The sequence below is a fragment of the Anguilla anguilla genome, chromosome 6, assembly GCF_013347855.1.
Source record: "Anguilla anguilla isolate fAngAng1 chromosome 6, fAngAng1.pri, whole genome shotgun sequence".
NCBI lineage: Eukaryota > Metazoa > Chordata > Actinopteri > Anguilliformes > Anguillidae > Anguilla > Anguilla anguilla.
This window is the reverse complement of record NC_049206.1, coordinates 46,036,116-46,180,294: the sequence shown is the minus strand read 5'-3', so window position 1 is coordinate 46,180,294 and position 144,179 is coordinate 46,036,116. Positions and strand designations below refer to the sequence as shown.

General features: G+C 42.2%; 3 protein-coding genes across 22 annotated transcripts; all 3 read left to right on the top strand.

The window, feature by feature from the left end:
- Positions 1-38,769: 38,769 nt before the first annotated feature.
- myt1la (myelin transcription factor 1-like, a) lies at positions 38,770-112,665 on the top strand. 8 transcript variants are annotated; one of them, XM_035422746.1, is made up of 23 exons: positions 38,770-38,959; positions 61,075-61,209; positions 64,734-64,788; positions 65,115-65,148; positions 65,919-65,981; positions 76,852-77,282; positions 81,032-82,090; positions 84,962-85,096; positions 87,537-87,627; positions 90,356-90,463; positions 90,779-90,999; positions 91,885-92,114; positions 98,111-98,338; positions 99,335-99,456; positions 100,675-100,743; positions 100,882-100,944; positions 101,740-101,823; positions 102,577-102,798; positions 103,520-103,611; positions 104,737-104,840; positions 105,405-105,548; positions 107,327-107,389; positions 110,043-110,183. In XM_035422746.1, the coding sequence occupies exons 3-23, from the start codon at positions 64,734-64,736 to the stop codon at positions 110,181-110,183; spliced, it is 3,759 nt and encodes a 1,252-aa protein (XP_035278637.1). In that variant the 5' UTR covers positions 38,770-38,959; positions 61,075-61,209. The 8 variants fall into 8 exon arrangements, with proteins under 8 accessions (XP_035278637.1, XP_035278642.1, XP_035278643.1 ...); XM_035422751.1 differs by lacking the exon at positions 61,075-61,209 and having other exon boundaries at positions 105,405-105,452; positions 110,043-112,665; XM_035422749.1 differs by lacking the exon at positions 61,075-61,209 and having other exon boundaries at positions 38,771-38,959; positions 90,845-90,999; positions 110,043-112,665.
- Positions 112,666-113,764: 1,099 nt separating this feature from the next.
- On the top strand, positions 113,765-131,509 carry cep43 (centrosomal protein 43). Of its 13 annotated transcripts, none has more exons than XM_035422857.1 (22): positions 113,765-114,058; positions 115,061-115,114; positions 116,828-116,882; positions 117,088-117,176; positions 118,125-118,262; positions 119,729-119,755; positions 120,943-120,999; positions 121,517-121,587; positions 122,065-122,126; positions 122,337-122,398; positions 122,518-122,598; positions 123,242-123,253; positions 123,522-123,593; positions 124,834-125,042; positions 125,332-125,403; positions 126,254-126,331; positions 127,333-127,422; positions 128,233-128,342; positions 128,545-128,613; positions 128,985-129,018; positions 129,422-129,515; positions 131,311-131,509. In XM_035422857.1, the coding sequence occupies exons 1-22, from the start codon at positions 113,975-113,977 to the stop codon at positions 131,383-131,385; spliced, it is 1,695 nt and encodes a 564-aa protein (XP_035278748.1). In that variant the 5' UTR covers positions 113,765-113,974; the 3' UTR covers positions 131,386-131,509. The 13 variants fall into 13 exon arrangements, with proteins under 13 accessions (XP_035278748.1, XP_035278751.1, XP_035278750.1 ...); XM_035422860.1 differs by having other exon boundaries at positions 113,766-114,058; positions 123,245-123,253; XM_035422859.1 differs by having other exon boundaries at positions 113,767-114,058; positions 125,335-125,403.
- A 3,696-nt stretch (positions 131,510-135,205) lies between these two features.
- ccr6a (chemokine (C-C motif) receptor 6a) lies at positions 135,206-143,841 on the top strand. Its single transcript, XM_035420697.1, has 2 exons — positions 135,206-136,051; positions 141,337-143,841. Exon 2 carries the CDS (start codon positions 141,373-141,375, stop codon positions 142,498-142,500), a length of 1,128 nt encoding a protein of 375 aa, XP_035276588.1. The 5' UTR covers positions 135,206-136,051; positions 141,337-141,372; the 3' UTR covers positions 142,501-143,841.
- The last annotated feature ends 338 nt before the right edge of the window (positions 143,842-144,179 follow it).

The following is a 144,179-nucleotide window of genomic DNA, read 5'->3' as shown; positions in this document are numbered from 1 at the left end:
GTGAGCCTGACCTACAAACTGCAGTGTGAAACAAAGTAGTTTTTTAACCAAGTTCAAGAATTTAAACACAAATTGCAATGATTTTCTTTATTCTTATGTCATAGATGGGCAATTTCTTTGACCACCAACCTTATGATGATTAATTAATGTGTTCAATATAAGTCATGGAGTTAAAAGTTAAAGATTGAAAAGCTGTTAGGTTACATTGAGTCCTTTTGATAAGTGCAGTCACAGTTATTAAACCCTAAAGTAGTGTTACAATGTTGTGACCATTTCCATTTATTGCGGACAATCTGAGAGGCGAACAGGTAGGCATAGAGCGTATTCACTAGCTCTTATAAAGCTATGCCTTAAAATGGCTGGGAGTTTTGTTGAATTTGCATTACCTTCCTTTATAGCTTGACCTAGCTCAATCTCTCAGCTCTCATTCCTGTTTTATGCTCAACATGGTCAAGGTTTACCAAGCGCAGATAAGCATCTCTATGGAATTGCTGAATGGAAAAAGAAAATACTGAATGTCACTCATTTCTGTAATATACTTCAGTTATCTGCCAACAGCTGTGGTCAACTTCCTTTTTGTCAAGCCATGTGCCAAGAATTATCCCAATTACACCTCCCCAATAACTTTTACAGTTCCTTGATAAAGTAATTACCACTAATTAAGCACAGACAATGACAGCATTGTTAATAAGTGACTCTTGAGTGTTAAATTCAGTTCAGTTATATAGGACACGCACTAATATTTTGAAATGTTATACCGGGGATTTTAGTTATTGTTTGAGGCAGTTGGAAATAGTCGCATTTAGCATGAGATTGAATAGTTAAAAAAACGCATAAAAAATAATACTTAAAAAAAAAAAGATAGATTAAATAAAGGTGGTGACTGTCAGGAGCTCAGTTCATCTGAAAATAGTTACTAAACCATGATTAATTTGAGCATAGTCAGTTGTTTAACAGTCTCTTCTGTCATTGATCTATGATGCTTGGAAAAAACATGTCCAAATGAAGAGGCACATCTTTCTACATTGACAGAGTTTGCTACAATGGACAAGTAGTGTTTTGCCTTTTGATTAAGATTTGAAACGATTCCTTCGGCTGCATCCCAGAATTCACCCTGTGACACTGCAGCACTATTTTCCTGCGCAAATAATTTGCAATTGCCCAGCTAGGATGTACACTTTTATTGACACCTAGAATTGAGGCCTGTGCAAGTTTTGTCATTTTGAGCTCTGTAGACTTGCTTGGGATTAAAAATCCCAACAGCTTTAAGCAATTTGTGAGTTTGTTGACAGAAACATATTTTTTGAGTCGATCAGGCTTGTATTACATTGTTTCACTGAAACTTTGTTGAATGTTTTGATAAATTGGTGGTTCATCGTTTGTCTGTGCCGTACATCTGCAAAACCAGTGTGCAATATTAATTTTCTATCTTCAACTGAATAATTCACAGCGGTAAGTTGCAGTGGATGGAGCAAGGAAAACTTTCATATCAGTTGTGATGGATTTTCTTTGAAGAACAAATAAAGTATGTAAAACAAAATTGTCTGTCCCATCTGTTGATTTTTCTGTGACAGCAGCTATGCAGTCAATTGTTTTGATAATTATTAATTTTTTATTTTTATGCAAAGCATCAGTCTGAGTCACATACTTAGGATGAAGCTGTCTAGCAAAGAAATTTAATATGCTTGTTTAAAAATAAACATAATTTGGGATTATCCACTTTTTTGAGTAGAATAGCAATACTTAAGAATGCGTCTCCAAATCTTGAATGCTGCTTAAGCCTTTTCATCTGTTGACAGATGATTCCCACTTGGTGTTGATTTCAAACCATAATTCCTTATTTCTTTTTTTTGTCTATTGTTATCTTATTTATGTGATTTATTTGAAAATTGCGCACAAAAATCCATCTGTGTTCAGTTTACTAGGCGGATACTGTTCATTCACTCTAAGACATGCTTTGGCCATTCCATCCACGTTCCCTTTCCTTCCTTTCACTCTCCCCACGTTAGATCAATAATTGTATTTATAAATTTAAAATATATATATATATATAAATCACAATTAGCCAATCAGTTTTATAATTCATCACCTAACTGTACCTTTTGAGTGCCCATAAGGACCCCAACTGAAATACTGAAAAGTTTAAATTCCTGAAGGTCATGTGATAGGGACAAACTGGTGGCCCTAAACATAGCACGTACAGAGCAAAGATTAGGGGATGTGTTCAATGACTCTTACCTTCCTATCCCATATATTGTAATAATGTCTTCTTGAAATGGGAATTCACTCCTCCTCATTGCACTTAAACTTGATGGAGATGTCAAGCGGAATTTCTATAGATTTTTGTGTTCTTCAGACAGACAGTTGTAGGTAACTACAGACCGATTGCATGGTTGAATATTGTGTGATGCATTCATGGCATGGCATGGCATGGCATGCATTCTCCTGTGGCAGGGGATAGTAATGCATTAAAGTATTTATGTGTGATAGCTAGCATGTAGAGACAGACTGACTAAGAGTGGTGGAATCAAAATATATCTCTGAGGCCACAAGAATGCATATTGGGTGTGGTAAAAATAAATCATACAGATATACCCGGCCAAATGTGATATCAAAGAAGGACAGCAAACTCACGATCTGTGCTTGGATTGATTAAAATGGTTAAAACTTTAAAACTGCTTTTTTGTAAGCTTCTTTTTTGCAAATAATCTGTATAGTTGATCCAAAATGTTTATTAACCATAATCAATTCTGCATGTCCATTTGAGGTCGATATGTGTTAGGATAATATGCTAAGATGATTTTTCAGATTTGGTCCTGGTTTTGCTGATTAATTGTATCAATGGTAAATAAGTATATTATTTTGTGTATTTCATGCACAAAATAGAGGTGGAAAGTATATTTTGTGTCAAATGTCCTTCAGAATAAACTAAATCCGCTATCTATATTGATGATATTTAAATACCGTTTCATGTTTCTGCTATCTTATAAGGCATGAATCGAGTTTTGTGGTGCAGACAGACAGAACACGCGAAGCGTTTGTCTGCAGCAAACCCTACTTCCCCGCTGAACAGTCGTGGTTTCGCCTGAGCTGCTGTGATCGATTGTTTCAAGTGAAGTGGGGCTTGGGGTGGGGGGTGGGGGGGGGGGGGGCGGGGGGTTTTGGGAGGGAGAGCAGCGCAGTGGGGTAAAGCCGCATGATGAGAACAGAGCATTGTGTTCCTTTCTGAACACTTTACCTTGGAGCGTAGGAGGAAGGCTCTGGATGGCAGCTGCAGCCGTAAACCTCAAACAACCCCGCGAGGTTGCATGTAGCGCATTCTTCCGACCGCTGGCTCGCGCAGAACCAATCTACGTGACAGATTGTGTCTTGCATCCCTTATGTAAAAATGTCAAAATCAAGATGATGACATCTGTGTACTATTGATAAACAGCATTCAAGCATTCCATATATAAATGTAATATGAAAAACAAAAAGTGGAAAGAATATGCAATGAAATGCACTGAGTATGCATTGAAAATGTGATGCCATATTGCAGATATTAGTAAGATTTGCCTAAGGTCATGAACCTCAGTCTAGAGCTCACAAGTGGAACAGGTTAAAGTTGATGTTGTTATAATACACGTTATAACATGATATGAAACCACAGCATGTTATAATACCATAGCAATGAACACCGAACTCATTATCCACAAAAGAACAGTTTTGTATATTCTATAAACTCAGGCAAATAATATCTTTTTTAACATTTAGCAGAACATGACTAATGTCTCATAACTAGCCATAGGTACTGTAGCACCTGGGCTATAAAAGTCTTCCTAACACCTAAAGATGTCATAGCATTAATCCTGTGCAGAGGCAGACACCAGACCTGGGTCTTAATCAGAAAGCGGAGGCTGGTGCTGTACAGCTGGTTTGCAGAGAAAGGAATAATTATTAAGAGGAAACAATGATTTGAGGGAAAATCTGTAAAAGAGAAGGTATGTCTGTGTGTGGGTGTGTGTGTAGGTGTGTGCGTGTGTGTATGTGTCTTTGTGTCTGGGTATGTGTGTGTGTGCATGTGTCTGTGTGTGTGCATGTGTGTGTGTTTGCATTCACATGTGTGTATGTGCATGTGTGTGTGTATGTGCTTGTGTCTGTGTGTGTGTACATGTGTGTGTCTGCGTGTGTGTGTGCATGTGTGAGTGCGTGTGTGCGTGTGTCTGTGTGTGTATACATGTGTGTGTGTTAGCATTCACATGTGTGTGTGTGCGTGTGTGTGCATGTGCATGTGTGTGTGTGTGTGTGTGTGTATGTGTGTGCGTGTGTGTGTGTGTGCACGTGTGTGTGTGTGTGTGCGCCTGTGCGTGCGCACTGGAATGTGCGTGCCTCCCCAGCCTGCAGGTGGCCGGAGTCCTCGGCGGTGCTCTGAGACTCTGCCGTGCAGGGACACGCTGTTGACCTGATTTAAATTCTGCCTGCGTCCGTGGGAGTCTTCCACAGCCGCGTCCGCGCAGCCATGCAAATCCTCGGCACAACGCCGTCCTCTCAACCGCTCCCCACGGCAAGGCAATATATCATCGCTCTCTCTCTCTCTCTCTCTCTCTCTCTCTCTCTCTATCTGTCTCCCTTTCTCCGCTCGCCCGTTCCTTTTTATTCGCGAAATATTGCCGCGCGGTTCATTTGTGAAAAATCGCACCGTGGTTACCAGGTGTGTGGCACTCAAACGCCGTCTTGTTTATTGCGGGAATAAACTGCCGATACAGAGCAGATGACAGCATCACCTATTTATAAAGCGCTAATGCTGTCATCCTCTTCATTTATTGTACTGTGGCTGCGGTGACCCAATTTAGAAATATGTTTTTCTTTGGGGTTTTTTTCCCTCTTTCTCCGGGATGTCAAGAGACGCAATATTGATATTGATAGCTAAATCTTTCCTTTCTGAATCAATAGCAGAGGAGCAGATGGCAAAAGGAGAGGAAAATACTGATCTTCTGAAATGATAGCCACGCTATCCTCGATGGAAATGACCTGGGCACTGCCAGAGACAGTGCTTGTGACAGGAAAGATGCGCTGTTGATGGTGTGTGTGTGTGTGTGTGTGCGTGTGCGTGTGCCTGCCTTCCTGTGTGCATGCATGAGACAGAAAGAGAGAGAGAGAGAGAGACAGAGAGAGAGAGATTGAGAGAGAGAGAGAGAGAGTTCCTATTTGTCAGTTCTTTCCTTTACTTTGACCTTAGCTGACTGGGGCACAGTGGATGAGCTGTTGGGAAGCTGGGAGCTACCACCTTTACTATGAGCCTAGGGGGCGTGAGACGCCCCATCCCTCCCACTCAGCCCACCCCCCGGCTACGAGGCACAGGAATATACCATGTCTTTCACTCTTTCCATCTCACCCTTTCTTTCATTCTTTTACCCAGATCCAGCTCATCACCATCTTCATTTCACTTTGTGTTCCTTTTATTGCTCTCTATCATTTACACACACTCACTCTTCCCTACTGACTCTCCCTCTCTCTCTCTCTCTCTCTCTCATACCATGTGTGTACGTGGGGACGAGAGACATCCAGTCCCTGTATTGCTGAGGAGGGCTTCTGCATCAAATACCTACTTTTTATAATATGGTAAAGGGAAGAGAGGGGAAATTATGTCATGGTACAGGTTATTTTGGTCCACAGGAAATCCTTAGGCATCAAAATACATGCTGAGGCCCTTATCTATGCACACTAACCTGGGGTGTTAAAGTGTCCCTTCTCCTGTACGGTTTTGTTGCCTCTGAAGAAATGCCAGGACCATTACAATAAAGAAATAAGTCAATTCCTTCCCAATTTGTGATATTCAATTGAAGAAATCAATTGAAAGTCTTCATTTCCATGTAGGCAATGTTTGTTGAAGCAGGGCTGGCCATTTTGGAATTAACATTTCTGTTGATGACTCCACTTTAAAGCAGAGATCATCATTGTATAACTGGCCTTGTCCCTTCAAAGCAATATTTTTTGCCTGGAATTTGAGATTTCACTAATGGCTGGACAATTATCATCCACATTCCTCACCTCTGTTGTTGAAAGCAGGAGTAAATTTACATATTGTAGATTCAATAGGTTGGCTGAATTATCTCCTAACATATCCATGTTCGGTCTTGTTAAAAAGAGGCTAAAACCACCAACCTTTTGATACCAATAGCGTGGTGCTTAGCTCTGCTTTCAACAACAACATCACTTGTAGCTAATAGTAATTCTGTCAACACAAGGCAGTCCTTGCCACAAATTAAACTGACCCAACCTCACCCCTCCGTTCAGTGCTACAACCTGGCATCACCCAATTAGGGTCATCATCCTCAGTCCCTGCAGAGTGAAGTATTTTTGACTGCTGAGGGGAAAGTAAGTGGGCTGCATGTTTTCTTGATCTTGATTTTTTTTCTCTTACTCTGGTGCTCATTTCTATTTTCTCACTCTGTTGGTGTGTTTTGGGATACACAGACACTCCTTTTCTCCTTTGTTTATTGTTTCATGAAAATGTGATACCTTCTTTCAGTTTCATGTCTTGAGATGTATTGTTTGTCATTGTTGTCAACGTACATCTTTAGATTAGATGTGATACTTTGATACTTTGTCTTTGCTTTGGTGTTGTTGAAAATTCTTTCAAATTTTATTAATTGAGTTGTACATTTTGACCATGGTTGACCCCCAGGTTGCTTTTCATATCAACAAGCCATCTTTTTCTCTAATTAATTTTTACTTTCCCAACAGTGTGAAACCCTTGACAGAAGAGATCTGTTCCTTCCTTCCTTCCTTCTTTCCTTTTTACTTCCTCCACTTCTTCTCAGATTTCTCTCGTATCTTCAGTCTGCAGTCAGAATCCCCACAGAAATTTTCTACAGCTCAGGAGCCTCTTAATGCCAAGGCCCCTATTGTTGTGATTTTCAAAGAATATTTCACTGTCAAACAAAACGTGTATTCCATGTAAATGTCACAGTAGAAATGTTGTGTATTGTGTTTACAAAGTACAAGGCGAAACCTCTGGAGGAGGTTAAATATTTTGACCGTGATGCAACCTCCAAATTCTTCATGGATATGATTCTTTCATTTCAGCAATTTTAACAATTTTAATAATCTCCAACATGTATTCATTTTAATAGGTATTCACTTTTCACACAGCCTAAGGGAAACTGATTATGATTGTATTATATTTTATGCATATTTAGTGTCTTGTGCTTATTCTTTGGAGTAACACCCAAGTTGTGATAACAGGTGGCGAGATCCTCTAAGCCTAGAAATTCCCGTGATTTGGACAACAGCATTGAGGTCAGGATATGTACAGGTGGGAGATTCATAGCACAAATTGTGATTGTGCGGGTGCGTGTATGTGTGAACAAGCCTGTGTGTATGCGTGTCTGTGCACGACTGACTGTGATTCTCTAAGGGCGATTATAGTCTATCCTTCACAGAATTCATCTGAGTGACAGACAGCGTAATCTTTTTATCAGTCAATCAGCACTATATTCACACCATAAGGGCAGTTTGACCAAACCATGTGTTGACCCTGAGAGGCCAAAGAGAGGTGGGACAGAGGTGGGGGGCGGGGGAGGGGCGGTGGGAAAGGGGGGGGGGGGTGGGTGGGTACATCACAACGAGCCTGTCCAGGAGATGAAGGGTTATGAATCAAAGGGGTTGAAAGGGAGTGATGTGGAGACACCGGCAGCACTTTGATAGAGACATTTCTGACAGAACTGTGCCGACCGACCCCGTGCTTGAATATCGTAACGGGGTGAGGGTGGGATGGAGGTCACGAGAGCCCCGTGATTTGAAAGGGCTGCCGCGTGTTGACTCGCTCTTTCATTCTGTTGGCTTTGCAGTGCAAACAGTCTAATCTGGGCTGCGCCGCTCACTTTCGGAATCCGGCCTGCACCAAGAGAAGTCTCAGTCAGAAGGCCTCTATCCGTATCTCGCCGCAAAAAAACTTAATACGGCAGTTCATGAAAAGATATGATCTAATTGTCGTTTCATTTGTTGAACTCGGTTTCTGAGAAATCTGTCAATTCATATTTGTGTCGTAACATTACATTTTGAGAAATGTTATTTTATAACGTTTTACCAAATGTATTATGTAGAATTTTATTTTCTGACCAAAAGAGCCTATAATATGTCACCTGAACAAACCAAAAATTAAAATTACAGTGCCAAAACACCAAAGAAAATAAGTATTTATGGGGTCAGATGGATTTGGAGGAAGAAGGCCATGTAAAGAAATAAACAGATGCTGAAAAAACAATTAGTTATATGGTCTGCAAGCACATATGTGCATTGTTGTTCTTTAGTGAGCGCTTAAAGACTAATTATGAAAAAATTAAATATACATAAATATATATAAAATGTGCTGTTTAATGATTCACAACATTAGAAATAATAATTTTATTGAAATACAGTATAGGCAAGAAATAAGCCGTAAAAGATCGAATCGCTTTTTGTCTCGCCTCCCTTTTCCAAAAATCTTCATGATGATCATCTACGTCATATTTTGTGACGTTATAGAGGGAGGAAGTCATACATTTAATAGTTCTGTTTATATGGGGCCTCATATTCCATGTCTAACCAGAATAGCGACCCAATCAGAATAAATATAACCACTTCAATCGGAACGCACTTCCCCATTCCAATTGAAATTTTAATATTCCCCAAAAAGTTCTCTGTAAACTTCTCTTTTTTCAGAGTCTGAGGAATCTTTTAACTTTGGAAAGAATCCTCTGACTCTGATCCCTGCACCTCTGGCTCAAACCCAAATGGTGGTATTGCGGTATCAGGATCAGTGATTACCTCTTCTACAGACTCAACAGAGTTGGAGTCATCTGTGTCACTGATAATGCCCTTTAATTCAGAATAACATTTTCAGCTGTCCTTTTCTGTCATCTTTTCAAGCAAATGCTGTCCATTTCTGTCATCTTTTCAACTTAAAGGTATAATAGCAGAGCTGTTTGTCTCCTCCTATGACCTCACACATCTGACATGTAATCTTCCGGCATGACTTTGGGTGTTTCCTTCAGGAGTGATTCATTTGTCAAATTTTAATCCATACTAACAACAATTTCAGCTTAATTTAATGAAACACCTATAGATTAAATTGGCACAATATCTTTGTGGAATGCTGTTATGTAGGGCTTACCGTTTATTTGGTTTTATGTTTTTGTCTATTTGTTTGATGAACATTTGTTTAATATGGAAAGGAGTATGGGGTATTTTTGCGCGCGTGAAGTAACCTGTGGTCTGTTTATATCTTCAGCTGTTTATATTTACGACATGTATATATGTATCATCTCTCTGTCTGAGCTTGTTATTGTTGGATATTAAAGGGGAATTCATGGGGGAGATGAGGTTTCCCCTGTAAAACCATATGCAAACAGATATGCATGACAGTTCAGAAATGGGAGAGTGTAGAGTTGATTAAGAGCAAGGACTACTGCCGAGTTATTGTGTTGTTTGTCTGCATCCTGAATATAAGGCCACGATTATTACCATGTAAGACTGTTTGAATGGCCAGTGATGTCCATAAGTTTATTTGAGCTGGCTGCTGCTTCATTTTGCTAGTTATTTGTTTTTGTTTCATTCCCTCAATCCCTTGCAAATAAATATTTCATGAATTCTCAGAACCTCTGACAATAAATACTCTTGTTTGCCCTCAACAGTTGTCTGGATCTCCCCACCCTTGTCTGTTAGCCAGACAGACTTATTATGGCACGTACTATAGCAGTGCAGGAATAACACAATTCAGTTTTTGAGGCTGACCCACATTTTTCTGAGGAAGATTCATGAGAAATGGATGGTTTTCAAAGCTAAATAAGGCATGGTACAGATTCAGTTTTCAGAATATTTGATGTTTGGTGTTAATGAAGGCAAGGCCTGAAGTACAGTGAGACCTTCCTCTGACATAACAAAAACCAGTGTCACTGCTATGGAAGGTGTAGCCTATTCCTAGTAGAAGGGAAAGAACTTGGAATGCACTGTTGCTGCAGGGACCCTGAGTTGTTACGGTTACGTTAAGGGTTGCCATGGACAGGCCAATGAAGGGCAGTCCAGAGCCTGGATGGAACAGGTCAGAGAACCTTGGTGCTGCAATGAAAACAGAAGCTTGGCTTACATGGGCAGTTTGGAATTGGCTGTCTTTATGGACCGTCTGGTGGGGAGCTGTTGCCTGGTTGGTTGTGCTGCACTAGGCGGGGGGAAGGGGGGTGGGTGGTGCTTTCCAAAGCACTGATTGTGTCAGATGTCCAGTATCCAGAAACATTAACAAGATGGATGAATACGACATGTCAACAGTGGAGGCAATGACATGCTAATGTGTATTTCACAGCAAGTCCCATGTAAAATTCTAAAATTTGAATTTAGTAAAATTCTAAAATTGAAAATGTAAAATTGAAATGTCAGCATTAGGCAAAATGAAACTGATGTTTGAATGACTGCAGGAGTGTATTATTTTGCTTAACAGCATTTGTGGTTGCTAGTCTGACCCAGATCTATCTAAATGCTTTTTTATTGATCAATTGCATTATATACACATTTCAGCAGAAACTGGAACACCATACAGAACACCACACAACATTGTGTCTATTGGCAATTGGCCAGTGTCTCTTGGAATGTTCCACCTACTCTGTGGCTCCACTATGTCTAAAGAAATCTTGTTTAGTGGGTTGAATCTTCATTTAAGCAAACAGACACCTTTTCATTGTGTTTATCGGAAACGTTTTCTCTGTGCAAATGTTCTAATGTGATTTTATAGAAAAGGAATTTTTAGTATGTAGCTAAAAAGACGGGTTGTTAATGGACTGATTCATTCCATCTACATTGTAAACAATGTGATTAGATCAAATTTAAGTACGTGCAGAAGAGTGACAGATTATACCTGAGCTGGTGAGGAGCTTCTGTCCTTCCTAATAGCTAATTGCTAATCTTAGTGAAGAAAGCCCCTTATGTAGCATCAGGGGACCATAGGCTAGGCTCTAGGCCCATGGTCGTATGCCTATGTCTATGTATTTCACAGACACCATGACACTGACACATGGCCCTGACCCATATCAATGCAGTATCATTTGGAAACGGTGCATAACTGCTATGTGGGTGACACTCTTATACATTTCAAAGAAGCCAGGAGAAGCACTGGAGCTATCTCAGCTAGAGGCATGCAATGGCAATATTAAAGCTTGGATGATGCCATTTTCTGCTCCTCAACTGAGATAAAACTCATATTTCTCAAAAAATGTGGAAAACTTATTTAACCCTTCTCCCTACCTTGACAGATTAATTAACCAAATCCTGCCAGGAAAGACCTTGGCATTACCATTAACTTTGGTCTCACTTTTGATGCCCATATAAAAAAGCATCTCCAGAGTTGCTTTCTTTCATATTCTTTTAGAATATGACTAAAATCTGGCCCTTCTTATCATTAAAGGATGCAGAGAAATTGATGTATGCTTTTGTCAGGTCAATGCTGGATTACTGCCAAGCCCTGTTATCTGGCTGCTCGAATACTTAATTAAGGAGCCACCAACCAGTTCAGGATGCTGCTGCTCATATTTTGATTAGAACAAAGAAGTGTGAACATATTACCCCAGTGCTAGTTTCCCTTCACTGGTTACACAGTAGGAATACAGCTGATCTTAAGGTTATGGTTCTAACTTCCAAAGTGCTACAAGGACTAGCACCATTTTATTTGTCAAGAGAGGTTTCTACATTACAAGCCTACATCGTTCTCAAAATTCAGGTTATATAGTTGTCACAAGATTTCAAAAGAACCTAATGGGTGGTAGCACCATTCCGAAGACTGTAGAGCAGGCGAGGATCTCTGGACTATATTAAATATACGCCTTTACAGTGAAGGCTAAAATTGGTTACAGTCTAAACACAGTGTCAAAGAAGCACAGACAGGCTTCTCTGGCTCAGATAATCTTTACATACTGACACCCATCAACAGCTACGCCCCCATTTTCACAGGAAGGCTCCTGGGGGATGGGTGGATTTCTTGTCTTTCTTGTGCCTACATGGATTCTCTATCTCTGTCCTAGCAGTTATCCAGCCATAGGAAACTCTTGGCATGATCAGACACTAAGCAATCAAAACTATCTGGGTGCCCTTTGGTCTGGAACTGTCAAGGCTTGCACAGAGCCTTGACATCAGCCCCATCCAACACCTTTGGGATCAATTGGAAAGCCAACTGTGACCCGGGCCTAATTAGCCAATCAGTGCCCAACCTCACTAATGCTCTTCTGGCTGAATGGATGCAAATCCTTGCAGTAATGCTCCAAAATCTAGTATAAAGCCTTCCCAGAAGAGTAGAGGTTGATATAGCAGCAAGGGGTGGATGAGATGTTGGATGTCAGGTGTCCACATACCTTTGGCCATAGTGTAGTGTAAGTTGCTAGCTCAAATCTTTGCCTTCATCCCATAGCTCTTCCTTAACATCCTATTCTTTTCTTGCTTTCCTGTCCCACCAATGAGGCTCCTGCCACAAGCCAATCTGTCAGTTTCCCCATCCTTCGGTTCAGCCAGTTGCTCCACATATGGGCATAAGTTTGTTTGAATATTGAGAAGGTTGAAAAGCATAAACCCTGAGAACTATTGATTCCTCCTGAGGATTTTTCCTACATGCCATGAGGGAGGGTTTCCTTGCTGTTGTTTTGCCTTGCTGTGTGGGGTTTAGGCCAGGTTATACTGTGATTTGATAATATGTCTTGGTAGGCACTCTCTTACCAGAAAAGAATATACTGTATGTAAGGAGATTTTGATGCGACAGTTATTAACAACTGTTGAGTATGCTTGACCTTTGTGACTTTTCATTAAGATATTTTTATCAGCATCCCTATTTGAAATAATGTGACACTTCTATACAATACTGTAAGTGTGCAGTTTCCTAGCAACAAAAGCTGTAGGTGTCCCTGAGACACAAATAAACAGGATTGATAACATCTGAGATTCAATGCTTGCTTGATGTTGTCATCCATATGGCCCTAGCATGCCGTTCTGTTTGTGGTCCATATAAGGTGAACTGCAAGTAGCCTGAATAGGTAGATGGGTTGTGGACCATGCCCCTGATGTTTTATGTGCTCATCGTCTGTGAACAGCATTGCATAATCAGAAGGCCATAATGGTTTTACATTAACCTGTATTCAATTAACATTTGTCCTTCATGTGACTTACAAGTAAATACATGCGTAATGTCTTGTCAAATATTTTTAGCAAGCTTTCGCCAGATTTCTGAACTTGGCAGTGTTTTGGAAGTAAAAAATTCTAAAATGAAAATGTTTGCCACTGTTACGGGCAAATCTTTTTTGAATGAATCCCAGCCGATCTGTTGAATGTGGAATGTGCTGAATGGGTACTGTTGACATGAAGATGGCTAGAATTTGCTGGGGTGTGCAACGCAGGTTGTATTCTTCTAGCAACATGTAAGCACTGATGAATTTGTTTTCATCAGTGAAAGAAAATGAAAGAAAGACACGAGCATTTACACTGCTCTACCCATTTACTGGCTGAGACTCAAATGATCTTTGCAACAATACAGAAACTGATTTTGAGGTACAGCTGCCCCCTGGCAACTCTGTTCCCATTGTAGTCTGCTCCCTAGGTTACAATTGCAAGAAAAATGTTTTATTGTGTGAATTTATTTGCCGCATTAAAGGGTCAGAAATAGAGCTTGGACAACAGCTACAATAAATGACCATGTCCTGATCTTGCAGTAAAGTAATTTCCACGGACTCAAGGTCTTTGCCTGCTCGGGGGGATTATATTTCAACTCCCACACAATTCATCTCCTTGCTTTGAGACATTTTTTTACTTACTCTTTCAGGCCGGGGTAGCATCCCAGCTCTAAGGGTTTAATAAAAATGAAATGACTGTGTGCGCGTGTGCGTGTGTGTGTGTGTGTGTGTGTGTGTGTGTGTGCGATACGGAGAGAGAGAGTGTGTGGATGTGTGTTTGAGTGTGTGTATGTACATGCAGATTATTTATTTATTTATTTTTCTTTTTTGGGGGAAGGGAGGGGGGGGTATTGTGGGGATATGTTGCCTGACTGGTTTGATTCCAGCTCTTCTATGTACCTATGCCAGCGCTGGTTTGGAGGAGATCAGCTGCAGCCTCGGCCCCAGGCAAAGCACAGAACAGCTCTGCAGTGATTTAATGTCACTCAGAGATGCAGCTCAAATCTACCGGGAGAAGGATCATCTCAGCTCAGTAAACATAAAGTACAAAAATATGGAGAACACACAGACACAGGAACATTCTGGGAGGAAATTTTAATTTTGGCCATGTTTATTATTTTACATTTTATATTATTTTACAGATTTACCTGCCCTGGATTAATCCGGTGCCTATCTCAATAAAGTCGCTGTATGTCGGACAGGAAGTAACTGTGTCTAACCAATGGCAATTTGGTTTCACAGAGTTATTGAATTCAGCACAGTTATTACCTAAACTCCAAGCCTAATTATAATGCCCTGTCTTGTCCTGTCTCACTGTTGGGGTATGGGGAATGCACAAGGTGGGAGTTGAGGGGGAGATGGGGCTGGTGGGAGGAGGCAATTTTGGGGGGGTGGGGGGGGGGGGGTTGGTTATAGAAAAGGGGAGAATACCATGCTTGTTTCATTCATTGTTTGACATCGTTTGATTCCAATGAACAAAATGCTTACAGGTGTCTCTCATCCATTGAGGCGATTGTTGCATAATTCTTTGACAAAGCGAAACAAATTGGCTATTCAGTGCAATCAGAAATAAATGGTTATGTTATTGGTGCGCGCAAACACCTGTTAAATGATAGGCAGTGAAAATGCGTTTTAATTCCTCACTATATGTTATTCTCTCATAAATATCGGGATGCAGCACCACGTACCTGCTCACAACAGTCATGGTGGATCAAGGCTTTCATTAACCTTTGTGACTTCTGAATTTACAAAACGGTTTATGGAATGGGCTCACGGTTTTTGCATCTATGAGTAAAAAAAATATAATAATCAGCCAGGAGCTACATATTAAACAACGTGTAGGCTAGGCTTGCATAATCTGTTTATATGGAGTGAAGTTTTTCGAGGCAGGTTTCATATCACTTTTCATTTTGTGCGATTTCAGTGTCACCTGGGGTTGCAGAGAAACTGGCGATGATGTGTGTAAAAAATGGCAAAACATCAAGTCGCTTGAAAAAATGGCAAAACATCAAAAGCTAAGGCGGCTGCTGCAGGGACATCCTCCTTTCCGACTGGTGGGCAACCAACCACCATTTTGGAACTTGCATCAGTGGAACAACACAAATTTTCCAGGATGGGAGGTGGTGTCACTTGGCAGGAAGTCCATTATTTGGGTTTCAGGGAACGGCTGTATGATAAAAAAAAACATCTATATGATTATCTTTGAATTAACATGTGGACTGAGAAATGATATGCAAAATTACTTTACCACATACCACATGATTTGCCCCGCCACCATGACTTGCGGTTAAACAGTTGAACCTAACATAAAATGGCGTGGCCACGAGTTAAAATGGGAATGTAAATACTATGGTTATGTGATATTGTACTCTGCAGGCAGTTTGCAGGTACCAATTGTTACTTTCTAATGAATTTCATCCTGATTAGACTCACATTTGCCTCACAGACGTATCAGTGCATCAAAAATAGGCAACACAAGGCTGGTATTATAGTATGTAGATTATGATATTGTTGCATAAACCAATATGACATGACATTATTTGCTGAATTTAATGTGTACTTTCAGGGTCTGGCTCATCTTAAGGATACATTTCCATTGACCCACCAGCGGCCAAAGATCCTGGCACTGTGGAGGCCTCTGATCATCACAGAATCATAACTTCTAGGCCATTTGCCTTTCTTTTTATGAGGGCACGATTTCGGAAATTGATTGTATGTGCGGGGTCCTTTTAGGAGAGGCCCCACTTCCATGCCTATCTCCCTCTATTCAGGCCACACCTATTCCTGTCTGCTGGTTTGTTTCTGTCCTTATAAGTGTAAGGCAAATTCCTTTTTGGCATAAGGTTGATTTGATTGAAAAAAATAAATAAATAAAAAATAAAAAACTTACCTGGTTTGAATTTCGGAGTTAATCTTTTCTCCCAACAGCCTCAGGGCCAGATTTACTGAAGGAATGCCAGTGCTGTTTGAATGCAAAATCAGTCCTTACAAAAGTGTAATAACTATGTCAGATTTACTAAAAAAGTTTCAGTGGGTGAAACTTTCAGGGATTTGGGGGATTACATCACTCTCTGACTGTCCTAGTGAACGTGCTGAAACAGGGTGGAGATTAGGTAAATTAGGTAAATGAAGTATTCTGCCTAATTTGGTAAAGCGTGCCTTAATTGTGACTCCCCTCTTTGCGTGTGGATTTAAAGAACTCCTGAAAGCAGGCTATAATTTGCTGAGCGCGGATATAGCCTAGCTCACATTCTATAAAAGGTATGTTAATGAGGACTTTTCTCTGCCAAACATAGCAGCAGTCACCACAGCCAGGATGAGACACAGAAGACAAAGGCAAAACCGAATAAGACAGGAAATGGTCTTTCCTCTACGAATTACCCCTCTTTCCGTTAACAGTGAAGCGATACAGCCAAGGTTCACAGCCGCATAATGATCACACTCCTGGAGAATATGAGGGAGGAACTGGTGCCATCACCCAAAGATTTAATTTCCTGCCAGCGATGATGAAGTTGCTCTCAACTTTACATCTCCTGGCATCTTCCAAAGTAGCCTCTGGTTGCAGGAATTTCACAATCCTCGTTTTGTACTACGCTGTCCAAGGCAATGGGCAGCATGTCCCTGGGATTGGCTTTTTTTCCACAACTCATTCATTCTCAAATGTAATATGAACATTGTACTTGTTTATTTAAAGGATATCACCCACGGCCATGCTTACTTGGAACAATTCATTCTGATCCCTGGAACAGTTGTCAGAAACGGTATATTGATTTAGCCTTTAAGGATGGAGGACTTCTATTGTTTGTACTGTTTTGAATTAACAAGCATTTAGCCTAAAAATCCAGTTCTGAAATTAAACAATTGTCTTATTGCTCATATGCATTCAACTGGGAATACAAAATTAATCATGAATACAATTTGACCTTCAAACGTTCTGTGGCCAACTGTCACTAGTTCAGCCATGTCATTTCTTTCTACTCCCTCAAGTTGTTCATTTTCCAGGGATTGTTCCACCTTGGTTTGTTGGGGTTAATGTTCGTTCCTTGTTTGAACATTAATTCTGACCTGTAGACAATACTATAAATAGTTTTGGGCAATTTTGGCAAGTCATTTGGGGTAAACTATTTTAAGAAAAAAAAAAAAAAAAGGATTACCCACGCTGGTTTTGAATGCTCACAGTCGGTGTTTAATTAATAGACAACATTTTGACCAGTGGGTCATCGTCAGGTATCAAAGACAATTACATGCTAACTGTTAACTATTTTATTCTGGGTCCAGGCATGGACAGCAACATCACTTGCAGGGTTCTGTGGTATTACTTGAGTTAGCGTCCGATTTCAACCTCAGAAACAAGGCCTCTGGACACTACCGCCCAAGAATTACTTAAATTGAGTGCTGATACACACCAGAAATCAACAGACACTGATTTTCCTATGTCTGAAATTCTGGATCCATCACTTAAATACTGTTTGAGTTTAAGTGTCCAAGAGAACATATGAGATTAAAATATAATTTCATAATTATGTTTCATGTCTTCAGACTACGTTCCGAGAACACTGTTACCGTATGGCATAAAGGTACACAGAAGGAAAGTCTAACTAACCTTAAGACTTATTCTAGATAACTTTGAAGATATTTACTTTAAAATGCAGTCTTTCAGTTAGTTCTTGCACTCTCCATTAAAAACAAAGATCTTGTATCCTCTTGCTACGATGGTGAGCTAATGCACTAACTGTTAAAGTGAGTTAAAACCAGTTTCATTGTAGTATTACTGTGCATACTTTAATTTACTGAGCGCAATGAGCAAGTTGACTTGAGCTCTACTTGGAGTTAGTGGACTGCAAAGTGCCCCATGTTTTTCTAGTTCCCCACTTCCTTAAAGTTAGATGGTGTAATAAAAGCCTTTGTATCTGCAGCCTTACGAGAGCACATCCTATTATCCTAGTCTGAAAATGCATACACAGGAAAACCATTACAACCCTCGAAAACATGCCTCTCATATAAAAAGATGTAAAAAAAAAAAGAAGAAACAATGGGGCAAGAGGAAGGTTAAAGAATTATGAAGAGAATGACCTGGAGACGGACAAGTGCTCTTTCTATGTGGCCATGGAAACATTTGGTAGTAACAAATTATTTCTATTCAATTTGATTTCTTAAGAGGCAAAGGAGCACCCCAAACAGATCCACTGCAAGGAGAGTTAGAGCACAATGAAAAGCTTCACATTGTTTCTTCTGGATTGTTGTTCTGGGGAAAATCAGTTAATTTCCTGTCCACACCAGACGGTTTATTTAACTTGTATAGGTTACACTGAAATTGTATTGGTTTGATAAATTCACGTATTGGTTTACTGAGTCAATATTTGCCCCCATTGGTTGGTGTATGCATCATATAGGCTAGCTGGTTGATTTTTCTCTTTGTGAACACTGACAAACAGAATTCATGATATGATGTAATTTCAAACTGGATTTTCAGAAATTCATTTTCATTGCCAATTTCCTAAACCCATCATGTTCACCTTCAATATTTTATTTTACTTCAACAGGATTCAAATTAATATATATATATATAGGCCATTTTTTCTTGTGCTGTATTTATGGAGTGAAATTGCTGGCAGATATATGCATATACAAACAATGGCCCTGGATGTCTGACCCAGCCAATTGCTGAGAGATGGAACATTGTAACCCTAAAACTAAAGTCCAAGCAAGTCTGTATGCAAAAGTATGCCTTTGTCTCTCATCAGTAATCATACTGTGGGGAGTGCCAAAATTGCACTGATGGCTAATCTGCACCTAATCTAATCCCAAATCTCATGTGCCCATTACAATAGATACTTTTAAAATACCATTTCAAGTACTGGTGAAGAGCAAGAATTTAGCATTCCTTTTGACAGAGATGATCCCCTAGATTTAAATGCATTTTGGTTGTTAAAGTGCATATGGAATTCCATCAAACAGCACAGAAGTTTTTTGATTGAGGTTCAATCAAAGGGGCTTCATGTCCATCTCAATGCTTATGAAGAAATAGGAAAAATTGTGCTGCCCAGGCTGGCAGTAGGATCTTCTTTTAAAAAGCAAGTGGGCTTGCCCTTTCTGAAGAATGAAAGAGATCTGATGCACCCGTCAGATAACACTCAACATTGCAACAATCAGCTGGGTCAGGTATATACAACCAAATGCAATAATTTGTTGTGAAAATATTGCCAATATTCTGTGTAAACCAGGTGACAGGAATTTGTGAAGTTACATTATGACGTTACATTACATTTAGCAAACACTCTTATCCAGAGTGACATAAACAACTTTTACATAGTATTTACATTGCATCCATTCATACAGCTGGACATATACTGAAGCATTGCAGGTAAAGTACCTTGCTTGAGGGTACAACGGCACTGCCCTACCCGAGAATCGAACCTGTGAACTTGAGGTTATAAGACCAGTTCCTTACCCATTATACAACACTACACTGCCTGAAGTGAGAGGTTTGAGTAAAACATAAATAAATAAATAATTGTATTAGAATTTATTTTAATGTTGCATTTAAGATTAGTGCCCTGCATGCCCAATGCACACTAGGATAGGCTCCGCCCCCCCCCCCCCCCCCCTCCCCCCACGACCCTGACCAGGACATGCATACTGGCACAGAAAATGGAAGGATTTAAGATGAGAAAAGTAAAGTAAAACTGCTAGTAAATGTAAAAACACAGTTTTACTGACAGTGTTTACAGCTTGTGGCTGGCTCTTTTTTTGTTTGTGTGTTTATGGACAATTTTTGCTAGAGTACTTACTGTAAAGTAGCCATTTTGCTGGCAGTTTTACATTTAGCTCCTTGATCCATTTATTATTCAATTTTGGTTCGCCAGTTCACTGTTCTAAAAACAATGTACAGTATGAATAACAATCAAACCCGCACATATACCAGGAAACCTAACAATGCATATACTTAAATGGATTTTAAATAGCACCCAGCAGTGTCTTCCTGATCTATTGCAGACTGCTCCAGACTCTATAATGTTGTTAAGAGTATAGCCTCTTTTTTCTTTTATTTGTTTTCTTGTGCATCTCCCAGACCCACACTGTTGAAAAAGTGAAAAGCACCTTCAAATAGCATTTTGAGGTAAAAAAAAAAAAAAAATTTGAGGAACTGAGTGAAAAAGAACACATGTATATCTGAAAAAGTATTCCATGCATCAAGGTGTGTCATTGAGTACCCAGCAGTGGTTATAAACACATGAAAGTCTACCTGCAGCCCTGTCATAATAAAAGTCTCAATCTTACAGAGCAGTTTGTTCACCAGATATCACCACTGTTGATTGAGGGTTGCATACAGTTAAACTATTGAATTGCTCAGCCCCTTTAATTAACACAATGGCCAAGGTTGAGAGGGGGAAATATGTCGATTGCAGCCAGCGATATTGATGCTTTGAGCGGGCTTCTAATCCATGGCTTTCCCTCTGTACCGGAAAGCTATGGGCAAACAGTAAAGACCGAGACTCCTCCTGAGGACATCGCCGAGCATTAAGCTGCTGAAGTATTCGCCAGTTTTGCACATCGATGCCAGTAACTGTATGCACCTGCATGCCTCACGGTGTGATTTGGTGTTGTATTTATGAGTAATAAGTCATGGAGATGCCCCGAACAGTAAGTCCTGAACTTTTCATGCCACACTGAATACTGAATAACAGAGTGACCGACTCAACCTTCACATTGCGTGTATGTGTGTGTGTGTGTGTGTGTGTGTGTGTGTGTGTGTTTACAGTTTCTGAAGGTGTGGGCACGTGGTCTCTGATACAAAAAAATTTGTTAATAATTGGTAGTTCAATGATCAGTTGAAAGGCATTGGATCAAACTAGCATTCAGCACCAAAAACCCTCTTCTGATCAACGGTTTAGCTGTAACAAAAACACTCATACACAGTAGGACCCCAGTACAGAGTTTGAGAACCCATCATCTAGTGTGTATGCTCCTTTATTCAAATAAAATAATTATTATAAAAGCAATCACAACTTCTGGAACACTATGAACTGAGGGCAAAATGTATTTTGTACTGACGGTGATGAGTTCCAACTTAAGCTCAATTACAGTTCATGCTGTGAGGGTGTAAAAGCCCTGTAAACCTCATTGGAAATGATGTAATCATGTTGAAAATATAAAAAAAAATTTAAAAGACGTATAATTACGTCAATTTTCCTGTTGAATGTCGACACGTGATTATTAAAATGCGTGCCACGTCTGCAGTTTTGTGGAGAGTGATAATGTGCTCTCTCCATCAGATCGGTGGGTGTTGCTCTTTCCCCCTCCTTCTCTGAAAATGCCACGGTCTCTTTCTCCGCGACTCCTGCATCGTGCTGGAGAAGGTGGCTGCAGGCGGCCCATCAGTCAATGTCGGCTGGGTTAGGGAGCAGCCCGTCCCGTAGCGAGAGAGGGGTGTGAGACTCTTCGGAGCCCCCAAAATCCAGGCAACGCGTGTCTGCGTGCGTTTGTGTGCGTGTGCCCGGGGGGGTGGGGGGATGGGGAGCGGACTCGAATGTCCGCGTGCCCGCTCTGAATCGTCACGCCGTGACCACAGAGGCCCTACGAGGTGCCCTTCCAGACCGTCTGGCAGAATTTGCCGGCGGAAGTAATTACCCATTAATACAGGAGAAAGACCTAACCCTCCAGCTCCTATCGTGAGTGACAATTCATGACTGCCAGAAGCAAATGGATGCCTTCTCTTCACATATCTATATATCTATTTCCTCTTTGCAGAGGCAGCGCTACAGTCCTGCGTGCTTTCGTACGACAACACAGCTGTCGGAAATGCATTCGGATTTGCGTTTCGGCAAACTGCAACCTGAAGTTACCTCGCCTGGTAATTTAATAGTTTTCCGCCCACCGTCCGTGTCGCGTGCTACCACTGTGAGGCCACGTATCGCATCCTGACCCAAGCGCACCCCACCTGCAATCAATCCTGAAGACCTTCGGGCAGAATCAGGTGCCGCTGAGATAATTCACTAAACAATATGACTCCTTCAGCCGAGATGCGGCGGGAAAATCCATCCTGGTTTGCGCGCGTTCTTCAGCAGACAGCTGAATAAAATACTTCTAAACAGCCGACTTGAAAATCGGGCTCGAGGCTGAGGATGTGTGGATGTGATTATCACGAAGTGACAATGAGTGAAAGTTGCGAAAGATTAATGACGGTGACTGGATCGGGCGATAACTCAAGGTTATTGTTTTTTTTCCACAAAATTTGAAGGCATTCTTCGACATTCATTTTCAGAGTCGTCCCTTTGCCTTACCAGTAACAGTAATTTGTCTTATATTTTGATCTGTAGTCATTTAGAGAAATTTGATTGAATAGCGTTGCAGAGTAGCTCTTTATTTTTCTGATGTTTTGTTGCTATTGCTGATATTGTATCTCGTGTCCTTGTTATGGCTGCCATTGTTGAACAGTAAACATGCTATTCATCAAATTTCATGTTTGTAATTTTAAATATATTTGAATGAGACCCATATTATGGAATTATTTTCTTTTCCTCAGTCCTTGCCCTCCTTCTGACAAATCAGCATTTTTTCTCAACACATACACACACACACACATGCACACGCACACACGCGTGTATATATAAAGTTAAATAAAAATGTAATGACAGATGATGTTTCTCTAGTTCCCCTATAGTTATTATTATAATATAGTATATCATTTTAATTATTGATATTCCTACTTCATATACAAGCTTATATGTACTGATAAGTTAACTAATGTCAGTCACATACCTACAGGTATCAAGTGCATACAGTACAATAGTATCACTTTTCCTTAGCCTTACCTAGTTTTGCTAGCTAGCAAATTTACTGTAGCTAGCTAGCCACCTTAGGCAAATCATTATGTAATAAATTATCCAGCTACCGCAAGAGCTACAGTAGCTACATCAATGTTAGCAGTGTTTAGCTTTCTGGCTTGCTGGATGTAGAAATGGTTTAGAATACTGTTAAAACATTATCAAAGATAAAAATAATCATGCATGACTCCTTTAATAAATATTGATGAAGGTGAACTTTTCTGTATTCTGTATCCTTTCTGAACAGAGGGACTGTTTAGAGGGGTATAAAGAATGGTGCCCCCCTGCTAAGTCTTCGTCAATGCTACAGCAATGGCTTTAATGACTACTTGTTCAAAAACAGTATTTAACTTCTTTATTGCAAAAGCTCTCATTAGCTCTCATTGGGGAAGTATATAAGTTAAGTCAGGTATTAATGCCATAGTTATGTCATATAAATTGTATGTCATTTTAATTGATGTGGTGGAGAGAATATCAGGCTTAATAATACTTTTACCTTAATAATGTCATAAAGCATTAAATCGTTGATGCTTTTAAAGAACTGACAGTTGTTATAAAGCATTATGCACCTAGGACTATAATCCTTTTTGACATATTTTAATATAGCCAATATGTTTATTGCATCTTACAAATGCTTTTCATGGTATGGTGTTTTGTTGCACACTGATATATTTTTCTGCTGTATACTCATAGTGTACAGCATGAAGCATTCAACTCCAGTCCTTAAGTGGTCATGTTTTCTTCAGCTTAGGACTATTACACTATTTAGAATAAAAGTGTCTTGGCATCAGTTGCCATAGTAATGACACGCAAATCTCTGTGTGCCACAAGAGAATCCTGCTTGTCACGTGAGTGAACTGTGGCTAGCATTGAGGTAGCTGTCAAAGCCAAATAAATAAATAAATAAATAAATAATAGCTAACTGCGATGCAAATTTCTTCATATCCACATTTATACACAGGTTACAGTCCAACCTAGATATGCCATTTTAATTATATGGCTATTAAACACCCGATGTGTAACTAACACATTCCAAATATTTTTTTTTGTATTAAAATTTTTTTTTTAAGATTGTTAAGGCATGCATTGAACACAGTATTTATGAGAAACAGTAAATAACCTTTAGTTTATAAGCAAAGCATAACCACCTAGAAGTCATGTGGACCTGCTAGATCCAGGACCTGCTATATATATATATATATATATATATATATATATATATATATATATATATATATATAATTATATAACCTATCATTTCTTCATTTCAAACTGAAGGAGAACAACTTCATTTTTGCATTTTCGCCAAGATAATTGCATTTGTGGCATTTTATTTCAAAGTAAATTATGAATATAATCTTATTTTAGTATTGTACAGCAAATGGTACAAGTGTCTTGCTTCATTTAAGTCATATTCCAAGTCTCTGTGATGCTCATATCTGGAGTTATAAGGTCCTCAATAGAACACCCCCTAAATGGGTGAGGATTGGCCAGATTTTCTATCTGCTCAAAAGAGTTATTTGCAAACCTAGTTTTGGTGTCAATACCATATCACCTTAAAAGGTGGGTAGAGAGATTAGTATAGATTTACCATGCAATGTTTCGCAGTCTGTTCAAAAGGCAATCAAACGGTTTTCATGGATCATATGCAGTTCAATTTGACTTTGATATAAATCCCAGAAGAAGGAAAAATGCATTTATTGTTCATTGTCTTTAAAAAAAAAAATTAATTCTTATATTAATTTCTATTTGTTCATGGCTGTTCTTATACTGCATTGTGGTCTGGTATTTCATTCTTTTTCTTAATTCTTAATTCTTTTTCTTCTAATTAGCTTAAATTCGGTTTAATGGGAAATTCAAACTGACCCATAATAAACATTTAAGAAGTGTTCTAATTCTGACGTAAGAAAATTTTAACATGTTTGATCAAATTTATTGTATTTTTGAGATTTGTTCTACTGAATTTTTTTTTTTAAGTGACAGCCTGACTGCATCTCCTGTAAAAGAATGTCTTGTGAGAAACGTCTGATTGGTATATCATTATCCACATCTTCCATTGCAGTGCTGGGCCATGGAAATTGGCAACACGCCATGTACAATGCAAGACTCAAAAAGGGAATGAAAAGAGGACATTTGATTGGCTATTTACAAAAGCAGCTACACCACACCCACTGATAGCGTATTCAGTATTAGCCCGCCCTGTTGACAGGTGCGCCACATGCTTCACGTTTTGCACTGCTCGTCTGGGCCCGAAAATACGAACAATTGCTAGCCACGGCCAGTACGCTACGCGCCGCGCCATTGACTGCGCCCATGCGCTATGCCACATTGATTCCGGAAAATATAGCCCATGGTCATATAGAAAGACCATACACACTAAAATATTGGTTTCTTTGCCTAGTCTACCTCCTGTTAGACTGAGACTGGTCCGTTGGCTGCCTGTTTTGACTTCGGCCCAAGAGGAGTCTGACCCTCACCCTGTGTTGTCTGCTTTACTGACTGGGTGATTGAATGAATAATATTCCATATAGCCAAATTGATGTACGCATGTAGTATTGTCAGTTATCTTATTCATGCCATGCTAGCTGCCTGCGTGATTACTGATTAGGAAGCTAACTTTAGCTCAAATTTTGGCAAAATTCAAAATCGGCATAAGCTAGCTAACTTTGGTGGCTGTCTTCTCTACTATGAACAGTGCAAAACAAAACATTTTTTAAATTTCAAAACAAAGAAAACTATTTAGGGACTGACTACTGAGTGCACCTTGGCTTACCATTTCCATCAAGTCCTACTGTTTGGGAGCTATATCGGCCAATAGGGCAAAGCTATTGCGTAACTACCTCTTGATATTTTCATGATGGGTTAGGCCAGGCATGATTCTGCATGGAAGGATCAGAAGTACAATTACAAATTTGAAATCATTGCCAGAATTCTGATAATGTGACATGGACATTCTGCACTCTGTTTATGAATGTCTGTATTTGAAATCCAGATACAGACACTCACAAAAAAATCATACGCGTTTATAGTGTCTTGTAAACACGAGTGCACATACCCATAAAATGATATGCATACACACATACAGTCTGTTGTTGCATTTGCAACATGTCATTTACTATTGCAAGTCACAATTTACATATATATGTATTTTTGACAGTGACTTCACTCCATACAGCACCAGCTGTGGTTCCTCTTTCCTTTTTTTCTACTTGCTTCCCATCTCTCTCTCACAGGTTAGTCCAGTTCATTCATGTTTATCACTCATAGATAAAAAAAAAACTGCATTCTGGGAAGGGTGCCTTTGTGTATAAATGCTGGAGTCTTCCAAGGGACTGTGCTGAAGAAAAAAAAAAACACTTTTTTTGTCTGTGGAGATATATTATTTACGAGAACAGTTAAGTAGGTCAGTCACCCGTCGCCTTCTCAAACCCTTTAAACCCATCTCATCAGCGAAAGACGCATGCAACTGCATGCTTTTAAAATCTCAAAACAGATATCAATGGCAGGAGACATTTAATTATAGAATTTGGAACGGGGGATGAAAAGAAAAGGTTGCATTTTGCTGTTAATTTGAGGGCTGAAGGTTCGCTGGCTGCTCGTTGGCGAGCGAAGCACAAAGGCAGCGGCGAAGAGCAATTTCTCGCCTCCTTTCTTCTCTCTTCTCCCGTACTGTATCGAAAACCTTGATTAGCCGGGGCGCCTGTCTGCAGCGGGACGGGAGAGCCGCGGCGCGGGTTTGCCCGGGAGAGCGTCTCGCCCCTCCCACTCGTACTCCCACTCCCGCTCCAGTCGGCCCGAAGAGGACGGCCGCCGGTTCCTCTCACAGGAAGAAGCCCAGCGCGGGGAGGAGCTGCGCAAAGCGTACTGTTGCGACAACGCATTCCTTATCGCCGACAGGGAGGCACAGAATGCAAGCAGCAAACGGTACCATGTTAAAAATATATATATACATATATATATATATATATGAATTTCCCCCCTTTGTCCATAAAACATTCTATGAAATATGTGCTTCAGCCCTTCTGCAGTGATTGCTCTGATGAAGAATCCGCGCGGTAATAGCGAAGTTGGTGGCCACGGTTACCTTATTTACCCCCTGACTCCGACTCGCGGAACCGACAGCCTTAACATGTGGCGCCGCTTATTACCGCTTTCACTCTGCTCCCCGTTACCATGACCACCGCGTAAGAGACGTTCAATTTTCTCTCTTCCATCATCATCATTATCTATGGGGCCATCTGTCATCGAAAATGAATTCAGGCTCATTTGCATCGCTGATAAACATTTTGTTTTAATCGCTTTAACAGAAGGTCACGTTCCATAGATTTTTTCTTTTTTTTTTTAGGGTCTGGCGGAAAAAAACAGAATGTGACGAGGGTTAGAAGAGGAAACGGTATCCCTGGGGAGAGAGGGATGATTGGGAATGAATGTGTTTGATTTTTACATACGGTGTAGCACACATGAATGTGTTGCGTAGGACGCACTGTGCATGGATATGCAGTGAAAAAATATCCTGTGTGCATGTGTTACATACTTGGAACTACTATAGATGCATGGATAATGAATGACATGGAGTATATATGTTGTGCTGGATGTATTGTGAATGCATGCTTCATGTAGGATAGAGCGTATAAGACGGGTCATGCATGGACATATGAGACAGAGTGTACCGTATCCGTGAAGACGTGTTATATAGGACACGCTGTACTTGGACGCGTTACGTAGAGCGTTCTCTGTGCGGAAGTGAAGCAGGTCCCAGAGGCCTGCCGGTATACCGCCCTGCATTTTTCACATGCACCGGGGGAGAGATCTCCCTCCCCCCCCCGTGCATCCCGGCAGCCTGCACGCGGAGCCGCTCCCCTGCAGCACGCTCCCCGAATACTGTACCCGTCCCAGCTCCCGTTTCCCGTCTCCAGGGCGCACGTCACTCATCCCTCTGCCGCGCCTCCCTTTGTGCTTTCCCTCCCTCCCGCCCGCCTCGGAAATTTCCCCGTCCGTCTCTCTCTCTCTTCGCCCGCCTTCGCCCGGGCCGGTCGTCGTTTCGCGCGGCGGATCCCGGCGCGTGGCGTCGCGGGGACGTCGTTCTTCGGGGAAGGACGGGGGGAGCCGCGTTTGCGCGCGCCGCACACCGCTGCCGTTGTTGCCGTGAAGCGACGCTGTGAGAGGCAGACGGGATGCTAGGCTTAGGAGGAGCGTGGGGTGCTGAGAATGCAGATGTGAACGCCTTTGTGTGTGCATGTGAGCGTGTGTGTGTGTGGGAGCATGTGCGTGCGTGTGTGTGTGTGTGTGTGTGTGTGTGTGCTTCTATGTGTGTGCCTCTGTTTCTCTCTGGCATGTCAAATATCATGAAGGGGCAGTAATTCAGAAAGATTATATTTTTTGAAGGTAAAAATAAATAAATAATAATAATAATAATAATAATAATAATAATATAATATTCCATGTGCACTTTGATCATTTTGATCACTGAACATTAAAGTAAAATAGCAGTTTAATCACTTTAACAGATTTTGGATATTGATTAAGAGTAAAATGTTATGGTGGTTATAATACCATAAATACATTTTTTTTTAATTTGCCCCACAATTAAGAGCATAAGCATATGTATTCACCAACTACAGGGGTACTAGCACATTCGATATGAGCTAATTGACTGCCACTTCTAGTAGTTAGCCTTTATGCATATGTCTTTTTGGTTTAGAGATGCCAGACTACAGTTAGTGATTCTTAGAGGTGTGACTGGATAAAAATGTGGCAGAAGTGCCCCGTATTGTGTATTAATCTGACAGGAAAGTACTTGAATTAATTCTGTATCAATAAATAAATAAACAAATAAATAAATATTTTGCCATTTGTATCTTTGGGCCTTGTTCTGTGCAAGAGCTTGAATTGATGTTTGCATTGAAGTTGGAATGTCCTTCTGTTTTATAAGTTCTTGTGCTGAGTTGCTGGAACAGGGGCAAGATCGGTCATTTGGGGGTGGAGTTTCAGTACAATCACACAGTGCAGTAGTATTGTAAGGTGTTTAAGGGATCCGGATCCAACCAATCCACCACCAGAAACCTGGTCTCAGCATAAATGCAGTTGTGTGCAAGAAGTAAAAAGTAATAATGTAATAGTGGGAATTTATGAAAAAAATAGATTCATTGAATTGGTATGGAAGCCTTCATATATTAATACTACTACGAAAACCAGCTGGTTAATCGTGAGTTCTGAACCCACCCCTCTCAATTGTAAGCAACAAGCTAACTGGCCCAATTTAATGCCTGTGAGCAAAATTATATGTTGCTGTTATGATTAGTGTAGTTTATTTAGTTGGAGAATCAATTGAAAAAAATTGGGTGGATCAGTATGCCAGGTAATTATCTAGCTAGCAGTATCTAACATTAGTTTTACGTTCATATTTTGGCATGATCCATGACTGGCATTGACCTTTACATGTTGGTAGTTTGTTTTCATCAGTATTTACACAGTACATTTTACGAAGTGTCAGAATATACTACACAGTATACCCCCACAAAGCAAGCCAGAAGCTACAGTGGCATGTTTCCATGTGAGACCAATTGCTAACACGCAACTCAGACAAAAGCTAAGACAAATCATATCAAAGTACCAACAACAAAAAAAGCACAAATCACTGTTGCAGTGACATTCAGATGGGGGATTATAGTCCTGAACAACAGTTGGAGGGACCAAGAGTTATTTATTCATTGATGAAAGACAAAAATGGCCAGGTGCACATTGTACTTTGTAAATCAGGTCCTTGTAATGGTAGGAGACAAATAAAAACTTGCAAGAGTCAAGGTATTTATTCTTTTTTTTTGTAATCAGATTAAAATTGTTAGCACTATTATAGTTAGCCTAATGTTAATTTTAATGCCATTGTTGAGCTGATTGCTATTTCAAAAGAAACCATTGAAAGGAGAAAATTGTACTTTTAAAGGGTGTAAATTATAATGATTGTAAAATGGGAAGTGTTCGTTGGTTTAGATTGTGAAGCACATAATTTCACGACTAGAAAGAGTGTCTTGGTCCAATGATTCATGAGAGTTTGTCAACCAAGTACTTTGGGGAGCACATGTCCAGGTTCAAGGTAAGACAGAAATCTGCAGATGGTAAAGAGATAATACTATTAGATAAAAACCTTGGCTTGTCATAAATGGTTTAACACCAAGCGCCTTAACTGTTTCTGAGCAAACATTAATCAAATCAGAGGGCAATGCAAGTAACAGTAACAGTGGTGCTTATGAAAAAATTCCTTCTCAGTGGTAATTTCCCTTTGATACAAAGTAATGCAATAAACTGTAAAAAAATATAGCTCTGTACTTTACTATGTGAACTACAGTAACATTCATCATACTGTATATTGGAACTGTTCACTGAGTGATTGGAGGTCAATGGAATGTGGAAACTTTCAGTTGTACATACAAGTACATTTGGTAGCAAGTGGTAGTTATATTTAAATTATGTTGCATTAATGCGTTGCTGTGTTACCTGATTGTATGGGAACTGAATACAGGCATTACATTACATTACATTACATTACATTACCGGCATTTTATTTAATTTTACATCTTATCCAGTGAAAATTACACAACTTTTTCATAGCATTTACATTGCATCCATTTATACAGCTGGATCTGTACATGTACTGAAGCAACCCGATTTACGTACCTTGCTCATGGGTACAACGGCAGTCCTACTTGTGACCTTTAGGTGCACCAGTACAGGCTGCAGTACTGGTGCGCAATTCAGCTCAGTATTGAATACATTACAATGGAAAACATGTAGGATGTGAGATGCCAAGCAGTTGTGATTTTTTTTTTTCAGTCTTAGTGTATGTTTTTGATTGGCCCAGTTTTTGTTCGCAAAGAAGGAATTTAGAGTATTTTCTGAGAACCTGCTGGCTTTATAAAGGCAAACACAGGGCATTCAGTGGTTCATGGTCTAATGCAAGTTACTCAAAAGCAGCTTTGTATAGCAATGTTATGCCTCTAGAGATTGTACATATGTATATTAGCCAATAATTCTTCAAAAAGGTAAATATGATATTTGATTGATCTCCTGTGGTGTATGCATCCAGAGACCGCTGTACTGAAGGAAACAAATGTCAGCATGATTTAAAAACTGATATTTGTGTATATAATTATGAATGAATGCTGTTAAATTTATCTGTTCTTGTGTTCAAGTGCAGTTGGAGAATTTTGAAAAATAGAAATAAAGATGTTGGAAATAATGAAACAAACAAAAAAAAACCCCCAGTATCTCTCACTTATGAAAAGAAAAACAAAAAACTTTTTTTTTCCATTGTTATGCTTGCGGTTGGTAAGTGAATATGGTGTCACTCCCCATACCATCGCGTTTATCTGCTAACCGTTTCAAACATGGCTAGACCCTACAGACAGACACAGTCCATCAATGATGAGACATGATGTAGGAGGCCATGAGTCATAACCCCTCACTGAGATGAAGCCATCAGGGCTCCATCTTTGTGATTGTTTTCACACTGCCAGGTCCACTCCATCAGAAGTGTCTGCTTCGCAGCAAGCTGATTCAGCAGTCAGGCCAGGGGTCCTCAATCCTTATCCAGAAAGGGCCGGTGTGGGTGCAGGCTTTTGTTCCAACCAAGCAGTAACACACCTGATTCCACTGATCAACCCCTTGGAATCTTTGCTAAGCACCTTAATTAGTAGAATCAGGTGTGTAACTGCTCAGTTGGAATAAAAGCCTACACCCACACCGGCCCTTTCTGGATAAAATTGAGGACCCCTGAGTTAGACTATGAGGAGGTGGCTACATATGAATTGTTTATACACTAGATGACCACAAAAGGGCCCATTCTCACCAGTGTTCTTTAATGCAAAATCTCCTCAGGTTGATTTACCTTGGATGATGCCAGTGGGGGTTGTATGTGTATGGTCTATGTGTATGGTTGTAAAATAGGTGTATGACAGTTATTTGTGTTTGATCAGATTAACATGCAGGTTAATTATAGCTGTGCCTATATATTGGAAAATACTATGGATGCTCAATCATGTATCACACAGGTACAATTTTAGACATCCAGCATTGAAGCTTCAGTTGTTCACTTGATAAATAATATGATTTGAACATCAATATGTGTAACTCATCTAATTCACTACCAACTCCTCACCTACTGGGGAGAAAGCAAGCTAGCTGGTTTAGTTGAGCACCCCACAATATCTACCTCAGAGCTACCAATGCAAGGGAATCAACATGTTGATCTTGTTAAGCAATTTAGTCTATACTGACAGATATACTGAAAAATGTAGTTTGTCTGTTAGTCTATAGCATGCACCTTCTGGTCACTTGATGACAAGGTTGTGTGACAGCAAGATGATCAGCTGACTGACGTATACGTTCAGCATGTGTGTACCTGTAAACAATACACAGTGCAGTAAAGGCTAGTCATAAATACAACTAATGCAGTTTGCCTTTTCTTTACATCTATATGTTCATCTATTTTTTCCAAGGATTTCTCCAAATATGTATGTACAGTATGATGTTATAGTAATAGAAAAATCCATAACTATAATCATATATTCTGACCCCAAGTAGCAATACCATATATGTATGTTTTTTATTATTATTTTCTTATTTTATATTTGCATCTTGTTATTTGGGAAAAATATCATGCGTTTATAAGAAAACTTTGAATCTTTGGTCCAGTTTGTTTATGGAAACTGATATTTGCCAATGTGTCAAATCAAGCATAAAATAAAACTAGATTCAAGAATACTCTCAACCCTATCAGTTGTCTATTAGGACCAATGCTAATATGGTAATATCAAAAATATGACACAACGTAAATAAGTGAAATATTACCTGCCGTAATACATACATCTTCGCCATATTCATATGCTTCCCCACTAGAGTTCATGCTTTAGACCCAATCCCCAAATCCAAGTCAGCATGGTGAGAATTTGCTTTATTCATGCTGATGAGTTAACAAAAGTAGTAAACTCTTCCAAAAACCAAAGGAAAACAACAATTAAGCCTCGCGTGCTTGTGTATTACTGCATAACATTATGGCTCGTTGTTATAAACTTCCAATGACACATCCCATACACTGTTGAAGACCTTATACTGTCCTCTATTGAACAAAAGAGTTATCAATCAAACCAGAATGAACTGAAAAGAGTTACAACGGCAAACAAAGCAAGTGGGGTTTTGCGCATGGTAGATGTGAAGGCCTATCCTTGCTTTATTTTTGTGCATTTATTTCTCATATTTTTCAAAACAATAAATGACCACTGACCAATGATGCACATATTGATAGTAGAATGATGTAGTATTATTACATAAGAATTTCACTGGTTTATTTTGCTATTCAGTGAGCAGAATTTTTAACCACTCTATTCCTTCCAGCCACTGTTGGCTTTATCATGTAGCTATGATGGAATATGAATTTTTGGTTTTGACAGAGTATTTTTATGAACTCCTAAATATAAGTTATTGTCTCATGTGTCATGCTAGTTGGAGATGATTGGATGAGTGGGTGCTTGTTAAATGGATGAATTATGTGACAGTTACAATTGGCACTTAAAAACTCATTTGGCTTAGTTGTCATGTAACAGCTACTAGTACAGTAGAACACGTAGTTTGTTGTTTCCTCTCATAGTTTGGTTGCAGGAGCACAGAGTGTCTGAGTTGAGCAATCTGAGGATTCTGGTTTCCTGGCCACAAGGGGGCTTGCGCGACGCTACAATAATATAAGCAATAAAGTAAAAGTAATAAATAATATCAAGTAATTGTTAACTAATTAGGTAGAAGAAAGCTTCGATTGAGGTAAATTTCAATAACAACACTGTTCTCTGGAGAATGTACAGCTCTGATTGAGAGAGCAGTGCCCCACTGCGCACTTGCTTTTCCTGAGTGTGATGCCATGTTTTCAACAATTGACTGCAATGGAAATGGACATAATGAATGCATGTTGTGCCTATCCATGAAGGACACTGCCCTTTTGGAAACAGTAAGCAACAACTGGAGATGACTAGACAAATAGATCACTTTCGATTTGGTGTCAATTTTGGTAGTTCTAAATGATCTGCGATCTCCCACCCATGTTTTAGTTATTTGTTTTTTTAAATTGTGCGTTCTGGGAAAACCATTTCAAAGATTTCATATGTAACTATCCATTCCATTGCAACCACATAGTTAAATATGAAATCTCTCAAATGGTTGTACCTGAAAGCATAATAATAAATAAATTAAAACATGACCTGAGACCATCCACCCATGACTAGATTTTTTTTTATTGTGCATTCTGGTACAACCATTTTAGAGATTTCATATACACTACATGGCCAAGCACAGCATCACCTCTGGACACTTGGCACCTCCCCCTCTTCGTGTCTGTACTTCCCGCTCGCGTCTGCTGTCTGTCCTGGCCCCTCGCTGGTGGAATGACCTCCCCGTGGTGGTCAGAACAGCAGAGAATCTGCCTACCTTCAAACGCAGACTAAAGACTCATCTCTTCAGGCTGCACCTCTCCCCATCCCTCCCTAGCCTATAGTTTAGCTCAATGTACCTAGTTAGGCTAATGCGATCATGTTAGTTTTTATTTGGCAGGATTGTTTTTGTCTGATTCTGATTAGGCAAATGTGATTTCAATGCAAGTCTGTACTTGGCAGGATTGTTTGTTTGTTTGCTGAACAGGTTACCCTACAGGGTTGGAGTCCTGATCTATGTGGTCACTTCTGGCACTACGATCTTTACTTCACTCTAGTGTGTTTCTTTTGCACCTCTGCACCTTGAACTAATACACTTGTTGTACGTCGCTCTGGATAAGAGCATCTGCTAAATGCCTGTAATGTAATTGTCTAGAATTTCATTGCATAAAGATTTGTGTTTACTCAAACTAAGAGGCCTAGCCCAAACCATAAAAAACAGCCCCAAATCAAGGGGTGTCAGATACATTTGGTCATAACTAGTGTATAACTATCCATTGAATTCCAACCAAATAGTTCAATTGGGTAAAAATGTCCTCATGGACCAATGAATAGGCATGCCCTTTTCCAGGATCTAAAGGGACAGCTTCCTACAAGACTGCATTTGCAACCTGGCCTAACCTCCAACATACTAATGGCATGTTGTTAATGACTAAAGTTGCTAGATGCTGCTTCATTTTTAAATATTATGGATGGAAATGGATGTGTTATTCAGGTGAGTTCTTTGACACAATGTCTCTTGTTTCTCGGAGCCCGCTGAGTTTTTGCGCTGTGTGTCAGTATGCAGTTTTTTTTTTTTTAAAGTGAATCGAGACATGAGAACCAGTTAATAAAGAGCAGCGTGCTTAATTCCTATTAGGGCCATATTCATTGCGTGTCTTCAGCAATTTTATATTGCTGCAATTTTCAAAAGCCGCATAATTTATGTAAGTTATTAATATTGTGGCAAGAAATTCTCCTGTAATGTCATAACGGTATTCCCTTTGTAAGGGTCCCTAAATGCATTCAGATCAGCTGAACGGGTTTGCCTTCTCAGAATAGCTATTAAAAACAATCGGTCGTTCTGATGTAAGGAGCAGCGCTGGTGTTATTGTATGCGTGAGGAGAGTCACTGGCTCTGACCTACTTTTCCAGACTTCAGTGGGCCTCGTCAGCAACTGTAACGCTCCGTCCATCCTTCCCAAGGTATATCCTGCTCAGTTTTCCCCCACAACATAGGTTATTTAGTCAGTTTTTAAAAAACGTTAATTACCCGCTCCGATTTCTCTCTACGACTCCGACATTTGACTGCTGCTAATTCAGCGATTAATCTCATTAATGTGATTATAGAGGGATTTGCTGCCAGCTGCTGCTGTATGCTTGCAGTCGATTGGATGGCTATTTCAGTCCAGGACGGAGAGCACTCTCTACCACATCATCGCAGGAGAGAAAGAACAGAAACAGCCAGCCAGCCTCTTCTCTCCATCCCTCTGCTCCGCCATCTGAGTCTCTCTCCGCTTCCCTCTTTCTCCTCCCCTCTCTCTGTCTCTCTCTCTGTTTTTGAATCTCTCTGCCTCACCATCTGTGGATCTCTCTTTCTCCTCACCCTCTCAATCTCTTTCTCTGCCTCTCTCTATTTCTCCATCTCCACGACTCACCATCTGTGTCTGTATCATTTCAGTTCAGCTCTATTCAATTCAATAGTGCTTTGTTGGAAGCATAAACCAAGCAATGTTGCTACTGCAGTCAAACACAATTTAAAGTGCTACTAGACATTCAGATGATTTATTAAAATGAAAAGCACACATTCCTCTCTTTTTTGTTTTCTATATTTAACAATATGGAATGCATAAATGTTGTGTGTGTCACGTGTGCGCGTGCGTGTGTGTGTGAGTGTGTGCGTGTGCACATGTGCGCACATGGGTGTGTGTGAGTGTGTGTGTGTGCTTGTGCGTGTAAATGTCATATAACACTGCATGGTGAATGGTAGTTTTGGGATGAGGCTTTGTCTCTGGGTTTCATCCTCATGGCGTAGAACACACATTGGCTTCCCTACATTATCCATTTTGCATTAAGTTATTTGAGGTCTTATTAAGGGTTCAAGAAGTAAAAATGATTTGCACTTGAGCTCAAATTCTTCCCCTTGATGCGGCTTGAGAATTCTGTATGAGAAACCAGTGTAAAATAAAAGAACTGGGCACCTACAGTGGAACATTATACATGTGGCTATAGCAACAGACAGACACCTGCTATAGAGGAGTCCTTTCTGTCATGAGACCAAAGCACTGGCTCATGTTCTTACAACGTGTTTGTGACTGATTATCTTTTTTTTCAATTAATCAAGAAGTGGTCCAAGAGTCGGAGAGGAGTTCTCCTTCCAATGTTTATTTTTGGACCATTTTTTTTCCAAAAAGATGACCTATTTGCCTACTTAATTTCTTGCTTGGTCAGGCTAAGCTAGCAAACTGTCTGACCTGCACAAACCACAAAATCCAGGAATTGTGTCTGCACACCTTGAAAAGGTCATTAAGGAGCGAGGTGTTGCATGCCTCAAGGTACTGGGTAATTTAAGTATTACAAATAGGGAACAGACAAATTTCAGAATGCAAATCCTGGATGTTTGCTTTCATTTTGTTTTTCTATCTCTTTCTCTGTCTCTCTCTGTCTCTCTCTCTCTCTCTCTCTCTCTCTCTATATATATATATATATATATATATATATATATATGTATATATATATATATGTATAGGCTTGATTGTTGCCACCCACTATGTCCTGGTAGAAAATATGGAGGTTACTGAACCATCTCCCCCACTCTCTCTGTTACTCTTCTCTCCGTTGGTGTATTTCAGCACCTGGAGCTGTCCACTATGACCTGTCCTTGCGAGCTCTGTTTGAGGGGATAACCCCCTGCGTATGAGACTGACTCATGCCCTTAGTGCCCATAAACAGCTTCACGAGCTACAGTCACGCAGCAGAAGGAACTGAACATATGCTCTCATCTAGAAATGTATCCCCGCTCATTATGTCTATGGGTTTTTGTTTGGGTTCTTTCCTACAACAACACATTAGCATTTGCACCTAACATTGACTTTATAACCAAATAAGTAAAACATAAGGAAATACTATTTTATTATCCTTATGATATTTCATGTGAAAATGCACTGCCGATATACAGTATAACTGCCAATAGCACATCAAGCTACAGTAAATACGAATTAAATTAGTACAGTATTCCTCGCAAAATGAGCCAGCATCCCCATATCAAGCAAAGAATGTTAATATTTTTGCATATAGGTTAAATAAGGAGTATGGCATACCGAAATGATGAATTAAAAGTTGAAGTAATAAAGATTTGTTATGACTGCGTATGATTATGATTTTGACATGTCTACTATAGAATTACAATTCAAATAGAATGAACAATTGAAACGAATCTGCTTTCATTTAGAAGAGGAATATGTTTCAAATCAATAATTGTATCAATTTACACACGTGACAGTGTATATGTGTTTTTGTGCTCACTCTCCCTCTCTCTCTCTCTCTCTCTCTGCCTCTCTCACATTCTCTCATTTATATTTATTATGGCTTAGCAAGAATGACCATGTTGCACATAAATTTCAGATGTTCCCGATATCCCATTTTAGATATTCATAAGACGAGGTCCAAAAAAAGAAGTCAAGCCCATTTTTTGCCACAGCTGGAGGAGTTGTGAGGCGTGCGGTCTGACGCTCGTTCCGGAGTCGGGCAGAGAGTGCGGCGCGTGCGTGCTGAAAGCAGCTCTGCTTGCCGCACACACCGTTAAACACGGCGCAGTGCACACGCCACTACACATGTACCGCTCCAGAGACAGAGGCCTGGAGAGAGAGAGAGAGAGAGAGAGAGAGAGAGAGAGAGAGAGAGAGAGCCGCCGATGCTGCTAGCCGACTGTCTGCGGCTCTGAATTAATGCTGGGAAGGGAGAGGGAGAGGAGGGAACGTGCCTGCCTTGCCTGCTCCCCCCCCTTCCTCCCCACCTCCTTCCTCCTGCCAGCCCGGGCGTCGAGGTTTCGCAACAGGCTCGGCTCTCTGTTCTCGCGGTGCTCTGCGTCTGCGGAGGCCCGGACCGGCGGCCGGGGGCGCGGAGAGAGGAGGGCGGCTAAAAGCTAAACGCCGCCGTTTTTCTTTCCCCCCCCTGCTCTTCTGCAGTGCTCCGGCCTGACGCCTCGCGCTTCTCGCACGCAAGCCCTGCCTCCCCGTGCCCCCCTGTCTGCCAGTCTCTCTCTCCCCCGAAGCCTCCCTCCTCCCCCCACCTCCCCTCTGCAGCCGCGACATCTCCAGAGAGAGAGAGAGAGAGAGAGAGAGAGAGAGCAGGCGCGTGAGAGAGAGGGAGAGAGTGAGCGAGAGAGAAAGAGAGAGAGAGAGAGAGAGAGACACTGCTAGCAGATTTTCAAACACAGTCAGAGCAGGGGTAGAGAGGGAGCAGAGGTGTCGACATTCCGCCCAGGTTTCGTCACTGATTTTGTACATAGCCGGACGGGAAGGTAAGTGCACGTTTCTGTCTCGTTCGTCTGCATCCGCGCAGCCTTGTGATGCAAGTCTGGGGCAGAATCCGCCAGGGTTTGGGCTGTTTGCGCTCTTCATCACTTCATCTTTGAGTGCAGCCTACTTTAAGCTACCACACTTGCGAGCTCCCGGATATTTCAGACTCAAGTGTTATTCGTTAGGAAGGGGGAGCAATAGATCCAACACATGGGGTTTGGGTGGTGGTGGGGGGGGGGGGCGGATGTTAAAGTGATACGTTTCTCTCGATGTATAAGCATAATTAGACATTTTTCTTGCCTTTAGTTTTGAATGCTGGATTAGGATGGGAAATGTGAATCTGTACGTTCTGCGTTTCGCATTCGGGTTTGCGCTGTCAGTTTGCCGAGTCTTTCCGTCAACGGACGGAGAATCCTCTGTTGCCTTTGTCTTGGGCAGGATAAGCTGCTTTATACGAGGCAGGGACGAGGCACCGCGACTGAATATGAATACTTTCTCCTCTCAAGTGGGCTAACTCTTGTTTGTGTCTGTGGCGCTAGGCTAACACGGCGGCTGTGCGCGAGAGACAAACGAGATGAACATTGTGTTCAGTTGCTGCGAGAAACTCTGCATCGGTATACTGGCAGATGTGCGGCTAGGCTACCTGTGTCTCTGTGTCTGCGCTGCGCTGTGCGTCTATCCGTGACCCAGGGGATTCTCCCCAAAGTCTGAAACTTTTTTTTATTTATTATCCTTCATCCTTGTGATGACTCACCCTTCAAACATTGAAGATGTGAACTATCATAAACATATCCCGATTATGTAAAAAGGAGAACCCTGTAGTTTGCATGTTTTGTGTTTTATTTTTATCATGCGATGCTTCTTTTTCATTTTCACAAAATGAAACTAGACTTTTTATTGTTTGTTACACGGCAATATATGAGAATATATGGGAGTAATCAACATTCAATGAATGCAATATAGCAGATGTGGGTTCATATTAAGCACCAGTTAAAGACTTAACTGAGAGTCATTCCTTCAAATAAACTCCCTGTGCTGCGGCTGTGGACCTGTTAATATGTTTGGGGTGACCATTCTGAAGCATAAACTAGATTATGTTAATAATCACCATGCTATGCCTAACTGAGTGAGCCTTAAATGATAAATGATGGACTCATGCACCTCCCAAAATGTTGGGTTTGTCAGTGCCTTTGTGGAAATCTACTGAAACTGCCGAAGGTTTGAACTCCCAAGCTTTCATTAGGGGTTTTTCCCACCTGACAATAGGTTGCACAATTTTGACAACAGGTTATTTCTTGACTGTAGACTTCCAATAAAGTCTACCACAAATACTTGTGCAAAAACTTCTGATTGATCGCCAGTTTCCATGCATGGAATTCATACTGTATTCCAACATACAGTTGCATTATTTAATTACAGACAATCACACAACCACACCTGTAAAAATAACAGTTTGGAAACGGATAATAACGGATGGTAATTCTCATGCCTAATTGAACAATTTTAATGAAAAAGAAACCTCAATATGCACGTGCACTGTATAAAGCAATAAATGATAGTGTAACAATCAATCATTTCACATAAAATGAGCACGCAAAACATTAATTCAAACAATAAATTACCATTGCTAAAAAAACACTGAAATATTTTAACGCTACATCAAAATCAATCAAATGATTCTGATTTTAATTGAATAATTTAGTGAAATTGCTTCCATTCCCACAACAATTGGTCATCTTTGCTATTTTTTTGTGTGGAAATTAATCACATATTACAATATTACATATTCCAGTTACATAAATGTTTATCTGTGGGCATGGGTGGTATATCATACTAATCACAGTTTCATTAAACTACAATGCAAATAGTTTTTTGTTGAATCACTTCTACTACAGTGTAAAAGAAGATGTTTTTGCTGATGTGAATACTAATGTCTACTGCAGATACACGTACAGTAGACTGAAATTCAACGTTGGTCTGGAAAACCCATTGTTATTTTTAAAATGAGAGGGCAGTGCACTGAATGTCTACCTAATTAAGAACTATATTGTGTATATTAATATAGCAACAGTTCTATGGAAAAACTACACAAGAGTAACCATTTTACCCCATGAAAAAAACTATCCTGTTTGTTGAGAAGAGGTAGAATTTCTCATCTCACCAGAAATGGTCATTATAAATTCAAGGGAAATAGATATCAGCTGTTAAAAATAATTCTTTCTAATCATAGAACTGGACTCAAAAGTGGTTGGTTACTCCGACCAATGCCCTGGAAGGCTCTGTAAAATAATCACTGTAATCAAGTAGAAATAAGCCTGCCCTCTGATCTGTGCTAGCTCTCCTGTAGTACTCTGTGGCCTTCAGAGTAGAATATGGTCACTGACTTGCAGATGAGTGCATCACAGGGGTGCAAAAGCTTCAGCTGCAGTGGTACAACAGTAACCACTGCAGAAGAACAACTGGAGATTCCAAATTAAGAAAATTACCAAAAATATAAATGTCAATCATTATAGCCTGACCATCAGCTCAGCTCAGCTCAGCTTCAGACTCTTTATGTACGCTTGTTTGCTGTGTAGGGAGGGTGTCCTGGTTTTTCAGATTTTTTATTTTTTTTTGGTTGGCTGGACATGCACTGTGAGTCATGTAACTGCTTCCGAACCATAACAAAAGCCCCGCCATGTTTCACACTTATACCTGCATAATGGGATCCCCTCTGTCCCCCTCCACAAGGCACACTCGCGGTCTAGTCGTGACAGACCTGCTATGACCGACGTGCTAAAAATAGCCTATCCACCAGAGGTGTGTGTGGGGTGGGGGAGCTGGGGGGTGGGGGGGTGGAAAGGAGGGGGGGAGGGGCAGCTGCCTGTAGTGAAGCAGTGGTGCGTGGGTATTAAAGGTGTTGATTCTCACTCCTAGATCACATCTATGTAGGGGCCTAGTTTGCATCAGGGGAAAACAATGTGGCAAATTTCACATCAATTCAAAACTTTCTGATGTAACACCTTTCTTTTTTTTTTCATTTTCGAATGTTTTATTTTGATAATGTATTTTACTGCGGATTATATATGTTTCTGAAATTACGATTGTAAGAAGCCCTCTGGACCTGATGTTGTTGCAGTGAGGGACAAAAATTATGATTGGGCTTTTCAAATGGGCGAGGGGGGGGAGGTGGGGCAAAAGCGAACAGGGCAATATAAAGTTGCAACAGTGATGAAGAGGAAGGAGAGGAGAGGATGGGGAAATAGGAACATTGTATCACAAGATTTACAGATGATGATGATGATGATGATGATGATATACTGTCCCATTATCCCATGGCAGTGCAATGAAGGGGATATATTTTCACAATTGAAAACCAACTCTGAATACTGTTTCTATGTTGGCGGTGATAATGAACTCTCACAGACTCACTGGTAAATGTTGTAAATCCCATTGCATAAATCTCAGGGAAACAATGTGTGCTCCAGTAAATATTTGCAGTTGTACTCTAGAAGATTAAACCGCGGTAACCTTGACTGGGTTGGCGGAATATCTTCATCAATATAGCATATGGTCAGAAGGCTTCTTTTCATAAGCCGTTGACAACTTCACAAACTTCTTCCTGTGCGGAAATTCAGTGGGGAATGGCGTATTCCATCCTTTTTAATGAAAACATGATGTGTCTCCATTTCATTTTACTGCAGGTTAATTAAATATCAACCTCCACTTCTGAAGTGGACTGTAATTGGAACCCAGTGCTTGTTAATCACCCAGCAGAATGTTAATCTGTCGTTTGGTTGTGTAAAATAACATCAAAAAAAAGGGGAACACGCGGGATTATGTGAGAAAACTGGTGGCGAGAACGATCAGCCGGTTTTGCGTCCACCCTCTGTTTCAAAGCCATTGTATTACTCAACTGAAAATTACAAGGACACGTTTTAACGGCTGAAATTACCCTTTTTTCTGATATACAAAAGTTACGGAAACAGTGAAGCGAACACGCTAAAGCCGTACGGCAAAAGGACAACGAAGGAGAGAAAGAAATTTTGAAGGGTGCAAAGCAAAACTTGGATATCTTCAAACGTTAATTCTAAGAAATGGAAAAGAAAGAGCTCCAAAGACAGCAATAAGCATTGTTGTCGAGTCTTTCCTCGGTCACGTGTCTTATCACCCAGGGCTCCTTTAAAAAGCGCCCAGACTAACTGCCAGTCACATGGCTGGCCACAAATACGCGGAAAGCGCTGATCCATTTCAGATTCTACTGTGGCCCAGTTAGGATGAGAGACTGCTTCAGTTTAGCCCCAGAATGGAAACTCAAAAGCAAACAACGCTCCCCTGCCAATCTGTCACATGGTACTACTGAGAATACAACCAAATGCTATTGGAAATGAGCTCAGTTGTGCATAAACCAGCTAGTTTCAAGATTGCAAATCACATTGGACATTTTTGTTCCATATAAATGGAGCATTATATGTGAGATCATTTATATGAAACAATGGACCAATTTATGAACATTGTTAGCTCAACAATGGACAATATGTTTTACCCAAAACTGAGAACCATTTTGAGTTTTCATTCTTAGTATGAAACAAGAAGATTCAGCACTTGCTTGTCATCAGTTTGGCAGGGGGTGCCTTCCGAGTGCTTAATTTTTTGGAACTGGAGAAAGTAATGATGATTTGCCAGCTGTGTAGTTGTGTACTGTACACTGCCTGTTAAATTATGTCTGGCATCTTTCAAAAAACTGATTTCTGATAATGCAAAAAATTCTCATTTGACTGCACATTCTGAATGGAATTCATTCAGAATCACGCTTGCCTACCCCACCCCGGCCTTTGTCTGTAGTAAGGTTTGCAGTGTCTGCAGACTCAAGTTCCAGCAGGGCACTTAGCCACCTTATTCAACTAATCTTTGTCTTGATTGACCCAATTTCGGTTTCCTCACAGTTCGGAGAGTGGTAGTGATTTTAAGAGAGCTGCAAATCTTGCAGGATATCAGCCCTCCATGTGCACTGTTAAGTAGTCAAGGGACAGTGCATAGAACACTTGTGTTATAGGTATTACAGACAGTAGGTATTTCTGTTGGTAAAATAGTCTTGTTTGATGTATCAGCTTTGACCACACACTGGTAATCCATACAGCCACATCAAACCAGAGGAAGAAAGAAAGAGGCAGTCTGCCCACAATGGCCCTCTTGTTGATTGCGTGTCTGAGTACAGGGTCTCCTTTTGTACAGAGAAGGTACAATCTTTGCACTGACCAGGCAAGTTGTAGCTAGCTATTGATCTCTTAAACCCATCTTTGTATCCTCCGCATTGAGAGACGTGGTACAGTCTGACAGTTCACAGAGAAACAAATTTACAGTCGATACTTATTTCAAAACGAGTTCAAAGAAATCTCAATGACAGGAGCTCAAAGACAAGCTTCTTTCTCAGACGGTAACCCCAGGACAAGACTCCCTCTGTATAGCACATAACAATGAAACTGCTGCCCAAATGCACTGCAATTGAAGCTGTTGTACAAACGCTGGACCACGGTTGAGGAAAAAAATAAGATTGGGACTTTTGTACTATCGTGTATTGTTCTCCAAGAATGCTTGCATGCAGTTCTTGCTGGCAGAACCACATTTGTCTGCATCTATCCAACTAAAAGAGAAGGACTGTAAAGGCATATACATCAGCGCCATTACTCTTAATAAGGAGAATAAATAATAACTGGGTAGCGCTTTTAACTGAGCTCAGAAGATTGGACTCTTTCTTTCCTGAAGGGGCCAGGCAGAGCCAAGTGCCACATGCCACATTTGCATTACTGCACCTACTTGAGCAGCAAGGTGCGAACAAGGGCGAGTTGAATGTGTTTTTGGCTGGCACTCTATCATGGGTGAGGCTGTTTGTTCCGGTCAGCAGTTCTGAGGGTCAGGGTGAGCCCCAAAGGGATATAATGCAAGGACAAGTCTGATCTCAACCACGTGACCAGCAGACAGCCAGATTTGCCTGATTTCTGATGAAAAATAAGGGAATAGGTAATCAAAAACTTTACTTCCCAAAGGATGTTACTAAGGGATCCTGTGCTCCTATAATAAGTTAATAAAAATGATAGCTGTGCTAAGTAAGATAATAATCTCACTGAGGTAAAAAATAAATAAAAATTAAATCATAAATAAATAAATAAATAAATAGACTGTGGCTGACCAACAAATACAATAGGACAGCTTTAACCCCAGTTAGAAAACCACAGAAAAAGAATCCGACAGAGTAGTTTTTAGGGCAACTTGCCTCTCTGGTCTTGTATTTTGAGTTTCCATGTGATAACCTAAACCTGCCTGACTTTGTCACTAGTCTCATGGTTTATGTCCATGCACAGTCTCCCTGGTCCAACCAGGTGCATCCACTGCCCTAGATACAGTCCTCTCTCGCACTCCCACTGAGCTTTCTCTCCTCTCCATCTGTGCCCCTCTTCTTCTTCTTCTTCTTCTTCCGCTCATAATTCTTCTCCTGCATCTTTCTTTCTCCTCCTCGCCCATTCCCCAAGGACTGCATCGTTGATAAGTCTTGCCCATTCTCTCTGCCTAATTCTGTTGTCCCAAACGACTGGCTGCAGCCTTTGAAAGTCGCCAATAATAACCACAAATCAATAAACTGAAGATTTTCAACATCGTTTCTTGTATGAGCACATTTTAACTAGACACAACATTTCAGTGGCCTCCGTGCCTTCTGTAGTGTTTGGTGCATGTCCTTGTTTCCACAATGCTTCCTAAATGATTAATCATTGGGGGTTGTAGGCCGTTTCTCCAGTAAGATGCTGACATATAATGGTCTTGACCTCATTTCTATCCAGCTGTGTTGTCTATTGTACTGTGGTCCAGACTAGCAAAGAACAGAAAAAAACATGTAATTATCATAGAGACAAAAGTATCACTGAACTTACATACAAATGCAATCACATTCGTCATATACTACATGCAAAAATCTTGATGGGGGCTACTGTGGGCTCATCCTGTTAAAGACATACAACGCAGGATTTCTTTGCCTTGATGTGGTCCTGTGTTTACAATCAAAGGAGTTTCCTCCTCCGTCTTCAACCCCACTCTCTCACCCTGAGTACCCCACATAATGTAGCTAGCTGGGTAGCTAGAGGTAATGTTCGTACCATGAAATGAGCAAATGTGAGCAACAGTAAGAAGGCAGATTAAATATTATCTTAATTAATTCCATTATGTTGAACATCTAGCTGAATGAATTGCATTATGTTGAACGTAATAGTGGTTTTTATTATAGTGACTTTTATTTTGAATATTTTGACTCTTGCGAAAGTCCTTATTGTTGCTAGCTTCACACTGCTGGTAACGTTACTTACAGGTCTAACAGAAAATCGGCCAACTCCATGTCACTTTTCATTCACTTGGCGAACTTCAGCTGATGCCAACGTGGAAAAGCAATCCCAAGGTTAACTCTAGTTCTTGGATAAGCTTCACTGTATGTTTGTTGCTTCTGCTGAAATATGATCACAAAGTGTATGCCACACCCGACTCCCCACAAAAAAAGAGCACCATGCCCAGTAACGTCCAAAACGCATTTTAGAACAGCAAATATGGGTAAAGATGCACAAATTCAAGAAAAGTGCAGAAATAAAGACCAAGCCAGTGAATCATAGATATGCCTCAGCATGGCTGTTTTTACAATATTTTAAGGGTAAATACAATATTTTGCATAGTATGCCTTTAAGGCACGGTTCCAGTGTCTGGATCGGCCACCTCAGTATCAAATCTGAACTTTTCCGGTGCCAACTATGGCCAGTAGCCATGCAGGGTGATGTGTAGTTGGCACTAGCGGCACCCCAGGAGGAAGGGCCTCAGACCACCAGGATTACAGCGTCTCATCATTCGCTGCTGACCCCTGCTGGCTGATTGCATGCCTGCAGTCTGCCTGAAGACCTGCACATGAAGTGCATCGCTCAAAATGATGTCTGTGCGAGCCTGATTTGCTGTCTGTGGTGTGATAAGAAGTGGCGGCTGACATTATGCTTTGGGGGGGGCACATGCTTGTCTTCACTTTCCTGAGTCGAATGGGGAGTTTCAGCGCTGATAAGTAATGAATGCTGATAAATATAATTGGACATTCTCAATTTGAGGGGAAAGACAGAGAGGTGCCGGATATTTACACATTATTTACGAGCAGGAGCAAACATATTTGTGGTGTATTTATATACAGATTATTTCCATATTATTTTCATATCTTATACACCATATATTTGTCTTCCAGAGCATTTCATTATTATGTGTTATGCAAATAAATTACCCACTTTGAACTGGAGCAGATTCTCTGTTCTTTTGTCTTGGTGAATTATAGTTATTTCTCCTTCAGAACTACACATATCATGTAATTTAATCATTTATTGCACACTGAGAGTGGCAAAATCAGGCCATACCTTTTGTGTTCAGTTTATCTATAAAAAAAAATAAAATGTTATTATATTTGGCTCTCTGCTACATTCCAGTCGTTTTACGCCAAATCCTATTCTTATGCAAAATTATAATTATTTCATGAGGAGCATGCAGCTTCCATTATTAAAAAAAACCAAAAAAAACACATTTTTTGGATATAGTATGAATTTCTGAAGTGGAGCAACTACATCCTTCACCACTAGTGATATCATGCTGTTTACCATTTATAAAGGTTCTTGATGGCATCAGAAAATAGCTCAGCACCATTTCATATCATGCCCTTGAATACATTTGTAAACGAAAATAAGGAAAATTTTGCCCCCCTCCCTTTAAGTAACGTGATCCCGTAAGTGCTTTGAATTGGGCACAATGGACAAAAGGAAACATCTCTGGAACCAGTGACTGCACTTAGGCACTTAGGCATCATATTACTGGGCTTGGTATCACATTAAGAAAACCCATTCACAGAATTCAAAAGAAACAATGTTGGAGGCCCTATTACATTTGTATTCGGGTCTTTATGCCTTCTTCTGCAGGTAATGGCTTGTCAGTCCTACCATCCCCTGTAGAATTGCTGGTCCCTTGTAGGTCCATGTTGTCTCTGCAAAAACTGGGCAGGAACCAGTAACAGACCAGGCAGTACGAGGTTCCACAGATGGCATGGCCAGAGGTTTTAAAGATACGGAGACAGATTATGAACTCACCTACAATGCTGCTCACATAGTGCACACTGAATTCTGGTATCAAGGGAGAGTACAGCTCCAGACTGCAAACAGCAAATTGGTGGTACGGTGTCAAAACTGGCAGCTTTGACAATGTTTTTCAGCCAACAAAGAGTACAGTTCTTTATGCAGTACGCATTTTCTAGGTGTTTTCGAGGGAAAATATCCCAAAAACAGCCAGGGAGACCACGAGTACTGTTTTTTTTTTTTATGTTCAAGATGTGTATCAAAACACACATACTGTACGTGGGCCAAAGAGTAAACTTTTGCAGATAGGTCAAGATCTGTGATTTATAAATGTAACCATATCGATTCACATAGCCTCTTCCTTTTTATTGATTTTACAGAAAAGCCTACAAAAGTTCACCAGGCCTATACTAAGTTTTCAGGTTATTCCTATGTTAACCCATTATTAGATGAGATATTCTCTACATGGCCTGTCTTGTATATGCCAACTGTACTGGCATGCTGTTGTCATAATATTTTCAACGCATCACTCCATATACAGTATTTTCCAGACGTGTTCTATAATCATATGGGTCGATGTGCATAAAGTTTGAAAGATGTAAAAAGATGCCATCAATTAATGAGTAACCTCAATTAGTGCGAAGCAGACAATGCATTTTATTTGATTTGGGCTTGCCACGTTTTTAAAAAAAATTTTTTTTACATTTGATACTAGAATCTTGATAAGTATTTGAATACGTTAGAACCATGGGGGGACACAAATAGCCCCACAAAAGTGCATATGCAGCTGTTGCAAGGGCAGATACATTTTTTGGAATGGAGTAGAGCGCATGCATTACACAAAAATAAAGAGCAAAACAAGTTCACTTTATGCATTTAAAGGGAATGAGGTAAGCATCCTAACTGGCCACTGCAGCCAAGCCTTCACCATGCCTTTAACTCGTTAAAAATAAAGCAGCGCCTTGATGAGTCAAGCATCCTCCTGCGTCACACGTGTCATTACAAATGTACTCAATTCCAGCTACTGATTGCCAATGTTTGAAATACCTCAACAATATTTTGTCTATAACGTTCCAAACCATTGCTTTTATCTTATTTTTAATTCTCCTGCCAAACAAATTCAATTTGTATTTGTGCTTAAGATATACCGATTTACAGATTTAGCAGTTATTCCGTGGATAGTTAATAAATGAGACCCCAGCACCCAGTTCACACTTAACTTAGCGGTGGTGTACAGTTACGATTTTGGGATCGGTCATGCAGCTACACTTCTCAGTTAATTTAATTCGAGCCACAAACCATTTGAAGGCTGCTGAAAACATCATTTGCCAGTGCTGCAGTACTTCCCTTTATGAGTGCTGTAATCAAATCCATATGGATTGACCAAGGGATTGTTTCATATGGAGTGAGATGGAAGCTCCCCATGAAAGCCAATGGGGACCCCAGATCAGTCCAGAGTCTCCTTTTCTTGCACAGCCATGCATCCCATACCATCCCCATCTGTGCCAACAGGAAAAAAGCAAGAAAGCTTCGACCAAAAAAGCAAAGTTCATGCGAAATTTGGTCTTCATGTAAAATTTTACTGGGGGGTGCTTTAATGTGCTTCAATTAACAGCGCACACGGAAATACTACTGAACTCGAGCTCATCCTTCAAGCTGCTACAGTCCTTAACATGAGACATTGACTGCAAAATGTCAAAGATGCTTTCCCACAATGCATTTTGTTTTCCCTCGTTGAGCACTCCTGATATATTCCTATATGTATGTATGTACTCCTATACATATTTATATTGTAGGCATTTAGCAGACGCTCCTATACAGAGGAAGTGACAGAACTTACATTCCTTTTGTATACCTCCCATGTGTACAGCTGGAACCAATTTAGGTTCAGTACCTTGCTCAAGGGTATAACTGCAGCATCCCACCTGAGAATCCAGCTTTGGAGTTGACAAACCAGTTCAGTAGCCATTATGCTACACTATGCTACACTTTAGCACCCTTTAAGTTTGGCAATGCCATTTCCAGTGGAGCTAGTGAGGCTAGCAGTCTGGCCCAGCACAACCCTGCCTGCAGAAGAAACGCAGTCACTGAGGGCTATGTGCAGTGTCTTCCTAGTGCTGCATGCGGTGCTTCATCAAAATCCCTGAACCTTGGCGCCCCTGACTCACTGCGCTGCTGTGATGGAAAGAAGCTGCGGCGGCTTCTGATTAAAGCTGCTAGCGAACAGACCCTCCACAGCCACGCGCTTCTTCTTCGTTGGTTTTGAAATAACTGCAATGATAACGACGATCGCCCTTGTCCGGGGTATCAGTGGTTTGGAGCTAGTCGCAGCATCACCTTTCTGTCAGACCCATTCCACATTAATCATGATCTCGGGTTTAATAATCACACTTACTCCTACCTCCAATGCAAATCCATAAGCACTGCATTTCGTCTACTAAAACGTGACGGTGGGCTTTTTTGCATGGGCAACACGTTTTGTAATATTATTTTCAAATATAAATTCGCAGGCTCTTATTTTCATATGTTGCTCTGTTAATCTCAAATTGAATTCCCTTGAATGCATGCGATAACACTAACAAAGACACGGCAGCAGTTCTGCCCCACATTTCCCGCTGAGCATTTAATGATCACCTCAAGTTACCAGCTGTCCACACACCTCCGAAATCAGATGTTTTATTCATAATACATTTCTCCACTTTCTCATCAAATTTTATGTGTTGCATTACACAGTATACAGTATGCACTCTCAAGTATTCTTGAATGCCAATAGTTTTCATTGCTATGTCTTTCTCCCATAGAATGTCAGGACAATGTTTGGCTGTTGTCCTGACATGATGGATAATTTTGCCTGACTTTTTAAATAATTGAATCTGCATATTGCTACATACAGTGCTTGTATTCAGGTTATTATGAAAAAAAAAGAATCAGTCTTTCTGGAACCTAACCAACTCTTCAAGATCTCATACATATTCGCTCTTTAAATTAATCACAATGTGTCCTTTATTGCGAATGTAAACGTGAATGTTATTCATGTTAATATATAAATGTCAATTATCGTGAGTTCGGTGTTCGCCAAAATATCTGCATTTGTTTAGGCAAATATAAGGAGGAATGTTGATTGAATCCCAGGGGGGCTTAAACCCATCTTTTCAGTCCTGAAATTTGTTTTGTATTGATGTCACTTAGTTATCACTCAGCTGATTGCACTTAAGTACGGCGAGCCGGCATCAACTGTCCTCGCAGGTGTACGTTTTAAGTATGCAGATGAGCTTCCCCCTGAAAAAATTACTTTGCATTGCTGATTAGCCGTCGTGCTGGTTGCAGATGATAATATTCGGAGAGGACGATTTTACAGGAGGAGCTGTGAATTTCCCAGCGAAGTGTGAAGAGTGATTGAAATGGCCGTGGCTGAAAGCCAAAGTGCTCTGTCGTCCGCGGATCCCTGCTTTCTGCCGTAATGACAGCCTCCCCCCTTTCAGCCGGCGAGACCTTCGGACGGAGGGGCTTCACCTTCTCGCGGCGTGAAAGGTGCGGCGGGGGCCGCGGCCGCGTCCATTTCACGGGGCGCTGATAGGAGAAGAGGTCAAAATGGGGGTTTCACACCTCTTTTAGATGACCGAAAGAAGAAGGCATCAAAACTTCCATCCAGATCCATCGCCGAGAAGCTTGGCACCAGCTCAAACGATGGGCGACTTTGTTGTTTTTTTTTTTTCTTTTCCTTTTAATTTTTCTTTTTTTTTCACGCTCGGTAATTGGGCTGCTTAATGGCTCTCCAGAAACCCTTGACATGCGTGAAATTATTAACTCCTTCCTCGCCGCGGCACGGATGACTGAGGCTGTGGAAGGCAGACGGCGGAAAGGGTTAAACGTGCAATGTGGCACACTTTGAAAACAAAGCCACTCCCTCTGCCTTTAAACAAAGAAAACTGGAGAAAAAAAAACAAACAAAGCAAATTTATTGGTGAAAGACAACCAAAAATAATTGTGCGTGGAAAAACCGCAATTACGATACATATATATTTGTTTAAGAATGTAAGACGGTGTCTGTGAAGGTACTGAAACAAAAGACAAATAAGGAAATTCAGAAGCACAGTAGTGATAAAAACAATATATTCTCCCATCATGGGTAATGCACAACCTGGGTCCAGGTATACTTTGAGCACTGAACGACTGCTATAAAAAAAATATGATTATAACATAAATGTGATTAATCATTATAACATTAACTACTGACTATCTCACACATGAACAAAATCCAGACTGTCCATCTGCATTGTTCCCTCCACCTACAGGAGGCTCAGAGAGAGAAACCGATCTTGATTTATGAGAATTACACATAATTATGCATAATTTTGAACCCCACGCTACCCGTTGCCTTCTGTTCAGTTTCAACACTAAATCAGGCAAGGCCACCCTTTGTTTGAACCAGTTCTAAAAATGTCCTTGACACATGGAGCACAGTGCTAAGGGTTGATTGTTCAGTTATTGTAAAATGGGTCGTGTCATGAATGAAACTATTCAACAAAAAAAAAAAAAAAAAACATAAAGAAAGCATTCCATCGATTCCACGGTGAAAGAGGGAGCCTGATTTTGCTGATCGCCATGATAAACTAGGCAGAAAGGAACAGAAGGGCAGGACCAGAAAGGTCTTTTATCAAAATTGTGCGAAATTTGAATGGATCGGTGGCAGCTGGAAATAGCTGGTGTTGAGAGAGCTAGTCGCTATGCTAGCAGAATGGGATAATTGACTCCCGCTGCGTGGTGCAGGAGAGGAGAATGAGTCTCTCTGGGGGGTAGTTGTGTCAGGGGGTGAAACCACAGGCAGACGACTCACAGAGAGAAAGAGAGGGGAGGGAACAGCAGGAGATGCAGATTATCAGATTATGAAGTAAGTCATGAAATGCCAAGAATAGTGACCCTTGGGCAGACACAGGACTGTATGGGAAAATCATTGGGGGACACAGAAATCAGCTGGGACGACAACATAAATGAGTTCCAGCAGCTTCACGGTGCAAAGACAATTTAAAAGCAATATTCCTTTGTGCCATTTATTCGACTGTATGTGACACATTGCAAGACAATTGCTATCTGTCAGGATTGCTTATCGTTATTGTTATGGTTATGGTCATGGTTATGGTTTCCAACCACAGAAAAAATATATAATTTGTCCAACAGCTTTGCGGGTTACAGGTGTTATACAATAACCACCCTGACATTCTTTGTAACAAAACAGTTTTTTGTTGAATAATATCGTTTTTTATTGCGTATTTAGAATTAATATTCCACAGTTTCTAATTTCAGGATTTGAGGGTGTGCCTCACCTATGCATGAGCTAACCTGGTAACCTAAGTGCCCTCCATAGCCACTATAGCCATGGCTTAGCCATTTAGGCTTGCTATGGTTCTGTAACTGTAAACAAATAAGTAATACATCAATTAATCAGACCAGCCATTACATTGTCCAGTCCGGACCACAAAACAGACCTGTACAAATAATTTGAAAACTGGACATTCCAGTCAAACACTCAAATGTCTGACAATCCTACTGTCAACCAGTAAGCCAGATCCAGAGCATTTTGAAAAGAAACGTTTACCTTGTAATAACATTGCTATTGTTAAAAACCAAATTATAGATCTCGTACAGATGCGTGTACACTGGAGTTGAAGCCCTTAGCAGAATGCGGGTTCTGGCATTTTAAGGAAGACATGATCTCATTACATCATCTGACTTGAGCTCAAAGTCAGAATGGGCATAAATAAACACATGTAAATAAATATAGACATTTGTATCAATGCATTAACAAACCATTTCCAAAAAGGAAGAGAAATGGTTTTCTGAAATAGGTTCACCTGATCTTTTTGTTGACCCTATTGACATCATTGTGTTTCGCAATGCCATTACATAAATCTGTGAGATGGACTTAAAAGACAATTCCAAACGGATCTATAATGTGAAGACTGGAGAACTCATTATTACTGAAATGTGTCATACACTCATCATGGACAATGGCATCAACAACAACAACAACAACAATAATAATAATAATAATAATAATAATAATAATAATAATATTAACAACACCAATAATAATAATAATAATATTTACTGTTTTTTTTTTCTTTTCTTTTCTTGATTGGGCAGCAGATATGCTGTGCTGTTTTTGTACTGGTTGCCAGGTCTCCAGGGACAGTGGGCAGTATGCTGGTCATACATGCGAGGTCATGTGAGACGCCCACATGGCAACAATTACAGAAGCTCTGAAGCAACAGTGCAGATTTCACAGACAAACACGCACACGCACACGCACACAGACACACACACACACTTTCCTTTCTCCCCATCTTCTCTCTCCCGCTCTCTCTCTCTCTCTCTCTCATGCGCACACACTGAGACAGACAGAGTACTGTAAGCGTGTCAAATATAATTTTAGTCTTTCAATTTTAAGAGTGTAAGACGAAAATGGATGTGATCATCCCTTTATTTGCCTGGCTTGCAGCGGTGGACAGTGATGCATTGTGCGGGACTGAGAGCATGCAGAGCGAGTGTCTTTCCCCTGCGCTTTGGGTGGCGTAGATCCTATTTGAATAAACATGAAGGACTTTTCAATGATGGATGATGATTGCTGTAAAGTAGGAGGGAATAATGTGACTGAATGGCAAGGGTAATGCCACAACCTGCAGAGCAAAAAAAAAGCTAAAAGCTAAAAAAAAAAGCTAAAAACGACATTCTCTGCCCAAAGACGTAAACGCTGCTGATTTCGGGGGGCGCGAAACACAGAGAACAAGCCGCTTTATTTGAGGGTTTAAACGAGCAGTCACAAAAAGCTTTATTCTCCGGAAGCTCTTTGGTTGAACGACGCTGACGTGGGTCTCGTCCACCCGCTGGTGTTTATTCACAGCACTTCCGGGCGCGCGTGGCAATTCCGATTTCTTTTTTGCGTCCGCTCACGTGCTCTCCATCCGAATCCACGTTTTCTCCGGATGATGCTATCCAGGACAGGGCTCGCAAGGCTCACGTATTACAGATTACCCAGTTATACGGCTGGATATTGACTGATGTGCACATTAATGCCGGGCATCCAACCTGTGGGCCCATGCTAGACACCGCCACCCACCCCCTCCCCTTTGCCTGCCCACCAGATCCCCAGTTCTCTAATCTCATTATGGCTCTCCAGCTTGACCACCTCTTAACATACAGCCAAGTCCCATGCCCTTTGAAAGCTTACAATCTAAGCTTTAAAACAGTATGCATTATTTGAGATAATCTTCAACATTCTAAAATCTATTACAACAAAAACCTGAAACTCCAACCCCCCCTTTTTTTTGGAGGTGGGCATTCACAGTAGTTGATCTTTACATTATAAAGAAATATTCAGTATGCCAAAAAAAACAGCACAACAAAAACAATTCCAGGAAATTGCTGAATTAAATTCAATATTTGAATTTGTTGAACATTATCATTTAGGGGTTCCTTGCCTTGGTCATATGAGACATGAGTTTTGATAATGACTTCATTTATCAACTGAAACAATTGATTACACAGACAACACAAAGTAAAGAGAAAAACAAGCCATTGGGGACACCCCTCCTATAGTCAGCGATACTTTTCATTCAGCAAAAATTCTGTAGCCCAAACACTGCTGAATTGGCAGTCTGCTGAATGCATTTGGATTGAATACTTTTGTCAGTTTTCTTGCTTTTTTCATTGGAAAACCTATCTCAGCCTTCAGTGAAAATAATCATAAAGTGCTCTACACACAAAATGGGTCTCTATTATGTGATAGCAGTGTTCTGTTCATGTTTTTGAGGAAATTCTGACTTTATGACTGAATTAATTTTTAAGATTGCAGCAAAGCCCTTGACCTCCTGTATAATCACTGCATGTCTTGTCAACACCTGTTTGACCATGTGTGAAAGAATCTTTCACCTAATTATTGTTTAGCTACAGTTATTGATTATATCATTCAAAATTCACAGATAAGTTTTAAAATGTATTTATTCATTTGCACATATTTATTTATTTTCCGAATAATGCATTTATACTTTTACTAAGACTATCTTCTCAGAGCTAAAATGTATCATAGTCTTTAAGTTACAGTAATATGCTATATACAACAAAATGTTCCATGTCGAATGGACCAATATGTATACTGATATGAGTACATTTGGGGCTCCGTTATGGTTGAAATAGCGCTGAATATTTTACCGTGTGTCCTGGCCCACTGGCACGAACAAGCATAGTCCAAGTGCTAACTTGCGTAGCTGCTCAAGGTACTGCATTTATTCATGAGGCTAAATTATTGGCAGCCATAATGCGAATGATTTATTGAAACGGGGCCAAGCGCCAAACGTGGCTGCTCTGCCAAAGGCCTTTCCCAAGCCAAGCCCCTCCCTCCTCATGGATGATTCCTGCGGTCGTCCGCCCATAAAGACTATAATGGCTCAGTTGCCCTTGCCGATATGTCTCCTACCTCCATTTAAGAACGTAGTGGGATCTAACATGTTTCTCAAGTACAATCTCTACAAGCTTTCCTTTCTTAGCCTTTACCGCAGATAGCTTCACCGCATGAAGGCAGTGGGCCAGTTTTAATTGGAATCCCGGATGGAAGAGAACATGGTTGGTGTGTGGGGGGGGGGGGGGGGGGGGGTGGGTACGTGTCATAAAATTCAGCCAAAGCTGTAGTTCCCATCGCACTGCACTCTGGACCTCCGAAGTTACTGCTGAGAACCTAAAAGTAGCCCTTCAAATCCTTCTCCCTATGCTGGTGTGAAGGGAAGCCATGCCATGTTTATTTAAGCCAGGAGTCTGCGAGTACAATATCTAGGAAGCTAAATCAAACCGTATTTCGACATGGAACGAAGAACCTTATCGTGCTTTTAAGTCAAAGACCTCCATCTGTATTCAACCGGCATTTGTCCTTAGCATTTTTTTTTTGTTTGTTTGTTTGTTTTTTCAGTACTGTTAAAACACAAATCCAGCAATTGATTCAAACTGTGCTTGTGAAGATAAAAAAATGTGGAACTTTTACGCTAATAACAGTAAGGACAAATGAATCAAAGCCCATGTCTTCCTGATAACACATCTCGCCGTGTCAAGGCGAACTGCTTTGCTTTGTTTCACGAAGGTGGCGCACGTCCGTCTGTCACGTCACCCACCGCCACTCTTTATTCCCTGACAACCTCGAGGTGCCCCGGCTCTGCGATGCCACGGGGCCCCCGTGCGAAACGGACGCGGGCTTGAACCTAAAAAGGGGCTCTATCTGCGTGCGCCAACGGGCGCGGGCCTCCCGCCCACCGTCTTGCTCCGTCGCTCTCTTTATGTTTGCTTGTTGCGCCCTGCCCTCCTAATTTTCTGCAGCTCGAGGATACAAAGCTGGTCCGGGGCGAGGGGTGGGGGTTGTGGGGGGGGGGGGGGGGTTAGGCGGGGGCGGGTGGGGGTGGTGAACGGTGTAATACATAATAGGGCTTTCAGAGATCCGGGCCTGCATCAGGCAGGCAATTAAGGTCTTGACGTTTCGTGCTGACGGTCGGGCGAGAGATGAATGGCTCTCGCCCCCTCTGTACCGCGAGTTGATTGGCACCCAAACCTGAGCGTTCCTGTCTGGTTCGTTCCTGTCGTGTTTGACACCCACTGTAATGGGGGGGAGGGAAGACGAAGAGCTGGGCCGAACTCTTGCAAGGTCACACCCTCTGATACCCATGAGGGCGGAGGAGGAGGAGGACTGCCTGCGAGGTACAAAGATGGACAGCAGATAGAGGTGAACAAGTTCCCACATTCAGAACATAAAGTGACCCAAGGAACAACACACATTCCGTGTCCTTCATAGGGGGAAAAAATGTTTCGAACCTGAAATTGAATTCAAAGGAAATCCAAAAGGGCAGCCTACTCCTGCCATTAAAATAACTTTATCTGGATCTTTATCATGTTGTTCATACATTCCTATTCTGTCGTTTCAGAGGGAATGGTCCTGCTGGTCCAAATTTAGTGAGCAGAAGTTAAATCAATCATGGCAATGATATTTCACAGACCCTGATGAATTTGGCTTGTGCTTAAACTCGGCTTTGGCTCAACACCTGCCATATTCAGTCTCAATATGGCAGGCAGGTTTATTCAATTGCACCGTTCTGTGATACAGACTGTTGTAAGCCTGTGAGACACGCTCAATGCCTTTTTAATTTAATGTTCAGATTGCCATTTAGATTGTCCGGTTTAGATTATCCCATTGTCTCCTAAATCCACAAGCACACATCCCTTAAAGGTCTTTAAGCGAATGAGAACGGTGCAAAGCTCCCAAATATTGATCTTTTTCTGTCCCCCTTGCACCGCGTGGTGATGGGGTCTGCTGCCTCAATGCCCCGGCAAGGAGGAGAGAGCAGGTCGAGCACGGCTGATCGCCTGTCTGTCCTCCCCTCTGGGCCGGGAGGCCGGGGACGTCCCCATCGCATCCCGTCGCCATGGCAACCCGCGAGATTACATAAATGAATAATGACATCACCGTGTTTGCATCACGACGGGTCAGCGATCAGCTGGGGTCCGCGGCGCCTATTCTGTGATGTGAGGGGGGACTTGGGGACACGGGGGGGGGGGGGGGGGGGCGGGGTGAGGTGAGGGGGAGGGGGAGGGGGTGGGGGAGGGGTGTGCCTGCAAGTGTATGAGAATAAGAAGAGGATAAATCCATCTTGCTGCTGTTCTTTTTCTCTTAAGAGGCTCGGGTTTCCACTTGGCTGTCACGATGGAAGCACAATGCGATGCGCACTCTAGCGCCGCGGCAACGCAATTATATTCCCACAATGTTACAGAAACGCGCTGGAAACGTTCTGCGCATACGTGTGACTGACAGCGCACGCCATTGAGAGACTACCGCCAGACAATAAACGTTGGCTCTGAGAAAGGTTTCGCTTCCTTGGGGATTGCATTTTTCGCCTCGGTCCAGTAAAATATATTGAAATGGCCTGAGGTTCCTTTTGTATGCACGCCAGCTTATTCTGAGCAATATTGCGTCGGGGCTGGACTGGTGAAGTACACCAGGAGTTTGAAATGCTTCTCGCATTTAAAAGAGCCTCTTTCTTCTCTCTCTCTCTCTGGGGTTTTCGGACTGCAGCTCTGAATAGAATAGCAGAGACTCTAACGGTGACTCAGAGACGAAGCTGTGATGATCAGGCGGCGTCTGTGGGAGACAAAGAGCGAGCGCTCGTGTCTCAATAGGAGCTTTACCTTGGATCCAGCGAGGAGCTACGGCAGTACGCGCCGTGCGGTGGGAGAACAGCGAGGGCTCTCGTTCTGACGTCGGCCTTCGGTGCTGACAGACACGCGCTCGCCCTCGGCCCACTCAGCTACCAAATTTAGTGCAGGACGCGAGAGACGAATGTGAGGATCGAGGCAGACCGAGCGGGACAGACAGGCGACCGCAGATGAAGGAGCGCTGGTCCCTTCTCCTCGGCGAGGAGCGCAGATCCAGATTGCCGTGCTTTAAAAATAATGTTCAGCTCCTATGATAGCCAAAAAAAAAACATCAATGGGAAATTGTTCCACGGGCTGTACGTTTCTGCCTCAACCCAGCACAAGCAGGCACAGTGGAAGGAATAATGAACTAGACGGAATCCCGGAACGAGTTCAAAAATAATCGCTGCGTGAATGGCCAAGCTTTGGAGAGACAAAATTTGCGTACTTATACACCCGGCCCCGACACCAATCGCCTCCAAATCCCAGCGGCATCAGGAATTTACAATTTCATGATGTCAGGCTGCTGTCTCTTAGGAGGTTTAAGGTAGCTCTTTCCCTCCCGCGACTTGAAGCGTGGCTCCGATTACAACTTAAGCAACCTGGCGATCCCCCATGGGGCCCTCATTCTTCCGACACACTCCACCGCCGCCCCATTAACACTTTGACTGTTGTCTCCGTACCCTGCTTTTAATTAGCATCGTCGAAGACAAAGCTCAACAGAGGCAGAGATGGAGAGGGGGAGAGAGAGAGAGAGAGAGAGACAGACAGAGAGAGATAGAGATGGTTCAATAACCTCTGTTCAATGTTTTCTGTCAAGGCAAACCAATAAATAAATACATACATCAAATAAGAGTTTGACAGATAAGTAGATAAACTGACACATAAATACATATAGTTTTTATTCATCCGAATGCATTTAAATGTAATTATTAATTTATTGCAATGCATATTCATGTTTTGAATGAGTTTTCCATTAATTAAAAATGAATAACTAAATGTTCTGCTCCCCTGAAGCAATAAGGTATGACAGTCTGTGGTATATCACGAATGTTGGCACTCTTATTGGTGCAGAGCTTGGTATGACATGTAGCCAAGTAATCCACTCTATACTCATTTTAACGGGGGAGTAAAAGACCACACCCACACTTCCATCTCGCTCGCTCAGAACCAACGCGTGTGCTTTCTTTCTACATGTTCAACAATAGTAGTGAACGGTAGTAATCTTGTGCCAGCATATTTCGGATTAGCATTCACTCAATTAACCCGCATGTTCTCCAACCCATACTTACATTTATTTGAAATTTGTCAAGTAGACATTGAGCTGATTATTCTTTTTTTTAAATCTGACTAATTTTTACAGCCTTAATATCCTTGCTTTTTCCCTATAGTTTGATAAGAATTTTATGAAAGTCTAGCTGCAGTCAGAGAGGATAGAGCGGAAAGAGTATGGTGCAGCACATGTGATGTTAACTTTCCCAAAAATTTTGCTGAATCATTTCATTTCCCTTTAGACTAGACAGGGGATTTAAGCTTTTGCTCAGCTTTTCAGAACGACTTAATAAGAAGGTTAGTGAACTTGATGTGCCATTTTTGAAGGGAATAAGTTGAAAGATCAATCAATTCTGTTCTCTTTAATGGCGTGCCATAGAGTAGACAGGGAAACGTATCCCGTGTAATCAAAAGTGCTTTCAGTGCCATAATGTATACATAGTTGGTCTAGCTCATGCAGGCACGGCTTGCATTATTCTCATTTCAATTATGTATTTATTGTAATTTTATAGAACATGAATTTGGAAGAGAGGCTGTGACTCATTCATTCTGGAGTAACAGCTGCCATTGTGAACCGAGGAGGAGGACGACGAAGGGGTCCGGACCAGAGAAATCGCACCCCACCCCCCCCCCCAAGACGATCTCAGGTACAGCCTGCCAAAATCCGACCCTCTCTCCCCTCAGAGAGCAGGCCCCGCGTCCTGACGGCTGATCCAGAACCAGCGCGTTCCGCCCCCCTGCTTAGCCTAATTGCGGAGCGAAACGTCCGAAACTGATCCAGAGTCGCTCGGGGATGCTTTCAGTCTTAATGCTGTTCCTCCCCGTGCCCCTCCCTCCCTCGCCTCCTCGCACCGACGCCGTATAAATTATCTGGATACGGACAGGGAGGCTCCCAGCCGCATTTAATGTCACTAAATGACTCATAGCGAGGAGCTTATAATGAGATCATGCATATGCATTTCTTAAAGCACCCCACTGTTCCTACATATAGGCATACCAATGCCTTTTTCAGTACAATGGGAACCATATGCTATGTGATTTTCTCGGGGTGACTAGAAAGTGACACCCAGTTAAACAGATACCAAATACATCCTAGTAAAGACTTCTGTTTTGTTTCATCTCTGCATAGTTCTGAAAAAAATAATATTTTAATAATATAATATGATCAAGCATTTTATGTGGCTTCTGTCAGTGCATACTGTACATCAGATTTTGCAGCTCCTTGCAGTAATTCATGGTAATTATTCCCTTTTTTAAAATATTTTAGTCTTTTTTGGTTGTTTGTTATTTTAGCACTTACAAAATTTCCACACATTTGTGTGCAGCTGTATTTCAATATCGTGCTTGTCCTGCGGATATTTCAAGGGTAGAGCCAATTAAAAATGCGATAACCCGAAGCTCCAGCATGATATATGAAAAGGTGAAATTGCCAGCGGGAAATCTGACACCAACTGGCTTTTTGAACAGATTTCTCAATGCCCTGCCCCGGCTCTGGGAACTGTTGCTCTTTTCGACGTACGGGGCGGTGTGTAACCCACTGATTGCCTTCGCTCAGTCACAGAGAAGACTCTCCCCAGATGGCAGTTTTTACTTTTTTGGGTGGTGGGGGGTGGGGGGGGGGGGCAGGGAACCACAGGGGGCAAGTAAATGCCTGTAGCCTATTGACCAACAGTCCAGTCCAGTCCAGGCCGTTGATCCTTGGCTGACAGATCTGTGTCATCTCTGTGCATGAGGAAAAAAGCTCAGGACTACATCATGTGACCGGTTCAACACAGGACAAAGCAATAAGTCATCACGAACAGGCTTTTCTTTTTTACTTGACAAAAATGGTGATGGTAGTCAAGGTAAAGATGAGGCCTAGGTTGTAGCATTTTATGATCAAATGCAGTTGTCAACATGTATCCCAGTCATTATCGTTTTCAGATAATTGACCATTAAATTGGCTAATATCCTCAATGCGTCTGTCATGTGTCTGCCTTTCAACCATTTTGAGCACAGTTCATGTAATCACGAGAAAAATTAAAGAACTGTTTCTATGTTTCTACTGCATTATCAATATAGCATAATCAATTAGATCAGCTGCAGTGTAAGTATGTATTCTTGTAGCCTCTATTTGTTCAGGCAAATCTTTCACTTTGGTCGAGATTGACTTAAAAAAAAAAAAATACATTTTTAAAGGCCACATCAATTTCCGACAAAACATTAAATAATATCCTAATAATACTCATGTCATATAGTGCTCTATCAGTAGGTTGCACTGTTACTGTAATCGTGAGCCTGCCCCCTGAGAAACTTATGAATTTGTATTTCTTTCTGTAGCAATCAACCTCATCACAGCCCCACTATAGTGGAGGGCTTCATCTCAAGGCACTGTTTTAAGGTGAACACGTTGAGTGGAAAACGTGGCTCTACAGAATAAAAGCGTATTGCTTATCTTTTTTCAGCTGTCGGTGGGTGGGAGGCTTCCTCCTGTGTTGGCTGAATTATGGGAATTACTCATGGAAATCCGCTGTTGATAAGCTGTCCATATTCTGCTCTTCTATTGGTCTTGCTCACCCCACATGGCGATGGCAACTCATGCTGGGAAACGTGCATATATAGACGTCATATAAGCATATATATATATATATATACACACTTCTGTGATGGCAGTAACACAAAAGACAGCGCAGCGCAGTCTGAGGCTTGTGCAATTTCACGCTCCCGGGGAAATTCAGCGGGGTGCGGAGATGAAACGCAAAGGGGGAGCGGGTATCCATTCCGAGGCGAAGCGGCGGGCTCTTCCCGCGCGCCTCCCGTTCGCGTCGAGGAAAGCGATCCTAATGACGATAACGCGGGAAAACAAGGACGCCTCTCGCGGCTCTCGTTGCTTTTGCTTTGGCGGGGGAGGTCCGGTCGGGTTCTGGGTTCGTTAGCGAAAGAGCGGGCGGGCGGCGCGTGCTCGTTCCGAATGACCCTTCACGGGCTTTGTTATCTGAGATTACATATAGCGCCGGAGCGGCGGTGCAATAAATTAGCCCAGCCTCCAACGCACTTATGTCACGAAGGCTTCGTTCCCTTGATAAACAGCGCATGTCGGTTGCGTTGAATGCTTTACTTTATTCATTTTCACCAGGCTTGGCATCGCCACATCATTATGGAGCAGTCAAATAATGGGATCCAGCCAGATGAGATGGACATTTACAGCCTTTACAGCCACTTGGAATATAGTTTTCTTTGTTTTGCTGTGTCTCGACATGGTGTCAGTAGTAAGAAATTATTACAAACGAATAGTAGTTTTAAAGTGATTCGTTGAGTCTGGTTGGTCAGATGGCAATAAACACCACAAATTTCAGGCCAGACGTTTTCCCACTTCTTATATTTCCAGTCTTTATTCGAATCCTTATGAGGATAAGGATTGTTTGATTGAATCCTAAAAAAAACTCTTGTTTTATCGAATTTCATATACCCTTAACTTGGCTAAGCTCATTTGTCTGAATCTAAGGGAAAGGCTTTTGAGTCTCTTGGCCAACCATAAATAATAAATGAAATGAACTGATGCCAAAAACAATTAATCAATATACAGCCCAGTGGACTTCATCTACAAAATACATTAATAAATATAGCGATATACAAAATGGAATGCACTGCATGTTTGAATGTCACATTGTTGCACAGCCCAAATTATTCAAACAGTTTGCCACTGATGTGTATAAGTGGATTGGATGCTTACAGTTATTGTGTTATCACGGGGAACATCAGATGAATACAGTATGGACCATACTGCTCTTTATTTTAGTTTATCAATGTGTAAAAAGAACGATTCCCATAATACATATCTCTGATGCTCAAAACAGCAATACGATAGGAGCATATGATTAATCATAAATGCCTGCATCATGTGTACTGAACATGATTAGTTTAAATGAGAAACAATTGCTCATGCGATTAAATGACAAATGAAAGCATTTCAAAAGCACGGCAGTCAAGCATCCAATACGGACTACATTTTGCGAGTGTGAGGTCGGAGGGGTGTGTGTTGGGCGTGTGAAGGTTAGACAGCTGCAGACAGACGGAAAGGGAGAGAGAGGGAGAGGGAGAGGGGAGATCTCGACAGACTGTGGCTGAGAGACAGAGAGCGCGAGGATCTGTGGGATATGGACACTGACTGTCTGAAAATCTCTTCCCCCAGATGGAGGTGGAGGCCGAGGAGAAGCGCCACCGCACACGCTCCAAAGGTGTCAGGGGTATGTCTCTCGCTTCTGTCTGAATCTCCCGGCGTGTCGCTCATTCGCCAGTACCCCCTCACTCTCTACCCCAGCCGTCCTGGCCCCGATAAGCTACCAGCAGCCTTGTTGCCAGATTGGAAGAGATTTCCCTGGAAAATAGTACGTCTGTGAAACCAATGTGGGGGGAAAACACTTGCACTGTTATTATTTATAGTGGGCTTTGCAGTGTAATGGTGTAATTGTAAAGCAGATTAGAAATGCCACTTGGTTGTAGTGATCAATTCTTCTTCTCCTTCTTCTTCTATTGCTCTCTCTCTCTCTCTCTCTCTCTCTCTCTCTCTCAGTGTCTGCAGAACCAGCGGTACAGGAGCAGTTCAGGTCAGTAGAAGTTTAGACCACATACCGCATTAGCATGCGGTCAGGAGTCATGGTCGCTAATGGGTTCCATGCACTTTTCATTCTCCACTCTACACTGAGTGATGCACATGCGAAACGATGTTTCTACAGAGAGTGCAACTCCCACCCCCCCTCCCCACCCCCACCCCGCTGAACTCTCCTGAGTACATTTTTTCATGTTTTATGTCTCAACTTTCCTGTCTGGCCAGGATGCTGGAACTGTTGAACAGTATTCCACCTGTTTTATAGCTTTGACTAGACACCTTTACTGGATTGTTTTCTCAGATCTACTCTGCTTGCACCTGCAACATTGTTGACTGTGATTGAGATTCTGAGGATAATAATTATAATACTAATAAGTATAACAAGAAGAAGATGAAGAAGAAGAAGAAGAAGAAGGACAAAAGAGGAGGACAAGAAAGAAGAAGAATTATACAAGCTATTTTACGTTGAAATTCCACTCTCTCAAACCTGTGTTCTTCCGGGATAGCAATATAGGCAGTAATACTACAAAAGTGATCATTGAGTCACAGTTTTGAGGAGATACCCTCTCTGTATGAATACTCACGCAAAACATACTGTTCAAGCATCCAGGGCCGCTCACATAATGCATTAACCAAAACTAAAGGGCCTAACCATCATGCTCTTGTCTTCTCAGTTAGTAAGTTACAGCCCAGCTGCAATGATGGTTTGGAAGTAAGATGTTAATTGCCCAGCGTCTGATTGCTGAGTCCCGTCTCTTGTCATTTCAGCTGCCCAACCCCAGGTTGCGATGGCAGCGGGCACGTCAGTGGCAAGTATGCGCGGCACAGAAGGTAAAGGCATCCTTTAAACCTAATGTTAGCGACACACCGGCAGCCATATAGGGTCACGACTGTGGGGAACTGAATCTCTTCCACACTGATGAAGGAGCACTCAGTGTGATTTGAATATGCCCACCAAACCAGTTGCGCTCAGGCTGCCCTGGTGTTGGATTGAAGGCCTGCTCATAAACCCTCGGTTGGTAACTGCATAGCAGCAGGAGTATGTCCTTGAATTTTTGAAAAAAAAAAAAAAATATTCAAGTCATTTATTTTTGAAGACATGAAACACCAATGCATCTCAATTTTACAAAGGTTGAGCAGAGCTTTCGCTTCACCACAAATGGCAGCCGTGTCTTCATCATGTAAGGCATTACAACAGACTTGTTTATTTGTTGTCTCTCTAGCAAGAGAATGGAAATGCCAACACACTCTAAGGAAGTGTCAAGTCACTGCAGCGGAAAAGTAGAAATTATTCTTTTTGTAATTGATGTTATCTTTAAACAGATGACTGATAGAGGGATGTTTAAATGCTCCACTATAATGACATCCAAATAGTATTATAGACTGTTAGGAATGAGAGAGGCATAATGTATGTCACTCTCTGATAGCTGAATCTTCAGTTAGCTGGAAATGACTGTCGTGAATATTTTTTCTCCCCGATTGTGTACAAGGATTTACATGATAGCAAGCGTTTCTTTGCAGTAAAGCTACATTCCTCACTGTACAGTTCTCAACAAGTGCAATGGAATATTATGTTTCTATAGGCAGTTCTGCACCATGGTGAGTTTAAGTTTATAACCTGTGCATACGCATCATTCAGTGACTGACTAGCCATAACTAACCACTTTGTTCAGTTTCAGCAAATTAAAAAAATAACAGATGGTACAGCTTGCAGTTAGCCATACCCACTGCCCCTCCCAAAAAACAAACCTCCCCCCCCCCCTGCCCCCCGAATAACAATGGGCACATCCACGTGCCTGCCGCCCCCTCACACCCGTACAGAACATCGCCCGTACCTGACACACCGCGCCGCCCTGGCCAAGCGTCGCTTCGCAAAAGACGGTAAAAAGCGGGCGAAAACGAACGCAAGGGCACAATCCATCAATGAGCGAGGGCTGCTCGGCCGCCGTCGCCAGCTAATTTCCACACTCGATCGCGCCGCCCTCATTTGCATACTTATAGAAGTGCTCTGACTGTCGGACAGCAGCCACGAGACGGTGCCGTCGTTAGTATGTTAATTATTCTCTCGCAGCTTTGGCATGAATGTGCCCGTGATATCCTGTTATTTCAGGCGCACTGTGATTAACAAAGGCTTTTAATGCATCTGGAAACGTACGTGCGAGTCTGTTTATGCCACTGCACTTCCAAAAGCCTACAGACGAACTGCTTCAAACGGAGCATATAGAATCGAAATCATTTAGTAAAAAGTTTATTGCATTTTATTGCATTGTAGGAATGTGTTTTTTACTCCAGTAGAAAAGAAGTATATATGTACATATATATATATATATATATATATATCTTAGTTATTAAAAATACTTTGATACTGATACCTTGGATTTGGCTTCTGGATTCGAAACAGATTTTTTTCATTGCTTTTGACAACATCCCTCCAGGATTTTGGCGGTTCTGCGACAATACTAATTTTATTGACATGGATTTGAGCAGAACTCCAGAGAACAGATAATAAGAGAGGCTGCAGTGATATTATTATATTAAAGCACTTTGACTTTTGCAGTGAATTAGTAAAATTGCAGTGGATCAGTAACCTGCATTTACTGCAGTAAATCTCACTAGAATCTCTCTCGTGAATGAGGGTTTTCTGATTTTCTGAGATTGGTCTGTATGCTTCCCTGTAACTGATTAGATATTATAATGGCTGAGACATTCCATTAAAGCTGCCTAATTTAATGGTTTCTTTTTGGCTATAAGAATAATTACTGTGGAATAGGTGTCGCCAATGGTGGAGTTTTTATATACGATATAAAATAAAGATATAAAATAAAACATTTTTTATGTGCAGTTTTGTCTCTGAGGTGATTTAAGAGAATTTTTTAAAAATAGGAATCGCTTCTGTTTGGATGTCTGCCCCACCGAGCTGCTGAACCGTGAAATCCATCCTGCTCAGGCCAGGTTTAATCATCACCGCTCCCGCACTGCTATTTCCACCTTTTTGAAATGATTGAAAAAAAGCATGTATTTTCGTGTCACGCGATCAACACGCCCCTTTAAACTGTTTTGCGGGAATTACCGAAGGTTCGGCTCAGACAAATTACGCCTCGGTTAGACCTCTGGCTCGGAGAAAAGAATACCAGATGATGAATTACGGGTGCTGTTGGGATAGAAGGGGAAGGCGATAAGGCTTTGGGGAGAGAAAAGAGGCCAGTTCAGGGCAAAAAAAAAAAAAAAGAAAGCTTGCCGGGTTCAAGTGGGAACTTTCGACAGAAATCGAACGCGGCCTATCGTCGTCTGTGTCAGCTGTCCATCAAACAGTCCCCACCCCCCCCCCCCCCCCCCCCACCTTCCTGCCATGGCAAGAGGACTCAACGCCTTTGCTTGCGTGCTGCACATTGACAAATGTTTAGCAAGGAGCCCAAGTATCACCATTTGCATTTAATATAAGACTGCCAGATGATCTTGCAGAGAAATATACCTTCTCAAACAGGGCCCTCCTCCGCAGCAGCATATTTTATTGATGTAAACTTCAAGGTTTAAGTGTCGGCTCCTGGGATTTGAGGCAGAAAGATGTGTGTCGCATATATCTGCTTTATGTCAGAGAATACTGAAGGCTGCAGTCTTCACTGTCACTGTTTGCCTTTAAGCATGGGGTATTTTAATAATTTTCCATTTGGTTCTATATATTAGCACTGATATAACTTTCTCAAGCTATGCTACCGTAAAATATTGCTGTTTCGGTAATGCTGTTTTCAGATGTATAATGTATCTTTTTTTTATCAAGCAAAGCAAGATAATTAATTGGGCTAATTAAGAAATGAATATCAGAGTCTGGAGAAAAAACCAACACTGATACACATATTGCCGCCCAGGAACTTTTTGTCAATACAAAGATCATCAAAAAACTGAGCTTGACACCCCTGCATGAAACTGTCCTCATTCTGTGGCGGTACTAGAGATGCTCACCACCAGCTCTTACGCTGGTGGATGAACACACCTGTGGCCAAAAGATCCAGATGTCATCTGGATTGTCCAACACACCAGTAAAAAAATACAGGCTCTCCAGTGACCATCAAGGAGGAATAACCTGACCTATTAAATTTATGGCTGCCGATTTCCACCAGTCAGAACTAGTAGACGGAGAATACGCCATATATCGTGACAGGAACATGACACGCATCCGCTCTACCTGACAGAGAAAATAGTTTTTGGGTTATATACAAGATGGTTTATTAATTAATCATGCTCAAATCTGTGAATGTTGAATTATGCAGGTATAAAGAAGCAAGGAAACAAACAGCATACAGTTGTAATGGCCAGCCATTACCTTATGATAATTGCTTATTTACTTATTAGTATTGACCAGATAGCCTTTCCCACAGCAGCCTAGTATTATGTATAATCAAACTTATATATTAAGATTCCAACCACTTATGTATTTTTACCCAAAACATTTTTAGAAGTAATGTTTCAGTTACTTAGAGCAGACATTGCCCTTATAGTGGGTTTCCAACCCAAAACTAAAAAGTCTAGAGTCCTTTCTATTAACTTATACTTATACAGCATCCTTGTTATCATGCAGTGCTCCCTTATCCAAGATTTTAACATTCATTTGGGCTACCTTCAGCTTGAGGAATACAGTTGTCTGTTGTAATTATACGGGTCACATCAGTTGTCTTGTTTTTAGCATGCCTGCTTAGAATCCTAAAGACTGTAAAATCACTGCATTCTCCATCTGTATTCAGCTCTTAGCATTGCAGAGGTGGATTGTGGATTACAGCCCCGCAATATACTGCTACGTCAAAAATAGGGATAATCTCCTATCTTGAGGGTCCAGCTCCACCCGATCTTACACTTTGGATGAGGTTTTACTGGACATCAAACAGCTGACATTAACAAAGTCTCCCTATCACCCTGGCAGAAGAGACGAGGAATTTCAAATCTAGTTTCGTTTAGCTTGTGTGTTCTGTAGGTCTCTGGACCGATGGGTGATTCTAGAACTTAACCTCTGGTCTCAGTCAATGCGCTGCATCGTGTTTCAAAACCGATTTCATTCTGACGCTCTGGGAATTTCTCAGTTCGGCACATAAAAGCTAGCTTTTCATACTGCTGTCTGAATAGAGGGAAAAAAAAAATATGAAAAGAAAAAAGAAAAAATGTATTTCATCAAATACAGACCAAAAAGGGAAATCAAATAAAACTTTAATTGATTTCAAGAAAAACCTGGAATAAAAAAATGTCACATAAAAATAAGACAGTCCTATCCATTCACCGATCTACCGACGACGCGTAAAGAATTACGCCTCGGTCCGATGAATCCAGCACGCCGGCCGAGGCGTTCGTATGGCGGGATTCGAACGCTGCACAAATGTCCTTTTACTCCACGGGCAAAGCTGTCTGCGCGCGAGCCCCGTTATACAAACCCACGGCGTCTTCGTACAAACGCGGCGTCCGCGTGCGCACGCGTAGGCGTCCTTTTCCCCGCCAGCCCGGCGTGAGTTTGATTGCCGTCGCATACCCCGAGGCTTCAGCTGGGGGGCGGGGGGACAGGGAGGACGGGGTGGTTGGGGGGACGGGGGGGGGGGGGGTGAATAATGGCCTGTCTGCGCCGCGGCGTGTTCCGGAGCCGGAGTAGTCGAGCGCTTTTCTCACCGACGCGCCCCTCATTCGGATTCCAGCCACAGCCCCGGGGCTGTATTATTCATGGCTTGGCAGATAGCGCTCGCTAAAAGCATGGGCACTCGGCCAGGTACGGGCGGGCGGGCGGGCGGGCAGGCGGGCGGCGGGCCGCGGCGGCGGCGGCGGCAGGGGGCTCGGGCGGGGGGGGCCGCGGCGAAGCGGCTCGGCACCTTCTCCGCGGAGAGCCCTCGGGTTTTTAAAACACGCTCGGCGGAGCTGTCGCGCGCTCTGCGAATCCCGATAAGGCCGCATTAATCAAAACGAGACCGGCTACGCCGCTACGCCGCTACGCCGCTACGCCCTTCCCTGAGCCTCTGCCACCCACGCCCACCCGAAGCCCCCTATCACTTCAACACCCCCACCCCCCCCACCCAATCATTGTCTTATGTATTCAATTGACTTAGAAAATATAACCAATATCAGCTGTAAATGTATGTGAGAAGCAAATATACTATATGTTGAAGTCTCCTTATGTCTTATGTCAGAGAAATAGTTGTATGTATTTGTGGCTCTTACATATATATGTATATATTTTTAAGGGAAGATAAAGAGATTGTGGCATGCCATGTTGTCAGGCCTTGGTGAATCCCTCTTTTGTATTGGACAGTGATGGTCAGACAGGTCCGAAGGCTACTGTCGGTCAGTTATCCAGACAGTTGTCCATTCAGAGCACCTCCAGAGTCACCAATCTGTCTCAAGGCTGCCTTACTGTATGGAGTGGATCAATCTCCCCCGCACTCTCTCCTTTTATCCTTCTCTCTCTCTCATTCTATCTCTTGCTGCCCTCTCTCTCTTTCACACTCTCCCTCTCTCTCTCCTTCTATCTGTCTCTAGCTCTCTCTGTCTCGTCCTATTCTGTGCATCTGTGCCTTTCTCTCCACCTCTCTCTGTAGCTATGCCTCTTCCTCTCTCGTTTGCTATTCTCCTTGTGTCTGTGTCTCTCACACTCTCCCTCAATTCCTTGCTGCCGCTTTCTCTTCAAGCATCGACAGCAGCAAAGCAGACCAACTGGGTTTTGCGCACGGCTACCCCAGTTTTAACTCTGATCTTACCCCGAATTCTACATTCATAAAATACACCGAAATTCGGTGTTAATTTTTGCGTAAAACAGGAAAATAGCATGTTGGTTTAATTCTTTTATTTTTATTTTTTTACTAATTATTGAGAGCTTTTGTTTGTCAAATATATATATATATTTTTTTTAATGTTTACAAAAACCTGGTCTGTTCCCGCACCCAGGCTTTAACGAACGGCGGGGGTTTTATCGAGCGGCGCGGTCCCAGAGCGCTCGGAGCCAGCACAATGCAGGAGAACTCCGGCAGCTCCTTTGTTCTGCCTTTCGCAGGGAAGTCTGTCGGGTTTTTTAAAATCACTCTGCGCTCTCTCTCTCTCTCTCCGTCTGCCTGCAGGGATGGCAAATCCCTCTTGGGTTCTGTGGAGGATATCACCATGGAGACCGCGTGCCTGTAGATGCTGCCGGATAGGGCACAGCGAGCAGCGCGCTCCCATGACAACTGGCATGCGAACGTGAAAAACCGTTCTCTGTTCTGCCACTGCTATCACCCCCCCTCCCCCCTGCTCATGTTATGGTGCGGCACGGATACAAATATGGCACAGTGTTCGAGACGGACTGGGGCTTGCGGTTGACAAGCTTTTAATAGCATAAGTAATGAAATGATGCGTGACACTGTCCTCCTGAAGCACGCGCACTCATTATTGCCAAGGATTTCAAGTTGCAGAGACTCATTAAAATACAATTAATTATTTGGCAAGGTTTAACATTGAATTCCTCATCAATTCTACAATCAATTTTCGCTCCACTTTAGCTCATAGTATTGGTCAAATACGACACAGTTAGCATTGACCAGTTTACAAAGAGATCAGTTAAATCACTGTGTTGATCTTAGCTTAGCTGGTCCCAAAGATATTTTGTCTTCAACTCTGAGTGCAACATCTTTTTATCTAACACATTTCAATGTTAATTTTATAGACCATATTGGACTAATTGTTTATGCCATGTATGAAATTAGCAACAAAAAAACTCACTTCATAATGTGAAGGACAATGTGGATAAAATAAAAAAAGCTAGTAGTGCTATTTGCGCAATTTTGAATGCTCGCACTGTCCTACAATATATTGAGAGTTTCACTCTCTAACAGAATCTTCATTGTACTCATGCACTATATCGAGAGTGGTGTCAAAGTTATATATTTATATTTGTGTTCAATTTTAATCTGAATGCTCAGTGAGCTAGAAACACAGAAGTACTCAAGGTGACATGGAAGCATTCAATACCGAGCATACCATTGGTTTGGTAGCAAGCTATGTTTCTTACAGACAGACTAGGTGACAGGCAGGAGGGCATGAAGTCAAGTGGAAAACATGTAGTGAATTAGCAAATTAGTAACAGCTTTAATTATGCCCAGACACACTAAGCTAACTTGCCTATAGCTAAAGAACTAACTAGTGTGGAAGATTATTTATATAGTATGCAGCTAGCTTACATATGTGGTAGCTAGCAATTGCATTTACATAATATACAATCTGTAAATATAGGTACCGTAGCTAGTGATGATACTCCATAAGTCATGGATACTCAAATCTCATGGCCAGTAGTATTGCTGTTATACTTCTCTACTTGATAGTTAATTGAATGATTACAGTAATGCCACTGATTGGCTAAAGATGTCACACTCATGTTGTCCCAGGTCTACTTCAGTCACTGATTAGAGGGGAAGGATGAAAACCAGCAGTGCTGCCGGCGTTGAAAGCCAGATTTAAGTATTGTCCTTATAAAGCCTCTTGTATTGAAATCTTGAAAGTACACTACAGAATTATAGCTGTTTGACAATGTGCTAATGAATTTGCAACATCGTACCACAACTTCAGAGCAAGAATGCTACACATTAACTTTGGTTTTCTTGATTTCATTCTTTGAGAAGTAGTCAGCTATGGAGACTGGTCCAGTGTTAATACTGTTTTAATACTGAGAGGACCTGCAGTATAACAGTACTTAGATTCCAAGGACAGCATTGTAAAAGGTAGCAACATGTAAGACCTTAGTACATGTAATCATTGTTATTATCTTCTGTGTCCAGCCAGTTCTTCAAACAGAAATCTCAAACACAGGTTGACAATAAATAATGAATATAGAAAAATATTACATCTATTTTTGAAAGGTGCCAGTTCATGGCATGGCTGTAATCATGTATTGGCCGACCTCTACAGCCATCCCCTAAAGCCAACAATCTTTTAAGATTTCTCCTGTACATGCATTGTATCTTTAAACCCTCCTATGGGCTGTGATACGTCAGACCAGCGACGCCCCTCCATCCCCGCACTGTGCTCGCTTGCCTACCTCCCCCCCCGTCTGCTACCCAACTGGACAGACAGACCGCTGATGTCACTTGGAGGGGACTGGATGAGTACGGCTTTAATGTGCCTCTCAGATGTTTGGTCACATGCGGTATTGATCGTGAGCTGGCCAGCCCGGGGAGAGGACAAGAGGTGTGACACAGGACAGGCTGTCGCTCCACTGTGAATCTCTGAGCGGGCTCGGATCTATGAGGTCACGCGTAGGTGCGGGGTCAGACCAATGCTATTTCCCCGGTCGCAAGAGGTGGACGTCGTTTGCGTCACGATGATGGGTGTCTCCTATTTATAGTAAATAGGAACGAAACTCCTTGAAGTGTGTCAAGTCAGTGCGCTTTATGCAATTCCCAATGGCTCTCTTGACTTATATACAGTACACACATAGAGTCCAGACCTGGGTCAAATACATATTTGTTTTGGATTCAAATACTTTTCTGTGCTCTATTGATCTTGCCTGGTGTAATTGAGCCTGCCAATATGACCAGAAGGTGGGGTTTGCAGTTTCTGAGAGTATTTCATTGGTTCCAATACACTGAACAAGGTCAGTAAAGCGTAGAAAAGTATCTGATAGAGACCATAGAGTCCATAGGAGTGTTTTTTGTTATAGAATTAGCAGTGAAAGTTGCCTGGGAAGTCCTGTGGAAAAGCCTATATTGGCTCCGCATGTAGACCAGGCTGTCAGCTAGCAACCAAGCAGGTGTGCAGACAAAGGCTCTCGCATTACCACAAAAATCAATACACCCCTGAAATATGTCAGACGCCTGTTCGCAGGTGTTGCCTCTGCTTTCCAAAAAGGGGCCTTGCAACTGATGAGCAGTCGAAGGTCATATTTCATTCCAATTATTTCAGTTGGAAAAAATAATATGAAACCATAATCTGCTTTTTCGTGTGTCCAAATGGAACATTCCCCCAGCCCTCAAGTGAGATCATCTGATGTTTTTCCTTCATGATTAGTGGTTTTCCTAAATTACTTGGACGCAGTGTCAAACAGTATAGTCCAGCAGTTTCTATTAGCCACTGAACTGTATCACAGTTGACCTCATATTGTTTTTCTTCTGATTTTACATGGATCTGCGCCTCAAAATGATGACTATAAACATCTTTCTGGCTGAAAGAGGAGGAATCTGGATTACTCCAGAACAGTGCATCTGATTTTTTGGAAGGCTTCAACAACATGAATTTGATAAACATTTTTAAAAAATGTTCAAAAGTTGTGCATTTGCATGTGCTGTACCCTTAAAGTGCAATGCAGCAATGTTTCTTGTGCAGCGAACAACCCTTTTTATTAGTCACAGGAAGGGATTGATGATTCATTGAATCAGTATGGAGGTTTTTTTTTTGTTCCGTGATGTTCCACTGGTTATGTTTTTAGCATAGACCAATGTGGTGGTACAGTATGTGTCAGTTTCGTTTTTTTTTACTTATACCTTTCATCTGTACATTTTTGGGCCAATATAATAGAATTGTAGCCTTTTTTTGTATGTTCCCTTTGAAAATTTTCCATGGAAATAACATGCTCCAGTAATCAAAGTATTAGCCAATACTTGAGAGTAATTCCATTTCCTCTTTTCCTCCTGCTGACAAGATGCTTGAGGAAATATGCCTTAGCATTATTCACCCTGCTGAACTCGAATTATTTGCATTCCTACAAACTTGGCCATTATCTAAGTACTTAGTATCTAAGTACATCAGTGTTGAACATTTTGGGGGGGGGGGTAATTTTTTTAATAGATGTCTTATGACATGAGCATGTCCTAATAAACAATGCTCATTCAAGTCAACTAGAAATGTCATAACTTTATTTGTCAGTTATTTAAAGAGACATTATGTCCCAATGAGATCTCTGGTCATTTCCATAATCTGAATAAATAAGTAAATAAATTAACCATAGGGACAACCTTGACGGTTATAATTAAAATTACAGAAAGAATGTATTGCTTCTGTGCAGTCCCCATGGGAACAGAACTGTGTCAGGTCACAGGACCCACTGGCTCCTAAGGTGCACTTCTCTGCTAATGTTCCATTAGCCAACTGTTACATTTGATTCATACCCTTCCCCGTCTCCACCACAAAGAAAAGGTAACAGTTAGCTAATGGAAACTGTTGTGGCTAACACGATAGGAGTGTGAAAGAAAAGCACCCTTACCTTGCTGCAAACTGGTCCCCAGCATTCACATAGAAGAAAATAGCCTCAAATTCATATTGAAAGTACACATAATTTTCGAGGCTGCTTTGCAACAATTAAAGCACAATTAGTACAATTGGTACTGATTACTAGGGGTGTAATAATTAAAGGTTGGTAAAGTAAACTTTGATTTCCCGCTTAAGGTTGATGCTTACAACTGGAACAGGGAAATTTACTTCATTATTTTGAGATGTTTTTCCTTGCAGGAGTCAGTTCAGTGAAGGGCTGTTTCTCATATGCCATTCCAAAGCCCGCCTCTCGAAAGTGATGATTTGGACAGAGAACACAGTAAAATGTTCAGTCGTGAATGAACTCTGACAAGGCGCATTTTACTCAGAGTACATTTCATAATCCTTTGACTTATAAAGTCAGTCTGAATAAATGAATACTGACAATTTCACAGGGTATAATGTATGTGCTTGTTCACAGGTGAAGTCATGCAAAGTGGCCCCTTTTGTGTGTTATTTACAGTGTCTATGGCTGCCCTTTGGCCAAGAAGAGGAAAACCCAAGACAAGCAGCCGCAGGAGCCAGCCCCAAAGAGGAGGACCTTCCTGACACGCCTGGACAACTCCTCCATGGACGAGTGCTACGAGACAGACGGCACGGAGGAGGTGGACGAGAAGGAGCAGGAGGACGCCGAGGAGGAAGAAGAGGAGGAAGGCGAGGAAGAGGAGGAGGTGGAAGAAGACGACGAGGAAGAGTACTCCGAGGACAACGAGGAGCAGGGTGAGGACGAGGACGAGGGAGAACTGGAGAGGGGGAGGGGGAGAGAAACGGCGGAGGACGTCGTGGAAGACGAGGAGGAGGATGGCGAGGAAGGGGATGAGGAGGAAGAGGAGGAGGAGGAAGACGATGAGGAAGACGAGGAGGAAGACCGTGAAGAGCACAGCCGCGGGCACGGTAAGACCGTACGGCAGCCTTTGCCTGAATGGTTCAGTTCCCTTTTAACGTCTGTTGAGCTCTTTTCATCTTTGCTTCTCTGATTTTACGTCACGCCACACATCTCAATCCTGACATCACAACCTTCTGAACAACCCAGATGGGGAGCAGAGATCATCTGAAACCAAACTCATCTCCCGCCCAGAAACATCTATCAGCAGACGGCAGTTATATTTCTGCAGGCTCGGATGTCTGCGAACAAGGCACTTTACCTCCGTTGCTCGTAAGCATAAGCCACAAAAGAATACTTTTTTTTTGTTTTTGTCACCCGGGAGAAAAAGTGAGCTCCGTTTGAGACGGTACTGTAACATTGTTGGCAATGATAAGATGAAGCAAACAAACAGCAGCGAATTACAGTTTCTCCAGGGAAAATGTTGTTTGCTCTGTTTTTATCGTTTTATCATTCTTAGCATCATTTTGACAGTGCGCCCTATGCGATTCGTTTCATCCACCTGTTTATGGGTTTGTTTGTTTTCCGTTCCGTTCGGTGCTGTGGCGAAGAAGGCTGAGCGTACCCAGAATTTCTGATGGCGCTGAGCATTGAGCGTAAGGGTGAAAACAATCCCCCTGAAACAGGAGCCACTTCTAAAGATAGTTTGGAGGAGCCCGAGGTGCTTCTGGAATAATTTCCCTGTGACCTTCAATGTCATCTCAGCATCAGACATAAAGCATCCTGGCTTCACCTGTGGGAACCCCTGTAAAAAAAAAACAATGGCTTCTTCAAGTGATTGCTGATTCGGCAAAAGCGTTGCGGCCCCCCAAGGTAGAGACAACGTTAGCCGCCGGCAATAATGCATTTTCCTCCAGACACTCTCCAACTGAGACACATTACTCCTGCCATATTACACTTATTTAAATAAATTATTACATGCATCTGCCTCACTATAACCACAGCATTAGAATTAAGGCTGCAGACAATGCCCGCCCCCCCCCCCCACATGCACACACACACACACACACACCCTCTCTGAAATACAGCACAGTGTATCCCCACCAGCTTTGACTTATCTTCACCGACGCCCATCTTTTTTCTGTGCTTCCACTCGAAAACCGTAAAAACGCATTACCACGTGCTCTGAGTGTAAGGCAGATTATGCTGATTTTAAAGAGACACGGTATGGTTCACCACTAGTATGAGTGACAAGTGGTGTTATACTGCACTGCAGCCCAGAAATTGTTTAGCGTACATTTCATAGTGTTGGACCTGGGCTTTACCCTTAAATGCTGATGATAAATGACTACATTTATCACATAAGCACATAAATATTAGTATTGTCGAACCTCGTTTGTTGGTGTTAAATATCAGATCTCTCAGAATTTCCTCTTAATTTGAAAAACAAAACTGAAGTTTGACACAGGAGTGATTAAGTATTGTAAATACTCTGCCGTGAATGGTTGAACTGGGGGGCTGAAGTGGTATTGACGGTTGACTGGTCACCTCGCTAACCCACAGCACAGCGGAGTGGACATGGCGCGTTTCTTTTTGGGCTGCCTTTCCCGCGATCGTTCGTGACAGTGCCTCTAAGAGCAACTGAGGACGTAGCTCTCGTCTTTATTAACTTCAACTTTGCCGTGTATCGCTGCTGTACAGGAAGTGTCAGAAGTGCTCATCTTCTCTCCGCGTCCTTTGGAAACGCTTTCCAGCTCCGGGGTTGACACGAGTCCCGGATTCTCGCTTGGTTGCGGCCACAAATGTCAGCTTCGGTTTTTTTTTGGAGCTCGGAGTTGAATGGTAGCCACTTTGTATGCATTTATGTTTGATTTTCATTCATTGAAAATAGCTCAATGTGTATTATCTTATGGCTTGTGATTTAGGTGTATGATCAGTTACGACTGCCCACATTTTCACAGCGAAATCAGTTCACACACAGAGGTCATTTTGCTCTTTGGTATTTTGAAATGAAATGGATGTTGCCCTATGAAATATTTAATTGGAAAATTTGGATTATTAATTACTTTAATTGCTCATTTCCCTTTTTTATTGAACATCACATATTTTTGTCTTTAAATATTTCATTTTATACATCAATTCATCCATGTTTGGGAAATAAAACCAATGTGATCTATTTAATTAATGTTGGAGATGGCACATCAGTAGTTTCTTAGATTTCTTTTTCTGTTTTTATATCTCTCTCTCTTCTTGAAACCAAAGCCCTTTGAATTGTGAATTGTGTGTGTGTGTGCGTGTATGTTCCTTTTTTGTGTGCACATGTACATGACTGGAGTGTGATAGGCAAAAAATTTAAAATAAATGTGCTAGACATGTAGATCTGAAGCAGCTACAGGTAATGACTTCGACTTGGAGGTACTGATTTTTTTTTAATCCTACAGATTCTAACCCTTTATCACTGTAAAGAAATTTGCATTTAAAATGATTTATTGGGGTTTTTGCACTGTCTTAACCATTTTGACTAAATACAAAGCATGATCTGCATTAGAACAATTGTATATACTGTATAACAGTCAATCAGGTCACAGGTGCAAGATTGCTATCCGGATTCTATAGAAAGTGGGTAGTAATGAGGCTCACAAGCTAGCTTGCGTGCAGTCTGAGTTTTTTAATGTAACTAGGTTCCAAATGTATTTTCCAATAGAGCTAGGCTGGGATGAATACTGGATGCTTTCAGGAAGTATTGTTTTCCATACATTCTCCAGGGAAGAGTTAGATGTCACAGGGAGCTGTTGCTAGCTAGTTCTCTTTCAAAATTTTGCTTGTTAGCAAATGACAGATCACACTGTGATCAGAATATTTCATCTGAAAACAGAAAAAATAATTGTGTCAAACCACTGGATAAACTAATGAGTACAAAATGTTTTGGGATTCAGATTCAGAACTGATAAGTAACTTGCTAGCTAGTTAGCATACTGTACAGTAAGTAGGCACATTCACCAACTGCTCATTATTCACAGTGATCAATACAGTGCTGGAAATGTTCAGTTCTATCTTTATATCAGTGTCTGGAAATAGACACTAATGATAAGACCAAGGCATCCGTTTAATTAGCTGATGATTTATGGATCTGATCTGTGCAATAGCTGCTGATTCTAATAAATAGGCTACATGCTAGTACAATAAGATAATAAACACAACCACGTGTGTATGTGTGTCCAGTTAATGTTCTGATCTTGTCAAAAACATGTAATGGCTTAACCATGTTCCTGGTTGTTAATGAACTATTAAAATCATGGTACTGTTTTTTTATTTCATGGTCCACTAAACATACTCTTAACAAATGTGTAGAGTTGCTGTAATAATAATTGCTGTCTCTTTTTACTATGATGAGCACCTTTTTTATTGCAAGTCCTATCATGAGCTCTGTAGATATATATTCAGCTATTGTGACTTGGAGAGTCTTGACATTTCATTTCTCATTCAGATACACATGGGTACTGATATCATAGGGGAAATAAACTGTCCATGAAGTTCAGCTCATTTGAGGCCTTTCTGTGTCTCAATAATATCATTTCAGTGCCAATCTCATTAATTTCTCTTCACTCTGCTTGTGTTTTTTAACATCCTTGGAGAGTCTTGGGCTTTCTATATGCAGTAGGTACACTGAAGGCAACCAGTTTATTAGCCTTGCAAAAACACTGTGTACGAAGATCCCATCATTGGAGGGATTGATATTGATATCCCGCGTTCCTCGCAGAAAAGTTTTCTGGCATAATCAAGTGCAGAAATGATGGGCGTTTCCGTCCTTCCTCAACAGAGAACAATCAGATGAACGGCGGATACCCCAAACCCGGCCAGGCGATGGAGAAGGACAACAACAGTGAGGAGTACGAGAACTACGACGAGCTGGTGGCCAAGTCCCTGCTGAACCTGGGCAAGATCGCCGAGGACGCGGCCTACCAGGCCATGACCGAGTCCGAGATGAACAGCAACTCCTCCAACAGCGCCGGCGAGGACGACGACGAGGACGACGACGAGGAGGACGAGGAGAACGAGAAGGGCGACAGGAAGGGCGAGCTGAGCCTGGACGTGGACAGCGACGTGGTGCGGGAGACCGTGGACTCGCTCAAGCTCCTGGCGCAGGGACACGGCGCCCTGATGGCGGACGACCTGGACGGGCGGGGCTACGGCGAGGCGGAGGCCGGGGGAGGCGTGCCCGACGGCGTCGGCGGGGCCTCGGCCAGCAACGGGAGGCCGGCGGAGACGGAGGAGGAGGTGTGCCTCAGCAGCCTGGAGTGCCTGAGGAGCCAGTGCTACGACCTGGCGCGCAAGCTGAGCGAGACCCAGCCGGCGGAGCGGGGCGGGCACCCCTACGCCCACCCCCACCCCCACGCCCACGCCCACGCCCACCACCACGCGCCCGACCTGTCCCACCACCACCACCACCACCACCACCACCACCCCGTCTACGCCAGCTGCCAGCAGGACCTCCAGGAGGACGGGCGCACCCTGGAGAGGAACTACTCGGACATGGTCAACCTCATGAGGCTGGAGGAGCAGCTGAGCCCCAACTCCAAGGGCTACCCCATGGGCCACGGCCAGGAAGGAAGCTGCGGCGGCGGCCGCGACGGGGACGAGGACACCGCCTCCGTCACCTCCGACCGCTCGGAGGAGGCTTTCGACATGGCCAAAGGCAACCTGACCCTGCTGGAGAAGGCCATCGCCCTGGAGTCGGAGAGGGCCAAGGTGATGAGAGACAGGATGGGAGTGGAGCACGGCGTCCGGCGGGAACACAGTCCCAGGCAGAGCTGCGCTGCCGAAGAGCGGAAGGCACGACCTCACCAAGATGGCGCCAAGAGGCCATACTACCCGAAAGGTACACTCGCCCACACGTGCTCACACACTCTATATGTTCAATGCAAATGCGGTGACACAATTTTTGTTGTTTTGGCTCTGCACACCAGATTTGAAATAAAACTGTGAATATGAGGACAAAGTGCAGACTGTCAGCTTTAATCTGAGGGTTTTAACATGCATATTAGGTGATCCATGTAGGAATTACAGCCCTTTTAATTCATAGACCCCCAATGATTTACACTATTATTATTATTATTATTATTATTATTGTTGTTGTTGTTGTTGTTGTTGTTGTTGTCATCGTTGTTGTTGTTGTCGTTTTTTCAATTATCACTGTGTCTTGTAACTGGCCCCATGGAATGTCCTGCCCTGCCTGTTTAGTTACATCTGAAAATTTGATGTTACTAGAAATGGAGCATTAGGATTTGTACGTGATGCTCTGTCCTACTGTTTCATAACCTGTATGTACAGTCCACCTCCACATATAGATGCACAGTGAGAGAGAGAGAGAGAGAGAGAGCAAGCCTCCATTTTCCCTGCGTTCTGCTGAGCACTGTGCTGAGATGAAACAAACATTAGGCCAATCGCAGAGAACCTCTCGGTGACCCCGGGACAGGCTTTTTCGGACAATTTGAATAATTCACATCTCGGCGGTGGCAGCGGAGGCTTATGTTGTTCAAATAGGCCAGCGCGTTGACATCAGAGGCTAGGCTTCTCAGGCATAACTAATGGAAATCCGCAGGGCCTGTTAGGACAGCAAAATCCCATCCTCGGGATTCAGGTCACGCCCGCTCTCAGCCGCCTATTTTTAAACCCGGGAGGGGCTCTACTAAGACATCACCACAGTTGCCGAGACTTAACCGCGGAGAGACGGTTTGGAAATCGCTAGCCGTGAAAACACCTCCGAAGCGTATTTCCGTCTAACGGTCAAATTAAATCATTATCTTACGGCTGAGAGGAGCAGCCTCGGGCACTTCCTTCTCCCCATCTTTTATACATAGTTTTGCGTTGCCGTGGTTTCGTCTGCGGCCACCTCGGCTGCGCGGCATTTCGGAAGCCCTCCCTAATCTGAAGCACCTTCTGCCTTCATTAAGTGCGAATAAATCAACTGTAGTCAAAAATAAAGTACTGGCTTTTCCACGGATGAGGAAAACAAACGCGGTGCGAAGTGTCACCGCTGCATCATCCGTGAGAATGAAAAACTGATATTGCCCGAAATGAAATCAGCGAAATATAAATATTTTTATTGCCGACTTGCATGAAGACAGATTGCCAAAGTGATGATCTCACGAGTGTGACTCACCGGCATGTACCGCGCGTGGCACAAGAGCGGCTAACGCGTCAATCTAATTTCTAATAATGATCGATGCACCGCAAGGGCGTCCGGATAGCATCTTGCTTCAGGACCTGGAGAGATAGCGGCTGAGATTTATCTTTGAGGAGCAATTGTGTGGGAAAGCAGAGTATATGCATCTGCATGTAAGAGAAGGACAATAGGCTAGATGGACAATAATTGTTCATAGGACAAATTAATTGAGAGTTGGATGAAACATTATTGGTCTTTTCATAGGATATGTTGACGATACTGAAAAAAAGAAAATTACTGACATTATCCTTTAACAACTAGGACCTCTGAGGGAGACTGACACAGAAAGTCATGTGACATTACATCACATCTCACACATTGTATTGCTGGGTAAACACAGTGAAAAGTTTTCACCTTTACATATAAAGTAACCCTTCACCTTGGATATATAGCCTCTTAACTATACTATAAATTCTTATGCTCACTCTTCCAGTTCATTGTGCCTTCTGGTGGTTTGTGAAAATGTATTACTTTTGGTTGTGACTCCAACAAGCGTGATTTCAGTTACTGCAGGCAGAATTTAGAATTTCCTATAACTTTCCTCTAAGATTGTGTTGCTATGGTGATTTAGATGCCTACCCCTTTTTTTGAAATGACCACAAATAATTTTTTTATTCCACAAAGTCCATTTAGGAGTTTTCACCATCATAGTTGAACACAGTCGCAAAGCTAATACCACCATAAGTTAGTTATTTTTTTAAATCTTTACCACAAATAATGCACCATCATCCATCTTATAATGTGACCTTTATCTTCCAGGGTTTTAGCATCACACTTTTGAATACACTCCCACAGTATCGCCCACCGATGAACATTTACATGGAAGACTTGCACGAAAGTGTGGCCTTGTGCCCACGCTGGCTTTTTCCGAGATTTATACAGCACACAGCTTCCACTGGACTGGGTCTTTAAATAAGGATCACCTAAACGATTTAAATGAGAATGTTTAATCTTGCACAACAATCACAGCAACAGGACATTTATCTGCTTTAGCTTCCCCCAATTTCAAGCTCCCAGTCCTTCATTTATGTATGTATTTAACCTTTATCTTATCGGGTAAGGTCAATTGAGAACCATTTCTCATTTAAAATGATGATGACCTGGGTAAGAGGCTCCAACTGGTCCATTGGTCTACATTGGTCTTGTACTGGGAGATGTGTTACATTACATTACATTACATTACAGGCATTTAGCAGACGCTCTTATCCAGAGCGACGTACAACAAGTGCATTAGTTCAAGGTGCAGAGGTGCAAAAGAAACACTAGAGTGAAGTAAAGATCGTAGTGCCAGAAGTGATCACATAGATCAGGACTCCAACCCTGTAGAGTAACCTGTTCAGCAAACAAACAAACAATCCTGCCAAGTACAAACTAGCACTGAAATCACATTTGTGTTCCCTGGTTTGGCTCACAGAAAATGAGTGTGTGCGTGTGCGTGTGTGTGTGTGTGTGTGTGTGCATGTTTGTGTGTGTGCGCATCGTTGAAAGGCCGTGCCAACGCGTGCGCTGCTCTGCCGTTCGCAGATTCTTCGCGGAGCGAGAAGAAAGAGAGCAAGTGCCCCACACCAGGCTGTGACGGATCGGGTCACGTGACCGGCCTGTACCCCCACCATCGGAGCTTGTCTGGCTGTCCCCACAAAGACCGGGTGCCCCCTGAAAGTAAGCACAACGGAAGTATTGTGATCGCTTTAGGTGACAAAACTTTCCTTCTCGTATTGAGTGTGCGACTGTACTGTACTCCCCACGTGTCCTCGCTCTCCAACTTCTCTCCCTCCTTTTCGCGGAATGCTCTCTTCTTTTACGTTCGCCTGCATGGCCTGCTCCGTGGAGAGCCCGCGCTCCCGTGTGAGGTCTTCCTGCATGTCCGTTCGGAGTTCATCCTTTTCCCGGCTCTGAGTCTTCACCTCCGCATCGTTCCCCCCCCCCCTTCAGGTTCTTCTCTCTCTCATTCTGCCTGGTGCATTAGCACCCTTCGCACTGTTCCCGCCTTGGTCAAGTATAGAGCGGCGAGAACACAACAGCCCACTCGACACCACACTCACTGCATTTTTAACAACACTCGGAGTAATTACGGCATAATTACAGTGTAATTGCATAGTTATTGAGGCTTCTTAATGCGCGCCGGGCCACTTTTTTGTCTGAAAAAATGACTTTAAATGCACCCAAAAGTGATCTTTCTGGAACAGATGTGCCTTGGTAGAGAGGACTATACGGATTGATTTGGAATTCACAGCGCATCACATAAAATTATGGGCAAATTATTTTCCACTTATTATTCTAATGTGAGGTTTTTTTAAATGAATTTTTGGGTAATTTTTTTTAGAATTATACTTTTAAGCACCGGTTACTGGAAACACCATTTGTACCTACACTTTTTACCAGAAAAATCCCAATCAGCCTAATTAGTCTAACTACTGTCGTTTTGTATGGCATGGTAATGACTGCATTTAGGGGAGATGGTTTCCTTCAGGTTGACCTTAAGTCTAAGATTTTCACAAGTTTCCCATCATTCCCAGTTCATACGGTTTAATTTGTCTAACAAAAGCAATTCAAGTTATTTGCAGGAACCATTTTTCAAACAATAAATACGACAAACATACATTTAATGATAGGTGCAAAGAAAATATGAAATACTGTATTTCAAGAAAATTAAAGAAAAATCTACGAGAATGCATTTGCATGCTTGATTAGCTTGTCATAATGTCTATTTCATCAAAATGTAATGTGAAATTGTGGCTTGTAATTGTAGTCGTGGAACTGTGAGTGATGTTGCAGTATTGTTACTGTTACTAGTTGTGATTTGTAAGACATTTCTGCCTGTTTAGGTGGCAAGCTTTCTCAGGGTTAGTATAAAGATCTGCAATGATTAAATTTAAGGGGCAAGAAGTGGGAGCTAGAGAATTTCTCAAAAGACAATTTTCTCCTAAATAGTGGGGGAAACATGTTCATTAAGACTTCAGAAATCAAACTCTTTGGGAACAGGAGTCGTTCTCCTCTGAAATGTTCATAACTTTGAACAAAAAGTTCATAACTTTGAACATTTTTTCCCCAATTTTCTCCCCCATTTTGGAATGCCCAATAATGATGATACTGCAACCTCCATTCTCCATTTGGGAGAGCACAGACAAGCATGTACTCTCCTCCGGAGCATGTGATGTCAGCCAATGTCAGCCTTCTAATTACACTGCAATCCACTTGCCCTGGGAGAATAGAATCCTCACATCCCTGGGTAATGCTAGAGGCAACTGGCATTGTCCTGCAGGACTGCTGCTCACAATCAACTCTGCTATGGGCCTAATTCAATATCAGGCCATGAGGCCCATCCATACACTAGAAGAGTGATGCCTTAATGGGGTGGGCCACCCAGAACCTTCCAGAATGCACCAATTATATTAAATTATTTAATTATAATACATTATTGTAATGGTTACTTGTGTTACTCTAGCCTTAATTTTAATTTAGGCTTTAATTTCACAGCTAGCTTTTTAAAAACCAATATGATTTTTTTTTATTCCAACCAATCTAAAAAATGAATATCATTATTACAATATATTTTATTACCTTGGCTTACAAGGAGATGCAGCAAGATCAAGTCCGTGAGGCTGGAAGATGTTCGGGAGAGGGGGGTGGGCAAAATAAACTCAAAAAAAGCAAGTGAAATTCTTGCACTGAGACAAATTTGGCCAAACCAAGAATGTGTCATCACCAGCCCGAGCAGTGCACCCTGGGTAAATGTATGCGGGCTGACTTTTTCGGTTTAATGGAAAAAAATTAGGGCTTGCGACGCCACCTCTGACACAACTCGAAGAAGCGTGCCCCTCCACGCTCTTCTTCCTGGAAATAACGCGAGCCCAGCACGATCGCGCGATGTCCGCTGGGTTGTGATAAGGCTTCACGCTGACCGTCGCCTGCATTACCAGCACCCCCCCCCCCCCCGCACCCACTCCTTCCCCCGAACGTGGCATGCATGGCCTGCTGTCCTCTGCATGAGCGTAATTCTGAAAATGGCAGCCGTACAGGACTGATGGAGATCGTACTGATAACTCGGCTCTGGGGCCTCCTAACCTTCCCTGTCTCTCACCTCTTCTTGTCTGTCAAGTTCTTGCAATGTATGAAAATGTTCTTAAGTGTCCTACGCCTGGCTGCACGGGACGTGGTCATGTCAATAGCAACAGGAACTCCCATCGAAGGTGAGTGCTGCCTCGTCCCGCGGGCCCCTCCCCAGCACCCCTCCTGGCACCACTTCAGTTTATTTTCGGCCATTTTGTTTTTTTGTTTGTTTTTTTTTTTTTTTGTATCATGTATATTTTGGTGGGTTTTGTCCTTTGGTGTTCAGCAAAAAAAAATTGTTTTATTATTTTATGAAAGCAGCGCCAGACAAATCTTAAAGTGCACTCAGAAAAGAATTATTTAGAGGAACATAATTAAATTACGTGACAAATTCCCATCCAGTTTTTATAGGCAGCTCAAACATCCTTTCATGTTAGTTTTATTTAATTGAAATCAGCAATTGTCTGTCAAACTGTTATTGGGTGAATGTGAATAGTTTGTGCAAATCCTACTCAAAGAAGTCACATTTCTAAAATGTCAATGGATAAAACGTGCATGAAAAGAAAAGTGAGGTCAGCCCATTTAAATTACATTAGACGAAATTGTTCGTTTTATGCAAGCGCTTTGTAATGCTCTGTGTATGTTTTATATGTATATGTTGGCTATGTATAGCTATGTATATGTTGGATTATTATATTTACTAAAACCACATACTTTTAGTTACCAATTCAAACTGGATGGAAATTTGTCATACAATAACATTATGGCCATCTAAAGAATTCGTTTTTTGAGTGTAACTGTTCACTTTAAGGATAGGATGCAGTCACAGAGGAGGACTTAAGACCCCGTGGTTTGAACATGATTTTATTTTTATCTACTTATTCGTTCGACAAAAAGAGTGTGAAACTTTCCATAGGGGTGTTAGCTCATCTAGTATATTTCAGTGGCGTTAGCTCAGAGGCTAATTGTCATCCATAGTCCCCGGGCAGCGACAGCACATCCTGTGCGGTTAAGAAAGCTGAGCGTACCTTGATGAAGACGGGCAGAGCATGGGGGGGCTGCCTGTGCATGCGTGTCGCGGTGCAGCAGATGCTGTGTGACACCAGGCTAAGTGCCAGCTATCAGCTCTCCCCTGGCACTGCGGTGGAGGTGTGGGGAGCACTGCTGGAGCGCTTTCCTCCACATCGCACACAAGGGTGGGAGACGCCCGGAAATCTACCACACACACGTACACATGCAGACACACACACACACACACATGCTCGCGTACATACATGTACGCACACAAACACATGCAAACACACACACACACATGCACACACAAACACACTCACACAGTCACACATGCACACACACACTCGCACACACACACACACAAACAGACAGACAGACACACACACACACGCACACACACAAGCTCGCACACACACACATGCAGAACACACAAATATGGTCACACACACATACACATACTCGCACACATACACACATATGTAAACACTCACACACATGCACATACATAGCCACATACATGCATATAAATGTACTCAAGCGGACAAATAGACACACTTACATACACAGACACAGACACGCATAAACACATGCTAACACATACACACCTCTCCACCCACTGTCGCTGCAGGCCATGATATATAGAACACCCCCGGTGGGATCTATGCATGCTGTACGGTTGTCAGGAGTGACAAGAAGAGGGAAAATGCGGTGGGGAGGGAGAACAAACAAAAATACATATGTTTCACTTTTTTCAGTGGCAGTTGTCATGGAAACACATCTTACTGACAGCAGTCCCTGTGTCAGCTTGTCGTGCGGCATGAGATTCTGTGGCTCTTTCAAGTGTGTGTGCATTCTGGGCTGAGCCTATTCATTTTTCATATGCTCTTTGTGTGAGAAGAGCTTGCAGAAAGCCCAGCTGTATATTTGTGTGAGACGGAGACTGAGAGCGAAAGAGAGAGAGGGAGAGACAGCGAGAGATTGAGAGAGAGAGAGAATGGAAAAGGATAGTGAGAGTAAACTGTGACAGAGAGGGAGATGCAGAAACAGGGACTTAGAGTCTAATGCATTTGAGTAAGAGCGAGAGCGAGAGTAGGAGAGAGAGGGAGGGAGAGGTAGATAAGGAGCGAGTTGCTTGGTGTTGTCCCTCTCTGTAGAGCTGCACAGACTCGCTCTGGCAGAAAGGCCTGTGATGCGGTCTCTCTTACACTATTCCCCGAAGCCAGCCAGCCAGAAACTCCCCCGTTCGTATCTGCAAGCGCCTTGCATTCTAATTAAAAACCGTATAAATAAAAACGTCATTCGACCAGCATGACTCCCATTCAAAACAAATGGATTCTCAGTGTTTCGAACCAGTGTTATTTTAAAACACTAAAAATGTTTCTGGACTCGAAATGTCACATATTCAGACACAAGCACAACATTCACCCTGTACACCTAGAGGTTAGTTTGTCTGTGTAGTGTAAATGAACAAGCCTGTATTTGCATGCTCATTTATACATGGATCTCTTTATCTTTTCACTCTAGTTCTACTATTACATGAACATTATTTTATTACAGGGAAGCAACATTCCTCTTTCAAATGTGCAAGTTTAACATGTTTTGGTGTGAGATGTTGATCAAGTGCATCTGACTCAATGAGTGCATGGGTGAAATTTTCAGTGTTAATTGAAGTCTTACAGAGTTTCTGAGGGTAGAAGGAGATCAGATATACTCTAGCCATGAAATGATTAAATACTGAAAATTTTGCTGTATAGTGGGTGGAAGAGGCAGACGTAGGTACTGGAGGATTTAACAGAGTAATACGTATTACTGTTTCGCTAACCTCCCCTCTGGTCTGTGCTAATTCTGTTTCAGCCTCTCTGGGTGTCCCATCGCTGCCGCAGAGAAGATGGCCAAGATCCAGGAGAAGCACCAGACCAACGATGGGCCCAAATCCAACCAGGCTTCAGACCGTGTGCTGAGGTACGGGGCTTCCTCTCTATCTGCTAGCTCATTGGGCTTTCTTCCTTCTTATTTTCTGTGAAAAAAAATCTTTATTGTATTCCACGTAAACATTCAAATTTCCGGTATTGTGACTTACGAGCACTTGATGATAAAGCATCCTATTTAAATAAATAATTCTATTATTCTGAGTAAAATTACACATTTTGCAATCCTTTCTTACTTACCAATAGAAGGCGTTATATACATGCACTCTTTTGAAGAGCACCCCCTAGTGGTTGGGTTTAGGGTTGCGTTAGTCAGACCACTCTCAAGATGGTGGTGGTTGTGTTCCAGGCCCATGTGCTTTGTGAAACAACTGGAGATCCCACAGTATGGTTACAAAAACAACGTTCCCACCAGCACCCCACGGTCCAACCTGGCCAAGGAGCTGGAGAAGTACTCCAAGACCACCTTCGACTACAACAGCAGCTACGACAGCCACCACCAGGTCTATGGGAAGCGAGCCATCGCCCCCAGGGTCCAGGGACGTGACACTTCTCCCAAAGGATATGACGGTAAGAAACAAACTGTTTCTCCTGTACTCACAGCCAAAACTGGATTAGTGAAAATCCCAGGGCGAACTCCCCTCCCTCCACTCCCACCTCCAGCCATTTGCATCGTGCTACGTGCTATGCTAAAAATTGCGCTATCGTGCAGTACCCTAGCTCCATTTTCTGTGGGAATTTTTGTGGGGTTTTTAATGCAGGCTGGGAATTCTGAGCTCACGGTGTGCCATCTCCCAGCTCCTGCTTTTGAAGCTGAGATTCTTTGTCACACGGCTCCTCTCTCTCCCCCTCTCACCCGAAATCACACTCACGCGTACTCTGCGCTTGCCATCCAACCGTTCACCTGTCTTAATGAGAGTTTCATGGATATCTCTGTCGCTCAGTCTCTATCTGTCTTTCTGTCTTTCTCTCTCTTTCTGTCCCTCTTTCTCAGTCTAAAAACGTATCAGTCTTGCATGCCTGTAAATTATTATTATTATTATGTGTTTATTATTTTGACGGAAGCGCTTGTTCTTAAATTATTTACTAATCATTAGTAGATACAGCAGAATGCTGACATCTCTGTCTGTATGCCTACCTTTTTTGTTACTCTCTCTGTCTGCATCCTAATGTCTCTTGTAGTCCTTTTATGCCAGACTGTCCATCTATCTATCTATCTTTACATCTACCTTCCTATTCCTAAAGCAATCCATTTAGTTTTGTGTCCTTGGATACCATTTTAGTGAAAGTAGTCTGGATTGATATCTCTTGGTGTGGTTGTGTGTGCGTATGCGTGTCTCTGTCTGTGTGTGTGTACATGCGCGTGCGTGTACACGTGTGTGTGTGTGTGTGCGTATGTGTGTTTTTGTGTGTGACTGTGTTCATGCGCATGTGTGTGTGTCTGTGCCGTCACAGTGAAGCGCTACTGCAAGACGTCCAGCCCGGCCAGCAGCAGCACCAGCAGCTACGCCCCGAGCAGCAGCAGCCTGAGCAGCGCCAGCAGCACCTGCAGCCGGAGCAGCTTCGACTACACCCACGACATGGAGGCGGCCCACATGGCCGCCACCGCCATCCTCAACCTGTCCACGCGCTGCCGCGAGATGCCACAGAGCCTGGGCGGGAAGCCGCCGGACCTCTGCTCGCCGGTAACCCCTCCCTCCCTCTTTCCGGTTGGGTTTCCCGGGGGGTGGGGCGCGTAGCACTGACGAAAAACGAACTGACCAATACGAAAAAAAAAATCCTCAGAGAACATCAAACGCTGAGAACTGAAGGCAGCTCCCTCGCTGCCTTCGCTGCCCGATTAGTCACCGTGCTTCGAACGAAACGTTTTCGGAGGTGCCCGATCACGAACCTGAATCGAGACAGACTACCAAGGCGAGCAGTGAGTACGTCATGAGCCTGAAAGTCTTTCACAGCCAGCCCATTTCTTTGCTTCTTTCGTGCGGCCCTCTCAATCACTGTTCTCAGCCTACCTGTTCAAGCGCAGTTAATGAAAATGTTTTCATTTTGATTTTAATGCATGTGTCTAGTAAAAAAAATAATTAATTAATTGCTTCATTGAATATTATGTAACCAAGTAGACTAGACTAACGTATCTAGGTCAGCTCTCAGTTGTCTAAGTTAGCTATGCTATAAAATTGAAAAATGATTTGTGAAAAAATATTCCACAAAAAAAAAGAGCAACCAATCTAATCTCTTAAAGTAAAACAGAGTTGGAACAACCTCTGAGTCATTTAGCTTCAAAACTTTACATGAAAAATGCTATCACTAACATTTAATAATATCACTAGCATTTGTACATGAAGTTGCCCCTCTGGCTGTCTTCCATTTTGGCAGTTAATTTTAGCACAGAATTATGGGATATCCTACCCGGTGAAGGATACATCAGGATGCTGCCTTCAGAATCGTCCAAATGAAGCCGCCTTAGCAGGCATCATTTCATGCTAACTTTTGAATGAGAAGCGCGTCAATGCCTTTGAATGCTCCCAGCACAGTCAGCATTTTCCCATTTGAGACACAGGCCGCATCTATCTGTAGCGGGATGGCGCAAAGGGCAGCGGGATTGGCCGTAAAGCTGATGACGTGGCGGGCGAGCGGGCGGGGTCTAAGGGAGAGCGTGGCTGTGCGACTGTCCTGCTGTTCGAAGGAGACGGGCTCATTATCCGTCCCTGCGTCCATGCGCGGTTTGATTGCCGGGTTCTGGTCCGCCCCGCCGTCTGTGCCTGCGGATTTCGGTGATTCTGCCGGGGGTATGGTCGTGACAGGCATACGCGTCCCGTCAAGTCCAATGACAGAGGAGTCCGGGAGAACGCGGGGTTTTCAGTGAAAGAGCTGAATACCAATCTTAGCTGCAGGCTTGCCATGCACAGGAAATCTGCTGGGGTATTTTTTTTTTTTTTTTTTTTTAAATAATGCTGTGTGCACAGCTTGTGAATAATGATGAGCAAACTTTATGTCCTGAATGCTCTATGCAAAGTTTCATGCAAAAAAATAAATAAACAGAAATTAGCATATAATGAAACAGTTGCCAGATGAAGGGTGTTAATAGGCCACCTCCTGTCAAATAATCAGAGGGGTGGGAGCGGGTTGTGCCTGCAAGACCTCTGGAGTGCCCTGCCACTGTTCCTATCGCTCAGACAGTGAGTACAGATGGTTCTACCCAGAATGCAAGAGGCCAGGAAAAAGAAGAGTTTGTCAGAGCCCCGTACAGCTTCATTGTCTGCGGATGCCATTAGCAAAAGGCTTAAAGAGGCCATAATTAAATGACGAATGATGGCACGGTCGTATGGAAATCCTGTTGAGGGAAAGGGCTTGTATGTTAAAGGGTGAGCTTACCCAGAAACCTAACTGTCATATTTTTCATGAACCCGTGATATACATCTGGGAAAAAATACACTTGGATACACGGTACAATTTTTTCTAGATTGTCACAGCATGTTCCTGACCTAAGAAGGAACACGTAATCACCGCCTTTTATGTCTGCAGATGCACAAGCATCTCGATGGGTGTTTCACTTTTAACTTCGCTGCAGCAAGGTTAGAGACCCAATATGTGCAATGGGGGGTCAGTCTCATGAAGCTGACCTGGAAGTGCTAAGCCATGTACACTGCAGTGGCTATGTCAGTATTTCGTTACATTTTACAAAAGATGGAGAGTGATGCGTTCGTTTATTTTACCCACTGCCTCATTTTCCCAGACTGCACCGGGTGGTTTTTGCATTATTGTGGTCAGTCATACACAGTCACCTTAATAGAAGCAGAGAAAGCAATGCATCATGGGATATTGATTTTCATATGGCTAAGTCATACCAGATGTCCTAGAGGACTGTGGCATAATGCAATGTGAACATGCAATAATGGCGGTTTCAGTCAGAAACCTCATTGAAATATGGTACAACTGCAATATGGGAAAAATCTAGATTTTCGGGGCACGCGAAAAGAGCCTGGAATACAGGCTGTCCCAGGAAAAATGGGAGATCTGGGCACCCTACATAATGGCGCACGTGGACCGCCTTTGCCGCATGTGGCATGTACGGCGATTTGTCACGTTCTCTCCTTCGTGGGGCGGAGCCATCCCTTAATCCCCAAACGCATTGGGTGTGCAGCAAGCACGGTGCTGTGCACAAATCCATATCCACACCAGCCCGATTGGGATCTATTCAATTATAATGGCGGAACCGTGGACTCCAGAGGCTGGCAGGTGGAATATCTGCATGGGGGGGTGGAGGGGGAGGGGGAGGGGGGGAGATTCCTGAGCGAGAAAAGGGGAGGTTGGGAGTGAACGCTGCATGCTTCATTTCTTTCGGTGGAATGACCCCACAGTCTGGTGCTGCTGCTCCCAAAGGCCAGTCCTGCCGAAAAAGGAGATTATAATGAGTGAGAAGTGTCAGAGGGTACATTTCCTCAGGAAATTATGTCTGAATATCAGATCTGTGTACTTAAACATCTTCATTTTATTAAGGCAGAAGTGCATTCATCTTCAATTTCTTTTTGCCACTGCAGGCTTTTATCCAACAGCTGATCAATTGATTATCTGATACATCTAAATAAAAACTGTTTTCAAATTAGATCTTGAAGATTATCAGTGATCTTTATTAGCGGTGTCTGAAAAGTAATATACTGATAAATTAAGAAAGTTTTATGGCAATGTTGAATGCCCCTTTCAAAAATCAAAAATCACCTGTGGCTTTACAGATGAGATACCACAGCTAGTAGGAGGCATTGTCGCAACTTTTTTACAACAATGCAGTAAGGTATTATAAGTAGGGCCACCAGTTTGTGTCCCCTTGTTTTCTCGCATGGTACTTCAGTGCTCCACCAGCTAGAGGTCACGATGGCCGCTTTTCAATCCCACTTCTCAAACAATTATGCCATTTGCACCACCTCAATAATCTAAGTTGATAAAGTAATTGCCACTAATTTAGCACGGTCAATGATTGACAGTAATGCTTACAAGCAACACTCAAGTGTTAAATTCATTTCGATTACTTACAACCGCGGACACGCTGCAGTATTTTTAAATGTTGTGCAGGGGCAGGATAGGTTTTGTTAGAAGCAGTGGGAAATTCCCACATTAAAAATGAGAGCAGTTGTATAACATTCATCTTGAACTAAAAATTAAATTAAGAAATATATCCGTTATTCAACTAGTCATGGTCTTCAATCAAGACTAAGTAGAATCAGATGCCTTAGTGCTGGTCTAAAACAAAAACCTGCACCCTTGTTGGCCCTTTTTGGATAGGATAGGACACCCCTGCTTTATATGGATGCATTTTTCTTTTTACTGCAGTGAAACTCAGTCCTGGTCCTGGAGAGCCACAGAGTCTGCTGTTTTTCTTTTTTTTTTAATTAAATCAGTGACCGATTCAGATTCAAGAAACCAGGTGACCTGAGTTAACTGTGCTGTGCTACTCAAGTGCCGCGTAAGTCCTATGGCTCTCCAGGACCAGGAGTGAAGACCACCGGCTCAAGGAGTATGCTTTTCCATCCCAAATCACGACTTTGCAGCTATCTCGCCAGTGGATCCAGATCATTGTTCTCATTTTGTGTCCTAACATGTTTGCAAGTTTCCATTTTATATTGTTGCCTGGGATGAAGTTTCTATAGAGCCATCCTGGTGTTGTTCCCAGCTGTTACCAATGAGGCTTATTGTACATAATGCAAAGCCAACTACTTAGCCAGTTTCTTTGGGTTGGTTACTGAGAGTAGGTCCCAGCATGTCTCCTGTACTGAACAACATGGTGATATATTCTTAGAAATAGCTCATTGAAGAAGCTTCATCCATTGAAGGAAGCATTGAAAGATGACATAGCATTGTATGAAAACACTAAGTTTGAGCCATGTTGAATGTATACGATTCGGTGTTAGATTTATATCCTGTTTATATATATTATATATAGTTATTTTTATATTGTAAGCCTAAATGAGAATTGCCAATACATGGGAATATTAAGCATTCAAATGAGTCTATTTGTCTATTCTATTCTTAATAAGGTCACAACAAATAAGGGTTTTAACGGCTAGGTGCACAACATTTTTTTAGCGGATACCTCCCTATAATACGTCTTCTCCAAGAGCTGCCATTAGCCCGCGCTTCCAGGTAAATCTCTGCCAGCGAGCTGCTGAATGATTAAATCATGTGTACTGCAGCAGAATCCGCTCCTCTCTCTCTCGCTCTCTCTCTCTCTCTCTCTCTATCTCTCCCTCTCCCTGTTGACGCGAAGCAAGCGGAGGCAGAGTGGCCGACGTTCCCCCAAGGGGGCGGGAGAAGACGCGGGCACAGAGCTCCCGGGGGGGGGGGGGGGGGGGGGGGGGGGGGTGGGGGGCGGGGGGGAGAGGAGAGGTGTGGGGAAAGGGGGGGAGAGAGAGAGAGAGAGAGAGAGAGAGAGGAGGAGGACGAGCAGCAGGCAGTCCCAGGAATAAAGACGGCAGAGCCCCTTGGGGGTGGAGGTTGTCGGGGGGGGGGGGGTTGGGGGAGGAGGAGAAGCAGGAGGAGGGGGGAGAGGGAAGGGAAGGTGGGGGGGTGGTGGGGGGGGGTGTGGATCGATGATGATTCCAGGCTCGGCTCTCGCCCCGCTCTCCCCTCCCCACTGCGGCGAGGAGAGAGTGACCTCGTTTTGAGGACAGCGCCGCGGCTTTGTGCAGACGGAGCCGCGCCGCAGTGTAGCCCGCTCCCGCGACGCCGCGGAGGGAGCCGCCGCGCCTCGCCGGCTCCGACGCCTCACGCCAGCACGTTAGCCTGCGCGTTAGCCTACGCGTTAGCCCGCGCCGCGCGCCTCCTCCTCGACGCGGCGCGGCAGAAAGCGGCCCTGAAATGATGCCGCTCGGACGGGTCCGGCCCAGCCCGGTCCGGTTGCCGCGCTGTCATAATAGACATTTCCTCTGCCCTTTCTGCTTCGAGGGGGTTTAACCTTCTTGTACACGCACGAGCACACTCATACACACGCGCGCACGTTCACAGCAGTGGTGACTAATGGGGGCCAGGAGAGACAGAAAGTGGCAGAAAGGGCTGCGTGAAGCTGGGAGTTAGTCAGACAACGCTGTGTGGTGAATAGATGAAGCAGAAGTGCAGGAGTTAACGTGCAGTCTCTCTTTCTCTCTTTCTCTCTGTCTCCTTCTCTCTCCACCCTCTCTATCTCCTGCTCTCTTTCCTTCCATCTCTCTCCCCTCTCTCCCTTTCTCTCTCTCTCTCTCTCCTTCTACATCTCTCCCCTCTCTCGCTCTCTCCCCTTCTCTCTCTCCTTCTACATCTCTCCCCTCTCTCGCTCTCTCTCCCCTTCTCTCTCCCTCTCTCTCCTTCTAAATCTCTCCTCTCTCTCGCTCTCTCTCTTTTTCACTCTCTGTCTCTATCTCTCTCGCTGCTTTCCTCTGTCGCTCCTATCTCTCGCTCCATTCTCCCCCCTCTCTCTCTCTTTCCCTTTCCCTTTCGCTCTCTCTCTCTGTCTCTCTTTCCCCTCCCTCTCCCTCTCTCTCTTTCTCCCCCCATTCTCTCTCTATCTCCCCCTCTCTCTCTATCCCATCCCTCTCTCTCTCTCTCTCTGTCTCTCCCTCCCCTCTCTCTCTATCCCATCCCTCTCTCTCTCTCTCTCTCTCTCTCTCACTCTCTCCCTCTCTCTCTCTCTCTCTCTCTCCCTCTCTCTCAGGGCCCTGACGCGGAGGTGAGTGAGAACGGGACGCTGGACCTCAGCATGAGCAGGCCACGCGACGGGCACGAGGGCAGCTGCGCCGTCCTCACGCCCCTGGAGCCCATGTCCCCCCAGCGCCAGGCCCTCATGAACAGCCGCTGCTACCAGCTGAGCGAGGCCGACTGCTGGGACCTGCCCGTCGACTACACCAAAATCAAGCGCGTCGACGAGGACGACCTCAAAGAGGTACTCCCGCGTTCGCTTCTCGAGTAGCTCCCAACAAAACACCAGGTCCTCCTGGTCATGTTGTTTAAAGGGTCGGGTACCTCTGCATTCACTTCTCAAGTAACTCCCAACAAAACACCAGGTCCTCTGGTCGTGTTGTTTAAAAGGCGGGGTACTTCTACATTTACTTTTCAAGTAACTAGCATCTAAACACCAGGCCCTGTGGTCATATTGTTTAAAGGGCGAGGTACCTCTGCAGTTACTTCTCAAGTAATTCCCAACAAAACACCAGGTCCTCAGGTCATATTGTTTAAAAGGGTGAGGTACTCCTGCATTTACTTTTCAAATAGCTTGCAACAAAACACCAGGTCCTCTGGTCATATTGTTTAAAGGGTGAGGTACTCCTGCATTTACTTTTCAAGTAACTCGCAACAAAACGCCAGGCCCTCTGGTCATATCGTTTAAAAGGTGAGGTACAAACAAACCAGATTATATTACCGTGGCAATGGTTATGGCCAACTCAAAGTAGCTGTCTTAATAAGTATTCAAATGTACCATGAAGTGCGTCCATTTGAAACGCTTCATTCTTGAAATGTCATTTAGCTTGTCATGCGGAGGCAGGCTGTGGGCGATTTGCCACATCTTGCCACAAGGCACCTTACAGAATATTTTTAAAACCGCGTCTCTCTCAGTGGGCATCGCTGTGCTCGTAGAAAGTGAGGATGTTCCTCGGCTGAAGTAAGTTCCATGGAGATCCTTTGATTTCACAAGAGAGCCATCTAGTGGATATTTGAGGAACTGTTTGGGCAGGGAACTGCTGTCCATTGTCTTAAAGAAAGAATGTGGCTTGCGTCAGTTACCCAAGAAAACATGAAAATGTGAAGTAACCTGTAAGGGAGGAGGAGCACTGTTTTTAGATTGAGTTCAGCAGGGTGATCGATGACATCACTGAGCATCTTGAATGTCGAGGGCATCTTTACCTCTCTCAGTCCCCGCCTCCTTCTGTCTCTCCCGCAGCCTGACGATTTGGATCCCTTCCAAGACATTCTGGAGGATCGGCAGTACCCCGGGGAGGTCACCGTCCCCAGCCCCAAGCCCAAGTTCGCTCCGTGCAAGGAGGCGAAGAAGGAGCTGATAACGTAAGGGCGAGGGGAGGAGCCCTCCTTCCCTCCTTCCCTCCTTTTTTTTGCTCCTCTCCATCCTTCTGCTTCACGAGAACTGAGGCTTTTTTTCACCTCCTGGCTGCTGGCTGCTGCACACAACCCAGCCGTCTCCTCCTTAGACGCGTTCCCCGCTGCTTCCTGTGCCCCCCCCCCCCCCCCCCCCCCCCCCCCCCCCCCCCCCGCCCTGGCTGTGCTAGGCAGTGTTAGCGATGCTTCGTCAAAACAAAATATTAGCATTCTGCCTTCCAGTAGCCATTTTCTTCCATTATAAAATGTAGCTTAAGAGCAAACTGCAGTGACAACAAAAAAAAAATCAATAACCTTACCTATCATCAATTTAAAATATAAGTTATTTAGTATTGCACATATTGCAATTATTTTGTGGATGGTAAAATGCGGGGTTCTGGATATGAGGAATAGCTCATATATGCCAGGGTAAACATCATATACATTACATGTAGAAGTACTGGACAATTTCATAGGTGTGATTTTATTAATGTATTTTGAATTATTCTTTAACTATGTGCCAAATATAAAAATAATGTATAATCCTTCAGTCCTTCATCAGAATGGTCATACAATGAGTGGTAGCTGAAAATTCCAAACACACAGTCACTTACTCACTCTCTTTTGGCTTTTTTTTTTTTTTTTTTTTTTGGTGACAGATGTCCAAAACCAGGGTGTGATGGAAGTGGTCATGTGACCGGAGATTATGCCTCTCACAGAAGGTGTGACCTCATTTCCTCAGAATTTTTTTTTTTTAGGTTTACAGTTTTTGGATGACCTTGGTCACCGCTGTCAGGGAACAGCGAGAGTCCAGCTCAGTGATCACCGCTTGAGAACAGCAGCCCTGTTCTGGCAACGGGGAGTGAGCACAATGAGTCAACATACACGTCGTGTATGTGTCTTTAAGAACGTATATGAATTCTAACCCACGCTGCGCAGCAAGCTCCAGACATTCCACTGAACCAAGTGCAGCAGGAGGCAGAAACGTGGAGTTACATTTAATCCTGCTATAGGAGTACCTCTTAGCATTGAACTAGCCCCCAGCACCCCCAGCGCATGGCACTGCTCGCCATAGCTTGCTCGCATTTTACAGCCTTTGTTTTTTGTTGTTGTGCTGTGTCATATTTCACACTGCCCTAGCTCTCCTTTTTTCTCTCTGCTAAAATTCCTCTGTGATGCGTTTTGCAGTCTGTCCGGCTGTCCTCTAGCTGACAAAAACATGCGGAGCGTGATTCCCACCAATTCCCAAGACCTCAAGTAAGGCGCTCGCTGTTTCGTTGCTCAATTACATTTGTCTGTGGGGGGCGTGCCAAACGGGTGTTTTTGTTGTCTGGCCCCGCCCCGAGCCCCTCCCGCCCATCCTCACGTAGTTTCACGCCCTGCTTTTTGTCCCAGGTGTCCCACCCCCGGATGCGACGGTTCAGGACACATCACAGGAAACTATGCCTCACATAGGAGGTAAATTTACCCAATGGCAACGTAACTCCAGCAGTGGGGGGCAAAAAAAAAACAGATATATAAAGCAAGCGGAACGAAAGCCAGCGTATAGAGAGGATGCAAGGTGCATGGCTGGAAATATCTCTTTTACCCCATCGCTGGAGTTATGTCTAATCCTAATTGGACTTAATTAGGTAGGTGACAGAGTATTAAGATATAACTCCAGCGTATTTACAATTGGTTAGCTGTTTGAAGTTCTAATACGGATTGAGTGTTTGCTCTACTACAGCATATAGAAAAGTACAGATTCAGATTTTTTAAATCTTTTTTATGATACTCTATCAGCCCTATGAAGATGAAAAGGGGTACTTCTCAATACAGTAAAATGTCCAGTGTTAATTGTGGCCATACTGTATGCACCTTGGAAGAGTCAATTTAACACTGAACATTTTACTGTGTATGCTTAGTTTTTGGTTGATTATTCTTGGCTGTTAAACCATTAATTGAATATTAAATTAATTTTTATTACCATTTCATTTAAGAGGCTTGAACAAACTGATCTGAGTTGTGGGATAATGTTAGTGCTATCTTGGCATAACACAACGCATTTCCAACTACATATTGGTTTCATTGCAATCCCACAAATGCTAACTGTCAACAGCTGTTAAACCCATCTGTACAGCTCGCACCAAAAAAAAAAAGCATGCAAATGGCTGTCTAGTACCAGGACTGGTAAAAACTGTCTTAAAAGATTTTACAGTGCTTAAACATCAAGGGTAGTGGCTTAAATAGCTTCATTGATGTCTTTCTCTGAAGTCTATCGGGCTGTCCTCGAGCCAAGAAGAGCGGTGTCAAGATAGCTCACAGCAAAGAAGATAAGGAGGACCAGGAGCCAATCAGGTACCACGTCAGGGCTCAAAAGCCAATTGCTCATGTGGGTTTTTTTTTGTGCGTGCCCTGGGAAGCTCATTTTTCCTCATACATTTCCGATGTGGCTTTCCCCACAGTGGGTAGTTCTCCAGCACATCTGAATGCAGATAGAGGAATGAACACAGAAATGTATTGTCTTTGGTCATTGAGGAGTTAAAGCTATTGCGTTTGAGGGATGCCATTTGCATTTCTTGATGTTGCAGTAACATTATGAAGTAATGGCAATATTTGATAGCTGCTTCGATCATGTTGCCTCCAGATAATGTGGTTTTAAAGTGATACTTTTGAGTGGTCATCCTCACTGCTGTGACTAGCTTTAGATGGAGCATCCTCATTAACACTGTATTGATAACGACATCAGCAAGAACTTTTCTGATGGGGCGGCAGTGTAGTAGATTCCCTGGTAGGACACTGCCGTTGTACCCATGAGCAAGGTACTTAACCTGCATTGCTTCGGTATATATCCAGCTGTGGATATATGTAAATGCAATGTAAATGCTATGTAAAAATTGTGTAAATCACTCTGGATAAGAGCGTGTCCTAAATGCCTGTAATGTAATGTAATGTTCTTAAGGGCACATTGGAATTTTGTCCCCCAGGGAACGCATTTGGCGAGACACACATTTTTAGCTAAAGGCCTTCGGTGGTATTTACAAGCGTGCTAATGCACGCAAAACACCATTGCCACCCTGCATGGCCATCCTACTTCGCTCCTGCCCACAGGTGTCCTGTGCCCGGCTGCGACGGGCAGGGTCACGTGACGGGGAAGTACGCGTCCCACCGCAGCGCGTCGGGCTGCCCCCTGGCGGCCAAGCGGCAGAAGGACGGCTACATGAACGGCTCCCAGTTCTCCTGGAAGTCGGGGAAGACCGACGGCATGTCCTGCCCGACGCCGGGCTGCGACGGGTCCGGGCACGTCAGCGGCAGCTTCCTGACGCACCGCAGGTCAGCGCTCTCTGCTTTGCTTCTCGCGGTGGCGTGCGCGGAAGGGGTCGGGTTTCAATCCCAAACAGGATGCCGCTCTGGATACATTGAATTCATAGGCAATGTGTGTTTTAAAAAAAGCTGAAATTACAGAGCACAGAGATCATGTAATGAACAATGTGTGTGTGTGTGTGTGTGTGTGTGTGTGTGTGTGTGTGCTTGTGTGTGTCTATGTGTGCACGCACGTGTGTGTAAGGTTGGGTGTGTAAGGCTCTCATCTGTAAATGAGAGCATGCATCTATGTGTGATTGAAAGGTGTGTGTTTGAAAGAGAGAGTGTATGTGTGCATGTGTTTATTTTTTTTTTATTTTAGCATTTTTATCTTAAATTTTATCTTAAATTTGTGTGTGCACTAGTCTCTATTGTTTTATTGTTTTACTTTTTTATTCTTGTTTTAACATTGTTTCTTCTCGGTCACATTTGCATTTGTATGGAAAGCACTTTGAACTGCTTTTAGTTGCATGAAAGTTGCAATATAAATAAAGTTTGATTGATTGATTGTGTGCATATGTGTGTGTGAGAGAGAAAGAGAGAGAGACAGACAGACAGAGAGACAGAAAGAGAGAGAGAGAGAGACAGATAGAGAGAGAGAATATGCGTGAGTAAGCCTACAGGTATGACTGTGTGCAAGCGTACATTTGGTGAAGGCATAAGCGAACGCCACTCTGAATTGTTTCCCAAGCCTGTCTGGTTGTCCCCGAGCTACTTCAGCCATGAAGAAAGCCAGGCTGTCTGGAGTGGAAATGCTAACAATAAAGCAGCGGGCAAGCAAAGGTAATCACTTCTCCCGCTCAGCTCGCACAACTCACAATGGGCTCAATTATACTTCCGCAAGTGCTAATCATTTTTCTGCCGCGCAGGGATACGCCGCGGCCAATCGCGGCTCTGCGTACGTAACTTGCTGCTGCGCGAGAACAAATCACATTCCTCCTTTATGGTCACCTGCTGTGCTGCAATCACTCATATGCCATAGTTGCATGTGTGATAATTGGCTCTATTGTTTCTGATAGTGAATAGACAATAAAACCAATCATGTATCGGCGTGTGCCCTGACCAGCTCTGTGGTGATCCGTGTGTAATGGTGATCGTGTTGACTGCCAGGCAATCAATGGCGCATTCAGAGTAATAAAGAGTACAGATGAAAAGACAGGATATGCTCTAAAACCACTTTGTTTTAGCTAATTTTCCCAATGAGCAATCTAAATATATGTTTATGAATTCATATTGCCAGCCCCCCACCAATCAAACTTACCGTAAATCTTAACGGTAACACAAATGTACATACGTATGTTAGAAAGGCCAAATGACCCATAAACAACATCATAATGCCTCCATAGCGGGTCCTCAATTAGCAAGCATTGACAGTTTCTCGCAACTGTTAATACAACATTGTGTGGACGAGGGGAGGGATATACTATTGACGAATTTCACCAAAAATCTGGATTGTATGGCAGTATAACAAAGTAAATTGTGATATGATGTGAATGCAAGCGCATCCTCCTTTTCTGCAATTCAAAAAGCCCTTGGAGATGAATCCAAGTGTACTAACAGATGTTACATTTACTTCTTAAACCTTATACAAGCTCATACATTACTATCATTACGTTACGCAGCCACACAATGTATGCTTATGTAAGCTCTGTTGCCTGCTTGAATACATTCATTTTACTTTGGAATATTACAACATGAATATTACTTTTTGAAACTGGTGAGCCATCACTGTGTTTCCAGCCTGTGTTATGCTGGTCTTGATGTGCAATTTTATATGAATGATTAATTAGTGATACATTATATATGCTAGTATCACACAGTAAACGCTTAAGCTAAGTCTGAGAGTAATGTTTCCATGTATTGGTTTGCTTTATGATATGGCTTTCTAACCCCATCTTCATTTTGCAGGAATAGAAAATGATGAGGAAATTAAACAGCTGGATGAAGAAATCAAGGATTTAAATGAATCCAATACACAAGTTGAATCAGATATGATTAAACTTAGAACACAGGTGAGATATTTGCTGCAGATGTTTATGTGAGAAGTATTTGGATGCAGATAGATTTAAGTCATAGTATGTTTATCATGAATAGCAACACAAATATAGCTGGAGCATACAAAAGGAAGTGTATGCGGGGGGGGGGGGGGGCTAATCTGTTGTACAATGTACTAAGCATGATTTTTTTTTCTGTAAATATCTGATTGTCTAAGTGGATATTGTGTCGTTTAATAATCATATTTCTTTCAGTAAATTTACAGATTTCTCGACTGATATGTAAAATGTAATATGGTACTATAACAATAATGTACAATTATAATGCTATATAAAATAATATTATCATTTTATTAGTAGCGGTGATAGTAACTATATATATATTGTACAGAGTACAGAGCCAAACGTTATGGAGCTCATAGTAGGGGCTTGTTAGACATATGAATATGTCCTATAAAACTGAAGATATAATGTATAGTTTTTCCAAATACATCCTTGAAATGATATCCTGCGTTCTGCATGGCTTCAGCGCGATCTGTCCTGGTGTAACAGGTAATGGCCTTGTGTGTGTGCTCCCCCCAGATCACCACAATGGAGACTAATCTGAAGTCTATAGAGGAGGAGAACAAGGTGATTGAACAGCAGAATGATTCCCTACTACACGAGCTGGCCAACCTCAGCCAGTCCCTAATAAACAGTTTAGCCAATATCCAGCTCCCACACATGGTAAGAGTCACCAGACAGACGGGGCCACGCAAATAACCGAAACGGTGTTTACGAAATGGGTTCTGAGGTTAAGGGGAAACTGTGACAAACGCCGTGTTCTTCGTGATTTCCCGGAGAAAACGATGCGGGATTTAGACCTGTTTGCAGCAAAGCGGGAATGTTGTGGTTTGGAGGTGAAGGAAATGAAATGCTTTAAAATGGCTTCTTCAGAGTTGCTGTTTGTCAGGACCTAACGCAGCCCGCCTGCAACGCTATAAAATGTTGTGCTTGCTGGGCGCAGGTGAACTGAAACGGGGCGGGGAGTTTGGGGGACTGTGCGCACTGAGGACCCAACTGCTGAATATTTAGCAAATTTTACTGAATTAGACTGAAATTCCACCTGGAGCTCTCCTCCTATGGCCTTAGTGTGCAGTACCTCAGTACATTCTGCTCACATAAATATTTTTACATTTTTGATAGATTCTTTAAAAAGTCTATTCGTGAATTTTCATGGCACATCCAAGTCATGAGTCGAAGAAAAACAAGGAAAATAATGTAATATATGAAAGTTACAATTTTTACTATGCCACACTGAATGAAACTGGACACTGTTCTAAGAATCCCGTTTTCATTAAATGACCAACGATTAGCGCTGCAGCACACGCAGTAGGCTACACTGCTACTCAGCATTGCCTGGTGTGCATACTTCCCATTTTTGGAAGTCTGAGTGCGGGCATATACATATACAGTAAATTCACTTTCAACCCGTTTTCATTATCCAGCTTTCTCTTGTCATTTCTACTCTCCATGAACAACCATTTTACCTGTATTAGTTAGTACTTTTCTAAAAGGTTTCCAAGGAAAGCAAAGAACGGCTATTTTTGTCGGTCTTTACGATGCTTCCAAGACCTCTCACCTCAAAACAAATTGTTATCAAAATTTAAAAAACAGTTCTAATTAAAAAGTTATGATTGAATACTTAATTATGTAAAACAAACTGGTGAATGCACTGTAATTCTCGATTGGACAGTCTTGAGTTTTTTCATTATCTGTTTGTCTGCCTGTGTTTGCTGCCTTGGACAAAGCTCAAATGTACTCCACGGAATAGGGCCCTGGTCATTACTGTTAACTGTGTTATGAGCTATGTTCACTTGCAGGGGTTATTACCGAGACAAAGCTGGGCTTTCACCATTTGCTTCTTTATGTCATTTTATTTGCCTCTGTTTTGTTGTTCGGTCAACTTGCTTGCTTTATTTTGACTGTCTGCATTAAGTTGAAGATGCCCCCCCCCCCCCAACTCCACAATCTGATTCCCAAGAAATAGCAACACAGATGTCCTGTATCATGTGGTCATGTGACATCCAATGAATATATTTACGTTGATGATCAGAATATTTGTGTTCACATGACAATGAGAAAACAATCATGTGACCCAACTGAAACTGAAGGGGTCTGTTTTTATTTTGGAAAAATAAATCAAAAAATTCTGTGCAGATTTTGATTTGGGTGGCAATTTTTTACTCACTATATACATTATTCTACATACTATCAAAATCAGTCTCTGCAGAATCTGCACAGCATTGCCCCAATGTGCTATGAACTCAACATGAAAAGGTGTTTCTTTGCAATGTAGTCCTTCTCCACATTTTCTGTTGTGTTCAAGCCAAAAAAGCACAGGCCCAGTTCACCAATCGTCCTCTGTCCATGGCTGTGTCCTGCCCCCACCCCATCTCCAGGTGTGAATAAAGCGCCTTTTGTACAGCAGGCTAATAGAATTTTCTTTACACCTTTCCCCGTAGAAACTGCTGCCACACAAAGACGCCCCCATTAGAAATCACAGCTGTTTACAGACGCATCCGAGAGTAAGACCATCGTTTCCATAGTCCCAGTCTCCATTTTGTGCTCTTTCATGTATTCCTTTGAAACCATTCTCCTTTTCCATGTACACACCGCAGTGTCTGCCTAGCACGGGTGAACATCAGTGAGAAAACACAGATCCTCCACACCCTAGTTGGACCAGGGTCTCAAAATTGCAAGCTTACAAGCATAAAACATAAAGATACAACCAAAATCAGATAATTCCAACAAACATAAAACAAAAAACAAACTGCATAAAACAAACTGAGGAAATAAAACATAATTAAGAATGTGTTTTTTACATTTATGATTATTTGTATGGCCATATCTTTTCAAGGTTATGTGATGGTGGCAATGGCCTCAAAAATAGGATTTAATTCAGTATTGCATACTGTATTAATTTATTTAAAATTCAGTGGACCCAGGAAATGAATTTTTTGTGCGTCTTATCTGATTGTGAGTATTCTCATTTCTTGCCCTTGAGTAACCATGAAACTTCAAGAGCATAAATTGAAATTAATTCCTTATATTGAAAATACAAATGTATCTTCACCATAATTTTGGTACAGTCAGGAACAGGTTTTTCCAGAGGACTGCACATTTTATTCTCAAAGAGCTACATAAAACATGAACTAATATTGAAGTTAATATTGAAATTTGTTCTCACACTGGTGTAAACTATCTCTATACTGTCCTTCAACTAGTCGAGGTTTCTGACAGGCTCAGCTGAGAGTGCCTCTAGCCCCACCTAGTGGATAATATTTGTATACACAGTCTCCACTAGACTGAGCCACATTCATTTGCATCTAGTGGACTGGGTTACGGTTACTAATCTATGACTTAAGGTATCTGACATAGGAGTTAGAGGTTAGAATATTTCAGTGGAGACACTTGTGCTTTTGAAGCAGATATAGATATCAGTAAAATATTTTTGTCTAGAAACATATTGAGCATGTCATTTTCAATAGTTGTAAAATGATGTGAGGGGTAAAGTCCTCTTTTTGACAGAACAGAGGAAGTGCCAGATAGCATATGGCCCTTCCTCTGTTTTGCACCTGTTAAACGTGCCTGTGTGTGTTAAGCCACACTGCACCGCAATGAATCATTTACTGAAGTGAGAATAGCTGTTTATATTTGAGAGGGTAGAGAATATCCTAAGACTAGACTAGTGTAGTAAAATTGTTTTGATGACATAAATATAACTTTAGACATTTTATATTACATTAAATAAATATTGCACAGGTCTTTATTTCAGAAAAATATGGGCAATTATTCTTACTATTGATTTAGACTCTTTGGAGATTTTAATGAATTATTCAGAGAGAAGTCAAAATCTTTATGGAAATTTAAAACACAGGCTAATGATTTGCTTGGAAAAACACTTACCAATACATACAAACCAAATGAGTTTCACAAAATTGTTCTGAGAATCAGGCAAATCTATTTATTTTTTATTTTTTTGTTTGCTTGCTTTGTAATTTTTAACCTAACGATCAAGAGAAGGGACATAACAGACTTTGATGCACTCACAGATGTATTGTATTCTCACACACGGACACACACAAGCAGTCTTCTGGTTTTACGTTTTGTGGAGAACTCTTGTTTCTTGATCCTCATTATTCCAACCTGGACCTTCTCCCCACTTCACATGACTCCAATGTACATTTGAGCAGAAAAGGCTTGGGCATTCAGGTGCTTTATTTCTGGGAACATTATTACCAACAGTTATAATTTAAATACCTGCTAAATATGAGATGTCACAAGATCTAAGTATATTCCAACAAAAATAGTTTGCAAAAAATAGTCTTAGGGTCTTACAGACAGACAGGCGGCAAGTTGAGTGTGGGCTCAAATGAGCTGTCCAAAATAAAAGTTGCTTTTAAACAATGAAGATACAAACTCTTTAAAATACATATTGGGTAAAAAGTGAAACTATTAGTGTCTAGCTGTCATGACCCAATGTGATGGGCTAGGACAGTGTTTAACCCCATTTGTGGCATTCGGCCTGCCGGAGAAGTGGATCAGTCTCGGCTGCGCCGGCTGGTGGAGAGAGCACACACACCTGGGTTGCGTTAACTAATCAGCCCAGGTGCTTAAAGCTGTGTTTCCCTCCACGGTTTGCGGCCGAGACTGGGAGCGGGTTTCTTTATTTAGTTTTTGTTCGCGTGTTTGTCAAAATGAAAGTAAACCACCGCTGCAAAGCAGGAGGAGCCGGTCCGCTGAACAGCAGGCCAGCTAGGAGAGAGGAACTGAAAAGTAGCCGCTCAGTTTTACTTTCTTTCAGCACCTGGGATGATTAGTTAATGCAATCCAGGAGCGTGTGCTCTCTCCACCAGCCGGCGCAGCCGAGACCAATCTGCTTCTCCGGCGGACCGAATGCCGCACCATTCTTTCCTGAATGTTTCATTGCATGACATCGGACTGTCCAGTTCACCCCTCTCCCTAGCACTGTTTTCCCTTCTAGTGCAAAATGCTGATTTCAAAGAAGACTGATATGTAACGTTAATGTGTCTTCAGCTTATTATCCGTCCACCTATTTTATTCATGAATGTTATTTGTAAGATGTTAAGCTCTCCTTTGGTAAAAATGTCTGGTCTGTTCATCCTTTACCCACAGCCTTTGTCTTGTCCATCCTAATTCCGACATCCTGTTCCACAGGAGCCGATGAACGAACAAAACTTTGACACTTACGTGAACACTTTGACAGACATGTACACCCACCAGGACCAGTACCAGAGCCCGGAGAACAAGGTCCTCCTGGAGAGCATAAAGCAAGCGGTGCAGGGAATCCAAGTCTAGACCCCATTCCCTTCCCCTGCCCCCTTCCCCAGCTGGCGGCTGGCAGAGTGGCTGAAACTGAGCGTGACGGTACAGCAGAGGAGGTTAATCATGAAAGGAACGTCTCTCAGTAATGCTGCTGTACTGTATCCGAGACCGTGTTAAATATTCATTTATGTTATTTAAAAAAAAAAAAAAAAAGAAGAAAAGAAACGTGTTATGCATCCAAAAACTTCAGATAATTTTTTGGGATCTTGCTTTAAAAATACTCGACAGCATAATAGTTTTTGAAAACATTCATGTTTTGTACATTTTCATATGAGCTAACATAATGTGATGTAATGTTTATAGCTGCTAATGCATACACATTTTTACAATATAATGTAGGACATAAGTTGTTTTTAATGCTTATTGACAAAGCATTTTAGATTCATGCGCTGACCTGGAGGGAAAAAAAATGAAAACAAATAAGAAGAAAAATGCAGCAGCCACTTTTTAATCATCTTGTCTCCTCGTTGGAGTATTTTATGGAATTTTAAAATGTTTGTGTGCAGATTGTTTAATGGCAAGACTTGGATGTAAATTGCTTTATTTTTTAACTATGTTTGAAAAATTTGTCTTTTGTTAAAGAAGTGGTTGATAATGGTGGGTGGGGCTTTAAAAATATGTTGAAATGAGCATGAAAGAAAGTGACTTGACGTATGATGGTTTTGTTGTAAACATCATGACACGGAAACCGGTGGAAATCCCAATTTCTAGAGAGGAATATTTTATGACTTCTGAGGAAAAAGAAACAAACACTTTTATCATCCTGTGTTGTTAGATACCCATTGTCATTCAGCCAGTGAGAAGGTGCTGTCAAATGGCAATAGATAATCTAGAAGACATTAGCATTAGCATTTATTCTTTTCAATTTTAAAATTTCAGTAGCTAAAGTCAGAAAACATATCAGCAATATATGATCACAATTCAGTCACATATTAATAGATAAGGGATGCAATCTACATAAACCGTTTGGGTATATGCAATTTCTTATTTATAAGCATAGTGGGAAACAAATGAATCTTTTTACTATATGTAAAATATTAATTTTTATATAAATCTTTTAATACAATAACATTTTAAAATTGAAACATAGATGTTCAGTTTAGAAATGAAGGATTCTTTTTGAGTTGGTTTCTTCATGTAAAATTTTGCACAGAAACACCTTCGTTTCCATGTTTTGATGCTTTTACAGAAACTTGAGAGGTAATAGAGGAAGGAAAGGGATTTTGTGAAGCGTAAATATATGTAGAAGGTAATCAGTCCGTGGGACTTACAGGGTCATTGTCCCCACATATGTGCCAGTAGACTATTTGCACTTGTCCTGTAGCTGTATCCTAACAAGTGGAAGTGTGCAATTTCCAGGTGACCAGAACCCCTTGACTCACAATGGGAACAATAACCCCAAAATTAACTGTAGGGAGTTAAACAATATCACTGACGGAATCTACAGGGACTGCAAATCAAAAGTGAAATGATTAAAATTAGATCAATAAGTATGCTTGTTATATTGATAATAGACAATGATCTGGATTTTAGTATTTATGATGAGAAGTATTCCCAACAGCACTTTATATCTAATCATTGTACAATTATGAAAACAATATGTCAGATGTATTTTTTAAAAAAATACAAAGAAGCCACTCCAACAGACACAGATAGTGGCTTAAAAAAACAAATAACTCTGATGAGGAATCTGGGGTGATGCAGTCACTCGTCTGCATGGCCCTCATTTATGTTGTGCTATTAGCTGTAGCTGCCATGTTCAGAATTGCCTTTTTCGAGAGCTAGCGCTAAGGTGCTTGTCATACGCCCAATCCCATGTTATGTAGTTATCCTAGCTGTCCTCCCTTAGGGGCCCCATGCATTTTCCATGACTCCACACGCCTTTCTCCAAAGCATTGTGTCCGTAGCTTATCGCCAATATAGTAACGCTTTCAGTAGAGTAATAGCTACAGTAGTATCAGTTTTTTAATCAATTATTGTTATCGCTACAAAGAAAAACGGGGATTTTAAGCACAAAAACTTGCTGCTTGTCTACTATTGGTACATACTGTAATATCAAATCAAAAAGTTTTCTGTGACAACATACTGTAAGGATCACTAAAGGTGTCACATATTAGAATGCCGAATAATTTTCATATAAATAATTGTGAATTCATCAGAGTTTATTTATTCTACCTTATACATTTTTAAGTTAATTTAAGTACTCATGTATGATGACAGTATTTTGTACAAACTATTGTGTTCTCTTTTTCGCTTTCTCTCTGTGGAACTGAAGTTTAGTTTATTTTTGTACTACATGGCATGGATTTGTTGACAATTTAATTTTGCTATAACTGTGTGAGATCACAAGTTGCTGTGATATTTCATTTTTAAATGGTGCAATTTGTACAATTTTTGTCATGCTGGATGTCGACACATCTTATTCTGAATAAAGAAAAATTGTGTTGCCACAAAATAGTTGTGTATTTTGCGGTTTTTATATGCTTACATATTAACCATTTGAACCATTGTTATAATTTGTTCTTCTTTATATGTGCAATGTGTGCAAGCCTTGCATTTATGATATAAGCTATTATCTATTCTGCATTGTATTCCAAGGCAAGCCAAGATGTGGCTTTAGAGAGATGGTGCCACTGATTTATGAGACGTGTTAGTTACATTATGACCACATTCGTTGTATCTGCCTTTTGTTAGTTTCAACTCTTATTCCATCACTTGTAAGATTTAAAACATTGAGCTGAGCAAGTTATGAGAGCAGGAACTTTCCCCTGACTAGAGGACATCTTTATGAACTGTTTGAACTCTACTACATTTAAAACCTACAACAACAACAACAACAACAACAACAACAACAACAACAACAACAACAACAACAACAACAACAACAACAACAACAACAACAACAACAACAACAACAACAACAACAAATTTTAAATAAAAGAGAGCAAGAGAAAAAAATGGACACCTTACTTATCTGTTTTCTACAAATATTATGACAGATGAGGAAAATACATTCCTGGGATGTGAAAATAATTCGTATTTATTTAAAAAATACATAAAATTAAAAAAACTTTTAAAACCACAGGTTTACTGATGAGCAAACTGGACATCATGCAAAAATTCTAATTTTTTTACATTTTGATTGATTTATTTTGTAATATGCAGACAATAAGTGGACAGTACATGCTTAAAATACTGTTTATTTTAGTGTAATAACAATCAGCAATCATACCGCAAATAATTAAATAAATATTTGTCCAAAATAAACACATAGGAGAACCTACATAAATAAATAAATAAAATTAAATAAATACCTTTTTATCCAAGACGCCAGATAGGAATTGTAAACTTGAGTGATCAGTTTTTCTTCACTGATGCTATATTCAATACAGGTGGCTTTTGGTGCATAATTCTTGCTTATCACCTATCAGAAATGCAAAATATACAGATCGAGACTTCAGTGAATTACCAGACTTGGCAACTGCATTCTGCATTATAGGACCTACTGCAAACCTATGATTGAAACACGAAGACATTTTCTATATAAGATGTATCAGGAGACAGAACGATCTATTCCCCTTTAATGTATAAAGAAACAAAGCTTTGGAAAATTTTGTCAATTTTTTTTTCTGATATACTACTCGTATTAAAATGATTTTGATAAACGGACGAAGAAGATAATCTACCAGCTAGTTAGACATTACGAATGTGCGGTGGTGAATGACAAGATAGCTACTGGCGTTTGTTTGGTTGTCTTGGTAAAGATGTCTGCAGCAGAGGAAGATACGGAGCTACGTGATCTTCTGATTCAAAACTTAGAAAACAACGGAGTTCTCAATAAAATTAAGGTAGCTAGGCCGTGTGCTGAAAGAACACGTTATGGCTCTAAATATACTTTGTTGATTTGAAATTGTGATTCATTAATGATCGATGCTACTCCGGGTTTCATTTTGTTAGTGTTAGCCCGCAACATAGGCCGCAGGTGGTGAACTTAAAAATGTTATACAGCGAGTATAGCCTGATATGGCTAACGTTAGTTAGCGAGCAACATAGCTAGAACTAGCATTGACAACACGGTAATCAAGCTTTAAAATAGTAGGTTGACGTTAAAGCTATGTTACACTATGGCTAGTTGACTAATTGCATGTTTTGCTGTGTTATCTAATGATAAATTGTATATAGTGAATTAAAATGTTACAGGTTAGCTAGCTACGTTTCTACTAAAGGTCAACTAGCTTAACGTTAGCGCTTTTAGTTAGTGTAATGCCGGCATTAGAAGCATTGCAACGGCTTGACAGTCAACACCTTGTTTAGACTAGTTGTCTCTACATAAACATTGCTTCTCATGAGCTACAGTTAGCTAAGTTAGCTTTATTTTGAATTAGGCTCAACACTGCAGAAAACAAGCTGTTTTTTTGTAGAATATTGTATGTTGTCTTGTAAAATTGTGGATACCTAGCTAATGTAATATTATCTAAAGGTCGCTAGCTCTCGTCAGCACTTAAGTATCTAGTGGCAAGCGACTTGTAAATTAGTAACTGTTGGCTAGCAAGTTTGTACTATGCTTTCAGGGTAGTTTGCCCAGCACTGCTTATAAATACGCTATGCAGTACTGAAAATTAAACGATTCAGCAAACGACCATACGTAATCATAGCCATGAAATTGTTACTAGAGGGTGTTCCGGTGTTTCGTGCTGAGTTCCTTTTATAGCCGTGCTCTTGGCTTCTGCCACTTGCAGTTTTGTTGAATGAGTAATGTTAGCTACAGTCGATGCTGACACCTATTGTAAACATTAGTATTTTGCCGTCGTTGTTTAACTTGCATTTCTAAAATATATTTTGCTGTGTAGGCTGAACTGCGTGCTGCTGTTTTTCTCGCATTGGAGGAGCAGGACAAAGTAGAGGTAGTGGTTCATGACAATATGACACTTATTCTGAATATGTACGTCATCTGCAATACCATGTGTGATGTCCATCTATGGTGAACTCTTCGTTGAATTCTGGAAGCATTCCTACTGACTTAAAACTGGCTGTGGTTAAGCCACTCCTTAAAAAAAAACACCACCTGTCTCCTGAGGAAATGGGGAACTATAGGCCAGTCTCCAACATCCCATTTCTAGCAAAAGTGGTAGAACAAATTGTGGTAAACCAACTTCAAGACTATCTCAATGGAAATGACATGTTGGAGAAGTTTCAATATGGCTTCCGTTCTGGGCATAGCACTGAGACTGCTTTGATAAGGGTCAGCAATGACCTTCTACGATCAGCTGATACTGGGCAGCTATCTAGTTTATTTCTTTTCAGTCTCTCTGCTGCTTTTGATACCATTGATCACAGTATCTTACTGGAGAGAATGCACACCCATACAGGGATTGGAGGCACTGCCCTTGAGTGGTTTTCCTCCTATTTGTCAAACTGCCAACAATTTGTTTGTTTGGGTGATTCATGCTCTGAAAGGGGTGATGTGAGGTATGGTGTCCCACAGGGATCTGTGCTCGGGCCTCTGTTGTTCAGCCTGTATATGCTCCCCCTTTCTGACATTATTGAGAAGTTCAACCTTGGATTTCATTGTTACACTGATGGCACACAAATATACTGCTCACTTCCCATGAAACCAGAGATGGAAGTTGCTGCTTTGTGTTAGTATCTCAATGGAATCCAGGCATGGATGACAACAAACTGCCTTAAACTTAACTCCAAAAAGACAAAAGTATTGCTGGTTGGCTCCAAGCACAGTCTGACTAAGTCCCCATGTTTAGATGTGCCATTTGATGGCCATTCTTTTAAACTGTCAAAAACCATAAAAAATCTGGGAGTCATAATGGATCCTGAGCTTTGCCTGGATGCCCACATTAACTCGGTAGTCAAGACATCTTACTTCCACCTGCGCAATATTGTGAAATTGAGGCCAATCCTGTCTAAGGAAGATTCCATAATGCTGGTTCATGCCTTTATAATGTCTAGGCTTGATTATCGCAATGCTTTGTTTACTGGCCTACCAGACTCTACGTTACAGCGACTTCAATTAGTACAAAATGCAGCAGCCAGAGTACTTACCCACACACGCCGCTCAGAGCATATCACTCCTGTTCTTAAATCATTGCATTGGCTCCCTGTTAAATCCTGGGTTGAATTTAAAGTGTTGCTAACTACTTACAAAGCATTGCATGGCTTTGGACCTTCATATTTGCAGGATTTGATTGAACCGTTCCCTGTCGTACCCTGCGTTCAGCTACTGCTGAACTTTTAGTGGTTCCTCGTTGCCAATTAAAAACAGTTGGGGGAAGAGCTTTTAGCTGTGCTGCACCATGCCTCTGGAATTCAATTCCAAGCCATATCAGCTACAATTGGTTCTTTTAAATTGTATCTTAAGACTTAGGCCTACTTGTTCTCATGTGCCTATTCCTCTTAGTTTTGACTTCTTAGGTTGTTTATTTATTTATTTATATATTTTTATTTTTGTTTGTAAAGCGCCCTTGGATGTACGCATGAAGAGTGCTATATAAGAGCTTATTGTATTGTATTATTTGTAAGTGCTGAATTGCTTTGTAGAGAGGGTACGTTAGCCACATTAAAAATCAATTTAATATTTCAATGTTCTCTTTTTTACCTTATAGAATAAAACTCCACTTGTGAATGAAAGCCTAAAGAAGTGTCTAAATACCAAAGATGGTAAGGATTATTTATATTTGCTTGTGTCTTGTGCAAATGTAATGCAGTATGCCATCTTGCATACCCGATTGCCCTTCCTATTGCTAAATTAAATGGCAATGTGAATTGTTTGGGTTTCCTATTCAATAATATGGGTTTGGCCCTTTGAGATTTTCAGATTCGTGCAGTGGTATCGGCACTAACGATCTGTTTATTCCCTGTGTAGGACGTTTGGTGGCCAGCCTCATCACAGATTTCCTGCAGGTTTTTAATTTGGACTTCACGCTTGCCGTCTTTCAGCCAGAAATTAACTCTGTGAGTATGCATTTCTTACGGTGCAGATTCCAAGCGCATTGCAGCAATGTGATTGGATGACTGACCTGGGATTCTGTGGCTGGGTGCAATGAGCACAGCTTTCTCAGGTGTTAAATAATGTACCTGATCATTTAATGCAGTACTTTATGCTGGTAAATGGTAAATGGACTGCATTTATATAGCGCTTTTATCCAAAGTGCTTTACAATTGATGCCTCTCATTCGCTAGAGCAGTTAGGGGTTAGGTGTCTTGCTCAAGGACACTTCGACACGCCCAGGGCGGGGTTTGAACCGGCAACCCTCCGACTGCCAGACAATCGGTCTTACCTCCTGAGCTATGTCGCCCCTATGCTGAATGTAATACATTTGAATGTGTTACTGCTGACTTTCTGCTGTTGTTGCCACCTGTAAAATGAATGGGCATCAAGCAACAGAGAGCATCACTCATATAGTGTTGAAGCTTTAACTATTTCAGCTATAACTGAAAAGGGGTGAAGGGTAATATTAGATATTAATATCAATATCAGTTGGAATAGCTGATGAGGTGCATCTAAATCCAAGTAGTCACAAACTTGAACCAAATCTTTTTGTGGAAACCAAAATGAATTATTGTCAATCAAAATTTACCAGGATTCAAAATTGCAGGAATTTTTACAAACCTATAGGATGCAATGGAATCATAATCGGTTGGAATTTCGTTTAGTCTGAGTTCTAGAACAAAAATTATGAGTGTACCGTCTGTAGTGTAGTGTCAGATATGTCATTGTTAACCCAGCACCTGTGCAAAGCATTTGAAACCTGCATTGGGGAACTGAAAAAGCAGAGGACCACCACAGGCAGTTCCTTGTTTTTCTCCGTTTGAATAATGCCTGCGTGTATGCATCCGCGTACGTGTGCGTGTGTCCGTGCACCTGTGGCTCTGCGGCTAACCCTGCATCCTCCCGTTCAGCTGAATGGCCTGGAGAGCAGGGAAGCGGTGGCCCGCGAGCTGGGCGTCACGGAGCAGGAGGGTAACAGGGGCACGCCCCTCCTCCTGGAGCTGGTGAAGAGGAGCCGGCACAAGGACAGAGCCTCCGTGTTCTCAGAGGTGACTCTCGCGCATCTGACTCACTCACAGTCCGTTCGTTCCCAGCCTGGCTACACTGTTTACATATGACACTGTGGGCCATTTGGGGAAAAAAACAGCAGCTACACTGACACCATTATTGGCTAACCGCGTTGCCGGCTGTATTGGCGCCTCCGGTGGCAGTAAAAAGTATGGCACCGTTTTACGGTCGTTTAGTTCAGCAGAGGTTTAGGTCGGGTCCACTTGCAAGCCCAGGTCTACAGCATGCAGCAGCCCGACCACCTCGACAGTGCTGGGAAAATCACTGCAAGCGTTCATGTTCACGTGTTCATCTTTCTCCATTTTTACCAAGCCTGTGACTGAACATTTGGAAATAGATCCGTGGGCTTTCAGTAGTGCTTCAAATAAGTAAAGCTTTTCCTTGTGCTCAGCTTTGCACTGAACATTAACTGATTTGATGTAACAAATGTGACTCTTACAAGCTTCATTCACACTTTGAATGACGAAGTTCTAATAGCAAGCATAATTGTTTTTAATTTTATAACGATGATGTACTTGCCAGGATTCACTCGAATGCAGATCACTGCACAGTAAATGAACACAGCATTCATTGAATGCTAACGATGCCTTTCAACAGGGCCAACCTTAGGACAGTTTTCTTTTCTTTTCTTTTTTTTGTGCACAGACAAAATATTTGTGACCAATTAATTATTTGTAACTGACGCAGTATATTTGTGTCACTCGGTTAATGAGGCACATGGCATGTGGTTTAAATCGGGCCTGCAGATCGTCTGAAATGTCACAGTGGAGGTTAAAAAAAACACGCTCTGTGACAGAGCCAGACATTTTTCATAAAGAGACGTGTGGGCGCGGTGTGGGAAATTCCCTGCGAACTAGCGGTTTTTAGGTGGCTGGTCGCTTGTAATATATGGTAACCCAGGGAAATGGTGTGCTGCAATCTTTTGGCTGGCCTGAATCTTTGAGTCTGTGGCCGGTGCAGCGAGAGTGAATATTCTTCATTCGTTCTCTCCATCCTCTCAGTCGCCTATGGGGCACTTTGTCTCTCAAGCCCAGACTAATCAAAAACAAAAAGGTGGGGGAAGGGGAAGTTGTTTGCAGGTGTGTTGAACATACAAACCGGAAATCATGCTTATCGTTGTGTGTCTAATTACCATACGAGTGAGAGTGGGGCACACGTTATTTTAGAGTTTTCTGGCTGTATTCAGTGTGACAGGTTATATTATCACAAGGGTGCAAATTAACTGCTGAGACGCAAGTTTTTTGGCCATTATGGTCATTCAGGTTTTTTTAGTTTACTGTATACGATATCTAGCAAGCCCTTTAAGAGTATATAAGTTTACTATAGTTGAAATGCATTTCTGCGTCCGATAATGTGAAGCCACGGCATGCTTTAGTGAAATGTCTAACCTCTTGATGTTTTTTTCCCCCTCCCTCTTGCTGCGTTCTCCGGGGATTCCTAATTCAAGGGAGAAAGAACCGTGCCTATTCCCAAGGTAGAGAGCCGTGTATCTGTTATTACCCCAACGTCATAAGCACACCAGTCCTCAAATATACCCAATCACACAGGAAATTATTTTTTGAACACAGGAGCCGTACAGTAGCAGTAATATAGCATTATATATTACGTAGCACATTCAGAAGGCATGTTTTTTAATGAGTACATGACAGTCCAAATATGTAAATATCTGAGGTCTGAGTTACGTGAAAAATGGCACTACTTTCGTATTAGCTCTTTTGTATATTGTGTATATTTTTGTATATTTTCTATATTTGTTCGTATAATATAATTGTCTCTCCGCTGGTATATAGGTCATAAGTAGATTGAACAACAGTAATTACAAGAAGTTCTGTTTGAAGAAGAAAAAAAAAAGTATTTCCTGTTCATCAGCAAGTTTGTGCAAAACAAGTTTGTCCTACTTTTTCATATTTGTTTCATAGTTAATACGGTTTCACTTACTGTACTCGGCGAGTAAATCATTTCCTTTCACATGGCCTTCTGCAGTGAGGCAAACAAGGGCTCTGCACTACAGAAAAAATTATCTTTAATGAGTAATACTGATTTTTAAAAAATCAAAAATAGTAGGATTACGTGAGGCGTTTAACCTTTTTTTTTTAAGGTTACTGGTTTTTAAAAAGTCAATGAACAGTTCTGGGTTAATTTCTGGCCTAATTAAGGTCTAACTGCATAAGACCTACTTTAGTTTCATTCCTGTTAACCACTCATAACTGCATAACTCGAGTTGTGTATCTCCAAGGTTCTACTATATAGTATATGCCCTATTATGCAAAAACATTTTGCCTTTTTTTTTAATTACACATTGATGGTTCTCATTCAACTTTATGTACAGTAAATGTGTTATAAGAACTGATGTGTTTTTATAAACCAGATGTGACTAAACCATATTGGTGCATTTTACAAAAACACAAAATGTATTTTTTCTGTATTTGAATAGACCTTTTTGCACATTTATTTATTTTAATTTTTTTTGCACGACACCAAGGAGATATACGTGTATGTGTCTACATAAAATGGGAATGGGATGTTGAATATACTGTACGGTTGGGCTGAAAATAAACTTGACACAAAATATGCAAAAAAATATGCAATCCGTACCAATGCACTGAATGATATTGCAATGTGTTAAATAATAATGCTGTGGGAACGTGTGTGTTTATTCAGGAGTTATCTCCCAGGCAGATTGCTGATGCCCGGAGGAAATTTGACTTTTATGACAAGGTGATTTTGCACATATATTTTATTTATTTATCCACAACTGCTGCAGCTATCAGTTCAGCCATGCTCATGACTTGTGCATTAGTCATTGAACACAGTCAATGCATTAGCGGACACAGCTTGATAGGAAAAAGTCGTAATGCAATGACAACAGACAGTGAGTCTCGGACAGTGATTATGTTTCATCAGTGGCATGTGCTAAAGCTGTGTTCTATTATGACTGGGTTATTGTTATCCAACACTGTAAGAGAGATGCTACCAAGTCCTGTTACCACGTTTTTGTTTTTTTTTCCAAATGGTGTATTTGTGTATCACATTGGTTAAAACATGAGAAAGGAAAACCATGGTGAAGTTGCATTTTATAAATTCAGACCGAAAATCATGTTTTTCAGGACAGACTGACAGTTTGTTATCTATTGAATATCTCCTTTATGACCATATTGACAGTAGCGATCATGGTTCTGTACAACTATGTTGGGGCGTGTCTTCATACAGCGATTCTTCATCTTGTTTTTTTTAGGACAAAAGTGGCGGAATAAGCAAAGATGAGCTGAGGACGCTGTTCTCCGATCTCTTCCCCGCTTTCCACAAGTACGTGTCGACTTTCTGCTCCTCCACCGGGCTGCGCGTCCATTTGCATTTGGAGTAAATTGGATCTGATGCACCTTTTACTCCAGGCCTAAGCACTGAACCCATTGCTGCCTGTTGCCCAGAGAGGACGAGCAGTCCTCCACTAGGCTAGGTCTACAAAAACGTTGTGAAACCCTTAGCAATTGTCACCTCTTATTTGTTTACATTTTAATTGTAATTTTGTTAATTCCTGTTGCAATTTAGGTGACATTTCACACACCATTGTTGTTGCAAGAGCCTTAGTCTCTTTTTTCACATAATATACCATAATATATAACATAGCGTGCTCTGCTGGGACCCTATAATATGCTAGCAAATTGTCTAAATGGCTTTAAGACTTTTTGAATAAACGGGCACTGCATTGGTGAACTGTCTATTCCAGCTTTTCTTCCACTCATATTCCATGTATTCTGTTTGTTCCGTATATGTTTGTTAAAGGAATATGCTCGAGCGATACCTAACAGATGAATTCAGAGCTGTAGACAAGGACTTCAGTAACTGTAAGTATGTTTTAAACGCGTGTTATTGTGTGACAGTTTAAAAAAACAAAAACTATTTTTACTTGAAAAGACTTAGTCGTGTTTTAACGGCTGTGAGGAAAATGACCACGATTCCCTGTCATCTCGTATGTGTTTGCCGCTCATGTCAAGTACTCGAATGGCTTATTAACCACTCAATATATTTCACTGTTTTGCGATTGGTGTACACAGCCATAGAATTCCAGGAATTTCTGGGGATGTATAAGCGTTTGTTTATCCAGTGTAGAAGTGTGGTGAGTCACCTCTCATTTATTCACATGATCGTTTTCATTATTGTGCGAATCATTAATGCGACCTAAGTGACATTTCACATATCATTGACTATAAAACGCAGTGTAATTCTGTCTCGAAGGTCTGCAGTGATGTCACGGACATCATTCCAACCTCAAATAAATTTTCTGAGGAGAACATATGTACATCACCTTCCAGTAAGGTAGGTCGCTTATTTGTATAATACTTCTAACGTGTCACCTGTTCGCCTGTGATAACTTGGCTATTAAACTGCTGATTGGTGGCGGTGGCATGTGATGACATTCTTTTAATTAAACTTAATTAAATGTCATCTGACAATTGTTTTGCATCTTCAGCTTCAATGTTTTTGGATTTGCTGTGCATTTTAAGTGCATGACTTTGGCCTGGTCTTCAACTTTGGAATGTTCTTTTAAGTTATAAAAATTTTTTTTAAAAAAGCATTGCATTTAAAAAGTCATAACCCTAAAAAGTTTTACTCAAAATGTAAGTGGAATTATGCTTTTGTCCGTGGCTAGCTGTAAACCGAGATGATCCGTGTTGTGTGTTTATTTGGAACCTTTGTGGTTCTCAAGTTTAGCAGCTTGAGGTTCTCAAGGTTAGACCTCTGTTAAGAGTTAAGAGATCAAATTCAACCTAGAAAATCACATGGTGAGCCTACTGCTATTTAGATCTGCTTACACTCAAGAGATTGTCCCTAAAATAGCCAAACCAAATTTTTAAAAATATGCTGTCAGTACCCTAGAGATGTTAGGTTGTTTGTAGGAGATTAGTTTGAATAAAATGGGGAGCCTATAATTTTGGTTTCTTTTTATGCTGTCTTTGAGAAGGATGAAGAGGTTAGTGGTTTTAATGGTTTCAGTTCTTCTTCTTTTTTGTATTGGACTTTTTTTTAAGAAAGCGGTCCCTAAACAGACATGATAAGAATATGTTAAGATGAAATTGATAAAAATCCATCAACATGCCCAGTTTGGAGGGCTAGCTTCTCATGTTGTAATCCCATGCCGATGTGCTGCTTAGCATTTCCTACTTAAGGGACTACTGCTGAGTGTGTTTGTCGAGGATCTGAGTGAAGCAGGAGGCTCACGACTGTGTTCTTGCGCTCAGATACCCAGATTTAAAGGATTTCTTAAGCACAGTGAGGAAGAGGAGGATGAGGAAGAGAAGGCTGGCGCCAAGGTAAATGCATGCCGCTAAGCAACGGGGTGCTCACGTGCCAGCTCGGGAAATCATGCGAGGCGCTCAACACGATGGCGCCATTGAAATTACGCCCGAGGTCGTTTCGGTGGGAATTTTTCTACCGTTGTCCGACCCTTTTGTTGGCAGGGTATTTATCGCGCCAAAGAAATTATTTGCACATCTGAAACTCGGGGGGAAATTTTCTCTCGACAAAAACAGTACCTGTCTGGCAACAGATTGTATTTCCCTTCCCTGACGGTTGAGTTTCGTTGAACCAAGGTCAGTCTCATCTTTAGGAGTCTAGCACTTCCTTTTTAATTCTTTAACAACACAAGCCAAGTCTATTTTCCCATCAAGGATCTACAAAGCATAGCTCTACAGTATTGCCATACTCCGTGACTTTTAGCAGCTCTCTCTAAGAGAAAAGGGAGCTCGCGTACAGTCGGGCAAACACGTCCTTGTCTGTACAGGGAAGCTCTTGCTGTAGATTTTTTGTTGCAGTTAGCCTTCGATGACCTTCTGCTGTATTTCCTGCTTTGTTGTCGGGGCCTCTTCGCTGTGTTCGGCGTGCGTGAGGGGCAGACTAACCTCAGACCACCACGTTGACGGTTCCCGTGGTTTCTCAGCAAGCGTTCGCTGCGATATCAAAATTTCCTGTATGTACTGACCGTAAGCGCACACAAACAATTCATCTTTTGTCACATCGAAGAGGACGGTCCGAATTCCTTTCCCGAAAAGAGAATACGGTCGCCCTGTTTAGAATTTGCCTGTGGCGGTTGCAACATGCCACAGTTTTGCTTTGGCATTGTTGTCAGTTCATGTTCAGCCAGCCGGACAACTTTAGATTAGATGTTTGGTTTCACTTGGCATACAGCGCAAAGGTGCTGTTACTCATCCATTGTGCTGTCAGGAGACTGCATGAGCCCTTTTGTATAGTTGCTATTGGCCGACTGATTTTAATGCAGGTATAACCATGTGCATGGACGCCCCAACCCGGAGCTTCGCCGATAGCCTAGCTGTCTTTGGATCTCACGAGCTCTCACTGCTTCCCACGCGGTGGCTTCTCGGCTTCGCTAACACTTAATGGTGCTTTTTTTAAGTGATTCATTTCCATCTGAAACCTCTCTGCATATTGCGGTGAAAGTGAATAAATGAAGGCCTAGGGAGTTTTTGGGCCTCCCGAGGGCTTGTGGATTTTTAGAGTTCATCTTTAGGGTTGGTATCTGTGCGCGTTGTCCAGGGAGTCGAGGTGAGCCACGGCGACGCCAGCTTGACCTTCGGCTCCACGAAGGGCAAGGGCCCGGCGCAGGCGTCGTCCAGGGAGCCGAAACACGGCGAAGCCCCGCCCCTGCCGAGGAAGAGCGCAGACGCGGAGGTGGAGGAGGACGAGGACGAGGGGGACTCCTTCTTCGACGACCCCCTGCCGAGACCAAAGAAGACGTTCGGCTGGTAAGCGACCGACGCGTTTCTCGACTTAACGCGTCGCGCGAAATCGACGGAGAATTGACGGACGGCAGAAAAACAAGGGAACTCTGGGGAAACGTGGCGGCGTTTGAATAAAATGAAAATGTGGATTTGTATTTCAACACATTCAAGATGCGTTTTTATTTTTATTTAAAATCAAAAAGGAGTATTTGCAGTGTCCTTAGTCACACTAGCCAATATACTGGGTGCTGTTGTATCACAATAAAGCCATTTTTTTTTCTCTCTCCCTCCTTGTCGTTGCTGCATTTGGAAGTAGTAATCTCGCCAAGGCAGATAAAAGTCACTCAGAGGCAAGTCTCTCTGAAAACAACAATAGTCGCAAAGAGTAAGTACATTACATTTTTGCTCTTTAGGGTGCAATATGTTAGCAGAACGATTTGTTAAAATATTTGGTGACTATGTGCACGCGTCACACACATCAAGTGTGTCAAATGAGTTTAAACACACACACGTTAATACGCGTGTTTACATGTGCTGAATACACAGGATACTCGCGCACACACGCGTGCATAGATTATCGGTCCACCATAAACCCCGTAAGAAAGTTGCTGCACCTTAATACGCACATGGATAGTGTCAAATAACAACGTCAAAGCTGACAGAAACAGGTAATGCACCATTTCGCAGTTTGTTACAAGCCGGTAAGCGCAAATGGCACATTTGCCACCGCCGCGTTGTTTTGCTAAACGTCGGCCAATTTCCTATCCGATTTCTTTTCCGTTCCGCGTCGTCTCCCCTCTTGTTCCTCGGGGGAGGACGTTTTACGGAGCGCTCTTTAATAGTTACATTACATTACAGGCATTTAGCAGACGCTCTTATCCAGAGCGACTTACACAACTTTTACATAGCATTTTTTACATTGTATCCATTTATACAGTTGGATATATACTGAGCAATGCAGGTTAAGTACCTCGCTCAAGGGTACAACGGCAGTGTCCTTACCCGGGAATCGAACCTGCGACCTTTCGGTTACAAGCCCAGGTCCTTACCCACTGAGCTACACTCCGTCCTACAACCTTTTCCATGTTTAACTAATAGTGACGCGCCTGGCGTCTCTTCTCTGCTCAGCTGCGTGCGCTCTCCCCGCCGGCGTCTCTCCTCTGTTCCGCTCTGTCTCTGACTTGTGTGTGTCTGTCTCCCCCTGCGTCTGTGCACGCGCTCTGTTCTTCCGGAAGGGCGGGCCGGCCGGCGAAGGAGAGCAGCCTCTCCCGGGGATCCCTCCCCCCGTTGAGGAAGAGCAGTAGCCTCAACGAGTAAGTGCGCGCACAGCCCGTCTCAGCGAGCGGTCTGTATCGTGTCAGTGAATACAGCAAGCACGCAACGCATTACTGTCAGTAATGTGCGTGCTGGGCGTTACGGTCAGTAAGTGTTCACATTGTATTACAGTCTGTGCAGTGCATTACAGTCTGTGTGTGCAGTACATCACAAGCAGTCAGTGAATGTTCACACTGCATTACAGTCTGTGTGCAGCGCATCACGAGCAGTCAGTAAATGTTCACACTGCATTACAGTCTGTGTGCAGTGCATCACAAGCAGTCAGTAAATGTTCACATTGCATTACAGTCTGTGTGCAGCGCATCACGAGCAGTCAGTAAATGTTCACATTGCATTACAGTCTGTGTGCAGCGCATCACGAGCAGTCAGTAAATGTTCACATTGCATTACAGTCTGTGTGCAGCGCATTACAGTCAGTGTGTACTGTGCATCACATGCAGTCAGTAAATTTGGACTGCACATTACAGTAAGTCGGGTATAAGGACTAGTCTATCTAACATCAGAGATTTTTGCCCTTTAGAGATGAAAAGACAGCTGCCAGCTAATTGTGTCATTTAGAAAGCGAAATTTATAACTTCAGTAGTTAGGATGGCTAAAAAAGTATAAACGATGATGATCATTTTGGTGGTACAATGACTTTCTGAATAAAGCAAGTCACCAATTAATGAGTGTCAATGAGGCACATTTCAGACGCATATTGGTAGTGTGAAGGGACTTTGCATCACTGCTGACCCATTTAGTATGTTTAGTTACCAATTTTATTGTGTCTAGAAGCTATAGTTTTGCATCAGGATTCATATTTAAAGCCTCTCCTCTTTAGTTTGTGTGTGTGTGTGTGTGTGTGCGTTATATGTCTGTGCGTGTATATGTGCGAGTATATATGTTTGTCTTTCCTTCACCAGTTTCTGCTCTCCCGTACATCTGGTCTCTCTCGCTCTCTCTGTCTCTCTTCCTCTGTGTTTGGCGGTTCCGGGCTCAGTCTCTCTGCCGTAGACAGCGACACGGACGCGGACGACCCCTTTTCAGACAGCGATAACGGGGGAGGGTACAGCCCCGAGCCCGACGGGAGGTGAGCCTGAGTCTTCAGCTCCTCCTCTGTCCTCCCCCCCCCCACCCCAAAAACCCAACCCTCCCCCCCCTCCCCCCCCCCCACGCCTCACGGCCCCCAAACCCAAACCCTCGTCCGCCACGGCATCTCCGTCCCCCGTCCCCCGCGCCCGCCCCGCACATCCCGCAAGGTCCGAACGCCCTTTCGCTCGGTACCGTTTCAACGCCGCGGGTTCGGCCGCCGCGCTACGGCGTTACCTCTCGGTAAACGTGCGTTCGACGGCGCGTTTGTGCCGGCCAGGTTAAAACAAAGCATTTCAGCCTGACTCAGATTAGCAAAGCTGGGTGTAGCGCTCGGCTCAGTCCGTAAAGTAGCGGTGCGGTTAGCTGTGCGCCGGAGCTCGTGTCGCGTGCGTTTCGGGGAACGGAAGTACAGATTTGCGCTTTTTGTCCCTCGCGCGGCGTCGTCCAGGGAGCGATTCGGGGCTGCTCTAGCCACACGACGTTTCGTCGGCTGCCCCCAGAAGGCTTTCGTAACGAGGGGGTGGTTCAGAGCGTTCGGGGCTGCGATCCGGCGCAGTCGTGGCGCGCCGGTGCTCGCGGAAGCCTTCGATACGCTTCGGCGGGCTCTTCAGGCTCTGTTTTCCGAACGCACCGAAAGCTTTCTGCGTAAAAACATCCGACGCTTCCCCGGGCCCTTAATGAAATCAAAGTCGGTTTTATCGCAGCTTGAGAAGCATGTCGTAATCCGAGATGGCTGATCGCTCGGCCCGCGTTGTGGCCGAGGCCGGCTCCTCGCCCCTGACCCCGCGTTTCCCCCGCTGCGTTTCAGGAGGGCGGACCCCGGCAGACCCGCGGGCAGCCCCCCGCCCCCCCCGAGAGAGGGCCCCCGGCTGAAGAGCGGAGAGCCGCACCCGCGGGACCCCCCCGAAAGGAGGACTGGTACGCCCCCCCCCCCCCCCGCCCCCCCCTTCTTTCCCTCAGAGAGAAACCTTCCAGAACCTTCCTGCACCTGTTTAAACCGAGGACCTTTCCCCTTTCTCAAACCCAATGCAAACACAATGGCTTTGTATAAATTGACTTGACCACAAAGAGCAAAGTGTATCCGCTTCACACTAAGTCTTCTCACCATACTCTATTGCAGGTAATCACAAAGACAAAGGATCCAGGGACTCGAAGGCCGTGAACAGCAGAGACGCAGCTCTTGGGTCCGGTATGTCCATTGTATCTGCAGTTTCTGAGCTGTCGGAGTACAGCGATACTGTGGTTTCCTCCTGATGTCTCTCTGACCACCGGCAGTGGGGCGTGTGGTTTGCAGTGCTCGGAGTCTGGTCGCTGCGATTGGCTGAGCGTTGCACGGAAATGCTGTGTCTGACTGCCTTCACGGATTTCAGTGTTACTGACTTTTTGTGTGTGTGTGTGTGCGTGCGTGCAATCAAGCAATTGCAAAATGCATATCTGAGTAGAGTTATTTTTAACCCCCCTTCCCCATTCTCAGAAAGCTGTAGATTAGATATAGGTCCTGAAGAAGTAGTAGTTTGAAGAAAAGGATGGTTTTTAATCATTTCTGTTTTTTATGTGCAGACGAAGACAACGACTATGACGACGATTTCAACAGGTATGTATGCTTTAGAACCAATAATTGTTTCTTTTGTGTGTGTACCAATGGGATCCAATTCAATCGTATCCGAAAAAGTGGCCGGTGTGGGTGCAGGTTCTTGTTTTAGCCCACCGCCGTGGTCCTCGATCAAGACCCCGATAAGTAGAATCGGGTGTCTCAGTGCTGGGCCAAAACAAAAAACCAGCACCCACACCGGCCCTTTTTGAATAGGATTGGATGCCCCTGGAGTATACAGTACATACATGCATGCATACGTACATACGTATGTACATACATATTCGTACACACACACACACTGCCTATTAAGCCAATGCCTATGATTGACTTGGGCGGTGAGAGTACACAGTAACGGTAACATCCTTGTGGCTTTTCTTTTCGCCCTTCCGCTGCTCTCGCTCAGCACCAGCCACCGATCGGACAACTCGAGAAGCGAGCTGAGCATCGGGGAGGAGATCGAGGAGGTCTCCATCGAGGGACCCGACGGAAGCGACAAGGTAGCTCTCGCACCGCCGCCGCCACCCGCGCGCGGGTCACAGATGGGCTTCACGCCCCCGCCGTGCCTGCATCGCGGCACTCTCCGTTTAGCCGCTGTGAAGGGTTGCGAGACGGCGCAGAGCAGGGGTGGGCCGCTCCCGTCCTGGAGGGGCCAGTGCACGCAGGTTCTAGCTGCCGCCTGTTACCCCGGCTGATCAGCTAATAGGTCTTACGCACCCGACAATGATTCAGTAGACCGCAATAAAACGCTGCGATGCAGGCACGCGGGCGCAAGAACAGTCACCATCTGCGGGTCATCTCAGGGAACGTAGCTAAAAGTTCAGATCACGCAAGCGATAAGGCTGAATAATAACTTAGAGCGGAAGCTGGTCTGCAGTCCAAAAGCAGATATGGCCCTCGTTGCCTATCCCTGGTTTGAGGAAGGCGGAGTGTGTACACTAGGGATGTGACGGTATGAAAGTTTCACGGTATGATAAACAACCTTCCGACTTCCTCTTTGCCTCTCCCCTGCCTTCGCCTGACTCCTCCTCATTTTGCTGGTTTTTTTAACTCGTTTTTTACACGAATGAAAAAAATAACATCGCTGGTAATTTGTAGGTAGCGAGCTAGCTTACATTTTACATCAGAAAGAACGAGCGGGAGAACGGCAGCCGCGCAGCTGCTCGCCCCCATGGGGGGCACGCACGTCGTGCGTCAAGCATAATGATTGGCTGGAACGACGCAACCTGTGTTTTTAAATGACGTTGCCTCTAAATACAGATCTAGGATCAGATTTGTTAAAAAGGCAAACCGGATCCTGAATCAGCAGTCAGGGGATTTAGTCATTTTTTGAAATGGCGAAATTATCGTACATTTGGGCACTGGTTGAAAAAAAAAAAATTCCCCGCATGAAAATAGCTTTCGTCACGTGATTCACTGTCACGGAATTACGTTACGTTTATGATAGTACTATTTCACATTTGAGTTTTACGGTATACTGTCATACCGGTATACCGTCACATCCCTGGTGTGCGCACGGGGGAATGGGGAAGCTGGTTTTGAAACGCAACGCAGAGAAGCCACCAGGAAGCCCTGCTTCGGATTGCTTTAACCCGCGGGAAAAGGAACACATCACTGGGCCGGAGAGTTTAAGAAGATCCCCCGTAACGTCCCTGGTAAAGTACACACCGGTCCTGAGCATGGGGTGTACTAAGTAGAAGTAGGCCTCCTGAAGGTCATGTGCTTCCTTGAGTACAGGCCAGCAACAGGTTGATGAGGTTGGCCTTCATTGGACTCCCAGGATTTAGTTCTCAGCACCTGCAATGGTCGCACGTGGCGCTATCGACTTCCTCGGTTATCTTTTAATCAGATGATGCTCATTTGCATTTGGCAATGCGCGGTGGTGCATGAGCATCGAAAAGCTCGGAACCGATACTCTTTAAAAAATGAGGTCAAACCAAAAAGTAGGGCGTTCAGCCGAGAGATCAGCTCATACGACCACAGCGGGAGGCGTAGTATTGGATCGTACGCACTCGCAGACCGCGTTGACACGCAGCGTCTGCCGGAAAGTTCTAGAAAGTGGGGACCAGGCTGCGAATGAGGGAAGCGGGGGGGGCCTGTGCGGTCCCGGAGACGTCAGTGTGGGAGTCTGAAGCCTTCCTGGGGTGTCTGTTGCAGGCTGTACCCCCAAATTAGCAGCTATCATCAGTTTCATGCGGGTCACCACCCGCGGCACCCCCCCCCCCCCCCCCCCCCCCCCCCCCCCCCGTTATGGTTCTCACTCTCCGTTTGCCCCTCCCCCTTTCTGTCTCGCAGCTGGATGACCTCACTCAGGACCTGAGCGTGTCGCAGCTCAGCCAGGGGGCAGACTACATGGAGGAGGTGGCGTGAAAGACCGCCACCACCACGACCGTACCAAGACAGCAGATTTTATATGGAATTTATTTAAATGTGCGCGTGAGAAAAGTGGATCTACAAAAAGCAGGTTTTAAATAAAGTTGGACCTTGAGAGCAACGGGTTTGCGTTTTCTTGACTCTCTACAACCGCCGTTTCATTTGACGTGATTCCGTTATCGACGTTTGGTCAGAAAATGAGTTCCACTTTACAGCATCGTGGGGCCCTTACCAGAATAAATACACCACTGCCCTTGAAAAGGCATTTTGAAAAAAAATATGGGGATCGCTCTGCCTTGGAATTCCACGGAATGTTCTAAATAAAAGTAAAATACTTTTACGTGAAGCCATTAACCTTAAGCCACGTTTCCACCAAAAGTACCCAGAACTTTTAGTCCACAGTTGTCACTGGTGGCTAGTAATCACTGCCAATTGCATCCACAAATGTGCGTCTATGCAGAAAGAAATATTTTGATAGTAATGTCATACCCCCACAATTATTTTTTACATAGTAACCTAATTTGACTATTGCAGAATTTAAAATAACTGAAAATAATATTTAGTATTAAGGCAAAGAATATATTCACCTGATTTGAGGGGGAACTGGAGCACAAGCGTACTAACAGAGCCTCGTGTTCCCAGCTTCCTTGTATCGGCTTTCAGATCATGCACTGCATTTGGCAATATAGAATCCAAATGGGGGTGTTCCACCATTTGTAGGATAGGCTCGTGAAGAACCTGTCTAGCGTGGTTGACAGGTTCTTCATTAGCTTTGGAACACCATTTTAAAACATTTGTAATCCATGTAATTGAACAGCAGAGAAATGATGTGTAAACTGTGGCATTGTGTTGCCTTCTGTTCCCCCTTCCACCCCTGTTACATTTACATTTTCGGACATTTTGTTTTAGTTTTTTTTTATCTCGGACGACTTAGAGAAGGGCATTACATTAAATTTAGGCCAGGGATGCTGAAATCTGACCCTCGGGGCCATTAGAGCTGCTGCTTGTCGTTCCTCCTCTCTAATTAGGGACTGATTCAAACCTGCTGCCCCCAGCTGAGTGTAATCTGTGGCCAGTGAGTGCCATTACCGGACTGTGGACTGTCGGACAGAAGAGAAAACCAGCAGTAGCGCTGATGTCATGGGCCAGATTTTAAAATATCCCTTTGTAGGCTGAAGAGATGTTATTGGTTTAAACTGTATTAGTTGTTCGCACATGAATATACAACATACACTGTAAAATTGTGCCATAGTAGGTGCAAGAGGACGATTGTTGCTTATATCTTAAGAGGACACCTTTCAGTGTCAATAGTAAGATCGCTCCATTAGATGTCATAGAAAGCTGGTGCTGCCATTTGTTAACCACATTTACTGATATTGCCACAGACTTGCAAAAATACGAACGTTCCTGTCTGTCACTTTACTGTGTTTGATACTAATACCAGTCAGCGGTACTAGTCACTAAATCAGGTACCAGATACCAATTCTGTCTCTAATGTTGAATTAGTTTACTAATGTTGTCTCATCTCTGACAATCTCAGGTTTTTTGATGTTTTGAAAACGAGAATCGTTTTTCTGAGTAATGCGAAAACCACGGTGCTGTAGGAGTTTACCGTAGTTTGCTCACAGTAGTGGCATGTGTTTTTTTTTTTTTTTTTGTCTTCGCCGCCAACGATGTGGAAAAGCAATGGCAGGTCCTTTGGGCTGGTTATGTTAAATGTACCCGTAATGGTCTTGCCTTTGCTGCGTCTTTGCTGTGCTGGGATTTAGGAGGAGGGGGAGCACCCTCTAAGTGTCACTCTCTATCTCTCTCTCTCTCTCTCTTTCTTTCTTTGATGTGTACGGCTTACTCATTTCAGGACAAACTCGTCTCGTTCCCTGTCGTGAGCGAGAAAATGCTCAAAAAACATCAATTATGGCACGTAGCTCATTTTTCGACACCTGTTTGTGTGGGAATTGTTCTGGAAATTCTCTCTTGGTGGAATCACTGTCTGTGCATCTGCCGATTGGCAGCTCGCGCACAAAATAATGTCCTGTGTTAATTCAGATCAATCATACGTACGGGTCCAACAGGAACCGTGTGCTGCGTAAGAGTTGATTTAACGCTGAACATTTTACTGTGCGTGTGCGTCTTAAGTCTCGTGAAGCAGTGTTCTTCAGACTTGGGCCGGGGGACCCGTGTGTATGCTGGTTTTTGTTCCAACCACAATTGCAATCACATAGTTTTACATTTTTTTCATGTTAATTTGTTTTAATTGTTCGCTTATAAACCATATTATGTCAGAAATAGCTAGCCATCCCTTAAAGAATAAGTTCCATATTCACATTGTCCTATACTGAAAATGATTACATGTTCGCAATGTGCTACTGTATATTGCAAATGATTACAGGAAGAGAGGTAGTTTTAAAAAATGATCAAATTGAGGACCAAAGCAAATCAACATGCTCCTAATTGGTAAACTTGTGGATACTTGTGGCCACAAAAACTACCCATTTGGTTGATAATGAATTCAGAGACAAAGAAAATAAGTCAATCCTGCATTGTGAGGAACAATTATCAAAGCAATTCAGAGCCAGTTGATTTTCCTCAGTCTTTAATTTGATTAGTTACCATAAAATGTACGTGTCTATATAATCGCTTGCAATCTAGCACGGTGTGAATGTGAGACTTCTATGCTTGCACAGGTATTTCTCACATAATGTGAGTTAAGAAGGTACATAACAGGAAAAAATGTGATTAGGACAAATGAACTGCTTGTTAAAACTATGGGATTTCCATTGTGGTTGGAACAAAAACCAGCATACACAGGGATCCCCAGGACCAAGTTCGAAAATCACTGCCGTAAAAGAGAATTTGTTTTGAGGCCTTGACATTACAGTAAGTACCGATTCAGGCTGAACTAGAATAGTAGTTTAGTTACAGAAGACTTTCTATTCAGTTTATGAGATTATCATGTAACTGTAGAAGAACCTCCTCATCCATGTATCTCTGTGACAAACACATTGTCAATGGCCATAGCAACTTTAACTCCATACTTTTGCCTCTTTTGTACAGTCATGGTATGAAAGCAAATGATCTCTAAACCTAGTTTTTTATTTTTTATTGTTTTTGGTTTTTATTTTGGTTTTTTTAAGTCTACCTTATGTCTGTACTTTCTAGAAGAATTCATGAAGATTCCAGGAGTATGAAGCACAAGTCATGGCTTTATCTGGGTAGGAATATACTTGACCGGTTTTCTGTGGTTACTGAATGGGTTCTAGATATCTCCAACAATATTACATTTTCATGTTATGGCTTTGAAAATAAATTGCCCACTATGGTTTGAACTTGTTAGTCGATGAACTGTATTATGTTTAGAAGATGCCTTATACAGAATGAAAGCAACAGTTTTACTCGACTTCAGCTTTTAATGAGTGAAACCATTCTAGTCTTTCTGTTTGTGCGACATGTAAAAGCATAGAGTAGAATCCCTCAAAGCAGTCTGTGTGTAACCACCATTGACCCTCAGGAGGCTTCACACCTCGTCATTTCACACAGACACGTGTGGCATGTGTGAGGTGAGCTCCGGGTGAGCTCGCATAACCTCACGTAGCGAGACAAATGAAGATGCCCCTGCTCAAATAAAATTTTAGCAATGCGTAAAGCTGTGGTATGTATTTGTATACTGCAGTATGTATGACTTTTTTTTTTTTTTTTTGCCTCACACGCAGAATTGCACGTGAGAGTTGAACCCTCACATAGAGGACTTCCTTAGTGTGGTTTGTCTTCTTGTATGGTTGTCTTTCGTCACACTCCTTGTGTGTGTGTGTGAGTGTGTGCGTGCGTCCACATATATGTTTGACATTTTGTTTGACATTCTGAGTGCCTGGTTACAGATGTTTGTATGAGTATATAGGAGATTTGACCATTGTGTTTTGTATGCCCCTATCCCCAGATAGTTAGTCTGACGATACCGATTAATAATAACAATGATTAATGATTCCAGAAGTCTGTACCCGTTTCTAACATGCTCAGGTTCTTCTAAGCATGTTAGAAACTAGGCATGGCATGTTAGCATATAGGGGGCTAATAAACTACCACCCCACAGCGTCACACTCTGTGCTAAGCCAATTACACTCAACCTCTCTCCTCTACAATTAGCACACCTGTCAGAACACCTGTAAAAACCAGGCATTCTGTACCTCACACAACATACCTTCAAGCATTCCTTTTGTATGACAAGCTTAGCAAATAATATTAGAATCAAATCAAATAAAAACTTTGGAGTCTGTTTGGCTGTGTGTGTAGGCAGTGGCATCACTCCGGTAGAGAATAAAGAGAGATTTCATCAAGAGAAAAAAAAAATCAGCAGAGAAATATGCTGGAGGAGGGGCAACAGATAAAAAAAAAAAAAAAACTTATGTGCGCACACGCATACAAGCACACAAACGCCTGCAAGTGCACGGAACAGCCCTGCTTTGAAGACATTCCCTCCCCGTGGCCAGACCAGATTATCCTGTTATCCTGCAGCTTCCACGTTACAAACGGGCATTTTTATTCCAAGGTTAAGATCTCAGTGCAGACCTAGCGCTGAGGGGCTACAGAGAACGGTGTTTCCTCAGCAGCTGTCTTCAACCAGGCAGCCTGAGAGTCTGGAAGCAAAACCTTAAACTACTGGACACTGGTAAGTTTTATTTATACAGTAAATAACTGAATGGTTAGTGCAGTACACGGCTTTCTTCTGAACTCAGTTCATAATCTAGTCCCAATGCAGTGGGAAATAGACATTTGTAAAGGTGGAAGATGAATGTGTAAAGCAAAGGAAAATCTGTTGAGGGAAAGGCATTTTCTGAACCATGTTTTATTGGCATTCAACAATTACATCACATGCTCAAACTGCAAAATACTGTAAATAGTCTGATTGTTTTCATACTGTTCTGATGTTTAATGTGCAGCTGGCTCTGAGACTGCTGCTGTGTACTTCAAACCTGTGTTGTGTTTTAACTGACTGCTAAGCACACTGTGTCAGGGAAAGAAAGGTGCTTGATAAATACATTTTATTATTATTATTATTATTATTATTATTATTATTATTATAATTATTATTATTATTACTATTATTATTATTATTAATGTGTCTGTGAAAGCTGTAAATTGTTAAGAACCTTTCTGCTGTACTGAAAAAAATGTACTGGTGCAAACCTGGAGGATTGCATGCCTGTAATCAATGAGCAAACACCATATTTAAAATATGCATAGAAATTGACTTGCATGCACTTTACAAACATATTTATTTGCATAATCACACAGGGGAAAAAAGAATAAAGTGCTCGGTATATTAAAAAGAGCCGCAAACATGTCAGCGTTCAGTTGCGCAAGTTGCAAGTGCTTTTTTCAAAGGAACATGCCAGTTCACAAATTAGTCACAGCGACCAGTTGGTACTCAATTAATTCGGTTCATTAATGAAGCAATTGACACATGCATACCCCTAACAATTGCAGAAAGCTGCAAGAGATCATTCCTTCACACCAAAGAAAACCAAAGTAAAGTGTTTACCACAACATGAATGAAATGCTGGTTACCTTTACGTACAAATAAACCACATATGTTGAGCAAAGACGATGCATAACGAGGGTTATTCTAAAGAAAGCAAGAAAAGCCAATTCTTCATTCATTCCATGGAGAAAGAAAAATCCGAAAGGCTTCTCTTTGTAATTGGATTTTTGAACTTAACACTCTTTCCCCATTTTGAATTCACCAAGCACTTTATTCATTTTTTCCCGATGTGACTGCAAATAAATAGCTGTTTAAGCAAAATTTGACTCTGGACTTCTCTAAAAACAGTATGTTCCTCTGTTTTAAATACCACATTTACCAGTCTACAACGTGAAAATCCATAATTTGGATTGCAGAAGGCAAGACCAACAAACTTAACACTGCAGTACTGTAGTTTAAAATTCAATATTATTTTCCCTTTTTTATAATGACATTTTATGCTATTATTCTATTAGGTCATTGGTGTTTGTTTTGTACTTTTAGTTCTCCCTACCTCTCACTTCCCAAAAGAGTATGTTCGGCTGTACAATGGTCTGTTGTTCTACGTCCCACAAAAACAATAGATTTGTTTGTTGTTGTTTGTTTTTTTGGGTGGTGGGGGGGGGGGTGATATATTTATACAGTATATATCATGGTGGCACTTCATACATGATATACCAAATAAACATATTTTAACAAAACTAGCTTTTTAAAATGAAAAATACTTCAGTGGCATACCTGGGGAGCTCTAATTTGATCATTTTAAGTAAACTGTAGTATATTATAATGATTGTAGCTATAATAAATGTACTTCCTCGAGTTATTTACAATAGCATTACTTCTGCAAATGGGGAAAGGTCACCTTCTCTCAAGAGAGGTATGAGGAACAGTTTCGGACTCCAAAGCTTCTGCCACACATGCTGGAACAGAATGGAAATGCAACTCAGCTGCATTTCTCTGTTGTTTACTGATACAAGCTATGGTTTTAACTGATATACTGATACTTATATCAACAAAAGCATATAACAGTAAAAACCAAAGCTCGCTGCAACAGAATAGGCTCAACAGGAAGGCAAGACACGCATGTCTGTGCATCCTGTGAACTGTAAAAAAAAAGAAAAAAAAAGTGGAATATGTGAAAATATTGTTAAAAACAAACACATACAGGTGGTAAGACTCTTAAAGATATCCCCTGCTACTGAAACAATTTAAACATCTTGAACTTCATGGATTTTATGCTTTTGGTGCTTAAACGCACAAAATTATGTTCTGAAAATCCCCTAATACTGCATGCAATTAGAATAAGAATAAGGGCAGCACAGTGGTTCAAATCTGGCCTAGGCCTTTCTGTATGGATTTTGCATGTTCTCCCCGTGTCCACGTGGGTTTCCTCCCACAGTCCAAAGGCATGCAGGCAGGCTAATGCACGATGGGATATGCTCCAGCACCCCCCGCGAACCTGCCCAGGATAAGCGGGTATAGATAATGGATGGATGGATAATAATAATAATAATAATAATAATAATAATAATAATTTTACCTTTTCTTCTACTAAAACACAAAACTATTATTTTAAAGTACTGTAGTACCTTGGCTCCGTTGCTTTAACAAAAGTTTCCTTCCAAGAAACACCCTTCCAAGAAGGAAGCAAAAATGCATTTTTCTATAAAGTGAAAGCAGATTCTGTGTTTGTGCATATAGCATAAAATCAACCAGACCATACCACCCTTTGAGGTATGCGCATGTAACCAGGGTAGTTGTACAGTGCTGAAATAGCATAATTTGTATACATGGTAAATAGACATATGTTTATAATGCTGGCCCTGATCCTCCAAACATTATGGAATAGTCCATTTAACAAAGAATTTACCACAAAAAACTTGAAAGAATTCCTTCAGAGCAGCTTATCCCACTTTCATTTCACAGTTCAAACACTGTACCCAAAACTCTTATGTCTTATTGAGGTTCTTTATAGTAAAAAAAATCCAGAACTAATTGCCCAGATTATTCACAATATATTACACTGTATATAATCCAATTTTGTACCCACACCACTCCTGCCCAATGATGCCAGTGTGCCAATTTTCCACACTTCCTGTTTTAAGAGTCACTTGACAACATTACTAGTATTGAAACACATTATTGGACTGAAACTTTGACCAGTGGTGTTTCAATCAGAGCACATTTCAGGAAATCTTAAAGATATCATGGTACGGTGGCAAGAAGAACTCTGATTTCCAGTTTTGTGGCACAAAAGTAATCTCAATCTCCTCATGTCCTGTGCTGTTTTTCAGTTGAGCCCCAGTCTGTCACATATTACATATCATTTTAAGGTTCATTTTATGATATATTTCATATTGCTAATAGTGTACATGCTTTCATTATCTTGCAGAAAATATTGTATGTAAAGCAGGACAGCCAAACCCTCTTCCTGGAGATCTACCATCTTGTAGGTTTTCATTTCAACCCTAATTTGCCGCACCTGTTTCAACTGATAAGCAGTGCAATGACATCACTAGCTATTGAATAATGTGTGCTTTGTTTGGGTAGAAGTGAAAACCAACAGAACAGTAGATGTCCAGGAATAGGGTTGGGCAGCTCTGATGTAAAGCCATTTTCTTTATGCAATTTTCAATTTATTTTGTTTTCATATATAATATAATATAGTATAATATAATATAATATAATATAATATAATATCCTTAATAAAACTGGTAGCTTGGGCATCTGCAGTCTGCCTATACAAGCTACACATTAAGAGTGCTCCTCCATCACATTGACTGTGCAAGCTCAAATGAACAACAGCGTAACAATAGAAGTGCATGTGCTTGTCTGCACACCAAGACTGAGAGGTTGCGACAATGAAAAATCTGTGTGAAAAACAACCGTTTAAGGATTCTGCAGCTACACACCATAGAATTCCACGCTCTAGCTTTCGCAGTTAATAAATGGATACATATTCTAGTGGGACCGGCTGGGAGAGGGACCTCGTACCTATGTCTGCATGAAGGCCAAGATGCTGTAGCGGCACTCAGCGCACAGTGCAGGATGTACGTGTGGTCTCTCTAATATGATAACAATCTATGCACCTCGAAACTTCACATTTAAAAAAGCATCATTCACCTGCCTCAACCGCACAACTGTGCTTTTGCAGATGAAAATGGGTCACTCTATAACATACGAGGTGTGAAGATCACGGCATCTCATCAATGCATGGCAAAGTTCCCAGCAAATATCTTCTCTGAAGTTAAGATGAAACTGTGATCCAGGCCGTTTTATACAAAATGAGTTAACATTTTGGCAACTGAAAAATCGGTTTCATAAAAAGTGACAGTTGGACAGAAACTTCACTAATGTAAAGAACACCTGTTCCCCCCAGATCTGTAAGCCTAGAAAACAAATGTTGGGTCTATTTTGGCAATGGCAGTTCTGTAAACTATTTTTGTAGTGGTTTTTGTTGCATTCTACTGCACAGATCACCCACTTAATACATGGACATAAAAGTAGTCATAGTTATTCAGCATTATCATTTGGTGTCATGTCATTACAATGTATTGTGCAGTGCACGCAAATTCCGTGCATACTGAAGAAAGATTGTACTGCGTTTTTTATTTATATTATCACGATCCTATGAATAAAATAAGTACATGGTTTGGTGAGTAAATGTCTGTGGTTGCTCCCCTTATGGTAATTTTTGTTAAACCGCCGTGTTTTCAGTGGTGTCTGTGTGTGTCAACTTCACAAACGATAAACTGAGCGGCAGGTATCGTGTTTATGCCTAACAAAGAGAGATGAGCAAGAATGTTCTGCACCAGAAGATAAATCAAGAGTACAGGTTTCACTGCTGAAGGATTGCTCATTAAAAGCTAAAGAAAGTAGGCCAGTTTAATCAAACGAGGCTTCGCAGATGAAAGAATGATGGCGAGAAAAGGTGCCTGCTCACTTTCACAACAATGTATCCAGCAGGCTGCCTCCTTCACCACAATAAACCTTCCACAAGCTGTGATAAAAACCATCATTAAATGTCAAATCAGTTTCATTTTCTGAAATTGTTGATGATTTGAAACCATACTCCATTTGAAAGAGGCTATTGGGAGAGAAGGTAACGGTGCCGTTTCAAACTTTGCCATTTTCATTGTGTCATGGAGCAAATGTTAAAGTGCCAGCGACCAACCTTTTGAACGGCGGCAGTGTTGTGAAAATATTTTGACCGTTCCTCCATTTCGAAAATAAGCAAATAAAGTTGGTTACAACTGCTTTACATTTGTGAAAACTCAGACTTCCTGGTTGTTGTAGTTGTGAGGGATTGAACTCCCTTGCAGAATGTTAACCAGTTCTACACCATTCACTCACTCATGAGGAGGATTAGCGCCTCATTAAATGCCACCCCAAAACGTGTACTTACGTAATGTACGTTTCTTTTTTCCCCACAGCTGTTCCATGCGAAAAGGGAGTATTTGCTTTATGAAATGGAAAACAACAGTGAATACCAGGAAAATTTTCCATATGACTACTTTGAAGAGCCGTGTGAAACAACGAATAACCGAAAATTGGAAGAGGTTGTGAGACCGTTTGTGCATTCTGCCATTTGCGTCTTAGGTCTGCTGGGAAACGTCCTGGTGATCATCACATACGCCTTTTACAAGAGGGCCAAGTCTATGACGGACGTTTACCTGCTCAACGTGGCCTTTTCTGACGTGATTTTCGTAGTGGCCCTCCCGTTGATAATCTACAATGACCAGTACAACTGGTCCATGGGCACGTGGGCTTGCAAACTTCTGCGCGGCATTTACAGCGTCAACCTTTACAGCGGGATGTTGCTGCTGGCGTGCATCAGCGCCGACCGCTACATCGCCATAGTGATGGCCCGGAGGTCTTTCAGGATCCGCTCGCGAGCCCTGGTCTACAGCCGGGTCATCTGCTTCGCCGTCTGGGTGCTAGCCCTCGGCTTGTCGATCCCCACCTTGGTTTACTACGAGGCCTACGGTGACAGTCCCCCGTACTTTGACTACAACCTCACGGAGATCGCTGCTGACGAGGACACCTCGGTCGGCCGGAGAGTGTGCTACTTCAGGTTTCAGGGGAACGAAACGGCACAGCTGATGAAGGTCCTGGTCCCCAGCTTGCAAGTGTCCGTGGGCTTCTTGCTCCCCCTGTTGGTGATGGGGTTCTGTTACTCCAGCATCGTTGTCACGCTCCTACGCACCCGCAACTTCGAGAGGCACAAGGCCGTGCGCGTCGTCATGGCCGTGGTGGTGGTCTTCATTGTCTGTCACCTGCCTTACAACGTGGCCCTCCTGTACTACACGGTGGTCCTGTTCGAGCTACGGGAGTGCAGCCACGAGGACGCCATAGCGATGACTTTGACCATCACGGAGACCCTGGCATACCTGCACAGCTGCCTCAACCCCGTGCTGTACGCCTTCATCGGGGTCAAGTTCAGGAACCACTTCCGCAAGATCCTGGAAGACCTGTGGTGCATTGGAAAGAGGTACATCTCTTCCAGGCGATTGTCTCGAGTCACGTCTGAATTCTATGTTTCCAGGAAGTCCACGGAAGGTTCCGTTAATGAAAACGCATCCTCTTTTACCATGTGAAGTACGTCCCTAACTGAACATAACTGTAGAACCGTTGTGTCGTTAATAGGTATTCTCACAAATTTGGCCATTCATTTACTTGAAGACATGTTAAGTTTATTCCACTCTTTGGGCAGGATTTAACCAACATTTGTCCTTAATTCTGACTCACAATTAAATGTGAGTTTATGCTGTTTTATTCACAAGGAGAAATTGCGCTGCCAAACTGTTTGTGAGGGAAAAAGTTAATTGACATGAAGGAAAAATTTACTGCACTTAGGTCAATCCATATGGTGTGTGACCTAATTTTTATTGTGGAATTTAAATAAATAGGTTAGAGATTGTTTGATTTTTGTAAGTTATACGATTTTTTAAAATTCTGCAAGTTGGCCCCCATTATCCTTTCAAGAATTTCACCAAGGAGATCACATATCAATGCCTTTGCAATGAATTATGTGCACTTGAGACTTGGAAACGTGGGCATGTCTGCATATTATCTCTTGCAAGGTGCAAAAGTTTAAAAGAACATTGACAAAGGACAAGCCTTCATACATGTATATGTAGTTTGAAAAACTAAACATAATGAAAAATACCTAAGAGCATAAATGACAATGTACATATAGGCCTATGTTCCATATTAATTTGGAGTCCTCTTCACCAGCTGTATCAGTAGTAATTTGCCTGAATAGTGGGTGTGCTGTGTTGGAAAGCAGGCTTTACTATATGTATCATGTTCTTGGCATTTGTATTGTTGTGTGCAGAATATAAAAATAGGTGTTTACATTATTAGGCTGCGCATATGAATATTAACAGTGTATCTTCAAAAAGTATGCATTCTGTGAAAACTATTCATGTCAGTTTGGATGCAAATAGAGTCAATTAAGGGTTGTTTATGAGAAAGCATGAAATGACAATATCATATTTCACAATGTTCTGCGTAGTTTGAAAAAGGATTTTTAATTCATTCATATACACTTGTTAGCTTTAATAAATGTGTATATAATAATAATGTAATGGGCTTTATCATTGACAAAAATATATTTTTGCCACTTTACAGTTAAACATCATTTATCATTTTTTAAATTGGCATAAACATTACCAGTCATTCATATTCAGATGCATTCATGGCTTAGATGTTTGAGTTAAACATGCCAGACAAACTGTGTAAAAATGTGTTGATATTATACAGTATTTGGATTTATTTGCATAACTTAATTGTATATAGGACATTTTGCCTCTTAAAAATATAACTTAATTAAATATATTGATGTATTTTATCATTTGCTGTATTCAGGCTAATCACAGATTATAAATTTGATATGCTTGTATATTTTTTCTGGTGAATAAATGTTACTTTTAAAATTTTGTTTAAACATCTTGTCTTCATTTTATACCCAATTACAGTCTATAAAAGTGTAAAAAAAATAGTTTGATCGATTTGATATTATATAATAAAGTACAAATTAAAATGGCAAATACGGTAAAGACTGATCTACTAATGGAAATATACAGTAGTTCACTGTACAGATGTGTGTGCATTCAAATATGCATGCATCCTGTCCACAACTGGGTTCTTAGACAGGACACTGTTATTGTGCCCTTAACTAATTAACCTGAAATGCTTCAATAAATGTCCAGCCGTATAAATGGATTGTATGCTAAAATAATAATGTAAAAGCATCTGCTAAAGGCCGTAAAAT

What these genes read in the sequence shown, in the direction of transcription:
- myt1la (XM_035422745.1), top strand. Translation starts at nt 64,734, where the DNA reads ATGGAGGTGGAGGCCGAGGAGAAGCGCCACCGCACACGCTCCAAAGGT. An exon ending in GCGAAGAAGGAGCTGATAAC is followed by an intron (nt 99,457 to 100,674) that starts GTAAGGGCGAGG and finishes TGCGTTTTGCAG; the next exon opens with TCTGTCCGGCTGTCCTCTAG. An exon ending in TGATTAAACTTAGAACACAG is followed by an intron (nt 104,841 to 105,404) that starts GTGAGATATTTG and finishes TGCTCCCCCCAG; the next exon opens with ATCACCACAATGGAGACTAA.
- cep43 (XM_035422857.1), top strand. Translation starts at nt 113,975, where the DNA reads ATGTCTGCAGCAGAGGAAGATACGGAGCTACGTGATCTTCTGATTCAA. An exon ending in GAGTTCTCAATAAAATTAAG is followed by an intron (nt 114,059 to 115,060) that starts GTAGCTAGGCCG and finishes TTTGCTGTGTAG; the next exon opens with GCTGAACTGCGTGCTGCTGT. An exon ending in CCAAAGAAGACGTTCGGCTG is followed by an intron (nt 125,043 to 125,331) that starts GTAAGCGACCGA and finishes TGCATTTGGAAG; the next exon opens with TAGTAATCTCGCCAAGGCAG.
- ccr6a (XM_035420697.1), top strand. Translation starts at nt 141,373, where the DNA reads ATGGAAAACAACAGTGAATACCAGGAAAATTTTCCATATGACTACTTT.